We start from the raw sequence: 144,179 nt of genomic DNA, 5'->3' as shown, positions 1-144,179 counted from the left end.
CATAATCATGGGTGCTGGGTGTTTTATTTTGTAATTAAAGCCTAAAATCATCCTTGTCTTATATTCCTCTTCACATCTATACATATACTCATCCTTTTCTACCTCCCTCATGCACAGAACCACAAATTTACAACTGACTGAAATGAATATGTTTCATGATGTATTTATTTTTCTCTCCAAGTTCTGCAAGAAAAACTGTCTAGAAGCCAGTGACCATTAATAACTCCTTTCTTGCCAAGTAGCTACTGGTATTTATTCAAAACATATTCATAGCTTGCCACTCTAACAACTTGGAAAGTAGTTTAAAATCACTACCATCCTTTTCCATCCCACAGCAATTTTGCATTTCAGTGCTTCACTGGACATCTCAGGAATAATCAACAGGACTCAGATTTTCCTCTTAACTTGTAGGGTAGAACTTTGATTGGTAGGGATGTCAAATCTTGGAAGGTTTGACTAAACCCCACTTCCTTCTCCTTCCCCTCATTGTGGGCATCCCTAAGACTCTGTCCTTTTCTTGCTCCTAATTTTCTTCCTCAGAGCTCTCACCTCTCCCGTGGGATCAATGATTCCTTTCATAAAGATGGTTGGTAGAACTATCATCTTACTATGTTTGTGTTCTTATATGTAACATTGTGTATTTTATATATAACATAAAATGTAATATTTTAGCCATTTTAAGCATACATTTCAGTGACATTATTGTGCAACCATCACCACCATCACACATCTCCAGAACTTTTATCTTCCCAAACTGAAACTCCATCCCATTAAACAGTAACTTCCCATTCCTTCCTTCTCCAAGCCCCTGGCAACCACCATTCCACTTTTTGTCTCTATGATTTTTTTTTTTTTTTTTTCAGATAAGGTCTCACTCTGTCACCCAGGCTGGAGGGCAGTGGCGTGATCTCAGTTCACTGCAACTTCTGCCTCCCGGATTCAAGTGATTCTCCTGCCTCAGCCTCCCAGGTAGTTGGGATTACAGGTGGGCACCACCATATCTGGCTAACTTTTGTATTTTTATTTTATTTATTTATTTATTTTTGAGATGGTGTCTCACTCTGTTGCCCAAGCTGGAGTGCAGTGGCATGATCTCGGCTCACTGCAACTTCCACCTCCCGAGTTCAAGTGATTTTCCTGCCTCAGCCTCCAGAGTAGCTGGGATTACAGGCGCCTGCCACCATGCCCTGCTAATTTTTGTATTTTTAGTAGAGATGGAGTTTCATCATGTTGGCCAGGCTGATCTTGAATTCCTGACCTCAAGTGATCCGCATGTCTCGGCCTCCTAAAGTGCTAGGATTACAGGCGTGAGCCACTGTGCCTGGCCAAAGTTTCTTTTCTAACATCTCGTATAAAGACTTCTCTTCTAAGCTCCATCTCCACACTTCCAGCTGTAGTGGATACTTTTCTTAGTTGTGCTATGGCTGATCAATCCTTCTGTATGAAACTCCTACTCCTCAGTAACTCAGGCTTAAGAAATATAAGGTAGCTTTTACTTTTCATCTCTTTTATTGTCATTATTCCAACTTAGACTCTTAATATTTTTACCTCTACCTCCAATTCATACTGTTCTATCTTGCTAAACTAAACTTAAAATATCTTCTGTCACTTTCCTTTCCAATACCCTCTAGCTTATTAAATAATTTCTAAAATTCTTAGCTAAATGTCAGAGGCCCTCTTGATCTATTCCTTACTCTTAGTTTGTTTGGAATACTATAACAAAATATCTTAGACTGGGTAAATTATAAATAAGAGAAACGTATTTTTCCACAGTTCTGAAGGCTGGGAAGTCCCCGATCAAGGCACTAGCAGATTTGAGTCTGGTAAAGGCTTACCCTCTGGTTCATAGATGACATCTCTTGCTGTGTCCTCACACGGTGGAAGGGGCAAACTCTGTGTCCTCACATGGCAGAAGGGCAAAAGTGGGAACAAATGCTGTGCCATCGCATGGCAGAAGAGATGGAAAGGCCAGGAAGCTCTCTAATGGACTTGTAAAAGGCCAGTATTAATTCCATTGTTTGAGAGTTAATCACTTTCCCAAATGCCCCACCTCTTAATACCACCACGATGAGGATTAATTTTTTTTTTTTTCAACCTGGAGTTTCACTCTTGTTGCCCAGGCTGGAGTACAATGGCACGATCTCAGCTCACTGCAACCTCTGCCTCCCGTTTCAAGCGATTCTCCTACCTCAGCCTCCCGAGTGGCTGGGATTACAGGTGCGTGCCACCACGGCTGGCTAAGTTTTGTATTTTCAGTAGAGACAGGGGTCTCACCATGTTGGTCAAGCTGGTCATGAACTCCTGACCTCAAATGATTCACCTGCCTCAGCCTTGGAAAGTGTTGGGATTACAGGCATGAGCCACCGCACCCAGCCGGAGATTACATTTTGACATGAATTTTGGAGGGATGCAAATATTCAAACCACAGCACTAGCCGACATTTTTAGTTTCCATATCAGTTGATTAATCTCAACAGAGTCAACCATCCACTCCACTCCATCTGTATCTATTAAACTCATTAAATGCCTTGTGTTTTCACATGCCATTTTCTATATCTGGACAGCCTTTCTCTCTCTCTTCACTATCTCCTCCTACACATCTTCCTGTGGATTGCAGCACACACTGATGTCTCTCTTTTCTCTCTTTAGTAATTATTGTAAATCTCTCTTTTACTTCTTAGCAAATAACTATCTTGGAATTATTTTTCCACTTTTCTATGTCTTAGTTTCCAGCTAGATTGTACATTCCTGGAGTCAGGGACTATGTCATTTACTTATTCATTCCATAGTGACTGAGTACCTCTGGAATGTTTTTGGCCCTGTGCTGGGGTTACAAATTGGTTTGTGGTGTGCTCACTGCTTTTAAGTTGCTCACATGGGGATATAGACACAAAGGCAAATTATTGCAATTCAATATGATAATGGCTTTAGTGGAGCCACAGACAGAAAAAGAATAGCTAACCTTACCTAGGGGAACTGAAAAGGGCTTATACTTGACATTTCCACATTGACCAATGACCCCCTAAAGAATCACATAAATTCCTTGTAGGTGATAACTCATGATTTTCACAATTGATTTTTCTGTCACTCTAGAGAAACCATTAGTCTTTTCATGAATTTGTCTGCAGTATTCACATGTGTAGATGTTTTTAAACTACCGGTTGTTAGGAAAAATTGTCAGGCCCTAATGAATTAGAATGTTTTTTTGCAATTCAAATTTACAATGGGTACATATAGACCCCTACCTTGAAGATGGTGTTCCAGGAGTCAGGAAATTGCTGCAGTACATGGTCTACTTCCCAAAGCCTGGATGATTGGTGAAGAATGGATGTCTGGAGAATAAAGTGATAGTATTCAAGGCCAGGCACAGTGGCTTATGCCTGTAATCCTAGCACTTTGGGTGATTCTCTTGAGCCCAGGAGTTCAAGACCAGCCTGGGCAACATGGTGAAACTTCATCTCTACAAAAAATACACACACACACACAAAATAGCCAGGCATGGTGGCATGTGCCTGTGATCCTAGCTACTTGGGAGGTTAAGGTGGGAGGATTGCTTGAGGCCAGGAGTTGGAGGCTGCAGTGAGCTATGATTGTTCCACTGCACTCCAGCCTGAGTGACAAAAAGAGATCCTGTCTCAAAAAAAAAATACGTAAAAATAAATACATAAAATAAAAATAGAATAAAAAGAGGATACTATTCAGGTAACACCCAGTACTCAAAAGAAAAGATGGTAAAACTTTTAAAGATTATGTTATTTTTGATGGGGGGACGTGTCTTAGTGCATTCCTGCTGCTGTAATAAAATGCCACAGACTGAGTAATTATAAATATTAGAAATTTATTTCTCCTAGTTTTGGAGACTGGGGAGTCCAAGTTCAAGGCTCAGACACATTTGGTGTCTGGTGGGGACCCACTGTCTGTTTCCAAGATAGCGCCTTGTTGCTATATCCTCCAGAGAGGATGAACGCTATGTTCTTACCTGGTGGAAAGGATTGTAGGATAAAAGAGACTAAGATGCTGTCTTCAACCTTTTTTATAAGAACACTAATCTCATTCCTAAGGATGGAGTGCTTATGACTTAATTGCTTCCCAAAAGGCCCCCACCTCTTACTGTTATCACATTGGGTGTTAGGTTCCAACATGAATTTTGGAGAAAAACACACATTCAAATCATAGGCAAGTGGGAATCTTATATGTAGATATTTTCATTTCTCTTCCCTTCTCATAAGGTCCATACTTCAAAGCCTGCTGGATGTCTCTGATTTCATGTGTTAAAGAAGGAAAACCCTTTCCTGCCTCTGAGGACTTTTGCCTAGAGTTCAGTTAATTAGGAAAGGGGAAAAACTAGTCTTGAGAATCTGCCCCTAATGGGATGACATCCCAGCTCTTTAACGCTGCATCTATGATATTCCTCACCTGTACATCCAGTTAAATGAGACCATTTATTGCTTTATTCAACAGTTACTTGTTGAAGGTCTATTGTCTGCCAGAGGCTCAGAGTAAATCACTGTTAGTCCATTTGTGCTGCTATAACAAAATATCCAAAACTAGGTAATTTATAAACAAGAGAAATTTGTTTCTTACAGTTCTAGAGGCTGAGAAGTCCAAGATTAAGGTGCTGGCAGGGTCAGTGCCTGGTGAGGGCTGCTCTCTGCTTTCGGATGGTGCCTTGTTGCCGTATCTTCAGAGGGGATGAATACCATGTCTGCACATGGTGGAAGGACAAAAAAGGGGCTCTGCAACTCACTTGAGCTTTTTTTATAAGGAGATTTATCCTATTCTTAGAGCCCTCATGACCTAATCACCTCCCCAAAGCCCCACCTCTTTTTTTTTTTTTTTTGAGACAGGGTCTCATTCTGTCAACCAGGCTGGAATGCAGTGGCATGATCATGGCTCACTGCAGTCTCGAACCGAAACGATCCTCTTACCTCAATTTCCTGAGTAGCTGGGACTACAGATGTGCACCATTATACCTGGCTAATTTAAAAAAATTGTTTTTGTAGAGATGGGGGGTCTCACTATGTTGCCCAGGCTGGTCTTGAACTCCTGGGCTCAAGCAAACCTTCCACCTTGGCCTCCCAAAAAATGCTGGAATTACTGGCATGTGCCACCAAGCCTGGCCCAAGCCCCACCTGTTGATGTCATTGCCTTAGGGGTTAAGTTCCAACATGAATTTTGGAGGGACACATTCAAACCATAGCAATCACAGGAATGGTGTTTACCTTTTTGGAGCCGACACAGATAAAATAGAGTCACAAACAAGAATTAATTAGAAACAGTGATAGGTTTTATCAAGGAAGCACAAATGTCAGCAACAGAGAAAAATTAGGTAGGACTCTCTGTGTTTGCCCAGAGAAGTGTATTCCAAGGAGGTGACATTAAAGTTGGCAGAAAGATGAGGAAGAGCCAGGCAGCCTTAGGGTAGAGGGAGTGTCCCAGGAAAGAGAGAACTGTGTGTATGAGAGGGTCCCAGGATGGGGGGACAGGGAGAGAGGAGGGCTGGAGAGCACTAACCCCATCTAACTGGCAGGGATATGACATGGGAGTTAAAGAGTACAGACTCAGGAACCAGATTGACCTGGTTCAAGTCTCCACTCTGCCTCTGCTAACGCTGTGATTTCATGTAAGCTTCGAGTTCAATTTTTCAGTTGTCTCATCTATAAAATGGAGGTTAAACATAATACTTGTCTCATAGGGTTTCAGGAGAAGCCATAAACCCACTTTTTAACATGAACTCTCCCAATTTTTAAATTTTGGTCACTTATTTGGAAAGATTAAAAAAAAAAAAAACTGAGTAAATTGACCGGGCCCAGTGGCTCACGCCTGTAATCTCAGCACTTTGGGAGGCAGAGGCGGGTGTATCCCTTGAGTTCAAGAGTTCAAGATTAGCCTGGGTGGCCAGGCGTCGTGGCTCACGCCTGTAATCCCGGCACTTTGGGAGGCCAAGGCAGGCAGATCATGAGGTCAGGACCTGCCTGGCCAGCATGGTGAAACCCCATCTCTACTAAAGATACAAAAAACTAGCCGGGCGTGGTGGTGTGCACCTGTAATCCCAGCTACTCGGGAGGCTGAGGCAGGAGAATCAGTTGAACCTGGGGTGACAGGGCAAGACTCCATCTCAAAAAAAAAAAAAAATTAGCCTGGGCTACATGGCAAAACCCCATCTCTACAAAAAATACAGAAATTAGCCAGGTGTGGTGGCATGTGTCTGTGGCTGCAGCTACTTGGGAGGATGAGGTGGGAGGATTGCTTGAGCCGGAAAGGTTGAGGCTGCAGTAAGCTATGATGGCGCCACTGCACTCAAGCCTGGGTGACAGAGTGAGACCCTGCCTTGAAAAAAAACAAAAACAAAAAAACCCAAACTGAGTATTTAACTCCATTTGTGAACTCCTTATGACTTGGGGGGGTCACTAGTTTACAGTCTTTTATTTGGTGCCTCATATGGCCCATAGTTTGGATTTTTTCCCTCAAGTTTTATGGGAATTCATTGAGATGACATAATCTGACCTATGTTTTAAAGATGATGGGACTGCAGACCAGAAAATGGATTAGAGAGGGCAACGGGGAAGCAGTAAGACTGTTAAGACTTGGATGCAATTTCTAGAATGACCCTAGAATGCTTTAATGACTCAGCTCAGCTGTTTAGTTACTTCCTTTTCCATTTGCTCCCACCCCCAAACTCCCGTTAGTCCAGAGTCATTCTGAGACTTTCTTAAGGCTTCATCCATTTACATTTGGAAGCCTCTGCCCATATTATCTATGTATTTGTTCATTCATCCATTCATTCAACAGACACTTATTTAGTATTTTTCTCTGTGCCAGGTACTGTTCACTGTTCTAAGCACTTGACATTTACTTCTCACAGTCTTCTAGAGGTAGGTATTATTATTACCCATTTTTTTTTTCTTTTCTGAGACAGAGTCTTGCTCTGTCACCCAGGCTGGAGTGCAGTGGCACAATATCAGCTCATTGCAACCACCACCTCCCAGGTTCAAGTGATTCTCCTGCCTCAGCCTCCCAAGTAGTGGGGACTACAGGCGTGTGCCACCATTCCAGGCTAATTTTTGTACTTTTAGTAGAGACGGGGTTTCACTATGTTGGCCAGGCTGGTCTTGAACTCCTGACCTCATGATTCGCCCGCCTCACCCTCCCAAAGTGCTGGGGTTACAGGCATGAACCTCCGCACCAGGCCTATTATCCCATTTTACAGGTGTCTTGTCCCAGTCAACACTGCTAGAATGAGGAAGAGCTTTTAACTGGGCAGTCAGACTCCAGAGTCTGATTAGAGTTTGCCTTTAATCGTGATCTTTTGCTGCCATGGCATCCTGCATTAAATAAAAGTACACATAAGTCTGTTAGGGAGAAATGGTGGGGATTGCTATGACTTTGCCTTTGAAAATATTTATTCCTGAATCTTACTAAATTTATGGCAGACCTTGAGTTTCTCAACAATCACCAGGCATAATACAAAAATCTTGCAATTCAAAAAATCTAACCTACAACTGATTTTCAAATGTGGTGAAATGTTTATGAACACTAATTAACAGTGGGCTGTGTGAAGTGGCTCATGCCTGTAATCCCAACACTTTGGGAGGCCGAGGCAAGAGAATTGCTTGAGCTCAGGAGTTCAAGACCAGCCTGGACAACATAGCAAGACTTTGTTCTCTACAAAAAAAATTTAAAAATTAGCCAGGTGTGGTAGCACACACCTGTAGTTCTAGCTACTAGGGAGGCTGAGGTGGGAACATTGCTTGAACTCAGGAGGTGGAGGCTGCCGAGCTGTGATTGTACCACTGCATTCCATCCTGGGTGACAGAGTGAGACCCTGTCTCTTAAAAAAATAAAAATAGGTTGGGCTCGGTGGCTCATGCCTGTAATCTCAGCACTCTGGGAGGCTGAGATAGGTGGATAACAAGTCAGGAGTTCAAGACCAGCCTGTCTTGAAATAGGGTGAAACCCTGTCTCTACTAAAAATACACAAATTAGCCGGGCGTGGTGGCAGGCGTCTGTAGTCCCAGCTACTCGGGGGGCTGAGGCAGGAGAATCTCTTGAACCCAGGAGGCAGAGGTTGCGGTGAGCCAAGGTCACACCACTGCACTCCAGCCTGGGCAACAGAGCAAGACTCTGTCTCTAAATAAATAAATATAAATTAATAGTGGGTGGGTGTGGTGGCTCACACCCGTAATCCCAGCACTTTGGGGGGTCAAGGCGGGCAGATCACCTGAGGTCAGGAGTTTGAGACCAGCTTGGCCAACATGTAGAAACCCTGTCTCTACTGAAAATACAAAAATTAGGCAGGCGATGTGGTGGGCACTTGTAATCTCAGCTACTCGGGAGGCTGAGACAGGAGAGTTGCTTGAACCAACCAGGGAGACAGAGGTTGCAGTGAGCTGAGATTGCGCCACTGCACTCCAGCCTGGGTGACAGAGCGAGACTCTGTCTCAAAAAATTAAAAATAAAATAAAATAAATTAATAAGTGAGTGACAGTGACATAATGCAATGTGTTGTAGACATTTAATTAACCATTTATTAATTTTGATTTTGCCAATTAAAATTTGTTTCCATGTCTTAAATTACTTCCATGAACCCTGGAACCCCTAAGTATCTAAAGTCCTGACCTCAGTGGCCTGAGGGATGGGCTGGCCTCACAGTGCTCCCAGTCTCTATCCTCCACCTCTGATCCTTTCCTGTCTGTATCTGGGATCCTGGCCCCTACTGGTTCAGACCCTACTGACTGAAACCCTGCTCTAAATCCCTGCCCAGAATTGAGCTCCTGCTGCTTTGCTTTCCTCTTGCCAGTCCTGCCATAGGGCACTGGAGTTTTGCCCTGCAGATCAGGGGATTGAGTTCCAGATCCCCTGGCTTCACCTGCCCTCTGTGTAGTGTCTGTGGCTGGATTCCCTCTCATTTAGCCTACCTGGATTGCAAGTCACAGGAGCTGACCATTTCCGAACAAAACCCTGAGAGCCAAATCCGTTGTGTTTCTTGGACATTGTGCCAGTCCAGTCAGTACCTCTATTTGGCAGCTCTGTCGTGCCAGCCTCCATTCCACCCTGAACTCAGGGTGGGTGATGGATCCACTTTGTTGGTTTTTCTGCCTTTTCTCCCACTATCTCTGATGGACCTTCTGGGTACTGAGTAGCACTTCCTTTACATCTGCTTATGTGATTATTTGGATTATTTATGTCTTCCTTGTTACTCATAAGTTCTGCAAAGGTGAGGCTCAACACTGATTTTGCACAGCATTGTATCCCAGAATCTAACAGTGCCAGGCACTTAGATGGTGCTCCGCATATTTTTATTGGATAGATTAATGACACTGAGGTGCATTTTCTATTTACCCTTCCTGTTCTGTTCCCTTTTTTTCTCTTCCCTTTTTCATTTTTTCCTAGTTCCTCTACTCTCTTGGCTTCTTCAAATTCTTAATCTTTTTATCTGATAAGAGATGGTTCTCCTTTCCCTGTTCATGTATTTTGAAGCAAAGGGCTGCTATTTCCCATTTCCATCTTCATTTTCAAATGTGTGGTCATACAATGCTGTTCCAAATATATATATCTGGAAGACCAGGTTAAAGGCTCAGATAGATTTGGTGTCTTGTAGGGACCCTGTCTCTGTTTTCCAAGATGTTGCTTGGAAACAGCAGCCTTGTTGCTACATCCTCCAGAGGGAATGAACACTATGTTCTCATGTGGTGGAAGTGATGGTAGATAAAAGAGACTAGGGTGCTCTCTTCAACCTTTTTATTTTTGATGGCGTCTCCCTCAGTTGCTCAGGCTGAAATCTGAAGGTGTGATCTTGGCTCACTGCAACCTCTGCCTCCTGGGTTCAAGAGATTCTCCTGCCACAGCCTCCCAAGTAGCTGGGATTACAGGCGCCTGCCACCACACCAGGCTAATTTTCGTATTTTTAGTAGAGACAGGGTTTCACCATGTTGGCCAAGCTGGTCTCGAACTCCTGACCTCAAGTGATCTGCCTGCCTCCACCTCCCAAAATGCTGGGATTACAGGCGTGAGCCACTGTGCCCAGCCCCCCCTTATTTTTTTTTTTATAAGAACAATAATCCCATTCGTAAGGATGGATATGGCCAGGTGCAGTGGTGCATATCTATAGTCCCAGCTACTCAGAAGGCTGAGGCAGAAGGATCGTTCGAGGCCAGTAGTTGGAGACCCAGCCTAGGCAACAAAGCAAGAACCTGTCTCAAAACCACAACAACACAAAAAAACAAGCGGCAGCTTCAGCAAATGGAATTATAAGGTGGATGTATAGTACTCTCAAACACCATAACACTGAAAAAAAAAATCAGAGGAAAAAGAGAACTAAACTCTGCACAGGAAAAAAGGCAGTGGGTAGTATTTTTCAAATGTCTTGACATTCTAAGAAGTCTCTCAACAGTTAATAAATACGATTTTCTTTGGAAACTGCCTGTGAAATATTTTAATATTTAAGATTTGTTTTGGTTATTAAGCTTATGTAACATGCCAAGGCAGAAATTAAGTTACAAAATTCTTGTCACAGTTGGATATGACAACAACCCATTAGTCTAGACCTTAAAATGAAACTAGTTCATACAGTAATTTTTTTTTTTTTTTTTTTTTTTTGAGACAGGAGCTTGCTCTGCCATCCAGGCTGGAGTGCAGCATGCAACGCCAGCTTACTGCAACCTCTGCCTCCTGGGCTTAAGCCATCCTCTCACCTCAGCCTCCCGAGTAGCTGGGACTACAAGCGCATGCCACCATACCCAGCTAATTTTCTTTTTTTTTGATGTTTTGTTGAGACAGGGTCTCACTATATTGCCCGGGCTGTTCTCTAACTCCTGGGCTCAAATGATCCTCCTGCCTCAGCCTCTCAAAGTGTTGCAATTACACGCGTGAGCCACCACAACCCACCCATAATAAATATTTGTAATTTCTACAATGCTTTGTCATCTGCAGCCCTTCAATGACCAGCAAACACAAATAGCCTTATTTTCCTGTGGTTGAATACATTTCATAACACCTGGTAGCCAAGCTTACTCTGAGCCCCATGAGACAGGAAGGGAAGTATATGCTTAGATCAAGACACTTTGTATCTTGCAAGAAAAGAAATAGGTGCTAAAAGGTAAGTGGCCTGACAACATTTCCTAGAGAAATGTGTGAGGTATGGGGAACTCTGAGTAGAGCCCAGATTTTTCTTCTGGGAATCATCAGCTCTGAGGAATTAAGGGAAAGGTGAAATCATGGTTTGTCCTGTGTTGAAAAGTTTAGTAATCTTTCAACTCACATATCATACTGGACTATTCCCTACTTTTTTTTATTTTTTTATTTCTTATTTATTTATTTATTTATTTTTGAGACAGAGTTTTGCTCTTGTTGCCCAGACTGGAGTGCAATGGCATGATCTTGGCTTACCACAACTTCCGCCTCCCAGGTTCAAGCAATTCACCTGCCTCAGCCTACCGAGTAACTGGGATTACAGGCATGTGCCACCATGCCTGGCTAATGTTTTGTATTTTTAGTAGAGACAGGGTTTCTCCATGTTGGTCAGGCTGGTTTTGAACTCCTGACCTCAGGTGATCCACCCACCTCAGCCTCCCGAAGTGCTGAAATTACAGGCATGAGCCACCACACCTGACCTTTCTTTTCTTTTTTGTTTCTTTATTTTCTTTCCTTTTTTTTTTTTTTTTTGAAAGAGTCTCCTTTTGTCACCGAGGCAGGAGTATAGGCAACCTCTGCCTCCCAGACTCAAGCAATTTTTCTGCTTCAGCCTCCCAAGTAGCTAGGATTATAGGCACCCACCAACATGCCCAGCAAATTTTTGTATTTTTAGTAGAGACGGGGTTTCACCATGTTGGCCAGGCTGGTCTTGAACTCCTGACCTCAGGTGATCCACCCACCTCGGCGTCTGAGGCTGAGGCACACTTACGGGTGTGAGTCACTGTGCCCGGCCCTCAAATTCATATGGAACCAAAAAAAAAAAACAAAAGAAAAAAAAAAGCTTGAATAGCTACAGCAATCCTAAGCAAAAAGAACAAAGCCAGAGACATCACATTATACAACTTCAAATTATACTATAAGGTTAGAAAGAACCAACACAGCATGACACTAGTATAAAAACAGACACACAGACCAATGGAACAGAATGAAAACCCCAGAAATAAAGCTGCACACCTACAACCATCTGATCTTCAATAAAGTTGACAAAAACAACAATGGGGAGAGGATTCTGTATTTAATAAAATAAAAGGTGCTGGAATTACTGGCTAGCCATATGCAGAAGAATGAAACTGGATCCCTCCCTTTCATCATATACAAAAATTAACTCAAGATGGATTAAAAATTTAAGTGTAATACCTCAAACGATAAAAATCCCGGAAGAAAACCCAGGAAATACCATTCTGGACATTGGCCTTAGCAAAGAACTTTTGACTAAGTCCTCAAAAGCAATTGCAATAAAAAAAAATTGACAAGTGGAACCTAACTAAACTAAAAAGGTTTTGCACAGCAAAGAAACTCTCAACAGACTAAACAGATAACCCACAGAACGGGAGAAAATTTTTGCAAACTATGCATTTGACAAAAGGCTAATGTCCAGAATCTGTGAGGAACTTAACAAGCAAAAAACAACCTTATTAAAAAATGAGCAAAGAACATGAACAGACACTTCTCAGAAGAAGACATACAAGTGGCCAACAAACATGAAAAAATGCTCAAAACTACTAATCTTCAGAGAAATGCAAATCAAAACCACAATGAGATACCACCTTATACCAGTAGAGTGGTTACTATTAAAAAGACAAAAAATAACAGATGCTGGCTGGTTGCAGCAGCTCACGCCTGTAATCCTAGCACTTTGGGAGGCTGAGGCAGGCAGATCATCTGAAGTGGGGAGTTCAAGACCAGCCTGACCAACATGGAGAAACCCCGCAAACACTAAAAATACAAAAATAGCCGGGCGTGGTGGTACATGCCTGTAATCCCAGCTACTAGGGAGGCTGAAGCAGGAGAATCGCTTGAACCAGGAAGGCAGAGGTTGTGGTGAGCCGAGATCATGCCATTGCACTCCAGCCTGGGCAACAAGAGCGAAACTTGGTTTCAAAAAACATAAAATAACAGATGCTGGAGAGGCTGTGGAGAAAAGGGAATGCTTATATACTGAAGGTGGGAATGTAAATTGGTTCAGCCTCTATGGAAAGCAGTTTGGAGATTTCTCAAAGAACTAAAAATAGAACTACCATTCCATCCAGCAATCTCATTACTGGGTATATATCCAAAAGAGAATAAATTGTTCTGCCAAAAAGACACAGGCACTTGTATGTTCATTACAGCACTAGTCACAACAGCAAATATATGGAATCAACCTAGATACCCATCAGCAGTGAACTGGATAAAGAAAACGTGATACATATACAGCATGGAATACAATACAGCCATAAAAAAGAATGAAATCATGTCCTTTGTAGCAATATGGATGCAGTTGGAGGCCATGATCCTAAGGAAGTTAACACAGGAGCAGAAAACCAAATACTGCATGTTTTCACTTTAAATGGAAGCTAAACATTGGGTAGATATGGACATAAAGATGGGAATAGTAGACACTGACAACTGCTAGAAGGACAGACGGAGAGAGGCAAGGCCTGGAAAATGACCTATAGGGCACTATGCTTACTACCTGGGTGATGGGACTATCTGTACCCCAAACCTCAGTGTCATGCAATATGTCAAGTAAGAAACCTACACATGTATCTCCTGAACATAAAATAAAAGTTGAAAAAATGCCTTGTGTTGTGTTTCCTCACAAGAAAGAAGCAGCTAACCAGTCTGGATCATCAGAGAGTGCCTCTCCTACCCAGTGGAAGGAGATCCTTTTGCTTGGCTGGGGCAGAATTATTAGCTGGCAGGTACAGAAACTGCAGGGGCATCTGGACATTGCATTCTCTTATCTCATTTTTGCACTTTGCCCGTATTAACCAACTACCTAGACCTTCACTGCATACCACATGGACTGTGAATGGCTGCTTTCACTTGCTTTGCTGTTAAGTCATATTAATATACGTGTATCAAGTTTCTAGAAAATAATGTCTTTGCAGTGTAGGGAATATGATGAAACCAATGGCACTGTCCCTACCCTAGTGAGATTTGAATGGGCATAGAGAAATGTGCTCTTTCTCTTCAAGGCATGCAACTTGGCCTCCCCTTTCCTTCTCTTTGTTTGGATTCTTGTAGTTGCAAAGGCCAGAAAAACTCTATTAATAAAATTTCCCATAGCAAAATGGGGATCTTTACTGGCTTTTAACACAGACCAGTTTGCACACAGCCAGATTTCGGGATTCAATTATGTTACTGAGTCAGGTCCATCTCTTGGCTAGAATTTCCCTCATGTACACTTTACTCTCTGGAAGGTCCTCGTCAGAAAGGTGAAGCCCAGCAGAACAGCTGGCCTAATCTTCACAACTTTCATCCAGCAACAAAAAAACCTCTTTTCTGGTCCCTTCAGCAATAGTTGTGGGATTGGTTCAGAGTGGGTCTGATTGGGTGGGTGCCATTCCTGAATCAGTCACTGTGGCTAAGGGAAGGGATGCTCCGATTGGTCTGGTCTTAGTTAACAGTCAACAAAAGTTGCTGAGAATGTGGTTGACCCCACTTACTCAGCTACAGGGACTGACAATGGGCAGGGGACAAAATTTCCCAAGAGAAAGGAAGGACACCTTTACTTAACTCCAAGAAGAGTGAATGAATACTGGCCAGGCTATGTGAACCAATATCCACATATCCTATAACATGAATCTTCTGAATCTCTTCATTCAGAAGAATAAGGGAGACTAAGCAGGCAGAGGGACGATGAGATCAACCAGGTTGAAGTTGGATACTTGACCAACCCCAGTATCATTTTATCCTAAGGACTAACTGAACCAAGTACTAAGTAGACTGTCCACTTTTCTGTTTATCTTTGTCATATCACAAGTTAGAATTCTTACAAATCCTTAGTAAAGCTGCTCCTTACAATGTACACAGGGTTTTGCTACATTATTGTTTAAATGTTGAAAAGGGTTTCTTTTTTCATCCCTCATTGCATTTTGGTTTTTCATAGTGTGCAATTTTGCTGCATTTATAATCATTATGTACTTTGTTTTGGGAGAATGCATTTTGTCATAAAAGCTCTTCACACAGCAAGAGGAATGATCAGCTTCACGATCAATATCCCAGGACAACCTGTTTTTTTTTCCTCCCTAACAATATTAAAAATAAATTGTAAAACTGTATGTATAGAAATTGAATAAAGAAACTGTAACCATTTTGATTCTTTTAATCAAGAAATAATTAATGTGTGCATGACAATATTAGAATATTATTTTTAAAAGGCTGGATGTATTTCTTTCCCTTTTCCTTTCACAAAGTTGTCATTTAAATCTAGCTTTGTTTGTGATATAATAATGCAGCACTTGTGCACAAAGTGTGACAAAACTAACAGAAAGACTTTTCTTATGAATAGGAAAAATGAATGTTTTTTAACTTAAAGGAAACTGTATTTAAAATTCAATTTTTGAAAAATATAATAAAGTCAAATATAAATATTATGAACAGATGTTTCTTAAGAAGCTTCTGAAATGAATAGTCACCATCTGGAACCATTTACAAGGAGAAGAAGGTAAGCACGCACCTGTTTCTTTCTTTAAAAAGATGTAATCTCTGTCCCAAATTATAAAGAAGTATGGCAGTTACCATAAAAATGTAATACTCAATTTGTCAAACTGTTTAGAAAAATATTGATAAGAATGTAGATGGTTTAGAAAAGTGTGCTTCTAAAAGGCTTAATCTGTCTTCAGATTTGTTTATAATTTTTTAAAGATAAAACTCTTTAAAGTGGATGCATGTTCTAAGTTTCAAAAAACATGCGCAAAACCTCAATAGACACTATCACTGCTGCTGCCACCACTATCATCCAAGGTATCTATTTGCTCATTATTGCATGTTAGATACTCCACAACAAAAGTTGAACCCATATACTCCTTCCAGTTAATGTGATTGATTGCATTAGTGGCTCTAATTAATGCCCTTCCTTTATCCATGGCCTTTGCAACATGGTATTGCAGCAGCTTTCATCAAAAAATGGAGTTTTTGGCCGGGCATGGTGGCTCACGCCTGTAATCCTAGCACTTTGGGAGGCCGAGGCCGGTGGATCTCCTGAGGTCAGGAGTTCGAGACCAGCCTGGGCAACATGGCGAAACCCCATCTCTACTAAAAATACAAAAATTAGCTAGGCATGGTGGCGGGCGCCTATAATCCCAGCTGCTTGGGAGGCTGAGGGGCAGGAGAATCACTTGAACCTGGGGGGTGTAGATTGCAGTGAGCTGAGATAGCGCCACTTCACTCCAGCCTGAGAGAAAGAGTGAAACTCTGAAATGGAGTCTTGTTGCCCATCCTTTGCGTCTGGGCTGAACTTGTAACTTGCTTTGGCCAACAGAATACAGGAGAAGAAACAGCATGCCAGTTCCAAGACTAGATCTCAAGAGGTTTTGTACTTTCTCATTCTCCCTCGTGGAGACTTGCTACTGCCATGTAAATAAACTTGGATTATTCTGCTGGAGGAGGAGAGATGACATGGGGGAGAGCCTTGCAAAGGCCATCTTAGAGCAGTAAGACAGCAAGCCAAGATCAGCAAAGCAGCCTTACTTAGCTGTTTGCCTGCAGCAGGAGGCTTTTAATTTCTCCCTGTCTTAGGATTGAGAGGGTGATACAAAAGTTGCTAAAAGATTTTGGGAACTTCTGGCTACTGTCCTTGAACTGTAGGGAGGTAGGCACAGTTGCAGGGACATAGTGCAAAAGAGAAGATGCTGGGATTTACAGATAGAACTTGATGTGCAGATTGGAGGCTCTAAATAAACAAAATAGGAAAAACTCATGGGGTTTGTATAGAAATACAATTAACTTATTGAGGAGGATAATCTATTTTAAATTATTTTGGCATATTTTTAATATAATTACAAATGAGGCTAATCTCTTTATCAAAACTCTTCCTTCCTATAAATGAATTCTTCTTGTTCAATAGTTAGCTCCACATGCTGTATGTTCTTCTAAAATACTCAACTACTTTATCTGTAAGTTAATTCGTTTCCTAGCTAATTCATCTTAATTAGAATACTTTTACCATAACTGAATTGAGTTGTATTAACTCCATTAGTAAATTTATCTGAAAGTTCTTGAGACAAAATTTCAAAGAGTGAAGCAATGAAGAGTTACTTTTCACCGGGTGCGGTGGCTCACGCCTATAATTCCAGAACTTTGGGAGGCCGAGTTGGGCAGATCACGAGGTCAGGAATTCTACACCAGCCTTGCCAACATGGCGAAACCCCGTCTCTACTAAAAGTACAAAAAAATTAGCCCGGTGTGCTGGCAGGTGCCTGTAATCCTAGCTACTTGGGAGGCTGAGGCAGGAGAATCGCTTGAACCCGGAAGGTGGAGGTTGCAGTGAGCCAAGATCATGCCATTGCACTCCAGCCTGGGTGACAAGAGCAAGACTCTGTCTCAAAAAAAAAAAAAAAAAAAAAAAAGAATAAAAAGAAAAGTTATGTTTCATATTGGTAATGATCATTTATTGGTTACTTCCCTGGCATCTATCTTCCAGTTTTCCCTTTACCTTTACTCCACAATGTGAAAACCTCCACAGTGTAAAACCCTCATTCCTGGTCATGTGATTTGGGTGGAACCAACTTTACTCCAAATGACAGGGGTGGGCTCTGATTGGCTTATGTCCCATGGTCACTTGTGTTGGTTCTGGGGTGATATGCTGCACAGTCAGAGACAACAAGATGCAAGGAGATGTTTGTTGGCCTTCTGTTGTGGAAAAGCTGGGCAATTTCCCTGCATGGTATGAGAACTAGAATTGCGCCGGGCGCGGTGGCTCACGCCTGTAATCGCAGCACTTTGGGAGGCCGAGGCGGGCGGATCACAAGGTCAGGAGATCGAGACCGTCCTGGCTAACACAGTGAAACCCCATCTCTACTAAAAATACAAAAATTAGCCGGGCCTGGCGGCGTGTGCCTGTAGTCTCAGCTGCTGGGGAGGCTGAGGCAGGAGAATGGCGTGAACCCGGGAGGCGGAGCTTGCAGTGAGCCGAGATCGCGCCACTGCACTCCAGCCTGGGCGAAAGAGTGAGACTCCGTCACCAAAAAAAAAAAAAAAAAAAAAAAAAAGATAACTAGAATTATGGAAGTTTCCTTCCTTCCTTCCTTCCTTCCTTCCTTCTTTCCCTCCCTGCTTTCTTTCTTTCTCTCTTTCTTTCTTTCTTTTTTTGACTGAGTCTTGCTGTATCGCCCAGGCTGGAGTGCAGTGGGGACGATTTTGGCTCACTGCAACCTCTGCCTCCTGGATTCAAGCGATCCTCCTGCCTCAGCCTCCCGAGTAGCTGGGATTACAGGCATGCACCACCAGGCCCAGCTAATTTCTGTATTTTTTAGTAGAGATGGGATTTCACCATGTTGGCCAGGCTGGTCTTGAACTCCTGACCTCAGGTGATCGCCCACCTCGGCCTCCCAAAGTGCTGGGATTACACGTGTGAACCACCAGGCCCAGCCAGAAGTCATTTTTCTATAAGCAGAGGAGAGGAGATCCTAGAGTTGCCAGAGAGCCACAAAGTGGAGTCTAACGGTAAAGCCAGACCATAGAAGGCAGAAAAGAGACATATAGAAAAAAAATGGGTCCTTGGAAACATTATTCGAGCTGCTAGATACAGCCTTGCCTGAAGTTAACATTGCCTCTGGAGTTTTCGCTGATGAGACCGATAAATTTCTATTATTATTTAAACCAAATTGAGTTGTTTTCCTCACTTGCAAGTGAAAGATCACTGAAACAATCTGTACCTCTTAGTTTCCAGGTTTGCCTCAAGCACCCTAGTTCAGGCCCTCTTTCCTCTTGCCTGGACTACTGCACTCTCTTAACTACAGGCCCTATTTCAAGACTTTACCTTCAGATCTCTACTTCCCTACTGGGTTAATATCTCTTTTTTTTTTTTTTTTTTTTTTTTGAGACAGAGTCTCGCTCTGTCACCAAGGCTGGAGTGCAGTGACGCAATCTCTGCTCCTTGCAACCTCCGCCTCCTGGGTTCAAGCAATTCCCCTTCCTCAGCCTCCTGAGTAGCTGGGATTACAGGCATGCACCACCACGCCCAGCTAATTCCAGCTAATTTTTGTATTTTTAGTAGAGAGAAGGTTTCACCATATTGGCCAGGCTGGTCTTGAACTCCTGACCTCGTGATCCACCCGCCTCGGCCTCCCAAAGTGCTGGGATTACAGGCGTAAGCCACTGCGCCAGCCCATGGGTTAATATCTCTTAAGCACATCTACAGTCATATCCCCTTGCTCAAAGACCTTCAGTGGGTCTCCAGTGCTGACTGGACTGTACTAAAAACAAACATCTTATTTTGACATTCCAGGCCCACCTCCGTGTTTCCCAGCCATTCTCCTTAAGGCTTCCCATGATCTCCATTCAATGTTGGTAAGTCAGAAAATATCTTTTCACTTTTTCTTATTCTTTTTTTTTTTTTGAGATGGAGTTTAATTCTTGTTGCCTAAGCTGGAGTGCAATGGCACGATCTTGGCTCACTGCAACCTCCGCCTCCCAGGTTCAGGCGATTCTCCTGCCTCAGCCTTCCTGAGTAGCTGGGATTACAGGCATGTGCCACCAGGCATGGCTAATTTTGTACTTTTAGTAGAGACGGGGTTTCTCCATGTTGGTCAGGCTGGTCTTGAACTCCCGACCTCAGATGATCTGCCTGCCTTGGCCTCCCACGCCTGGGATTACAGGCATGAGCCACCGCACCGGCCAACTTTTTCTTATTTGACAGCTCATTAGTGTTTAGCATTGTTGATGGCTCTCTACTAAGACGTTCTTTTCCCTAGTGTCTGTAATACAGCATTCAGACCGTTCTTCTCTACTCAAATATTAAATGTTGGTCTTTTTCAGGTTTGTATTCTAGTATTGCTTTCTTCTGAGTTGACATACATCACATTTTCTGGACATCTCTCATCTATTCCTATGACTTAAAATTCCCCCTTTTTGTCTTTTCTTTCTTTTTCTTTTCTTTTCTTTCTTTTTTTTTTTTTTTTGAGACGAAGTTTCGCTCTTTGCTGTTTTCATCCAGGCTGGAGTGCAGTGGCGCGATCTCAGATCACTGCAATCTCCGCCTCCCCAGTTCAAGCAATTCTCCTGCCTCAGCCTCCCGAGTAGCTAGGATTACAGGTGCACGCCACCATGCCCAGCTAATTTTTTGTATTTTTAGTAGAGACAAGGTTTCACCATGTTGGCCAGGCTGGTCTCAAACTTCTGACCTCAAGTGATCTGCCCACCTTGGCCTCCCAAAATGCTGACATTACAGGCGTGAGCCATCGCACTTGCTTTTTTTTTTTTTTGAGACGGAGTTTTGCTCTTGTTACCCAGGCTGGAGTGCAGTAGCACGATCTCAGATCACTGCAACCTCTGCCCCCCAGGTTCAAGAGATTCTCCTGCCTCAGCCTCCTGAGTAGCTGGGATTACAGGTGCCTGCCACTACACCCAGCTAATTTTTTGTATTTTTAGTAGAGAAGGGGTTTCATCATGTTGGCCAGACTGGTCTCGAACTCCAGACCTCAGGTGATCCACCCGCCTCGGCTTCCCGAAGTGCTGGGATTACAGGCATGAGCCACCGTGCCCAGACTTTTTTTTAAAAAAAAAAAAAAAAAAAAAAAAAAAAAGATGAGTCCTCACTATGTTGCTCAGGCTGGTCTCAAACTCCTAGGCTCAAGTGATCCTCTTGCCCCTTGGCTTCTAGAGTCACTGGGACTGCAAGGTGCACCACCACATCTGGCTAAAATACCTTTTAAATGCCAATGACTTCTAAATCCAAGGCTCCAGCTGAGACTTCTCCTCTAAGTTTCAAGTCCCAACATCCATTTTTTCCATTGGACATCCTCATCTCAGCCTTTCCACGTTACCCTTTCCTACTCCCATAGTTGTCACCACTTATCTAGGTGCTCATGCCAGAAATTTCGAAATTATGCTGGTCTCTTGCACCTTTTAATTCTTCAAATCTAATCAAACACTAAATCCTCTCAATTCTACGTGCTAAACATCTCTTGTCTTTGTTACTTCTCTCTGTTCCCTGGCCGTCACCCTCTAGGAAAAGCCAAAAATCACCTGTCCTGAACTATTCAATAGTCTCCTAACTGGTTTCCCAACTCCCACAACCTTTCAACATTTACTGGGGGGCTTAATTAAAAATACTAAACACAAATTGGGCTGGACGCAGTGGCTCATGCCTGTATTTACTTTTTTTTAATTTAAATTTAATTTCTTTTATTTTTTTAAACAGAAATTCACTCTGTCACCCAGGCTTGAGTGCAGTGGTGTGATCTTGGCTCACTGCAGCCTCTCTGCCTCCCAGGTTCAAGCGATTCTCCTGCCTCAGCTTCCTGAGTAGCTGGGATTACAGGCACACACCACCACCCCGGCTGATTTTTGTATTTTTAGCAGAGATGGGGTTTCGCCATGTTTGACAAGCTGGTCTCAAACTCCTGGCTTCAATCGATCTGCCTGCCTTGGCCTCCCAAAGTGCTGAGATTACAGGCATGAGCCACCATAAAATACTTTTTAAAATTTTAAAAATACAGAAGGAGTCTCACTATGCTGCCCAGACTGGTCTCAATCTCCTGGACTCAAGCAATCCTCCCATCTTGGCCTCCCAAAGTGCTGGGATTATAGTTGTGAGCCATTGTGCTGGCCTCATGTATGTAATCCCAGCACTTTGGGAAACTGAAGTGGGAGGATTGCTTGAGGCCAGGAGTTCAAGACTAGCCTGGTCAACATAGCCAGACCTTGTTTCTACAAAAACAAAAAAACTATCCAGGTGTGGTGGCGCATGCGTATCATCCTAGCTACTCAGGAGGCTGAGGTGGGAAGATCGCTGGAGCCTAGGAATTTGAGGCTGCAGTAAGCTATGATTGCCGCCACTGCACTCCAGGCTGAGCAACAGAGTGAGACCCTGTCTCTTAAAAATAAATAAATAAAACAAACACAAATTCTGTCTTTCCTTTTTAAAATGTCATGCTTACATGTGCGTGAAGATTGAAAATAAATTAAAAAGGAAGCTAAATGTTTTGCATAAAATAAATTTCTCAAAGTATATTCCTAGCTTGTGAAATAAAGAAGCGGATACAGATGCCCCTTTTAAAATAATATTTTAAAACCATTATTTAAATAAGTCTCTTACAAAGGAGTATATTTGAGAAAGCAAAGAAGTAAAAACTCTCAAACCTCTTAGCATGTTTCTATCTTCGTATCTATTTGCTACAGTGGAGAGAATTGCTGACAAAAAAAAAGTTAAGTACTATAGGTCATGCAAATAGGCAGTTGCTAATGACAATGTTACAAGTTAAAAATTTGAATTATAAACGTTGAATTAATTTTCATTGCATGTGGTTTCTTTTGATAAGATCCTTTTAAATGTAGTCTAAATTTTAATTTATTGCACTTAAAAATAAAATCAATGCCATTTATTACAAGAAAATGTGGGCTGATTGTTAATTCAGCCTTTGTGTTTGGGGTAAATGAGTCAGAACCTCCTAGCATCTAAGCTTTTCTTAGGTGGTAAAGGGAAATTCTTGGAAACCTTTATTAACTTTTCCTAGCCACATGAACATGTTCAAAAAGCTACAGTTCGAAAGCTGTGCTAACAAAGAAGAATGCAGGGCCCAAACTCAAACTGATTGCACTGTTCAGTTCACTCAGTAAACAGTCATTTCCTACATTAGCCAGTTATCAGAGCTTTAGGAGATATGCCAAATACACATAATTAGTTTTTGAAAACTTAGTACATAATAACTGCATTTAAGGCCAAAAATATACTAAACATAATTTTAGGTATTTGTGAACTTAATAATTGATACTGTTCATAGCACTATGCTACATGCCCTGCATGCACTATCTCATTTAATCCTCCCAACAATTCAATGTGATATGTACTATTATTCTCTATTCCCTTTACACAATGGAGGCAATTGAGGCTCAGAGTGGTTAAGTAACTTGACCATAGCCACACGGCTAGGGGGAGCTAGAATTACGGGCCATGGAGCTGGGTGTGGTCGTAGGTGCCTATACTCCCAGATGGGAGGATCCCTTGAGCCCAGCAGCATAAGGGCAGCCTGGGCAACAAAAATAAGACCCTGTCTCTGAAAAACAAAACAAAACAAGCCATGTTTTCTGACTCTGAAGTAGATTTAGTCACAATTGTGTACTACTTCTTTTTAGATTACAAATTTGAATATTCCTGTCCTGTAAGGTGTGGAAATGATAATACCAATTTCTGATTATACAATAATAAAAAGCTGAATTTGACGCCATATTTAATTTTTCAAATTTCTCACAGGAAATATATTTTTCTCCCAGAGAGAGTTTTAGCAATCAAAAACAGTTCTTCCAGGAAATGGGTGGACTTCTCTTATCTCAGGACACTTGGTGGCTTATCAGTATCAACTTGATTTCCCAATACTTGTTTTAGAGTAATTTAAATTCTATTAATGCTGATAAGCCCTGCCCATCTCCGTATCAGTTACAGGATAGGACATCTGGGAGGCAGGCTCTGTTTGATGGGGACAGCCCAGTGGGGATTTGCCTGGGGGAAGAGGAAATAAGTGCACCTTAAGCAGAGAATTGAGAAAACTAGAGTCTAGCTCACTGCAACAGTTTGTTTGTTTCTTGAGACAGGGTCTCACTCTGTTACCCAGGCTGGAGTGTGGTGGTGCAGTCATGGTTCACTGCAGCCTTGGCCTCCCTGGCTCAAGCAATCCTCTCACCTCAGCCTCCCAAGTAGCTGGGACTACAGGCACACAACACCATACCCAACTAATTTTTGTATTTTTGGGGTTTCTCCATGTTGTCCAGGCTGGTCTCGAACTCCTGAGCTCAAGAAGTACTCCTGCCTCAGCTTCTCAAAATGCTCAACAGTTATTAAATAAAGGTGGAGCATCCCTGACCTGAAAATCCAAAATCTGCAATGCTTCAGAATTTGAAAACTTTTGAGCACCGACATGATGCCACAGTGGAAATTCCACACCTGACCTCATGAGATAGGTAGCAGAGATTATTTAAAATATTGTATAAAATTACCTTCAGGCTATGTGTAGAAAGTGCATATGAAACATAAATGAACTTTGTGTTTAGATGTGGGTCCCCTCCCCAAGGTATCTTATTATGTATATTCCAAAATCTGAAAAAATTCCAAATTCAAAACACTTCGGGCCGGGCGGGGTGGCTCACCCCTGTAATCCCAGCACTTTGGGAGGCCGAGGCAGGCAGATCACCTGAGATCGGGAGTTCAAGACTGGCCTGGCCAACATGGTGAAACCCCATCTCTACTAAAAACACAAAAATTAGCCAGGTGTGGTAGCACACATCTGTAATCCCAGATACTCGGGAGGCTGAGGTAGGAGAATCGCTTGAACCTGGGAGGTGGAGGTTGCCGTGAACTAAGATTGTGCCACTGCATTCCAGCCTGGGTGACAGAGTAAGACTTCATCTCAAAAACAAAAACAAAAACAAAAACAACAACAAAAAACCCACTCCAGTACCAAGCATTTTGGATAAGGGAATAAGGGACACTCTACCTGTTCCTGTCATGTGTTAGGCACTGTGCTCCCCACTTTTATCTGGTAATATTGGCTTTTACAGTTGAGGAAACTGAGGCCCAGAAAGGTGTGACAGCCACAGTCACAGTAGTGCAGAACCCTAATGTGTCCGACTTTTATCCAACACTCTGCTCCGCAGCACTGTCGGGTGAAGGCATGCACAGAGGCTGGAATCCAGCACTCACTGCCTGTTCAGAGTCCCAAGACAGGGCAACTCTGAGCCAGCACAGTAAGGGCTGTGAGAAACATGGGACACTGCCGCCTGCCTTTCAGAACAATGCAGTTTCGCTTCCTCTGGGATCAAGTCCAACAACGATTGTACTTCCCAATCTCCTCTCCCAGTTTATTAACAGACGCAAGTTTTCTTTATCAAAAAAAATAAAAAACCTTTCCTTGACCTTGCTACACTTGGAAGCAACCCCCTTATCTTTCAGCTCTTCCTTGCTCAACCTCTCTTAAAAGGGGTTTACACCAAGGCCAGGCGCCATGGTTCGCGCCTGTAATCCCAGTATTTTGGGAGGCCAAGATGAGCAGATTACTTGAGGTCAGGAGTTTGAGACCAGCCTGACCAATGTGGTGAAACGCCATCTCTACTAAAAATACAAAAATGAGCTAGGCATGGTGGCACACGCTTGTAATCCCAGCTACTAAGGAGGCTGAGGCAGGAGAATCACTTGAATTTGGGTGGTGGAGGTTGCACTGCCCTCCAGCCTGGGTCACAGAGCAGACTCTGTCTCAGAAAAAAGGTGAGGCCGGGGGTAGGGTGGTTACACTAGCTGCCATGGGTAGGGTGGCCCTGGGTTACCCAGGACATAGGAGTTTCCTGAAATGTGTGACTTTCTGTGCTAAAAAGGGGACAGTCCTAGACGCATTAGGACAGTTGGTGACCATAATACCAAGAGGATCCTCTCCTTACTCTGGGCTTATGTTCAGATTTAACCTTAGGAATCTGCCTTTCTCCTCCATCCACTGAAACCAACACTAACACCTAAACTCAGTGGGTTTTGTGGTGTTTTCTTAGTTCTGGAGCATTTGACTGGTGACCTTTTCCTTCTTGAAATTCCTTGGTTTCTTTCTTCACCCTCAGTAGCCCCACAAAGTTATAATTTTATTTCTTCTAGGTGGCTCATGCCTGAAATCCCAACACTTTGGGAGATTGAGGCAGGTGGATCACTTGAGGTCAGAAGTTCGAGACCAGCCTGGCCAATATGGCAAAACCGTGTCTCTACTAAAAATACAAAAATTGGCCAGCTATGGTGGGGTGCTTCTGTAATGGTATGGTATATGGTATTGCCGGGTATGGTGGGGTACTTTTGTAATGGTATGGTGTACGGTATGGCCGGGTATGGTGGGGTACTTCTGTAATGGTAGGGTGTACAGTATGGCTGGGTATGGTGGGGTGTTTCTGTGCTACTCAGGAGGCTGAGACACGATAATTACTTGAACTTGGGAGGTGGAAGTTGCAGTAAGCTGATATCACACCACTGCACTCCAACCTGGATGACAGAGTGAGACTCTATCTCAAAATAAATAAATAAATAAATACAATAAATAAATATATAAGCTGGGTTCGGTGGCTCAGGCCTGTAATCTCAGCTCTTTGGGAGGCTGAGGTGGGTGGATCGAGGAGCTCGAGGGCAGCCTGGCCAGTATGGTGAAACCCTGTCTCTATTAAAAATACAAAAAAAATTAGCCAGGCATGGTGGCACACGCCTGTAGTCCCAGCTACTAGGGAGGCTGAGACAGGAGAATCACTTGAATCCAGGAGACGGAGGTTGCAGTGAGCCAAGATTGCGCCACTGCACTCCCGCCTGGGCAACAGAACAAGACTCCGTCTCAAAAAAATAAAAATAAAATAAAATAAATATAAATATATAATTTTCTTTCTCCTAACAAATTCTTCTCTGTCTGTTTCATTGACTCCTTTGACTACCAAATTCTGACATCAAACTGCATGGGATCAGGTGGATCTGGGTTCAAGATCTAGTTCTTTACTTGTGAGTTCTGTGAACATGACAAGTTATTTGATTCCCCTGAACCTTAGCTTTCTGGTCCGCAATATTGAGTTAACAACACTTACTTACACTGTACCATAACGATTGGGAGAGAAATATTTCAAATATTTAAGGCAGCTGTTGGAAGAAAGCAAGCCTTATTAAAAGGAAGTTATAGTTATGACTGTGGTTCATCATATCTTAGGGCTTCAACTTTGATTTCCATGCAGCTTGACAGACTGCAGCCTCAAGTACTCTTTCTACTTCTATGACCTAATTTCTAATTGCTGCCTTTCCCAGGTTGTCTTCCAGCTCTATCAGTGAAAAATACTAGAGGATGAGGTGGCTCATGTCTCTCATCCCAGCACTTTGGGAGGCCAAGGTGGAAGGATCCCTTGAGCTCAGGAGTTTGAGATTAGCCTGGGTAACATAATGAGACCTCATCTCTACAAAAAATTAAAAAATTAGCCAGGCATGGTGGCACACACCTGTTATTCCAGCTACTCGGGTGGATAGCAGGATCACATGAGCCCAGGAAGTTGAGGCTGCAGTGAGCTGTGATCATGCCACTGCACTCCATCCAGTATGGGTGACAGAGTGAGTTCCTGTCTCAAAAACAAATTTAAAAAATTAAAATTAAAAATATTTAAGGCCAGGCACAGTGGTTCACACCTGTGATCCCTGCATTTTGGGAGGTCGAGGCGGGTGGATCACCTGAGGTCAGGAGTTCCAGACTAGCCTGGCCAACATGGTGAAACCCCGTCTCTACTAAAAATGCAAAAAATTAGCCGGGTGTGGTGGTATGCACCTGTAATCCAAGCTACTTGAGAGGCTGAGGCAGGAGAATCGCTTGAACCCAGGAGGCGGAGGTTGCAGTGAGCCAAGATGGCACCACTGAACTTCTAGCCTGGGCAACAGAGCAAAACTCTGTCTCAAAAACAAACAAAAAAACAATTTAAGGCCAGGCGCGGTGGCTCACGCCTGTAATCCCAGCACTTTGGGAGGCCGAGGCGGGTGGATCACGAGGTCAGGAGTTCGAGATCAGCCTGGTCAACATGGTGAAACCCCGTCTCTACTAAAAATACAAAAAATTAGCCAGTCGTGGTGGTGCATGCCTGTAATCCCAGCTACTCAGGAGGCTGAGGCAGGAGAATCACTTGAACCCAGGACATGGAGGTTGCAGTGAGCCCAGATCATGCTATTGAACTCCAGCCTGGGAGACAGAGCAAAACTCCGTCTGGAGAAAAAAAAAAAAAAAAAAAAAGCAATTTAAGACCAAAGCTATCATCTTCCCCTCAAACTAAATCTAAGAAACAGTGTCTCCTCCTAGGTAACAGGATTCTCAGGAATCCAGGTTGAAACACTCCTGGCTAGCTTTGACTTATTCTCTGATTCTTCTGTCTCCCCATCCACATCTAATCAGTTCCAAATCTGACTCATTTTCTATGGTATGGTTGTTGATTTTCCTTCCTCTTGTATTGATTCCCAGTGCCACTGCTCTTCCCGCTTCTGCCCACCCCCTAACCCCCGGCTCCCATCTCAGTGTCTCATAAGCTCGTACCCGGGACATCCCAGTAGTCTTTTTACTGACTCCTCAACCCACAAGATCTTTTGTGTCTGCTTTTGCCGGATTAATTTCCTAATGCAAGACTCAAAAAGACCTTCAGAAACAAATAAGGCACAAACTCATTGGTCCGACTTTCAAGGCTAAAGGTTCAAGACTTTCGAAAATGACTTAGCCCACATCATTTGATTGCTTAATAAGTGCTTCTTGAGTATTCAGATTCAAGCAATTCCTTGAGAAATACTATGATTATTTCCTCAATTCAAATCAGGATTGGCTGGGCATGCCTGTAATCCCAATACTTTGGGAGGCCAAGACAGGGAGGACTGCTTGAGGCCAGGAGTTCAAGACCAGCCTTGGCAACATAGTGAGACCCCCCATATCCATAAACAATAAAAATTAGTCAGGTGTGGTGGTGCACCTGTAGACCCTGTTACTCTGGAGGCTGAGGCAGGAGGATAGCTTGAGCCCAAAATTTTGAGGCTACAGTGAGCCATGATTGCACCACTGTACTCCAGCGTTAGTGACAGACTGTCTCCAAAACATTTTAAAAATCAGGATTTTGTCCCCACCCTCCAATAACATTCCTGTTTGCAAGTTCACCTATAAGCTTACATTCCCAAATCCAATGCTACTCTTTTTTTTTTTTTAGACGGAGCCTCACTCTGTCACCCAGGCTGGAGTGCAGTGGTGCGATCTCAGCTCACTGCAACCTCCGCCTCCCAGGTTCAAGTGATTCTCCTGCCTCAGCCTCCTGAGTAGCAGGGATTACAGGTTCGAGCCACCATGCCTGGCTAATTTTTGTATTTTTAGTACAGATGGGGTTTCAACATGTTGGCCAGACTGGTCAGGTGATCTGCTTGCCTTGGCCTCTCAAAGTGCTGAGATTACAGGTGTGAGCCACTGTGGCTGGCCCCAGTGCTACTCTTCTTTGCATTCATGCTATCCCACCTCTTGACTGTAGGGCCTCACCCTCCTTTACACATTTCCTCTCCTCTGCCACAAGGAATGGATCAAGAATGGTTCCAAAGTATTTGATCTGAGCAACCAGAAGAATGCAGGTCTGAATATGGAAAGGAATGAGCTGGAAATATAAAAATGGGATGCTTGATTGAGGCTATAGAAAAAGGCTTAAGAAAATATTAAGAAAGACAAAATCCAGAGAGGGCCATGGGAGTGTATGGTTAAGATAGGGTAGAGACAAAATTATTAAAGGTGAGGAGATTAAGAAAATGAGCCGTGTGTGGTAATACATCCCTGCGGTCCCAGCAACTCCAGGGGCTGAGGCAGGAGGATCCCTTGAGCCCAGGAGTTCAAACCCAGGGGTTTGAGGCCAGCCTGGACAACATAGCCAAGCTTCCACCTCTAAAAAAAAAAAAGAAAGAAAGAAAGAAAAGAAAAGAAAAGAAAAAACGAGGCTGAGGGCTGGGTCCAGTGGCTCACACCTGTAATCCCAGCACTTTGGGAGACTGAGGCAGGCAGATCAGTTGAGGTCAGGAGTTTGAGACCAGCCTGGCCAACATGGTGAAACTCCATCTCTACCAAAAAATACAAAAATTAGTTGGGCATGGTGGCATGCTCCTGTGGTCCCAGCTACTCGGGAGGCTGAGGTAGGAGGATCACTTGAGCCCCAGAGGTGGAGGTTGCAGTGAGCTGAAATTGCCCTGCTGCATACCAGCCTGGGTGACAGAGCAAGACTCCATCTCAAATAAATAAATAGGCTGGGTGCATGGCTCATGCCTGTAATCCCAGCACTTTGGGAGGCTGAGCTGGTAGATCACCTGAGGTCAGGGGTTCGAGACCAGCCTTGCTAACATGGAGAAACCCGTGTCTACTAAAAATACAAAAATTAAGCAGGCATGGTAGTGGGCACCTGTAGTCACAGCTACTCAGAAGGCTGAGGCAGGAGAATCTCTTGGACCCGGGAGGCAGAGGTTGCAGTTAGCCAAAATTGCACCACTGCACTCCAGCCTGGGTAACAGAGTGAGACTCCCTCATCAGAAAAAAAAAAAAAAAGATGAAATTAATATTGACATTGCTAGTATCTCATATTCACATCCCATTCAAGTTTTGCCACTTAGATCAAAAGGATTCAATTCCAAATCAAGCATTATGTTTAGTTTATCATGTTCCTTTAACCTACTCCATTATAGAAAGGTTCCTTGGTCAGTGCCTCTGCCCGGCCGCCAACCATCTGGGAAGTGGCCACTGCCCCGTCTGGGAAGTGAGGAGCGCCTCTGTCTGGCCGCCAACTGACTGGGATGTGAGGAGCGCCTCTACCTGGCCGCCAACCGTCTGGGAAGCGAGGAGCACCTCTGCCTGGCTGCCAACCGTCTGGGAAGTAAGGAGCGCCTCTGCCCGGCCACCTCATCTGGGAAGTGAGGAGCGCCTCTGCCTGGCCGCTGTGCAACCTTCCAAGTGTGAAGTGACAGCCTTGTGTGTGATCTTTTCTGTCTTCCCCAAGTTTGCATTTTCGACATTAAAGTTTACTTTTTAATTAAAAGTTTTAAATTGGAGAATATATACATGAAAAAGAAAGACTCCTTGGTCTTCTATTGACTTTTATCACCCTGATAATTTTGAAGCTTGTAGTTAGCTTATTTTGTAAAATGCCCTTCAATTTGGGTTTTTCTGATATTTCCTTGTGATTAGATTCATGTAGCAGGATGATCACAGAAGTGATGTCGTGTACTTCTCATTGTATGGTACCAATGGTGCACAGTTTCAATTTGTCCCATTACTGATGTCAAAAGACAAAATCATGAGTTTAGTTATAGACCTAATTGGCTTTTATTTGGAATTTATGAGTTAAGATAGCCTCTATTCTACAAAATAGAAGAATAGATTGGCAGGGGGCAAAAGAGAAGTGGGTTTTGTAAGGTGAGAACAAGGAAACAGAACAATAGAAATAAAGCTGATTGACCAATGTCAAGTTACTTCAGGTTACTTTTTTCCCTTTTCTTTCTTTCTTTCTTTTTTTTTTTTTTGAGACAAAGTCTCATTCTGTAGCCCAGCTGGAGTGCAGTGGCATGATCTTGGCTCACTGCAACCTCCTCCTCCTGGGTTCCAGCGATTCTTATGCCTCAGACTCCACAGTAGCTGGGACTACAGGTGTGTGCCACCACACCCGGCTAATTTTTGTATTTTTAGTAGAGGTGGGGTTTCACCATGTTGGCCAGGTTGGTCTCAAGCTCCTGGTCTCAAACGATCCACCCACCTCGGCTTCCTAAAGTGCTGAAATTACAGACGTGAGCCACCACACCCGGTCCAGGTTACCTTTTTGTAAGGGTTAAAGCAGAGGGGACTTCCTTATCATGCTGTATAAAACTGGCCTGTTTAGGGATTTGGCTATTTTTCTTTCCTGGTTTCGTGGAAGGTCAGATAAACAACTTAGTTTTGGATTGGTTTAACTCCATTTTGGTCTGTTAGGCCTAGGGTAGGAGCCCAGTCTGAACCAATGCCCTCCTATTAAGTTTTATTTAATTAACACTGATGATGTTCATTTTGTATAATTTTTTTTAACACACTCTAAGAAACCAGAATAATGTTGTTGTTTTAGAGATAGGATCTTGGTCTGTCACTCAGGTTGGAGTCTAGTGATGTGATCGCAGTTCACTGCAGGCTCAAACTCTTGGGCTCAAGCAATGATGATGTTCAGCTGGATCACATGATTACTGTGGTGTCTGCCTGCTTTTTCACTGTAAAGAGACTCTCTTTTCCTTTATAATGAATAACTATGTAAATGTCCCATCCCTTCAAACTCTTAATTTACTCATGTTTTAATGTACATCTGAATGGGCTCATGATTTCTATTTTAGCAAATAGATTATAATTTGTTACTATAATTATTTAATTTAATGTTCAAATCCTGACCACACCGGCCAGGGGAAGCCCATTCTAGTTCACTTCTGTGTCCTTTGACAGATCCTTATCATTGTTGGAGTACTGTCTTGATTTCTGGTACAAGATGTTCGAGGCTCATCGTGTACATTCTCAGTCTTAACTCTAGAATCTGCCAGCTCTCCAAGAAGTCCTCATTCCTTTTAGTGAAAAACAATATTTAGAAACCAGATCTGAGCACTAGGTGTGTTCGTTGCTCATGGGGTGTCGCTGCTCTCAGCACACGGAGCTAGGGAATAGAAATGTATATGCATATATACACATTTAAAACTATATTATTCATTGATCTCTATATATGAAAAACTTTAAGTTTTCACCAACACATCTAATCCTGGTTCAACAATTCAGAATTTATCCTAGTTTTCCTTATTTCCATAGAGACCTGGCTGTCATTATTCTTATCACATTTATTTATTTGATCAATCCTCTGGAGTACGGCTAATATCCCATCTCATTCTCCCATGTGACAGGCTTTCTCTCCTGTTTGAGTCCTGACTTCCCATGCCAGAGGCTGCCCTGCTTCATGGACAACTTGCTCACCTCTCCTGGGTGCTGACACCCCACATCCCTTCACCTGGCATCCCACTTATGCATCCTGCCCAGGCTCTGCTTCCTCATGCTGGGCCACTGTGGATTCCTCTGTCTCCCAACCTTGGAGGTCTACCATGCTCAATTTACCTAAAAATTAGAGGGAGGGGGAGAAGAGAGAAGGGAGGTAGAAGTGTAGGGAAGTGAGAAGTGGAAGGCAGATGAAGGAGGGAGGGGAGGGAATAGAAGAGAAGTGGGGTGGGTAGAAGGAGAATGGAAGAGAGGAGGAAGAGGGGGAAAAGAAAGAGAATGAAGAGGGAGGGAAGGGTAAAGAGAAGGGTGGAAGAGAGGAAAGGTGAGGAAAAATGTGTAATTTTTAATCTCTTTAAAAAAGGCAATGGCTAGGCTGGGCATGGTGGCTCACGCCTGTAATCCCAGCACTTTGGGAAGCCAAGACAGGCGGATCACTTAAAGTCAAGAGTTCAAGACCAGCCTGGTCAACATGGTGAAACACTGTCTCTACTAAAAATACAAAAATTAGCTGGGCATGGTGATGCATGCCTGTAGTCCCAGCTACTCCAAAGGCTGAGGCAGGAGTATTGCTTGAACTAGGAAGGCGGAGGTTGCAGTGAGCCAAGATTGGGCCACTGCACTCCAGCCTGGGGGTGACAGAGCTAAACTCCGTCTCAAAAAACAAAAAGAAAAAAAGGCAATGTCCAGGTGCGATGGCTCATGCCTATAATCCCAGCACGTTGGGAGGCCAAGGTGGGAGGATCACATGAGTTTGAGACCAGCCTGGACAACATAGTGAGACCCTGTCTCTACAAAAAAAAAATTTTTAATTAGCCAAACATGGTGGCATGAGCTTTAGTCCCAGCTAATTGGGAGGCTGAGGTGTGAGGATCCCTTGAGCTCAGGAGGTTGAGGCTGCAATGAGCCATGTGGGCCTCTGTACTCTAGCCTGGGTGATAAAGTGAGAGTCTGTCTCAATCAATCAACCAATCAATAAAAATTAAAAAAGCAAAGGCAAACATGGTAAAATGTTAAGTTTTGACAAAGGCTGGGTAATGGCTAAATGAGTGTTTGGTGGGGTTTTTTTCTTTCTTTTTTTGTATCGTCTGTGGTTTGCTTTTCATACTATGTGTGATAGGGTTTCCTTCTTCTTGAATTATTTCCATGCCATTATGGACTGACATTCTTATAAATATACTAAAAATGAATAAATAGAAAAGTGAAATAGCAAACCAAAGACATGTAAAATATAGGCTCCCCAATTTTTATTATTAGATTCAAGAGACATAAGATTATTCTGTGAAAGCACTATGAAATTTTCTAAATGCATTCTCTCAATTTCTTCGTTTCTCCACTGACCAGTAGTAAGAGCCATGAGGAGCACTGTCTGTTAGCAACCCACAGTTTGAGTAACATTGTAGTCTAGATTTTTTCTTGCTCGACATATGACTTTTAAAAATAAGATGAAAAACAGGCCAGGTGCGGTGGCTCACAACTCTAGTCCCAGCACTTTGGGAGGCCGAGGTGGGCAGATCATGAGGTCAGGAGTTCAAGACCAGCCTAGCCAAGATGGTGAAACCCCATCTCTACTAAAAATACAAAACTTAGCCAGGTGTAGTGGTGGGTGCCTGTAATCCCACCTACTCGGGAGGCTGAGGCAGGAGAACTGCTTGAACCCAGGAGGCGGAGGTTGCAGTGAGCCAAGATGGTGTCACCGCGCTCCAGCCTAGGCGACAGAGTGAGACTCCGTCTCAAAAAAAAAAAAAAGATAAAAAACAAAGACTAAGAGCCTGGCTTCTGCTTCGAAAAGTCACAGCTGTGTTCATGAATTTGTGGGTGACTAGGTGAGGCCTTCTGTAGGCATTCATTCCACTGCCAAAGCATCCTGCCAAAATAATGGTGTTTAGGGACTGGTAAGCTGCCCTGACCTTGACTTCCTGGAATCCAGGGATGAAAGAAACGAAAGAGACAGAGAGCAGACTGGGAGAACCAAAGGGACAGATGCCCAGGCAGACAGAAGCCCATTAGAAGGCTCCTTACAGAACACAAAAACTTCTAAGCAGAGAGAGGAGATGGGCAGGCCAATGTAAAGAGATTATTTTCAAAAAATTGCATCTGTGGGTCTGGATCTTCCCCAGACAAGGCAGTCTCCTTTCCAGTCATTCCTGGTCCATGAGCCTGAGTAACTTGGAGTGTTGGCAGCTACTCTGAAAACCACGCCTTTGGCTCCACGTTTTGCAGACAGTGACTACCCCCTGAGAGCCTTGTCTCCTGTCATCTGTGTGGAGATTCTGCAGTCCCCATTGTTCTGGGATCCTGTAAACAAAATCACAGTGGAAGAAGGGAGATAAAGAACAGATGTGACCAGCACATCTGAAATACAAAACAAAGCACAACAGAAAACAAGGGCACTGCACAGTTTTCTCCACAGTGGGGATCAGGTTTCTATGGGGTTTGACTTCGCCTTGGCACAGGACGCTCCGAGTGGGTAGTGAGCGTGCTCAGCACAGGAAGAAAGGGGCTCTCTGTGGTGTTCATTTTGAAGGTTTATGTTTTTAGAGCAGCCATTTTGATTTGAAAAATGTGTCAGCTTAATGCCTTCTCCCCAGGGGCCTGAAAGACCATTTCTTTAAGTGTGAATTTCCCAGCAAAATATTTACTAGATTTTTGGGCTTTTTTTTTTTTTTTTAAGTACAGTTAACCTGGAATTTTCCCTAATAGTTAGAAGTGTTTTTTTTCTTTAAATGAACCCTTTAGCGCAGTCATGTAGAAAATACTATTCTTCATATTTCCTCTGCTAGCAGGCTTTATGTTGCATTTTCCTTCCCCCGACGGCATTTTTATCCATGCCTGACAAGCCACTTTGACAGGTGGCCCTGGGAATTCTCTAGAGGCCAGGATGAGGTCTGGATACCATTCCTGGGTGGTCTGAGAGCAGGGTATTTAAAGCTAACTTTTCACATTCTGGGTCTGGAATTGTTTCTGAATCCATTCCTCAGAGGTCTGCTGCTTGTTCTATGAGACTTTTCCTTCCAGTGTATGAACTGGGATTTTGGCTGCATGTGCTCATTAAGAAAACCATGTCACTTGTCTCAAGTGTAAAAAAGAGTGTTTCAAATGTTCCTGGAAAACTTTCAGCTCGTCTACCTGCATGCCTAGGTCCTTCTTATAATTTCCCATATTCCTCCCTGCCCGGGTTGTCCATCAGAGTTATTTCTGAGGCAGAATGACTGCCACGGTTCAGCCAGGCAGACTGGCTGCCTGTAGGTGATGGGTAAAGTCATTGATTTGGATGACTGACTGACACTGTAGAGTTCCTTAGGGAAGGGGCTCAGGGGTGAGGAAGGTGTTCCTAGGCTGGATTTCTATTAGTGTGGCCAAGACAGAAGATTTATAACAACCCTTCAAGGATTTAATACCCTTTTGTGGATATGATCCCAGAGGATCTTATTAATACAGAGGCTCATTCTAAAGCGAAGAAACTCAATAGACATAAAAGCAGGGGGGAAAAAAACCTAGCCTTTATTCCCAAAGATTTACTTAGGATGGAATTTTTTTTCTTTTTTTTTGAGATGATGTCTTGCTTTACTACCCAGGCTGGAGTGCAGTGGCACGATCTCAGCTCACTGTAACCTCCACCTCCCAGGTTCAGGCAGTTCTCTGCCTCAGCCTCCCAAGTAGCTGGGATTACAGGTGCCCACCACCACGCCTGGCTAATTTTTATATTTTCAGTGGAGATGAGGTTTCACCATCTTGGCCAGACTGGTCTCGAACTCCTCACCGCGGGTGATCCACCCGCCTTGGCCTCCCAAAGTGCTGGGATTACAGGCATAAACCACCGTGCCTGGCTAGGATGGAATTTTTTTTAATGAAGCCCCATTCACGTGTAATTTCTTAAATGTTTTTGAGCCTATTTATCTAATTATTTTATTTTATCTTCTATTTTTTAATTGACAAATAAAAATTATATATATTTATGGTATACAACATAATGTTTTGAAATTTGGAGTGGCTAAATCAAGCTAATTAGCCTATGTATTACCTTACGTTATTTATTATAATTTTTAATTGAAAAAATGTTTGGTGTGATCCTTTTGGATTTGTTGTCAGCATCAGCATGGCTATGAACATACACAAGTAAGCACTTAGAGACTGTTCTGAGGTCTTCAGGATTTTTTTTCTGTTTTCTCCTTTCTTTTCTTTCTTTCTTTTTTTTTTTCTTTTGAGATGGAGTCTTGCTCCGTTGCCGAGGCTAGAGTGCAGTGGTGCAATCTCGGCTCACTGCAACCTCCACCTCCCAGGTCCAAGTGATTCTCCTGCTTCAGCCTCCCAGGTAGCTGGGACTACAGATACCTGCTGCCATGCCTGGCTAATTTTTGTATTTTTTAGTAGAGATGGGTTTCACTATGTTGGCCACGCTGGTCTTGAACTCCTGACCTCAAGTGATCCACCTGCCTCAGCCTCCCAAAATGTAGGGATTACAGGCGTGAGCCACTCTGTTTTTTTCTTTCTCATCTATTTTGTGAAAGAAGGTAGTCCTAAAGTTACGGCACTGGGCAACACCGACCTCAGGGGATTAAGGACTATTAACCTGCATTCAAAACAATATCACTCTTCTTTAAAATAAATAAATAAATTGAAACAGGGTCTCACTCTGTTGCCCAGTTTGGAGTGCAGTGGCATGATCATGACTCACTGCAACCTAGACCTCCAGGGCTCAAGCAATTCTGCCACCTCAGCCTCCCGAGTAGTTGGGATTACAGGTGTGTGCCACCATGCCCAGTAAATTTTTGTTTTTTGTTTTTGTATTTTTATATTTTTTTTGGTAGAGACAGGGTTTTGCCATGTTGCCAAACGGGTCTTAAACACCTGGGCCCAAGCAATCCACCACCTCAGCTTCCAAAATTGCTGGGATTAGAGGTGTGTCTGGCCACAGTATGACTCTTGAGGGAATGAAAAGACAGGACTGGGAGAAATTCTTTGTAAAACGTGTATCTGATAAAGAATTTAGGCCAGGCTCAGTGGCTCATGCCTGTAATCCCAGCACTTTGGGAGACCGAGGTAGGTGGGTCACGAGGTCAGGAGTTCAAGAACAGCCTGGCCAAGATGATGAAACCCCATCTCTACTAAAAGTACAAAAATTAGCTAGGTGTGGTGGTGGGTGTCTGTAATCTCAGCTACTTGGGAGGCTGAGGCAGGAGAGTTGCTTAAACCCGGGAGGTGGAGGTTGCAGTGAGCCGAGATCGTGCCACTCCACTCCAGTCTTGGCGACAGAGCAAGACTCCATCTCAAAACATATATATATATATATATATATATATATACACACACACATATATATATACACACATATATATATACACACACATATATATACACATATATATACACACACACATATATACATATATGTATATATATCTGATAAAGAATTTGTAAGCAAAATATACCAAGAACCCTTAAAACTCAGCAATTAAAGATTTTAATTAAAAATGGGCAAAAGAGCTGAACAGACACCTCACAAAAAAAGATATGCAGATGGAACAAACATGAAATGATGCAATACATTATATGCCATTAAGGAATTGCAAATTAAAACAACAATGAGATATCACTGCACACCTATTAGAATGGTAAAAACATATTTTAAAAAACACTGACACCACCAAATGCTGGGTGAGGATGTGGAGCACCAGGAACTCTCATTCATTCCCGGTTGTAAATGCAAAAATGGAGGACAGTCTGGCAGTTTCTTACAAAGCTAAACAGTCCTACTACATGATCTAGCAATTGTGCTCCTGGGTTTTTACCCAAATGAATTAAAAACTTATGTCTACTCAAAAAGTTGCACATTGATATTCATAGCAGCTTTATTCATAATTGCCCAAAACTGGAAACAGTCAAGATGTCCTTTGAGAGGTGAATGAGTAAATGGTAGTACATCCATAAAATGGAATGTTATGCGGTGATAAAAAGGAAATGAGCTATCAACTCATGAAAAGACATGGAGGAAACTCAAATGCATATTTCTAAAAGTAGCTAGTCTATAAAGGCTACATATACATACTTTATGATTCCACATATACGACATTCTGGAAAAGGAAAAGCTTAGAGGCAGTACAACGATCAGTGGTTGCCAGGGGTTGGGGAGGAGGGAGGGAGGAATGGATGTGGGTGAAGCATCACTATTCTGTGTAATATTACAGTGGTGGATATATGATGGTATGCATTTGTCAAAACCCATAGAACTGCACAACACAAAGAGTGAATCCTAATATAAACTATGGCCTTGGCCAAGTGTAGTGGCTCACACCTGTAATCCCAGCATTCTGGGAGGCTGAGGCAGGAGAATCACTTGCGGTCAGGAGTTTGAGACCAGCCTGGCCAACATGGTGAAACTCTGTCTCTACTAAAAATACAAAAATTAATCAGGCATGGTGGCACACAACCTGTAATCCCAGCTACTCGGGAGGCTGACTCAGGAGAATTGCTTCAGCCCGGAGGCGGAGGTTATAGTGAGCTGAGATCGCACCACTGCACTCCAGCCTGGGTGACAGAGCGAGTCTCCATTAAAAAAAAAAAAATCACTATGGCTTTTGTTAATAACAATATATTCATATGGGTTCATCAATTGTAACAAATGTACCACATTAATTCAAGATGTTAATAATAGGGAAAACTAGGGGAGGTGGGAGTATATGGAAACTCTTTGTACTATCTGCTCAATTTTTATGTAAACCTAAAACTGCTCTAAAAAGTAAAGTCTAATAATTTTTTTAAAAGAGACTCAAAATGATCAGTTTTCATGATGAAGGGAAACTCTATCTTCTACTATATCTCATATCTTTGCTTGTTCCTCAAGGGCCCTGGTCTAGCGTGTTAACCATCGTATCCCCAATGGCACATAGATGCTCAATAAAGACTGCTAAATCAGTATGTTCAAAAGTCTTAGCCATTAAAACCTGCTCTTGGCTGGGAGCAGTGGCTCACGCCTGTAATCCTAACACTTTGGGAGGCTGAGGTGGGTGGATTGCTTGAGGTCAGGCGTTGGAGGCCAGCCTGGCCAACATGGTGAAACACTATCTCTACAAAAAAATACAAAAATCAGCCAGCTGTGGTGGCAGCCAGCTGTGTTGGCAGCCACCTGTGGTCCCAGCTACTTGGGAGGCTGAAGTGGGAGGATCACTTGTGTCTGACAGTTCGAGGCTGTAGTAAGCTGTGATAACACCGTGATCAGCCTGGGTGACAAAGTGAGATCCTATCTCAAACAACAACAACAACAACACTTTTGTTCTTATCACTTTATACTCTGTTTGACAGACAGAACTTGACCAAGCACAAACCACTGAATTATTAGTTATTATGTATGGAACATTTAATGTGTATCAGCCATTTTTCTAGAATCTTGACATGTAGTACTTAATAATTCATTTACTCCTCATGAGAACCCGGTGAAATGGTACTTGTTTTACAGATGAGGAAACTTGGCCATAAAGAGTTTAAATAGGCCGGGTGTGGTGGCTCACACTTGTAATCCCAGCACTGTGGGAGTCTGAGGCAGGTTGATCACCTGAGTCAGCGGTTCAAGACCAACCTGGCCAACATGGTGAAACCCCATTTCTACTAAAACACACACACACACACACACACACACCAAAAATTATCCAGGCGTGGTGGTGCACGCCTGTAATCCCAGCTACTTGGGAAGCTGAGGCATGAGACTCGCTTGAGCCTGGGAGGCAGAAGTTGCAATGAGCCGAGGTCACGCCACTGCCACTCTAGCCTGGTCGACAGAGCAAGACTCTGTCTCCAAAAAAAAAAAAAGAGTTTAAATAACGTGTTCAAGGTTACAGAATCTGTGAGTTATAGAGCCAGGATTCAAACCTAGAGAGTCTAGCTCCAGAGGCCACACTCTTTGACAACTCACTACAATAAAGCTGTGAGAATAAAGACGTGTACCTCCTCACTTAAGGAGATTTCAGTATACCAGGATAGTGAGGCATGAAGACTACAGACTATTGTAGAGAGGGCTGATCTCTGTCCTCTGGAGGGCTCAACCAGCACAGCTCTAATGGATACACCTCAGCGGGGTGGCTTGTTTATCTACATCCTGAGCCTAGTTTTCCCTTCAGACACTATCACAGTCGACATTACTTACTGATCCTTTCTTCTGTGTTCATCATTTCCCCCAATTAGACTCAGACTCCTTGAGGTCGGGGATGACTTCTTATAATTGGCTCTCTACCTGCATGGTGAATGGTTGTCTTAGTCAGTTCAGGTTGCTATAACAAAATACCTTAGACTGGGTAATTTATAAATAACAGAAATTTATTTTTCACAGTTCTAGAGGCTAAGAAGTCCAAGATCAAGGCACTGGCAGGATCCCTGTCTGGTGAGGGCTGCTGTCTGCTTCCAAGATGGCACCTTGTTGCTGCGTCCTCACATGGTGGAAGGAGGGCAAAAGACCCAGGGAGCTTTCTGAAGCCTTTTCTATAAGGGTATTAATCATATTCATGAGGGCTCCATCCTCATGGCCTCCTCACCTCCTGAAGTCTCTAGCTCTTAATACTATCACATTGGCAATTAAGTTTTGACATATAAATTTTGGGGGACATATTCAGACCCTAGTAGTGGTTAATAAATACTTTTGGATTGATTCACTGTTGGGAGAACACTCAATAAGAGAACAAATTCAAGTCCAATTTTGAATAAAAATAGAGTTCAAAAGTTATTGGGTTTGTGTTTGTTTTTTAGGATGTTTGGTAGCAGATTTCCACTTTATTTACATTTGGTTAACTGTGAAGTCATAGTGTTTGATGTTAGCCATATCTTTGATGGCCCATTAGGGGGCAAATGCTTGTGTAAACCATTCATACAAAAGCAGAGAGGGGTCCTCACTGGATCCCAGAGTTAAGGGGTCAGGAATCACCAGACTTGGTGGAAGGGGTCAATCTTCGGGGAGTTGGAGAGCTATGTTTTAGCCTAATATCGTCACTGGTGCTGTGTCTGGGGTAGGTCATTTAACTTTTCTAAGCCTCAGTTTTCCCATCCATGACATGAAAGGTCACTTTTTTGGGGGGGTGGACAGAGTCTCGCTCTGTTGCCCAGGCTGGAGCACAATGGTGTGATCTCAGCTTACTGCAACCTCTGCCTCCCTGATTCAAGCGATTCTCCCGCCTCAGCCTCCAAGTAGCTGGGATTACAGGCACACGCCATCATGCCTGGCTAATTTTTGTATTTTTGTAGAGACAGAGTTTCACCATGTTGGGCAGGCCAGTCTTGAACTCCTGACCTCAGGTGATCCACCCGCCTCGGCCTCCCAAAGTGTTGGGATTACAGGTGTGAGCCACCACACCCGGCCAATGTGAAGATAATTTTACCTGCCCTGCCTACTTTTTGTGTCAACTGAGATTTTGGTAAGTAAAAGATCAGGATGTTATGTAAATTGAGAGAGAACATGGTAGAAAAGGATAGTGATTAAATATTTTGTACTTCATTTGACATTAATTCTGCATTAGAGGCTTATTGTTTGAAACAGGGCATTGTATAAACACCTTTTTTTTTTTGCTGTTGCAGGATATGTAAAGAGCTTCTGAAAGACGGTTTTGGTCATCTGGGTTAGCTGTTGAAGAACACCAAGTGAATGTCCTCTTTTCTCTCTAAATAAATTTCCCTCTGCTGGGCATGGTGGCTCATGCCTGTAATCCCAGCACTTTGGGAGGCAGAGATGGGAGGATTGCTTGAGGCCAGGAGTTTGAGACCAGCCTGGGCAACATAAGGAGACCCCCATCTCTACAAAAAATGAAAAGAAAAATTAGTTGGTCTTCATAGCACACATCTGTTGTCTCAGCTACTTGGGAGGCTGAGGTGGGAGGATCACTTGAGTCCGGGAGGTCAAGGCTGCAGTGAGCTGCGATCGCACCACTGCACTCCAGCCTGGGTGAGGAGGAAGACCTTGTCACACACACACACAAAAAACATAAAAATAAATAAAATAAAATAACATATATAAAACATCCAGCCCAGTGTCTCACATGTAGTAAGAGTTTGCTGGTTGTTATCGTTTCACATGACAGCCATGTTAGGGTTATTTGCATATATGCCAGTCAGTCCTATTTGATTATAAGTCCCCTGGGGGCAGGCTCTGAGTGTACTTATCTTTGTCTTTCTTCTTCTGGAACCGAGAACTCCCTGAAGGCAGGGACTGTTTCTTATTCTTTTCTTTTTTTGTTTTTTTTTGAGTCGGAGTCTCGCTCTGTTACCCTGACTGGAGTGCAGTGGTGCCATCTCAGCTCACTGCAACCTCTGCTTCCCGGGTTCAAGTGATTCTCCTGCCTCAGCCTCCTTAATAGCTAGGATAACAGGCGTTTGCCACCATGCCCGGCTAATTTTTGTATTTTTAGTAGAAACAGAGTTTTACCATGTTGGCCAGGCTGGTCAGTTCAGGTTGCTATAACAAAATACTTTAGACTGGGTAATTTATAAATAACAAAAATTTATTTTTCACAGTTCTAGAGGCTAAGAAGTCCAAGATCAAGGCACTGGCAGGATCCCTGTCTGGTGAGGGAAGCTCACCATCTTGGAAGCTGCTGTCTGCTTCCAAGATGGCACCTTGTTGCTGCGTCCTCACATGGTGGAAGGAGGGCAAAAGACCCAGGGAGCTTTCTGAAGCCTTTTCTATAAAGGTATTAATCGTATTCATGAGGGCTCCATCCTCAAGGCCTCCTCACCTCCTAAAGTCTCTAGCTCTTAATACTATCACATTGGCAATTAAGTTTTGACATATGAATTTTGGGGGACATATTCAGACCCTAGTAGTGGTTAATAAATACTTTTGGGTTGATTCACTGTTAGGAACACCTGACCTGAACACCTGACCTCAAGTGATCTGCCCGCTTCAGCCTCCCAAAGTGCTGGGATTACAGGCATAAGCCACTGCACCCAGCCCATTTCTTATTCTTGTAGATATTTGTTCTTAGCAAACAGCAGGCACATGGTAAGCAACATAGAAACTAGGTTGAATGAGTGAATGAATGAATGAAGGAGTAAATGAATAGATGGAAACCCACAAAAATGAAGAGAATGGAAACCCAGGAATAGAGTGTGATTCCATATGCCTGTTATTTTTGCTTCACATTAATTCTCAGATATTCTCTGCTGGGATCTTGGCTGACATGCATTTGCTGGAGTTGACTGGATTATATAATTGCTGTTTTCTGTCTCTGCTGTGATTATGACTGAAACAGTGGATACATTTACGGTGCTACATAAATAATAATTATTTTAATTATGGTTTGACCTGTACAACATATTCTAGCAACGTAGCTGACTGTGCATTTGTGTATGTGCTCCCTTGAGAGTCCTGGAGAAGACTCCTATTATGAGGGTACAAAGGAATCTCCCCTCTATGCACATGGTAATTTTACAATTATAACATGGAGAATTACAATACCACTGTAATTATAGCAAGTTTTCAGAACAAAATGGCTTTGAAATAATATATAATCTAACTGTATTGTACATATGTAGTATAAAATTTAACAATATTTTATTTTTGGTGCCAGGAAAAATGGATGTATGGCCATTTCTCCGGCTTCCTATAAGAGTACAAAAGTGACTTGTAAATTTTAAGTGAGACTTAAGAACATGATTTGTGTAACATGCTTAACTAAGTGCCCAGCATGTAGTAAGTGCTCAGTAAGTATTAGGTAACTGAACTTAACTAACAACAATGATAAAAAAAAAAATCGGTATCATTTGGTCATAGTGTATCTAAGTAAGCATTTGATATAAATGATGGTGTCTCTGCATTTTAAAAATGATCCTAGGGAACTCAGATTTGGTCCACATGCCACCTGTAGGCCCTCACCAATTCAGTGAACTTTTTTTTTTATCCCACTTGTAGTGCATAGGGGACCATGCTAGACACTGGAGGGGTTGAAGAATGGTTTAGGCCCATGGAGCCCATGGGTAGGACACAAAGATAAATATGATAATAACTGCTGCTATGAAACTGACAATGTAGTGAAACAGACAAGACACTCATGGAATAATAGAATTCTCACTGAGCACTTACTACATGTCAGGCAGTGCTCTATGATTTTACTCATGAAAAATCATTTAATCTTCACAGAGACGAGGAAACGGAGGCATAGAGAGTTAAATAGGGTGTTACAGATAAGCAGCAGTTGAGATTCCAACTCAGGCTGTCTGATCAGAGTCTACACTCTTGGCTGCTATATTATGTTTTCCCCTTTACACCTCACACCTTTAGTGTGCAAATAGCAGTTATATAAATATAATTTGCAGAGAGGGGTAAGAGAACTACTGTGGGTACATTACAGCCAAGATATTGGGACTACTTCTGCAAGGAGTGAGATTGAGTAAGAAAGAACAGCTGCCTAGAGGTTTTGACTGACACTCCCCATTTCCACCAAGTCTGGGGTAGACTACTCCTATGGGATCCCACAACAACTATAATTACCCCTATTGGAGCCCTAAGTACATTTTACTGCAATTGCCTGTTTATCTGTCTCTTGGCCATTAAATATATAAGCTCTTTGACCTGCTTGGACATATTTGTATCCTGAGCATCCAGGAGACCCTCAAGAGTTCACTGAGGGCTGGGCAGAGTGGCTTGCACCTGTAATCCCAGCACTTTGGGCGGCCCGGGCGAGAGGACCTCAAGCCCAGAAGGTTGAGGCTGCAGTGAGATATGATCATGCCACTGCACTCCAGCCTGGATGACAGAATGAGACCCTGTCTGTTAAAAGAAAAAACTTTACTGATATGAACTGTCACCATTTTTTTCCCTGAAATTAGATGTTTTACACAATAAAATGAATACATTTAATTTAAAAGACCAGACGCCTTGCAGAAATGCTCATTTATATAGTGCTAAGATTTGTTGAGCATGTAGCTCAGGATTTGAAACAGTTTTGTGGCTAAAAATCAGTAGGATTACTGGAGCCAAAGTAAACCTTCTAAATGCATATGTCATGGAGGATGAATGTTTCCCAATTATCTGGAAAGTTAATATGGCATTTTAAATGAAATAACAATAAATCCTGCTCCTGCTCTCATTGGAATGCTCTGTGCTTTTCTATTCTATTCACACATAAAGCATGTTCAGCCTTTCCAGTCCAGTAGGAAATATATAGCCATGGTTGTCAGACAGGTGCTATTTAATTGAGTAGACAATAGAGGGAAACCAGGTTCACACAAGAGAGGATGACCATATTTCAGAAATGAACAAAATTAACAATTTATGATAATTAATGTATTCTCAAATTCCTTCCAAGGAATGCTATTTTTCATGTTATCAAATTCTGTCTCCATTGTTATTGAAATGTTAGAATATTAGAAGCATATTCTTTCTCACACCAAAGTTACTGGCTTCAGGATCTGAGCCAGCTGATTTCTATGGGCACTCTCTCCTGGAAAACATTAGGGTGCTTTTTGGAGACATGGAGGGCTGTGTGTTTATTTTTAAAAATTCATTTCCTAGGCCAGGTGTGGTGGCTCACACCTGGAATCCCAGCACTTTGGGAGGCTGAGGCGAGTTGATCATCTGAGGTCAGGAGTTCGAGACCAGCCTGGCCAATATCATGAAACCCTGTGTCTACTAAAAAATACAAAAAAATAGCTTTGTGTGGTGGTGCACACCTGTAATCCCAGTTACCTGGGAGGCTGAGGTAGGAGAATCCCTTGAACTCGGGAAGTGGAGGTTACAGTGAGCCGAGATCGCACCACTACACTCCAGCCCTAGCAATAGCATTAAGACTCTGGCTAAAACAAACAAACAAACAAACAAAAAATATATTTCCTAGAAGACCCAAACCCTCCCCCAGGATTTAAGCCATACTCTGCTTCTTCAAGAGCCCTCTTTGGGTTCCCCCTGATGCTTTTTTCTCGGGGCTCCTGGCTCACAGACAAGCTCTAAGCTGCCTGCCTGTCTATGCATTGCTTGGTCTGCCACTCAGGCCCTTACCATGTCCACTTTTGGCCATGTTTTTCGTGCATCTTCAGTGAGTGTCAAAACTCCATCCCCAAAGGTGATATTTGACATTACTTTGGCTGGGCACGGTGGCTCACACCTGTAATCCCAGCACTTTAGGAAGCTGAGGAGGAAGGATCCCCTGAGGCAAGGAGTTTGAGACCAGCCTGGACAACACAGTGAGACTCCCGTTTCTACAAAAAAAAAAATATAATAATAATAATTAGCTGGGCATGATGGTTCGTGCCCATAGTCTCAACTACTAGGGAAGCTAAGGCAAGAGGATCGCTTGAGCCCAGGAGGTCAAGGTTGCAGCAAGCCATGATCACACCACTGCACTCCAGCTTGGGCGACAGAGCAAGACCCTATCTCAAAAAAAAAAAGAAAGAAAGAAAGAAAAAAATATATATATATTACACATTGTCTGAAATAGACTGGATTCATTCATTCATTCCTTCAAAAAACATTTGATGAATGCCCAGTATATGCCAAGCACTGTCTGGCAGGCACAGGCACTAGAGTGGCTTATGAAGTAGTGAGGCTCCTTGTTTTCATGAACTTTATACTCTAAAGAGAGGAACAAACAAAAAAACCAAGCAGATGAGTATGTACCTATAAACTGTGATCAGTGCCATGTGGTAGCCCTATGATGAGAATAAGAACAGGAAGGAGGGGTCAGGGACTTCCTTCCTAAGGACAGACATTAAATCTGAGATAGGAGGGGTAGGGAGGAAGGCTAGCAAAAGGGTGGGAGAGAAGGTGAATGGAGAAAAGTTTTCCAGGCAGAGGAAAGCAGTGTGCAGATCCAGAGCTGGGAAAGAGCTTGATGGATTTTAAGAAGGAAAAGACCATTGTAGAAAGGAAAAAGAGTGGTATGAGATGACATTGGAGAAGGTAGGCAGAGCCACATTTAGGTGTCTGGGTTTTGTTTTAAATTCAATGGGAAGCCATCGAAGGCCACTAAGTAGGAAGTGACACTAATCAGATTTACGAAAGAGCACACTGCCAATGAGAATGGCTAAGATTAAAAAGACATCAAATGTTGGCAAAAATACAGAGCAAATGCAACATTCATGTCTTTCCAGTAAGAGTATAAATTGGTATAAGTACTTGGGAAATTGGCAATATCTACTTAAGTATGCATATCCCATGCCCATCAATTTCATTCCTAGGTATATTTCAACAGAAATGCATACATACACTCACCAGAAGAAAGGCATGAGAATACTCATAGCAATATTATTCATAATAGTCAAAAACTACTTGAAAATTACTCAAGTATCCATCAACAGTAGAATGGGTAAATAAATTGTGGTAAATTCATACAATGAAATACTTCCCAGGAATAAGACTAAACAATCTACAACTACAAGCAACAACATGGATGAATTGCATCAACAAAATGTTGAATAAAAGATGCCAGGTACAGAAGAGGATGCATGGGATGATTCTACTTACATAAAGTTTTAAAGCAGGAAAAACCAATCTTATGGTGTTGGAAGTTAAGATAGTGGTTCCCCAACCCAAATGCTCATCAGTGACAGACCGAATAAAGAAAATGTGGCACATATACACCATGGAATACTATGCAGCCATAAAAAATGGTGAGTTCATGTCCTTTGCAGGGACATGGATGAAGTTGGAAACCATCATTCTCAGCAAACTAACACAGTAATAGAAAGCCAAACACCACATGTTCTCACTCATAAGTGGGAGTTGAACAATGGGAACACATGGACACAAGGAGGGGAACATTACATACCAAGGTCTGTTGGGGTCTGGGGGGCTAGGGGAGGGATAGCATTAGGAGAAATACCCAATGTAGATGACGGGATGATGGCTGCAGCAAACCACCATGGCACGGGTATACCTATGTAACAAACCTGTGCATTCTGCACATGTATCCCAGAACTTAAAGTATAATAATCATAATAGTAAAAAGATAGTGGTTCCCTTGGAAGGAGGGAGTGTGGAAGGGGCGTGAGCGGATGTCTGGGATGCTGGTCATGTCTTATGTATTGATCTGGCATTGGTCACATGAGTATGCTCTTTTATGTAAAACCACTGAGTTATACAATATGGTTTGTGTTTCTTTGTATATAAGTTATATTTCAATAACATACATATAACTTGCATAAAAAATAAGACTTTATTATTATTATTATTTTTGAGATGGAGTTTCACTCTTATTGCCCAGGCTGGAGTGCAATGGCGCAATCTCGGCTCACTGCAACCTCCACCTACTGAGTTCAAGCAATACTTCTGCCTCAGCCTCCCGAGTAGCTGAAATTTCAGGTGTGCACCACCACGCCCAGATAATGTTTGTATTTGTAGTAGAGACAGGGTTTCAACACGTTGGTCAGGCTGGCCTTGAACTCCTGACCTCAGGTGATCCATCTACCTCAGCCTCCCAAACTGCTGGGATTATAGGCATGAGCCACCACACCTGGCCAAAAATAAGACTTTATGTTTTAATAAGGGTACCCCCTGATTGCTGTGTGGAGAATGAATTGCCAAAGGCAGGAGTTGATGTAGGTAAGCAATTGGAAGGTGATTCCTTGAGAGAGGAACCTCTTGAGATTAGGTGGACGCCGTGGAGCAACAGAGGAGTGGACAGATTTGAGAGACTCTTAGAAAGCAAAAATCAATAAAACTCACTATTGGCGAGGCACGGTGGCTCACGCCTATAGTCCCAGCACTTTGGGAGACCAAGGCAGGTGGATTGCTTGAGGTCAGGAGTTTGAGACCAGCCTGACCAACGTGGTGAAACCCAGTCTCTACTAAAAATATAAAAATTAGCCAGGCATGGTGGTGCACGCCTGTAATCCCAGCTACTCGGGAGACTGAGGCAGGAGAATTGCTTGAAGCCAGGAGGTGGCAGTTGCAATGAGCCAAGATCCTGCCATTGCACTCAAGCCTGGCCCACAGAGTGAGAATCCGTCTCACACAAAAAATTAAAAATTAAGGCCAGGCGTGGTGGCTCACATCTCTAATCCCAGCACTTTGGGAGGCCGAGGTGGGCGGATCATGAGGTCAGGAGATCGAGACCATCCTGGCTAACACGGTGAAACCCCGTCTCTACTAAAAAATACAAAAAATTAGCCAGGTGTGGTGGTGGACGCCTGTAGTCTCAGCTACTCGGGAGGCTGAGGCAGGAGAATGGCGTGAACCTGGGAGGCGGAGCTTGCAGTGAGCCAAGATCACACCACTGCACTCCAGCCTGGGCGACAGAGCGAGACTCTGTCTCAAAAAAAAAAAAAAAAAAATTAAAAATTCAAAAAAAATTAAAGTGGCCGGGCACGGTGGCTCACGCCTGTAATCCCAGCACTTTGGGAGGCCGAGATGGGCAGATCACGAGGTCAGGAGATCGAGACCAACCTGGCTAACACGGTGAAACCCCGTCTCTACTAAAAATAGAAAAAATTAGCCGGGCGTGGTGGCGGGCGCCTGTAGTCCCAGCTATTTGGGAGGCTGAGGCAGGAGAATGGTGTGAACTCGGGAGGCAGAGCTTGCAGTGAGCAGAGATCATGGCACTGAGCTCCAGCCTGGGCGACAGACCAAGACTCCATCTCAAAAAAAAAAAAAAAAAAAAATTAAAGCTTGCTATTGGCCTGAATGGGAGGTAAGAGAAAAGGAAGAAGAAAGTAAACTACTAGATCTGGGGTCTGGGTTACTGAATGGTGGTGTTATCATTTGAGATGGGAAAGTCTAGGGGAGAATCAAGCTTGGGTAAAAATCTACAGTTCAGGACTCAAGGCTTCCCATCATGTCTATTGGTGCAAGGCTGATTTTAGAGGAAATGGAGAAAATCAAAATGGCTCAGAACACCTATAGCTTTGCCAGCTTTGACAAGGACTCTCTGGACAAAAAGAGGGAACATTCACATTCTAAAGAATTTTCTTCCCAGGATTTCACAGTCTCTCCTCCAACTCTTCTCCACTCCTTTAGCTCTGGATCTGACAAGCAAACTCCTGCCACCAGAAAAGTGGTGAGGATATCCTTGCATTCCTCTCTCTGCCAGAAAGTGGAAAATTCCCATGTCTTCTTTTTAGGTCAGAGAGTGTTGCAATTAAAGAAAAGACTTTTCCTAGGATAAGAAGGAAAGGAAACAAAAGTACCAACCAGAGAAAACAAAGTGGAAGGAAAACGAAAAGTGTTTTCTGAGCTGCCGGGGTTCTGACCCAAACAACACAATGTTGAAAGAGCTGCGATGCTGGAGCTGCAGGGTGCAGGCGGGGGTGTCCAGGGCAAGGCAGGAGAGGGCGTCGGGGATCCTATATTATATGGTAGGCATGGTAGGTTCTGCAGAGGATTCCGGCACTCAAGCTTATAGTCATTGAACAACTTTGAATAACACAGTGTGGTCTGCATTTCAGAAGGATCCTTATGGTAGGATTGTGGGGGGTGAGGAGAAGAGGTGAAGATTGGAGTTGGGAGATGCAGTTAGGAGGCTGTGACCATAGTCTGGACAAGAGAAGGCAAGGACTTGAACTAAGGCCCTGGAGGCAAGAAGGAATGAAAGAAAGACTTGGTGCCAAGAATGATTTGGGAGGTCAATCTGGAGATTTCCCAGTTTAGGGAACTGGGCAGATTCTGATGGGGAGGGGGATGGGCTAGTCAAGGACAACATCCAAGCTGAAGGGACCCTTGGAACTGTGACATCAACAACAGATAATACAGGACAAGAAGGAGGTTTACAGGAGCTTGAATAGGATTTGTTGACTCCTATAATCTGGTAAGAGCCTAAATCCTGTTTCTGCAAAAGTCGTCATTGTTCTGGTCAATCGATGCCCCACCCAGGCACTGAGTCACTGGTTCCATGCATTTGTTCATATGCTAATTTGTTCATAAAGTTCTGGGAAATTACTTTCTATTTCTTATCTCCTTGCTGTTTCTTCCTGGTCACCAAATACTCAGCCTCGCACGTAGAAGGAACTGTATCCAAATTACCTTTTGAATTTAGTGGCTTTTATACAGTGTGAACCATAATGCTAGGAAAAGGACACAGGAGGCCAGGCGTGGTGGCTCACGCCTGTAATCCCAGCACTTTGGGAAGTGGAGGCCAGCAGATTGCTTGAGCTCAGGAGCTAGAGACCAGCTTGGGCAACATGGCCAGACCCCATGTCTACAAAAAATACAAAAATTAGCCAGGTATAGTGGCACATGCCTTTGGTCCCAACTACCCAAGAGGCTGAGGTTAGAGGATCGCTTGAGCCCGGGGGTTGAGGCTGCAGTAAACTGTGACTGCGCCACTGCACTCCAGCCTGGGTGACAGAGCGATACCTTGTCTCAAAAAGAAAAAAAAAGACAAAGGAACACTAAAGTCCACCCCATTTAGATGAGAGGAGAAAAAGAATGTTTTCCTTTGAGTTCTTTGGTTAGCAACTCTGTCCCCATTATGTGCACATAAGTTATTTCAAATGGCAAAGAGCACAATGATGTTTGAGATATCATTGCTGGGAGCCAGGAGGGTCCCTGTTCTTTCCTTATCTGAGTATGACAGTAGCTTGAGTAAATCAGTGACCTCTCCTACTCAGATTCTTTTTTTTTTTTTTTTTTTTTGGAGACAGAGTCTTGCTCCATCACCAGGCTGGAGTACAGTGGTGCCATCTGGGCTCACTGCAACCTCTGCCTCCCAGGTTCAAGAGATTCTCATGCCTCAGCCTCTTGAGTAGCTGGGATTACAGGTGGACACCGCCATGCCAGGCTAATTTTTTTTTAAATTTTAGTAGAGACGGGGTTTCACCATGTTGGCCAGGCTGATCTTGAACTCCTGGCTTCAAGTGATCTGCCCACCTCAGCCTCCCAAAGTGCTGGGACCACAGGTATGAGCCAGTATGCCTGACCTACTCAGTTTCTGTGTGCAAATGGTGATAGAATGCTGCCCTTTCTTTCCGTGGCTGTGAGGAGCATCAAATAAGCTCATATATTCAGATATGCTTTGGAAGGAGTAAAATGGCATTGGAAATACCGGGCCATATAAAATGGAATAGCAAAACTAAACTGAAAGGAAATGACCTGTATACTTCTATTGGTCCATCTGGATTTTGGAAGTATCAGGGTAATTGAAATATTTATTTTTCATTCAACCTTCAGGTAAAATGTAGACCCAGCTGGTGTTTATCCTCTAGGTGGTGTGTGTGATTGCACGTGTGACACAAGGATGAGCTATTTGTCACACAGCTTTAGAATGAAACTTGAAAAGGTCACAGAGAGGGCTGTGAATTTTAAGCCGTGCTCCAAGAGGGAGTACTAAGCAGCACCTATCAGAAAAGCTCTTCCTTTGTCCTCCAGGTGGGGTGAAGAGGGAACTCTTGAATCTCCAATGCCACTTTCTCAGGTTCTATTGGTGGCTTTAGTGAAAGCAAACAGGACTCAGACAGGCAGATAAGATAACCACTATCTGAAGTGTGAGCCTGCAGTTTTAAATTGCCTTTTATTTGGAAATACCTTCAATCTCATTTGGATGCTAAGGGAAAAACTTAAATCTATCACACACAGCCCTAGACAACTTCTTTATTAAATGTGCCGAATAAAGATTTGATGCGAACTTCTATGGCAATAAACTAGGTTCATGGGTGGGTATTAGGTTAAACCAAATGAATCGCTGACATTCAAGGGATTTTTGGCTGCAACAGTTACACAGGCCAGAACTGCCTAATCTAATCCAGGTTCTGTCACTGGCAAATTCGAATCACCTACAGGAATCTTTGACAGAATTTATATTAGTAATTCCTTACTTTTTGTGTGTGTGATAGTCTGGTGTGTCTCTAATTATCTCAAAATGTATTGAAGTATATCTTAAATCAAGTTTACTTTCATGTATCTTTACAAATAAAAATATGTCATTGCACTCTTATTTAGTACAATACGTGTTAGAGAATGAACACAAAGCTTGGAAATCATCACAATCATGCCTGAATTTGACCAGAATAGAGACAGGCATTAAATCTGAATTATCAATATTGTGTGTGTGTGTGTGTGTGTGTGTGTGTGTGTGGTGCTACTGGTGTCTGTAGCAACATAACTCAACCACAAATACATGAATCTTGTAGTTGGATAAATCATTTTGGTTCAGCCAACCTTTATTTTCTCAAGTGAACAAAATGCAGCTTCCCTCAATAATATCAGGTTTTTCACAGGGCTGCCATATGATATTATTTGATAATAAATATTTTCTATAATGCATGCTTGTTTTAGAATGTTATTTTTATGGAAGAGCCTCAGAAAGTTAAATCTTTTAATTCCCCAACGAAGGCTAGTCTGTCAAAATACTGTTTTTGTGATAATAAATGCAAAACCTACTATGCCATTTCTTACCAGCAGCCAAGATTTTTTTTTTTTTTTTTAATGTTTGAGAATTTCAGCAGTTGATGCAAAGTGGACATTATCAGCCACGGATCTATGTTACAGGAGCCAATTTTAGACATTTTAATTTGAGTGGAATTTAAGTTCAGCTCCTCCCTTATCTCTTTGAAGTTGCTGGGGCCCTGTTGCATTTTAAATCTACTCAAAAGTGCCCATAGGAGCAAGACTCACCAGTCGCAGCCACTGATGGAGTTCATGGCCACCCCTCTCCCTGCTCCTGTCCGTATGCCTTTGTTCATGCAGTTCCCTCTAGAAGAAACACACCTCTGGTCGTTCTTCTCTCTCTCTCTTTTTTTTTGAGACGGAGTCTCACTCTGTCGCCCAGTCTGGAGTGCAGTGAAACGATCTCGGCTCACTGCAACTTCCATCTCCCAGGTTCAAGCGATTCTTGTGCCTCAGCCTCCCAAGTAGCTGGGACTACAGGCATGCGACACCACACCCGGCTAATTTTTATATATTTAGTAGAGACGGGGTTTCTGCATGTTGGCCAGGCTGGTCTCGAACTCCTTGCCTCAAGTGATTCGCCTGCCTCGGCCTCCCAAAGTGCTGGCAATACACATGTGAGCCACCGCGCCCGGCCTGTTCTTCTTACTTTTTTTTTTTTTTTTTAAATGAGACACAGTCTCCCTCTGTCGCCAGGCTGGAATGCTGTGGCTCGATCTCTGCTCACTGCAACCTCTGACTCCCTGGTTCAAGCGATTCTCCTGCCTCAGCTTCCCAAGTAGCTGGTATTACAGGCATGCGCTAGCATGTCCAGCTAATTTTTGTATTTTTAATAGAGACGGGGTTTCACCATGTTAGCCAGGATGGTCTCGAACTCCTGACCTCGTGATCCGCCCACCTCGGCCTCGCAAAGTGCTGGGATAACAGGCGTGAGCCACCGCGCCTGGCCCGGTTCTTCTTACTCTTAAAGACAGCTCAGACAGCAGCCCAAGAAGCCCCCCGCCCCACCCCCCAAATCTCTTAGTTTGGGTAAAGCGCCCCGATTCCGTGTGGTCATGGCTTTATATTTGTCCCTCTTCCTGTTCAAATAACTTGTGCGCCTATATAGGGCCTGGCCCGCGGTGGAATGGACGCGGCTGCAGCTGGAATCGCATCACTCCCTCCTCCCCTCCCCCAGCACTGACATACGATCCCCAGTGTCCTGAGGATGACTCCAAACAGCGTCGGACCTTCAAGTGGAACCTCAGGCTTGTTAAGGAGTGGCCTGGAACTGCACCAGATTTTAGGGGTGCCTGGGGAGGCTTAGAGATGGGAGACGCCCTGACTTGGTTCCTTTCCAGAACATTTGGGAACACTTGGCTTGGTTTCAGTCACCAAATGCGGACTCGCCCAGGGTGGACTTAGTTCTGAGGTGGCCTCTTGCTCCCTCTAGTGGTTTAGAAATCACTGCAGGCGGGTCAAAGACGGGTCTGGTTTTTCTCCGAGGAGGAATCCGCATTAACCATTTAGACATCTATTGCGCAGTGAAGTCAATTCATGACTACGTTTTTGAGCAATCCAATAATTAACCAAATGCACACACAATAAGGACTTTGGACCGTCTTGTGGATCCTTGGAGGACCTTGGGTTCATTTTATAATGCAAACCTAACAGGCTGTAAGTACCCAAGGGATAATTGAAAATATGCTTTAATCAAAGGCAATCACCCTGTCATTGTCAGCCTGTGAAACATTAGCTCGTGGAGCGGGATGAGAGCACGCAGTTCTCTTATCGCTCCAAGATAACTCCACCAGGATGACAGAAAAGCATCAGATTTGGAGATGTCACCAGTCTGGAGTCTCAGTTACATTCAAATTTCATGATAGCCTATCCTTGGGGAACTGAATTGTCTCTTTTGAACAAAGACAATTTCTTAGTTGAGTGAGTTCAGTCGTTTTTTGATTCAATATCAGATCATTACAGTTCCTTTGGGACATAAAAACTATCGTTTCCAGAGACAGAGGAGTGTACTTTGCTATGTTTGTACCTGCCCTACACACAAACTTCTTATGCAACATACATTTTCTGAATGACTTAAAAATAATAGCTGAATATGGCATCTTTCTTCAGAATTGCACGAAGCTTTAAATATCACCTACTGTGGGGTGCAGCGGTGCATGCCTGTAATCCCAGCACTGGTAAGGCTATAATGGGAGAATTAGGCTTGATTTTCGGAGTTTGAAACCAGCCTGGGCAACATAGGGAGACACTGTTTCAATTATAAATAAATAAATATCACCTCCTCAGAGAAGATTTCCTGAGGCACCAGACCAGCTTGGGCTTCCCACAGTGACGATGGCCTCCCACAGCACTGGGTGACCACAGAGCACTAGTCACGCCTGCCATTTAATGAGGGCCTGGTTTGTTTTCCGTCTGTCTCCTCTGTCCAAAGCTGAGCTCCATGGTTGGTTGTTTGTCCATGACAGCATGCCAGAGTCTAGCACAGTGCCTGGTATAAGAGGTGCTGAATAAATATTTGTCAACTGATACAATCTAGGGGGGTAAATGCTGAGGAGACAGACAGCAGAGGAGAGCTGGTGCTGTTTTTTGTTTTTTGTTTTTTGTTTTTTTTTGAGACAGGGTCTCACTCTGTCACCCAGGCTGAAGTGCAGTGGTGCCATCTCGGCTCATTGCAACCTCTGCTTCCCAGGCTCAAGCGATTCTCCTGCCTCAGGCTCCCAAATAGCTGGGATTGCAGGGGGTCACCACCACACCTGGCTAATTTTTGTATTTTTAGTAGAGACGGAGTTTCACCATGTTGGTCAGGCTGGTCTCGAACTCCTGACCTCAGGTAATCCACCCGCCTCAGCCTCCCAAAGTGCTAGGATTACAGGCATGAGCTACCGTGCCTGGCCTGATTCTTATCTTAGGGCTGTGAGGGAACCCTTCATTCAGATTATGAGCAGAAAAAAATACCTGATTAAAGACTCAGGAATAGTGAGGTGAAGGGCTGAGATTAGCACCCAGGTGGCCAGTGCACATCTGTAACCACAGTGCAGCGAAGAGGAGAGAAGCCCAGAATTCTCCCACTCAGATCCCAAGTCAAGCAGGAATCACCATCTCCTGGCTCGTGGAGCTGCATTTCTTTGTCAACGGCCTGATGGAAACTGGCCTAAGCTCTGGGGGATGGTTTACCAGCAGGACTGTCCTATTATCTTAATATGTGTGGGATGTTTACCTTAACAAAGGCATTTTTTTTTTTTTAAACAGGCTGGAGTGCAGTGACATGATCTCAGCTCACTGCAACCTCAGCCTCTCAGACTCAAGAGATCCTCCTACCTCAGCCTCCCGAGTAGCAGAGATGGCAGGTACATGCCACCACACTTAGCTAATTTCTCTACTTGTAGGTGAAATGGGGTTTCACCATGTTGGCCAGGGTGGTCTCGAACTCCTGACCTCAAGTGATCCACCCTCCTTGGCCTCCTAAAGTACTGGAATTACAGGTGTGAGCCACCATGCCTGGCCTCTAAAGGCATATTTTTAAAGCACTGAAAATTAAACAGTAACAAAATACCTGGAAGCTCTGGAGGCAACAAAGACAGAAGGCCAAAAGTGTGCAGACTGTAAGAATAGAATACAGAGTAAGGGTAAGACTATAAAGAGGAATGAGAATATGAGGCCAGGAGAAAAGATACGGAAAAGAGAACGAATGTGTTCCTTCTTGTGTGTCCTTCAGCTTTCCTTCTGTATCACTGACTATCCAAAGAAAAATTTAGTTAAACAGGCAGCAAGTATGAATTGAATGCTGGGAAAGACACACATACATTTAAAATCCCACAGGAAAATTATAAATGTGAATAGGTCAGCAGAGAGGCACCCAGCCTTGGTAGGCCTCCTGGGATGTTATGTAGCTGGGTGTGTGTTTTCAGCCCTGCTATACCCCAGATTTCATTTTTGAGTGAGGGTGATTGTATTTGGAGTTAGAATGAGTAAACCATTTTTGACTTTATTAGTTAGGATTGTTAAGGTTGGCTGTAAGTAATAGAAAAAAAAATCAAAATAAGTGGCTTAACAAGAGAGAGAGAAGGTAGAATTTTAGGCCAGGCACTGGCCTAAATTTGTGGCTCACACCTGTAATCCAAGCACTTTGGGAGGCCAACGCAGGAGCCCAGGAGGTCGAGGCTGCAGTGAACCATGATTTCACCAACGCACTCCAGCCTGGGCAACAAAGTGGAACCCGGTCTCAAAAAAAAAAAAAAAAAAAAAAAAGAGGCCGGGTGCAGTGGCTCACGCCTGTAATCCCAGCACTTTGGAAGGCCGAGGCGGGTGGATCACCTGAGGTTGGGTGTTCGAGACCAGCCTGACCAACGTGGAGAAATCCCGTCTCTACTAAAAATACAAAAAAAATTAGCTGGGCGTGGTGGTGCATGCCTGTAATCCCAGCTACTCGGGAGGCTGAGGCAGGAGAATTGCTGAACCTGGGAGGCGGAGGTTGCAGTGAGCCGAGATTGCGCCATTGCACTCCAGCTTGGGTGACAAGAGCAAAACTCCATCTCAAAAAAAAAAAAAAAAAAAAAAAAGAGACAATTTTCTCTCTGCTGGCATGGCCGACTCACAAGGGCATCTCAGAAAGACAAGAAGCCCAAGAGGTCAACCTGGAAGTTTAAATTGGACCTTACTCATCCAGCAGAAGATGGAATTTTTGATTCTGGAAATTTTGAACAATTTCTACGGGAGAAGGCTGGATATCTCAGGAATGTTGTTCACATTGAATGCTTCAAGAATAAAATCACAGTTCTTTCTGAGAAACAGTTTTCTAAAAGGTATTTGAAATACCTTACCAAGAAATACCTTAAGAAGAGCAGTCTTCATGATTGGCTTCGAGTGGTTGCATCTGACAGGAGACTTATGAACTTTGTTACTTCCAGATTAGTCAAGAAGATGAAGCAGAGTCGGAGGACTAGGCAAAGGCTTCCCCATAGGGCTTTGCTGATTAATAAAATAAATGAAGTATACGTGAGAAATACCAAGAAATTGGCTTTTAGTTTATCAGTGAATTAAAAAAAATGCACCCTTAAAAAAAAGAGAGACAATTTTATTTCTGTTACATTTTCAAGAAGGCAGGAGGTAGCTTATCAAGGTTTGTTTGGGGCTTAAGGGTGAGGGATCTTCTACTTGGTAGTACCACAGTGCTCAGTTTCCCTTTTCAAGGTGGCCTCATAGTCTAAATTGGCTGCTGAGGCCCCACTCACACACCTGCTTTCTACTCAGCAAGAAGACCAGACTGAGAAGGATGCATCCTTTTTTTAAAGACGCTTTTTAGCAGTTGCACCCACAACTCGTGCTTACGTCTTGTTGGCCAGAACTTTTCTTCATGACACATCGACCTGCAAAAAAGTTGGTGAAAGGAAGACTTTTGTTCCAGGGGGGGAAAAAAACAAACTAAAATTAAAAATCAAGGACTCTATTACTGAGAAGGAAAGGAGAATGATTACTGGAGGCCAATATGCAATATGCAATCTTCTTCACTGGAATTGAACATATATTTTTTTGTTCCTGAAAATGAGTCCTGCCTCAGTCTCTCCAGGGCATGGTGAGGGGTGGGAGTGGTAGCTGGTAGAAAGCTAGTGTCCTTAAGACAAGGATTGGCTTTAATCCTGCTTTGGGTCTTTGGGTGATTTGAAATCCAAATGTGGATACAAATGTCTACTTTTTTTGTTTGTTTGATTTTGAGACAGGGTCTCACTCTGTCACCCAGGCTGGAGTGCAGTGGCATGATCTCAGCTTACTGCAGCCTTGACCTCCTGGGCTTGGGTGATTCTTCCACCTCAGCCTCCCCGAGTAGTTGAGACTACAGGTGCCTGCCACCACGCCCAGCTAATGTTTTGTATTTTTAGTAGAGATGGGGTTTCACTATGTCACCCAGGCTGGTCTTGAACACCTGAACTCAAGGAATCCACCCGCCTCAGCCTCCCAGAGTGCTGGGATTACTGGCATGAGACACTGCACCTGGCCACAAAAGTCTATTTAAGAGTACAAATGAGGGAAAAATAATCTAGTTTTGCCAATTATATTATCACTAAAGCTCTTACGTTGTTGTAAAAAGTCACCAGACATATTGTATAATGTCACATCCATCTTTCTTTCTTTCTTTCTTTCTCTCTCTCCTTCCTTCCTTTTTTTCTTTCTTTCCTCCCTCCCTCCTTCCCTCCTTCCTTCCTTCCTTCTCTCTCTCTCTCCTTCCTTCCTTTTTTTCTTTCTTTTTTCTTTCTTTCCTCCCTCCCTCCTTCCCTCCTTCCTTCCTTCCTTCTCTCTCTCTCTCTCTCTTTCTCTTTAGAGACAGGGTCTTACTCTGTCACCCAGGCTGGAGTGCAGTGGTGTGATCATAGCTCACTAAAGCCTTGAACTCCTGGGCTTAAGCCTCCTCCCGCTTCAGCTTCCCAAATAATGTTGAATGTAGATGATAAGTTTACACAGGTCTTTAAATTCAACCAACTCTCATCCTATGGATTCAGAGACAACAGCTGACTATCCAGGAGATAAAGATTCCTGGCTGTTCCTTCTCACAATCTTCTTTGCTTATTGCAAAATGCTGGAGTTACCCCAAATTCTGTCCTGTTTTTTTTTCTTTCTCTCATTTTAATCCTTCTTGAGCTTTTTCAAATGTGTCATGTTTAAAAGTGGACTCCTCCTTTCTTTTCTTTCTTTTTTGTTCTTTTCTTTCTTTCTTTCTTTTTTTGAGATGAAGTTTCGCTCTTGTTGCCCAGGCTGGAGTGCAATGGTGCGATCTTGGCTCACCGCAACCTCCCTGTCCTGGGTTCAAGATATTCTCCTGCCTCAGCCTCCCAAGTAGCTGGGATTACAGGCTACCAGCTAATTTTGTATTTTTAGTAGAGATGGGGTTTCTCCATGTTGGTCAGGCTGGTCTCCAACTCCCGACCTCAAGTGATCCGCCTGCCTCAGCCTCCCAAAGTGCTGGGATTACAGGCATGAGCCACCATGCCCGGCCCATCCTTTCCTTTCTAACCCAGTTCCTGGTTGTCCCCCTGCTGAGTAGACAGCACCAGCCATGGCCTCAGCCAGGCACCCCACTCTCCCTCACAGTTCACATTTTCAGTGAGTGCTAGGCTTTCTACTTCCTTCTCTCTAATTCACTTTTCATTTTCTCCAAACTCCTGCCATCCCCCAGGAACAGGGAAGCATCCTCTCTTGCTAGATTATAGCAGAAGCCTCCCTATCTCCTCAGATCATCCAGGCTGATCTTGCTAAATGTTCAACTCTGTTCCTGTCTTGCCCCTCTTTAAACCGTATACTTCCATAGAATTAAGCCCAGGTTCTTTTGTCAATTGTTTTCCTTTTTATTAATTAATTAATTTTTTTTTTGAGATTGAATCTTGCTCTGTTGCCCAGGCTGGAGTGCAGTGGCGCGATCTCGGCTATCCACAACCTCTGCCTCCTGGGTTCAAGTGATTCTCCTGCCTCAGCCTCCTGAGTAGCTGGGACCACGGGCACACACCACCATGCCTGGCTAATTTTTGTATTTTTAGTAAAGACGGGGTTTCAGTGTTGGCCAGGCTGGTCTTGAACTCCTGACCTCGTGATCTCCCCACCTCAGCCTCCCAAAGTGCTGGGATTACAGGTGTGAGCCACTGCACCCAGCCTTATTATTTTTTAGAGATGGTGTCTTGCTGTCTCCCAGGCTGGAGCGCAGTGGTGCGATCATAGCTTACCTCAGCCTCGAACTCTTGGGCTCATGCATTCCTCCTGCTTCAGCCTCCTGAGTAGCTGGGAATACAGGCATGCACCACCACATCTGGTCAATTTTTAAATTTTTTGTAGAGATGGAGTCTCACTATGTTGTCCATGCTGGTTTTGAACTTCTGGCCTGGAACCTTCCATCGATCCTCCCATCTCTGCAAGCCTAGACATTTAACATGGTCTAGAAGGCCTCCATGAGCTCCATCTCACCTCTTTTTTGCTCCTTCCGCTCCGGACCTTTACAAGTTGCGGCCATTCCAAACTCCTTTCACTTCTGATTATCTCATGTTCTCTCTCACCTCCCCGCCCATGCAATGAGGTTCCTCCCCAACTAGATTCTTATTCCTCTTAGATTCTCAGAGAAGCCTTCCCTGAAAGAAGCCGTCTCCCATCTCCCGGATTGGGTTAGGCTCCTCCTGTGTGCTGACTTCATTGTCTCTCTCCAACATTGCTTAGAACGCTAAGTTGCAACTTTATGTCTAATTTATTGCTCCACTAGTCCATAAAATCTAGGAGGAAAGGGCTGTATCCTTAGCCCTTGACACATGGCCTTGTACATCTTAAGTTTTCATATGAACCGCTTTATTTACCTGGGATATTATCTTACTTAATCCCCAAGACAACCCTATACGTTGTGCATGATTATTCCAATGGTCATTACTGTTATTTTAAATAGAGATGGGGGCTCACTATGTTGCCCAGCCTGGTCTTAAACTCCTGGGCTCAGGTGATCCTCCCACCTTGGCCTCCTAAAGTGTTAGGATTACAGGCATCAGCCACCATGCCTAGTCGATTATGACCCTTTTAATGGATGAGCAAAGAGTCGAGGTTCCACTGGTTTTCCACTGCAGTGTCTCTGCTGAAGGATTAAAAAAAAAAAAAAATCACAGGGCTGTGCTGGACTCCTGGGACTTCCAGAGGACAAGGCCCTCTCTTCAGTGAGGCTGACCTACACAGAGCCAGCCCTCCTTCCCCTCCCAGCCACAGCTGTGTGTTGGAAAGCTAGAGGCCTGGGCCCCTAATAAAGAGCAGACCTCCCAATCTCCTCGTTCCTTCCCCCTCCCCTCATATGGTTTTTCAAATTAAAAGCAACTAAAACAAAAGACCTAAGGAGCAGGAGAGGGCAGAGGCACAACAACATCCCTAAACTGAGGAAGGGGGCTCTCTAGCGAGGGAAGGGGTATCCAAAAGCCAGATCCAGAGGGTTCCAGTCCTACCAGTCTGTCCCAGGCTCTAAGGAGTGTATGGCCCACCGGGCTGGGCTGGACCAGGAAACAAGCTCTTGTCCTCAGGTCTGTAAACAGGCTGCGTTGTTAGGAACCCTCTGCTTCTACTTCCTGAAGAGCAAGCCCCCCAAACCCAGAAGAGAGGCTGCACCTTGAGATCCAGCCAGCAAGGTGGGTGCGGAGTCCTGGGGAGGGAACTTTCACCTCAAGCTGCACAGACCCATCTCGATCTTTTTGGAGAATTCCTCCTTTTCCAGGACTAGTGCCGTTCTGAATTCTGAGCGTGCAAAGAGACTCCTTAGAGCTAGCTTCCGAGCCTCAGCTGGGGCAGACCAGAGGCCAGGGCGTCTCTCTCTCTGCGGGGACCCCCCACATCTGTGCGTCACCTCCACCACCTCCGGGCAAAGGACCCTTCCTCGCTGGACCCAGGGAGGCGGCTATTCCAGATGCAGCCAAGGGTTAAAGGGGGTGGGAGAAGGAGCAGTTAGCACCGTTTTCTTTTGCAAACCACCAAACGGGCCCTTCATTTTCAAATTGTGAAGCCAGAAACATCCCCCGTTCCCTTGCCCCGCCCATCACCATTTGAAAAAAATAATTCACAAGTTTAAACGTGATTTTCACAACTAACGGCTTTGATAACTGTTAAATTCGTACGGCTTCTAGAGCAAACGGACCTGAATTCTTCAAGGAAAGTAGAATTGGCGGTGGAGCTGGGGGGCAGAGGAGGAGAAGACACAAAAAGCCAACTCAGTGGGAAGCGCCCTCAAAGCCAAAGGTGTGGCGCTCGGAGCTGCGGCCGCCCTCGCCCGGGAGTCGGGGCCAGGAGAACGGGCCCTGGAGGCAGGGCAGGGCACAGCGAGATTTTGCTTTTGTTTTTAGTGACCATTTTGATCTGGTTGTAAAAAGTTTACGAGGCCCTCTTTTTGAAAGTCAGCTCATCGACTGCACCTTTTTATACCCTTGCCCTCAATTTCATGTCGCCTGCTGGCCTAGACGCGCAAGGCGGAGGACAGAACTGTCACAGTCCCTACCCTTTTCTCCCAACTTCCCGGCCCGGCTCAGTTCGGGAGTTGGGCCTCCTTCCTCTCGGCTCGCAGCCTCCCCGACTCCCACTTTGGGGAGAAAACCCACATTCTTAACCCCTTGATAATCCCTCAAGGAAAAAACAAAACAAAAAACCCCAAGAGGTTGAAAATTAGAATCCGGGCGCAGGTTGAGATCTGCGCAGAGCTGCCCAGGCCAGTGCATGTCGCTCCTCTCCTCCGGGTACATATGGTGGCCTGGTCCCCTCCCCCCACCCCCACACGGTGCCCAGTGAGAAGCACAAGAAGGGGAGAAAAGACCCGCAGCCCGCCTCAGGAGGGCAAGGTTTCTCGCCCCCTGCGGCTCCGGGACCACCCAGCACCCGGGGCGTCGTGGGACCGATCTCGAAGGATCTTAGAACGACACTGGGAGAGCGCGGCAAGAACTAGCCCCACCTTCCCCCGACGCCCCGGGCTGACTGCCGGGCGCAGACCCGACTTCTCCCGAACCAGCCTCGGACCAGCCTTAGAAGGCGGAAAACAGGATTCAAACCCGCCTATGAGCAGTGGTAGGGGCGGGGGCTGTGGGGGCAGGACTCGGTTTAAGGAACCAACCGCCTCGGTTCGAGGGCCTCCTGTCCGGAGGTTGCTCCTGACCACTGGGTTTATTTTGCTTTTGCAGAGGAGGCAGATGTTGACCTCTCTTCTTTGCACAGTCTCTCCGCAAAATCTTCCCCCAACCATTTGCTTTCTTGCGCCACCCCCCACTGGGGCACTATCCCTGGAGTCAGCTCCTCAGGCCTTTAAACCTTCCAGAATGTCACACATGGAAACCTTTAGCAAATGTTTGTTAATGATCATAACAAAGGCATCATTCAAATTAGGCAGGTAATTACTACCAGAAGGACAACTGGGTGCTCGCTTGCTCATCCATTGCTTTCTGCTTTAAACTCCCGAGGAGTCGCTGCCTGGAGACACTCCCGCCCGGACTGCTTTTCGGGCCCCATTAAACGGCTCTGAAATGAACTGTGAAGTTACCATTTGTGGGCGGAGAGCGCTGGGGCCCTGCGGACGGAAGACCCTGGCTTGACCGGACTAACAGTGTCGCCGAAGCAAAGCAGCCCGTCTGGGTAGACTGTCTGTCTCGCCTCCTACCTTCTGGGGCAACTAGCCTAAAAACCCGGTTCTCAACTTAACAGCATGTGGCCCAGCACCCGCTTTTGCCTTTTATTCCGCACTCTGATTTTTGGGGGGATCGTTTGTTCCCGCTCATTTTCTACAAACATTACGGTATCCTGTTAGCATTCCGAACAAGCGGCTGTTCATATATTTGCCTTCAATGATTTCCTGAAGGAACATGTGGAAGTAATAGCGAGCGGTGCAGTCACCCAAGCTGAAGATGCACGAGAGCGGGTCGCGTAGAAGAGCTGGGGCAATGGGACCCCCAGCGCAGCCCCAGGCGCCCTGTTTTCGAGGCTGACACCCCAAGATCCTGTCCTGGTTAGGGACAGCACCGCGCCCGTTGGAGTACTTCTCTGTGACTCTCCCCTGTCCACTGCACTGTGTCCACCCTCCTGGTGAAGGAGGAGACGGCTGTTGGACATGCCAGTCCCAACCTGGCCACTTTGGCCATTTTCAGAGTGCCTGTGTTGGGGTGGGGTTGAGGGAGAAGGATGAAAGATGACCCCCAACCCCAACAGGAGAATTCAAAAATCAGAGAGCGATGAAGGTGAACGCGCTCCCCTCCCCCGCTGTCGCTGGGAAGCCCCACTCTGCCCAGGTCTGGTTCCTGGAGCATCAGCGCCCCCTTTCCCTCGCCGGCAGGATCGTTTCCTCCCGACACTGGCCTCTCGCCTTGGGCGCAGGGTTTGGGGCTCAGCTGTCAATTCCAAGGCATTCGTAGGGTTCGACCCACGCGGCGGGAGGGAACGGAGGGAGAATCAAAAGGCATCCTCCCCCACGACGCGGAGGCGGTGGTACGATTCCTCAAACGCCCAAGCTTGAGCTTTTTTTGTATGCGAGATAGAAGCCAGGGCAACCTCGCCCAGATAACCCCGAAAACAAAGGCACGACCAGATAAGTGACTTCAAGGGAGTAAAGGTCGTTCTGTCGAAGAACGTTCCAAACCTACACAGACCCTCTTTTCTTTGTACCGTATTTCAGACCACCCAGTCTTGCACACACACACACGCACACACACACACACACACCACACAAAACAAAAACCCATCATTGTCATATTGGACTCAACAGTTTGCCTAATCCTATTAAATAACTAGCAACTATATAGCCCTTCCCCTAAAAGACCCCTAGTTCAAAACGGCGCAACCGCTTGGAGATTTCTCCCGAGGGCCCTATTTTTCGTTGGGCCGAGTTTGTAGAAGAGACATTTCTTGATTCTAGATTTATATTCTCTCTGGGTATTAAATGCAATTTTGTATGTTCCTTTTCTTCTTTTCAAAGAGAATACAAAACTATAGCAGTCTAAGAAAATAACCCCAAAATGGGGAGGCAAACTCATTCTGGAAATGATGGGCTGTTTGTAGTTTCACAAAACCTCTTTCCCGGCAGAGCACCAACACCTCCCCCTTCCACCACCCCCCATCCCATCTGGTCTGCTTCTCCCCGCCCCCCAGTTGTTGTCGAAGTCTGGGGGTTGGGACTGGACCCCCTGATTGCGTAAGAGCAAAAAGCGAAGGCGCAATCTGGACACTGGGAGATTCGGAGCGCAGGGAGTTTGAGAGAAACTTTTATTTTGAAGAGACCAAGGTTGAGGGGGGGGCTTATTTCCTGACAGCTATTTACTTAGAGCAAATGATTAGTTTTAGAAGGATGGACTATAACATTGAATCAATTACAAAACGCGGTTTTTGAGCCCATTACTGTTGGAGCTACAGGGAGAGAAACAGAGGAGGAGACTGCAAGAGATCATTGGAGGCCGTGGGCACGCTCTTTACTCCATGTGTGGGACATTCATTGCGGAATAACATCGGAGGAGAAGGTAAGGGAAAAGAAAAAATGATTTTTTGTTTATAAGGGAAATCCCTGATCAGACTCTGGGACTGGAGAAAGCGAAGTAACTTCAAACTTTGGGCGACAAGAAAAAAAAAAGGAGCTGGATTCCAGTTGTGTGTCCAGAGAGTAATTTTTTTTTTTTTTTTCGGAATAAACTTCACTTGGGGACGGGTGGGAGATAACCATAGAGTTAGAAAGTCTAGGTATTTTTTTTAAACACACATTTTCCAGACCTATTTTTAAAAACAATGTTTTTCTAACAACCCTATGGCCTCCCAAAGAAATTGTTTAGGCTTACATTTTTGAGGTTTCTTTTGGGAGTGGGGGTGGTGTTCGTGAATACTGGGCCGAACACCAAGGAACTGGGGGTGGAGGCAGAGGTGTTTGCCCTCTTCTTGGCAGTGGGTCCTGGAAGGCGACAGGTTTTAAATGAGTGTTTTCATTCCTCGCCTGCGGTTTGGCGGGACAGCGCTGCAGCCCATGGTGTGGAGCGCGGCTGGGGGACCAGGGGAGGTGGGGAGAGGGGAGCGTGGAGGGGGGCGCGGGAAGGGGTTGCGGGGCGCAGGAGGCGGGCAGGGCTCGGCTGGAGACCGGACCTCGGTGTTGGCCTACAGCACAGGGAGCCGGCCGAATGCGCGTGATTACTGGACGGCGCTGCTCTGGGTGAGAGTCGGGGCCAGATTTGGCGCGGCGGTGAGGCGGCTGCGGGACAAGCAGAGGCGCGCGGGCGTGGGCAAGGGTTTGGGGCGCTCTGGAGCGGTTTGTTGGGTCAGTGAGGTGCCAGGGAGAGCGGGTGCCTGCCGGGCAGTGTGCTCGGGTTGCACGCCCTAGCGCGGGGGCGACAGCGGCGGCGCGGGCGGGCGGTCTGGAATAATGACAAACACATTTGGCCCTGAGTGAAGAAGTCGTCGTCGCCTCGCATTCCAGCAACTGGGATTTGAGGAATTTCGAACCGCACACCAAGGGGCCCTCATTGTGCGCCGTGGCCCCCGCCCCCGCCCGTCTTCCCGCGCCCCCTCCTCGGTAGAATCATTTCTGCATTGCCCGGGGGCTCTACTTTCGCTCAGTTCTGGCCGCAGGCAGGAAGAGAGGAAAGGTCTCCAGGAAGGTGCCGAACTTCTTGTGAGGAAGTTAGGGACGACTTGGAACTGGGGAAACTTGTTTGCAGGTAAGACAGAAAGGTGGGAGGTAAACCATATTCTCCCTCCGGGCACCCGAGCCCCGGACACCCCCTACCCGGCGCCCTTCTCCGCGCGGGGGTGCGTGGCACTTGCCGTCTGAGCTCGCCCAGCGCTGCTCGGTCCTCTCTAGTTGCCCTTTTTTCCATTCCTCTCCCTGCCCGCTTCAGAGCCTTCTGTGCGTACTTCTCCTTCCTCTGCTGTCTACCCCCATGGAAACCAGATTTACACACGAAATTAACTCCGCCCGGCTGCGCCCAGGGAGCGGGCGGCGTCCATTTGGCATTGAATATGTGGGATCAGCTGTTCTATTCCGGGAGGGTGTCGGCCAGGTCGGAGCGACGAGTGTGGCCCAACCCGAGTACGGTTGCCAGAGGGAGCCAGGAGCCGGGGCCGGGCCAGGTGTGCGAGAGCTGCCGATGGGCTGGCCTCGCGTCTTGGTCGGGAAGGACTTGCTGGCCCGGCAGGCTGTGCGTTGTGCATCCCTCCCGCAGCCAGAGCGCCGGTCCGGCACTTCGCTCCCCGAATTGTGCTAAGACCTCAGGATGTGCGCAAGGAGTGCCTGGAAGAACTTGCCACTCACTCCATCTCCCTGGTTGGGAGGCAAGCATGGATGGGGCCCCTATCAGGTCCCTACCGCCCCGCGTCCGAAAAGCCCCGGGCTGGGCGGTGTGGGAAATGGCTTTTTGGCTCCGAGGCCAAATTGCTCAATGTTTTGGACCGACTCGCCTCGCCGCGGTCGCTCCTGACAAGAACTAGACAGATTTTTGGAGCAGGGAGCATCCAGGGCAAACGCACGACAGTCCTCCGCAGTGCATCTCACCGGACAAACATCCCCGGAGCCACAGGAGGGGAGGAAGGGGCTCTCCGGGCGTGCGCACCTCCCCAGCCGCCGCGCTGTCCCGTCCCCGACCCCTAATCTGGTCAACCTGGACCCCGGCACTGCTGAATTGCATCCCCCTCCCTCTTCTCCCTTTCTCCTCGGCCTCCTCCTTTCCAAAACCCTCACGATGAGGAGGCCCTGCCTCGACTCCCCGACAGGCGCAAGGCCGACCAGCCTCGCTTTGATGCCCTGGTCAGGCCCTGCTTCGGAGCTTGCAGTTTTGGGTTGACCCAAGTGCAGCTGGACCTCGTTCACAAGAGTGAGGGGACGCCAAGAATGAACCCGTCGTTAGCCCCCGGTGCCCTGGCTCTTGTTTAAATCCTTAGATCGAGAAGGACTTGAAGGAGATCCCAGGCTCCCAGCTCTCCGCCCCTGGGCCAGTTTCCTCTCGGGACACGGACTGAGGAGGGATGCAGGGGGAGGGGCATTGGGCCGGGCTTTCCAGCTGCAAACACGTCTGGCGCCGAGGCGGGCCCATTTTGTGCCTCCTGGGGACGGACCGTGGGCGGCGCGCAGCGGCGGGACGCGTTTTGGGGACGTGGTGGCCAGCGCCTTCCTGCAGACCCCACAGGGAAGGACTCCCTTTGACCTCCGGGGAGCTGCGACCAGGTTATACGTTGCTGGTGGAAAAGTGACAATTCTAGGAAAAGAGCTAAAAGCTGGATCGGTGACCGAAAGGTGTGGGTCTCAGGGTTCCCCGGGTCTAACTCGCCGGGTCCAACCGCAGCATCAGCCTTGGGGCGGCAGATAATCTTTCGGTCGCCTGGGGCGCAAGATGCAGGATCGGGGGCAAATGGCTTCTCCCAACTTCCCCCTAATTCGGGTTCTGCCAGATGGTTGTCGTTTGCTGAAGTGGCTCGGCGGCATTTCCTTTTGTTTTAAACTGATCAATGAGCGAACCTGGGATGGGCTGAAAAAGTAGATTGTAGGAGGGAATAATGGGAAACCCGACTTGGGGCGCCTCCTTCCCTGCCTCCTACTGCAGTTTCTCGGCCCCCGCGAAAGGGGAGCGACTAGCGCGGGTGGCCGCGGACTCTTGAGGGGGCAGAGGCGGCTATGGCGCGTGTCGGGCAAGGTGGCACCAGAAGGCACTTTTGTGTGTGTGTGTGACAAGAGTCTCGCTCTGTCGCCCAGGCTGAAGTGCAGTGGTGCGATCTCGGCTCACTGCAACCTCTGCCTCCCAGGTTCAAGCGATTCTCCTGCCTCAGCCTCCCGAGTAACTGGGATTACAGGTGCCCGCCACCACGCCAGGCTAATTTTTGTATTTTTAGTAGAGACGGGGTTTCACCATGTTGGCCATGCTGGTCTCGAACTCCTGACCTCAGGTGATCCGCCCACCTCGGCCTCCCAAAGTGCTGGGATTTACAGGCGTAAGCCACCGCGCCCAGCCAGGAACGGTTCTTAAATGCCGAGAGGGCGCATGCTAGCTCTCCCCAGCATTCCCGGTGAGCCGCTACCCACGGCCGTGCGGCTCTCGTGCCCATAGGAGGCGCTGGCGAGCGCCTGTAACCCTAAACCCCTCGGCCCCTTTCCCCCCACCCGCCCGGACTCTCTTCCCGCTCTCCCCCCTCTCTCCACACCCCGCCCGGCCCCCTCTCGGGTCTCAATTCAAAACAATGCAAACGCAGAGCGTCGTGCCTGGGGCGCAGCGGCCTCTGCAGCTCTGAGGTTCAGAGCGCGGCGCGCAGGGGCGCAGGGGCGCAGGTCCCCGGAGCGGCTGGGCATCGCCACCAACCCCGGGACAACCGAGCCGCCGAGGACTTGGTGGAGGTGGGAGGGAGAGCGGACCGCGCAGTGTTCCTCTGGGTCCCGGGGTCAGAAACCGGACAGTGACGGGGGCTGGACCGTCCGAGCGCAGAGCCTCCCGGGCGAAGTCTGCGCGCAGCACTCCCGGCTGCGCTGTCGGGGACCAGGAGCCTGGGCTGCGGGCGAGCTAGCTGGCGAGCCGGGTAAGATTCGCGGGGCTATCGCGCCCTCTAGTGGGCTCCGGGGACGCATCCCGCTTTCCCCAGCCCCGGGCGGTCGGCGCCGCTATCTCAGTGGAGCGCAGCGCTGGAACCCCGGGGGCCCGGAGCGGAGGCTAATCTGGGTCACCTTTCCCCTCCTCCGGGCAGCCAGTGGACGCCTCGCAGGCTCTGTGTGGGCCCGGGAGGCGCCGGGTGGACGAGAGGGGGCCGAGGTCTCTGGGTTTGGATTGAGAATGGGACGTCCTTGTAATTCAATGTGGGAGAAGCGGGGGAGTGTGGAGGAGGACGGGTCCCGTGCGTTCTTGGGGGGCAGGCGCCGTCTTCTGCGTTCCAGCCCCTCGCCAGCTCCCTTGCCCCGCGGGCGGCCTGTTGCTGTTTGTTTTACGACCCTGCGTTATTGTGCAACGGGAACAGTCGTTTCCAATCAGCTGCGCGGCCGTCGCGGCCCTCGCCAGGCTGGTTTATGGGGGCGGCGGTGGCGCGCGGACAGATAGGACAGCGCGGCCCGGGAACGGCGTCGAGGTCCAGGCGGTCCCCCTGCCCCGAGGGGGCGGAAATGCTGAGGTGGCGAGAGCGTGGGTTCCACAGAACCCTAGTAGCGAGTCCGGCTGAGCCTCTGCGGCCTAGCCCAGCAGCGTCGTCTTCCCGGCTCCGAAGACGTCTTCCCGAAGCCCCGCTGCCCCGGCGCACCAGCTCCCGGTGATGGGGATGATGATGGGGATGATGGGGATGATGATGGGGATGATGGGGAGATGTCCCCGAATTCTCGTGGGGTCCCGAGGAGATTTAGCCATTTTCAACATCAGTTTTCCTATTTCTGCTTAAACCCCGCGGGCTTTCAACTGAGGTCACCACGAAAGCTAAAAGTACAACCTAAGGAAGGAAGAGACTGGAAATTAACATTTGGGGTAGTGGAGCTCAGAATTCCTCGCAGCGGCGTCTGTGTCGCAACCCGTGGACGCACGTCCTTGGACCAACACTGCCATCTGCTGGCCACTCGCAAGAACTACTGCGACCCGCTGTGAGAATGGGCTTCGCGGAGACCATTAGGAAGGTGCTTTTTTTTTTTTTTTTTTTTTTATTTATTTATTTTTTGCTCAGTAGGACCGTAATAGGTGACTGATTTTCTTTTGCTGTGAGGCTACAAGAATCGCTGGAAGACAACATTTTTATTTCGTGGAAATTTGTGTTGTGTTTCGCCTTGGTTGTTAATGCTTTGCATTTACATAGTGAACATCTTATTATCAGAGCTGGCCTGTGAGGAGGGTAGTGGGGGGCATTGATGTTCCCGTTTCTGAGTGAGGAGACCTATGTCGGGGCCTTGGTGACCTCAAGCCGAATGCTCAAACTGCTACTGCTACTCTTAAGGTTGTGCCATTAGGAGTCACACCCGTTTGGTGATATTCAAAAGGATATGTCATTTTATTCTCCCGTGGTTAAATATATGGTGAGAGGAGAGCAGGCATGTTTATGAGCCCAGATTGTCCCATAAAACGCTCCTGTGTAAAAACACTCCAGCCCCCTCCCATTACTGGAATGTCTGATGGAGCTCCGGGAGATCAAAACAACAAAGCAGGCTCTGGTAGGGTGCAGAGGTCCTGGTAAACACACCCTCTGCTGGAAAACAGGGAGAAGTTTCCACCAGTGTAGACCTGCACTTGGGTTGCCTGGGCTGAAGTTAGGAGACTGCGTAGAAAAAGGAAGATGTGTAATTTTCACAGTTAGAATTAACTTAGGAGAGCTGAAATTAACTGAGCCTCGGAAATCTGAATCTTGAAGTCACCAGTGGCTTTTGGGGCTGTGAGAGAGTCTCCTGTGGTCTTTAATCATGTGAGGGTGGGGTGAAATTCAATATTCAGTGGTTCTGCAACGGGATGCACTGTGCAATTGGTGATTGAGAAGCCAACTCTCTGGCTTTAGGAGAAGAATGTCTTGCTGTTAGTCCTTCTGGAAATAGAGCCTTGCATTGCCTGCTGTCTGTTTACACTACCTTTGCACATTGCCTTTGGTTATAGAGTCATGTCCAATGGCTCTTTACTTCTGTTTGCAGGGCAGGAGATGGCACCCTGTTAAAGAGAAAGGATAGTAGCTGCAAAATCATTTGTTTCTCTGTTTCTGTGACTGTATATATTGGCTCATCTTTGAATGGTCTTTATAGCCACACCAGGCTGGAGGTAACAGGGTCACGGGAGTGGACTGCTGGTGTGGGCTGAATCAGAGTTCAGATCCATGTCTCCAGGAGGTAGGAGGTGCAGGGCAAGTCATGTGGCTTCTGGGGCATCCCTCACTTTCTTAGTTAAGGAGAAGTTGAAGGAGCCGATCTAAAATATCTTGGGAGTCTGCAGAAAAAGTCGTGAAAATCAAAGCACTTTCAATTAAACTATATAATTTAGTCCTTACAAGAATGCCACAGGGCAAGCAACCAGTCAGGCCTTGCTAGTCGTGCTTCCTAGAAGAAAAGACTGAGGTTCAGAGAGTTGGACAGAGTGTCAGATTTGGGATCAGTGGCTAGTCCAATGTGATTTCCATCCTTTCTTCTGAGAGAAAGCATAAGAAGGCCAAGAGGATGGCGGAAAAGCACAAGTCACCTGCCTGAGAGTCAACAGGGCAGGGGGTCTCTTTCTCAGTTTGTTTCTCTAAGTTACGGCAAATGTTTTTTGAGCTGTGATTATTGAGAATGGGGGCTGAAGTTCAACATGTAGTTGGCATGAGGGAAGTAATTATAATTGAAGAAAAGATTTGGGTGAAATCTATTGTTCTTCCCTGCAAAGGGGATTGTTCTCACGGATTCTTATGGTGCCATGTTTCTCAGAATTTGTAGCTTCAGTTACTTATATTTGCACACCTGACTTTAGATGAGCTCCAGAATAGCAGTTACTAATTAAGGATGAGCATTTAGAGTAGATAAAAGTGGCAGGAACAGCAAGACTCACTCCCAGAGAGCCTCACTACAGGTCTAATAGGTGAGGAAATTCCCCATGTTTCCCATTTTTCTTCATTACCTCCCTGTGGGGCAAGCACTGCCATTATGCATGAGTAAACTGTCTGAGTTATAGATAAGTAATGACATGAAACTTCACAAACACGCTGAGCACAGTGGCTCACGCCTGTAATCCCAGCACTTTGGGAAGCTGACGCGGGTGAATCACGAGGTCAGGAGTTCGAGATCAGCCTGGCCAACATGGTGAAACCCTGTCTGTACTAAAAATACAAGAAATTAGCTGGCCATGATGGTGGGCACCTGTAATACCAGCTACTTGGGAGGCTGAGACAGGAGAATCGCTTGAACTTGGGAGGCAGAGGTTGCAATGAGCTGAGATCATGCCACTGCACTTCAGCCCAGGCGGCAGTGCAAGACTCCATCTAAAAAAAGAAAAAGAAAGAAAGAAAAAAAGAAACTTCACAAACAGGCCTGATTTCTACCCAGGGTACCACTGTTATCAGAGATGGGAGTTTGGAATCTTAAGCAACAAACACATGTTTATTCTCTTCCCTCCTGATGGCTTGCTCAGAGGGCCTGTTTCCATTGCCCACTTTTTTTTTTTTAGACGAATCTTGCTCTGTCACCCAGGCTGGAGTGCAGTGGCGAGATCCTGGCTCACTGCAACCTCTGCCTACTGGGTTGAAGCCATTCTCCTGCCTCAGCCTCCCGAGTAGCTGGGATTATAGGTATCTGCCGCCATGCCTGGCTAATTTTTTGTATTTTTAGTAGAGATGGGGTTTCATCATGTCAGCCAGGATGGTCTTGAACTCCTGACCTCAAGTGATCTGCCCACCTCAGCCTTCCAAAGTGTTGGGATTACAGACGTGAGCCACCACGCCCGGCCTCATTGGCTACTTTATATGTCAGTAAATAATCTTTCCTGGCAGAGGGTCCACTGTATCTGGAGGCACTGAAGGAAATCTGGGAGTGTCTGGCCAGGGCAAAGCACTGCTTAGAGCTTGCACAGGAAAAGCAGTGAGCCCTTCTTTTAAGCTGGAGAATGCTTTAAAGATGCATCTTTGGCAAGTCTTGCCAAAGAAATATGGGATCTAAATGTGATAAAACCAAAGACATCAAGCTGGCTCTGGAGGCCTTCTTTGAAGTTTGCTGGGTGGATTGTCAGTGGGAGGCTGATATTTATATGTACAAACACACAAGCATTACTGCTAATTGTGGTAAATCAGGCTGGCCAGCCTGGCTCTGGGGCCCACTGTGCCTGCCACTGCAGCAGTGTGGAAGCTTTGCATCCCAGGCACATGTCAGGATCCTCGGAGGCCATCAGCCAGCCAGCATTGTGTGAATTGCATTTGGGTTCACAGCACTGTAATTGTGTTTCTCCTGCTGTGGTGAGCAAAGGAGGAAAATGGAAGGAGGAGGTGTAATTTGCCCTAGGAAATAGTCAGGCAGATGGCACACAGGGGTGGGATATGGCTAAAACACTGACCTTCCCTTGAGAGAGACCATATGGTGAAGTGGAGAGGGCATGGTGTTTGTATCACACGACCTTGTGTTCAAATCCTGGCTCTGTCACTGGCTGTGTGACTTTGGGTCATTTGCAAAACCTCTCTGAGCCTCAACTGCCACTTCTTAAAATCAGCTCTAAGTAATCACAGGGTTATTCTTCACAAACACAGCATGCACATGCAAACTTTGGCTTAGTAAATAATGGTTTCTCCTTCTCTTACTTTGTTTTCTACATACCCCACTCCCCTTCCTGTGAGGAGCCTTCCACCTTTTTCTCTGTGTTCTCTTCCTCTCCCATTTTCCTGGTAGCATTCAATAAAACAGAAATCTGATTTCTGCAAAGTAGGCCACCTTACGGTGGAAATACATGATTAGGCCCCACCAAAAACTTTGTTTAGGCTATTATCTTCTGGATCCTGGATCCCCTCCAACCAAACCAAACCCAACTAGGGCTAAACACAGCAATATATGAATACATTGAATTTCTCTCTCACTCTTTCTTTTTTTAAACCAGTTTACTCAGGAATCACATGCACACATATTTTAGCTTCCAAAGTCAATGATGGAACAAATCGTGTCCCATTAGGCTCGCTCCATTGTATGAGTTAGCGTCAGAGGAGTTCATACCAGAGTGACTTCATCTTGAATAGGGCCTAGGTAAGAAGAGGATGAGACCTGCTGGGCTGCATTCCCAGGAGGTTACGCATTTGTAGTCACAGGAGAGAAAGGAGTTGGTATAAGAGTTGATAGATACAGGTCATAAAGACCCCAGAGATAAAACAGGTTGCAGGCCAGGTTTGGTGGCTCATTCCTGTAATCATAGTACTTTGGGAGGCCAAGGCAGGAAGATTGCTTGAGCCCAGGATTTCAAGATGAGCCTGGACAACATAGTGAGACCTTGTCTCTACAAACAATAATTTTAAAAACATGAGCTGGGCATGATGGTGCAGGCCTATAGTCCCAGCTACTGGTCTGAGGGGCAGTTGGGTGGCAGGCTGAGATGGGAGGATGGAGGCTGCAGTGAGCTGAGATCAGGCCACTGCACTCCAGCCTGGATGACGGAATAAGACCCTGTCTCAAAAATAGATAAATAAACAAATAAATGAGCCAGCAAAACCAGGATGCAGTGAAGAAGCTGGCCAAAACCCACCAAAACGAAGATGGTGATGAAAGTGACCTCTGGTCATCCCTACTGCTTATTACACACTAATTATAATGCATTAGCATGTTAAAAGACACTCCCACCAGTGCCATGGCAGTTTACAAATGCCATAGCAATGACCAGAGATACTCTATATGGTCTAAAAAGGGGAGGAACCCTCAGTCCTGGGAATTACCTGTCCCTTTCAGGGAAAACTCATGAATCTTCTACCGCTTGTTGAGCATATAATCAAGAAATAACTATAGGTATACTCAAGCAGCCATGCAGTTGCTGTGCCCATGGAGTAGCCACTCTTTTATTCTTTTACTTTCTTAATATATTTGCTGTCATTTTACTCTTTTGGCTTGCTCTTGAATTCCTTCCTGCATGAAGCCAAGAACCTTTGTGACCTCCCAGGCCGAACCCCAATTTTGAGGTTCACCCTATGACATCTTTTCTGTGTCCAATCACCCTATGACATCACCCTATGACCAATGAAGGGACAATGGTAACCTCCCGTTGACTTTAAATTAAAACTGATTGGCACTGTTTGGGCTTCACCAGTGGGTGAGTCTCTCCTTGCCCAGATTCAACTTGCTAACATTTTTTTCCCTTCAATTTTGGCTCCTTTGTCCTTTCTAATGTTCTTTATTTTGGACAGATGGGAAAGTGGCTGTGAGGCCTCTGGCTCAGCAGCCTGATAGCAGCCTCCTGTTGTCTGGGTGCCCCAGATGGGAGCACGCCTGGCTGGCCACATCTTTTGCAACCCACCTTGTCATCCCTTCTCTGGGACCTTTTCTCTTTAGTTTCTTTTTTTAAAAATTTTTAAAGTATTTATTTATTTATTTATTTATTTATTTATTTTTAGAGATAGCATCTCGCTGTGTTGCCCAGGCTGGAGTGCAGTGGCATAATCATGGCTCACTGAAGCCTGGACCTCACTGGCTCAAGTGATCCTTCCACCTCAGCCTCCTGAGTAGCTGGGACTATAGGCATGCACCACCACGCCCGGCTAAATTTTGTATTTTTTTTGTAGAGACGGGGTTTTGCCATGCTGCCTAGACTGGTCTTGAACTCCTGGGCTCAAACGATCTGCCTGCCTCAGCTTCCCAAAGTACTGGGATTATAGGCGTGAGCCACTGCCCCTGGCCTCTCTTTAGTTTTTAATGACTGGCTGTTTGACTTCTCTGCTCTTCAGGCTGAAATTCTTATTTCATGTTTGTAGTCTTTGCCTTGGCTATTTGGCAACTGTTTAAGGCAAGACACTTGGTTTTGAGAGTTCTCCCGTTGTGTTGACCCTGGGACACCAGGGTCATTGTTCCGTAGCTCCAATTATGTTAGGTCTCATGCTTTTGGGTTTCACTATTGGCCACCCTCCAGATGCTCTGGGGTTTTTGGCATTTGGTGTGGGGACCCTTGTTAGCTGATACTCTGGGTTTTTCGGCATTTGGATGCTCCAGGGTGTTTGGCACTGACATTCCCCTCTAGCATTGTGGGTTAGAGTCCCACCCAGGGGGAATCTTGGTCTTGCCTTTTCTTGTTTTCTACTCTAAAGTTATCATTTTCTGTAAAAACATTTTCTTTTCTTATTGTCACTTTGTTTAATGCTTTGCTCCAGGAGGTGGGAATTTGCAGGGGAAAATAATTGGGCTCTCCCTATACTTAGAAAAACTTCTGTGTCTAGTAGAGATCCTTGTTAGACAAAGGGACAGTGGTGAGTCCCAGAGAACTCGTCACTAGGGTGCCTTTTAGGCAATTGGAGCAAATTCAAATTAGCAAACTAAGTTTGGCCATTTGGATAAGTCCCAATTTTGTCAGGGAAATAATTTGGGTCCAGCTATCTTTTATAAAATAGTGCATTTGCGTTCCTACATTATGGCTAGAGCTCAAAGATAAAAGCTATTGGATCTTTGTTTATGTGTGTGTATAAATGTCTAGATGTATGTGTATGTACATTTATTATGTTATATATTTTGTCTACAGTGTACCAAATTGGCTTATAAATAAAAGAGTGCTCATAAAAAGAGTAAATAAGTCCAAGCATTTCTCAAGTTCATGTAACTTAAGTTTACTAAAATTTAGAGTTACTAAAAATTCATATATAACTCTGTATAAATGTGCCAAAGAAGATATGCTCTTAGTGAAAATAAATTCTTTTTGGCCAATTCAGATGTCATTTATATGTGGGGTTTAAAATATGAATTTCGAAAGGAAATAAAAACAAGTAGAAAGAAATAAAAAACAATAAGCAGTGGAGAGAGATGTGAGGAAAGTTATGAATATGAAGATGTATTTTTGGTAAGGAATGTTATAAAGAAATTTTATGAGAAAGGATCTTATATGATAAATTCTTGTCCTAAGGTAGAATGACTGATTGTTTAGAAAAGAAGGAAATATAGGACAAGTCAGAAAGTCCAAGCATGTTGTAGATGACCTATGTAAGTCACGATAAAGTTTATACAAGAGAATTTATTAAAATTTAGCCGTAATTAGCCATAACTGAAAGGAAATTTATTTATTTATTTATTTATTTATTATTTATTTATTTTGAGAAGGAGTTTTGCTCTTGTTGCCCAGGCTGGAGTGCAATGGCATGATCTTGGTTCACTGCAACCTCCGCCTCCTGGGTTCAGGCATTTCTCCTGTCTCAGCCTCCTGAGTAGCTAGGATTACAGGCATGCACCACCACACCTGGCTAATTTTGTATTTTTAGTAGAGATGGGGTTTCATCATGTTGGTCAGGCTGGTCTCAAACTCCTGACCTCAGTTGATCCACCCACCTCGGCCTCCCAAGGTGCTGGGATTACAGGCATGAGCCATCTCATGCGCCCAGCCAGGAAATTTATTTATAATACTCTATCTAAATTTTGGTGCCCTATGTTAAAACAAGTTTTTCTTCAAGTATTGGTTTGCTTTCAGTAAGATTGCAAGAAATATTGACTTTTAATTCTAGAATCTGTTTCCTTTGAAGGCCTCTCAGATTTATATCTTTTCCTTTTCCCTTGAAAAGGTATAGCCTTTGCAAGTTCAAAACTGACTTCCCTAGACTCCTTTTAGGAAAAGCAATACAGTGCTTGTTTCAGGCTGTGGCTCAATAGCTAAGCCTTTGTTCTTTCATGGTGGTGGCCCGGGTTCAGTTCCTGGCTTAGAGAATGAGAGGTTTCCAGTTTGCTACTTCTGGGACTTTTGTCATTTATTCTTTTTGTCTCCATCGACAGCTTCTGATTTTCTCACTTGAATTTTTTTTTCTGTGAGCTACCTTAAGGGTAATGCTGTATCTTGTAAAAATTGCTTGCCATCTCTTTGGAGATACCTCTTGTGTCCATGGTTAAGTTATAACCTTGGTTAAGGCCTGTTGGTTTCACTAGGGAAAATACCTTTAAAAAAAGGCTTAAAAGCCAGAGATGTTGGCTATTTGTCCTGGCTAGAGTCTGGTATTAAGGGATTTAAAAGGATTTTTTAAAGGACCTCTATAGTTATAAGTCAGCTTAATTAAAAATGGATATTCCATATTCATATTTATATATATATATACACACACATATGTATGTATGTATGTGTGTGTATATATATATATATATATATATATATATATATATATATATTTAAAAGACCTGTATGATTTTTTTCTTCTTGGAACTTATTTTTTTGAGAGAAAGTGTTTTGTGTGTTTGTTGTTTGTTTTTCTTCTCAGTGGACTGAATTATTTCTCCATTCTGTCTTTTTACCCCCTTTAATGCCCATATTAGAGGACCTAAGATAATTTCTGACAGTCTGGGACTCCTTGGGAGGAAACAGAAGGTGCCACAGACCTCGTTTTGGGAGAAACCTCTGTTTTCTTCATGGAACCCCAAGAACTGTAAGCAGACAGGTCTCCCTCAGAATCCAAGGCTCTGCTCTGTTTACGTCACATTACCTGACCTTTGTGACTTTTGGGGGCATCAGAAATTACTTTGCATTATGAGGGAACCTTTAGCATTGGTGTGTATTACCTAGGTAGGATGTGTGCTTTTAGGGATTGCAGTTGCTTCCATGAGTGGTTATTACTACAGACCAATACTTCTTTCTTCTCACATTTAAATGAAAAAAAAAGCATGCTCTTGGGCATCCACCTATGAATGGAGGATGGGCTGATTTGCTTTAGGTTGGCCACCAGCCTTTGGGGAACATCCTTGCAGTAAAATGCTTGGTGAAAGCATTGCACTGTCTGATTGCATAGTGCACTTCTATGCACTTCTGTCTGATGTCCTAGGCTCAACACCTGCTACATAATTAAGATCACTTACTTATCAGGTTTTTAATCAAAATGAAATGTTGCTAAGAGTTAACATTGTAGCATATGTAATTGAGATTACTGGAGAAACAGTTTTACCTACAAGATATGTAAGGAAAGCAAAATGTATTTTTGGTAAAAGATTATAGGAAGGTGTGCCAGTATAGTTTTTTATTTTGCTTACTTTAGTGGGTTAAAGGATTGTTTTAAGTTTGATAGGAGAAAGCTGAAGCATGAACAAGTTGTGGAAGGTATATGAAAGATTAACATTTTAAAAGAAATTCTGTGTGTAAACATTGGCTAAAGTTAAAGGGGGAGGCTGGAGCCAAGATGGCCGAATAGGAACAGCTCCGGTCTACAGCTCCCAGCATCAGCGATGCAGAAGATGGGTAATTTCTGCATTTCCATCTGAGGTACCAGGTTCCTATCACTAGGGAGTGCCAGACAGTGGGCGCAGGACAGTGGGTGCAGTGCACTGTGCGCGAGCCGAAGCAGGGCGAGCCATTGCCTCACTCAGGAAGCGCAAGGAGTCAGGGAGTTCCCTTCCCTAGTCAAAGAAAGGGGTGACAGACGGCACCTGGAAAATCAGGTCACTCCCACCCCAATACTGCACTTTTCCGACGGGCTTAAAAAACGGCGCACCAGGAGATTATATCCTGCACATGGCTCAGAGGGTCCTACGCCCACGGAGTCTCGCTGATTGCTAGCACAGCAGTCTGAGATCAAACTGCAAGGCAGCAGCGAGGCTGGGGGAGGGGTGCCCACCATTGCCCAGGCTTGCTTATGTAAACAAAGCGGCCGGGAAGCTCGAACTGGGTGGAGCCCACCACAGCTCAAGGAGGCCTGCCTGCCTCTGTAGGCTCCACCTCTGGGGGTAGGGCATAGACAAACAAAAAGACAGCAGTAACCTCTGCAGACTTAAATGTCCCTGTCTGACAGCTTTGAAGAGAGCAGTGGTGCTCCCAGCACGCAGCTGGAGATCTGAGAACGGGCAGACTGCCTCCTCAAGTGGGTCCCTGACCCCTGACCCCTGAGCAGCCTAACTAGAAGGCACCCCCTAGTAGGGGCAGACTGACACCTCACACAGCTGGGTACTCCTCTGAGACAAAACTTCCACAGGAACGATCAGACAGCAGCATTTGCGGTTCACGAAAATCCGCTGTTCTGCCGCCACCGCTGCTGGTACCCAGGCAAACAGGGTCTGGAGTGGACCTCTAGCAAACTCCAACAGACCTGCAGCTGAGGGTCCTGTCTGTTAGAAGGAAAACTAACAAACAGAAAGGACATCCACACCAAAAACCCATCTGTACATCACCATCATCAAAGACCGAAAGTAGATAAAACCACAAAGATGGGGAAAAAACAGAGCGGAAAAACTGGAAACTCTAAAAAGCAGAGTGCCTCTCCTCCTCCAAAGGAACGCAGCTCCTCACCAGCAACGGAACAAAGCTAGACGGAGAATGACTTTGACGAATTGAGAGAAGAAGGCTTCAGACGATCAAACTACTCCGAGCTACAGGAGGAAATTCAAACCAAAGGCAAAGAAGTTGAAAACTTTGAAAAAAATTTAGACGAATCTATAAGTAGAATAACCAATACAGAGAAGTGCTTAAAGGAGCTGATGGAGCTGAAAGCCAAGGCTCAAGAACTACGTGAAGAATGCAGAAGCCTCAGGAGCTGATGCGATCAACTGGAAGAAAGGGTATCAGTGATGGAAGATGAAATGAATGAAATGAAACAAGAAGGGAAGTTTAAAGAAAAAAGAATAAAAAGAAATGAACAAAGCCTCCAAGAAATATGGGACTATGTGAAAAGACCAAATCTACATCTGATTGGTATACCTGAAAGTGACGGGGAGAATGGAACCAAGTTGGAAAACACTCTGCAGGATATTATCCAGGAGAACCTCCCCAGTGTAGCAAGGCAGGCCAACATTCAGATTCAGGAAATACAGAGAACGCCTCAAAGATACTCCTCGAGAAGAGCAACTCCAAGACACATAATTGTCAGTTTCACCAAAGTTGAAGGAAAAAATGTTCAGGGCAGCCAGAGAGAAAGGTCAGGTTACCCACAAAGGGAAGCCCATCAGACTAACAGCGGATCTCTTGGCAGAAACTCTACAAGCCAGAAGAGAGTGGGGGCCAATATTCAACATTCTTAAAGAAAAGAATTTTCAATCCAGAATTTCATATCCAGCCAAACTAAGCTTCATAAGTGAAGGAGAAATAAAATACTTTATAGACAAGCAAATGCTGAGAGATTCTGTCACCACCAGGTCTGCCCTAAAAGAGCTCCTGAAGGAAGCACTAAACATGGAAAGGAACAAACGGTACCAGCCACTGCAAAATCATGCCAAATTGTAAAGACCATTGAGGCTAGGAAGAAACTGCATCAACTAACGAGCAAAATAACCAGCTAACATCATAATGACAGGATCAAATTCATACATAATAATATTAACTTTAAATGTAAATGGACTAAATGCTCCAATCAAAAGACACAGACTGGCAAATTGGATAAAGAGTCAAGACCCATCAGTGTGCTGTATTCAGGAAACCCATCTCATGTGCAGAGACACACATAGGCTCAAAATAAAAGGATGGAGGAAGATCTACCAAGCAAATGGAGAACAAAAAAAGGCAGGGGTTGCAATCCTAGTCTCTGATAAAACAGACTTTAAACCAACAAAGATCAAAAGAGACAAAGAAGGAAATTACATAATGGTAAAGGGATCAATTCAACAAGAAGAGCTAACTATCCTAAATATATATGCACCCAACAATACAGGAGCACCCAGATTCATAAAGCAAGTCCTGAGTGACCTACAAAGAGACTTAGACTCCCACACAATAATAATGGGAGACTTTAACACCCCACTGTCAACATTAGACAGATCAACGAGACAGAAAGTTAACAAGGATACCCAGGAATTGAACTCAGCTCTGCACCAAGCGGACCTAATAGACATCTACAGAACTCTCCACCCTAAATCAACAGCATATACATTTTTTCAGCACCACACCACACCTATTCCAAAATTGACCACATAGTTGGAAGTAAAGCACTCCTCAGCAAATGTAAAATAACAGAAATTATAACAAACTGTCTCTCAGATCACAGTGCAATCAAACTAGAACTCAGGATTAAGAAACTCACTGAAAACCGCTCAACTACATGGAAACTGAACAACCTGCTCCTGAATGACTACTGGGTACATAACGAAATGAAGGCAGAAATAAAGATGTTCTTTGAAACCAATGAGAACAAAGACACAACATAACAGAATCTCTGGGACACATTCAAAGCAGTGTGTAGAGGGAAATTTATAGCACTAAATGCCCACAAGAGAAAGCAGGAAAGATCCAAAATTGACACCCTAACATCACAATTAAAAGAACTAGAAAAGCAAGAGCAAACACATTCAAAAGCTAGCAGAAGGCAAGAAATAACTAAAATCAGAGCAGAACTGAAGGAAATAGAGACACAAAAAACCCTTCAAAAAATTAATGAATCCAGGAGCTGGTTTTTTGAAAGGATCAACAAAATTGATAGACTGCTAGCAAGACTAATAAAGAAGAAAAGAGAGAAGAATCAAATAGACGCAAAAAAAAAAAAATGATAAAGGGGATATCACCACCAATCCCACAGAAATGCAAACTACCATCAGAGAATACCACAAACACCTCTACGCAAATAAACTAGAAAATCTAGAAGAAGTGGATAAATTCCTCGACACATACACCCTCCCAAGACTAAACCAGGAAGAAGTTGATTCTCTGAATAGACCAATAACAGGCTCTGAAATTGTGGCAATAATCAGTAGCTTACCAACCAAAAAGAGTCCAGGACCAGATGGATTCACAGCCGAATTCTACCAGAGATACAAGGAGGAACTGGTACCATTCCTTCTGAAACTATTCCAATCAATAGAAAAAGAGGGAATCCTCCCTAACTCATCTTATGAGGCCAGCATCATCCTGATACCAAAGCCGGGCAGAGACACAACCAAAAACGAGAATTTTAGACCAATATCCTTGATGAACATTGATGCAAAAATCCTCAATAAAATACTGGCAAACCGAATCCAGCAGCACATCAAAAAGCTTATCCACCATGATCAAGTTGGCTTCATGCCTGAGATGCAAGGCTGGTTCAATATACCCAAATCAATAAATGTAATCCAGCATGTAAACAGAACCAAAGACAAAAACCACATGATTATCTCAATAGATGCAGAAAAGGCCTTTGAAAAAATTCAACAACCCTTCATGCTAAAAACTCTCAATAAATTAGGTATGTAAATGGGACATATCTCAAAATAATAAGAGCTATCTATGACAAACCCACAGCCAATATCATACTGAATGGGCAAAAACTGGAAGCATTCACTTTGAAAACTGGCACAAGACAGGGATGCCCTCTCTCACCACTCCTATTCAACATAGTGTTGGAAGTTCTGGCCAGGGCAATTAGGCAGGAGAAGGAAATAAAGGGTATTCAATTAGGAAAAGAGGAAGTCAAATTGTCCCTGTTTGCAGATGACATGATTGTATATCTAGAAAACCCCATCGTCTCAGCCCAAAATCTCCTTAAGTGATAAGCAACTTCAGCAAAGTCTCAGGATACAAAATCAATGTACAAAAATCACAAGCATGCTTATACACCAATAACAGACAGAGAGCCAAATCGTGAGTGAACTCCCGTTCACAATTGCTTCAAAGAGAATAAAATACTTAGGAATCCAACTTACAAGGGATGTGAAGGACCTCTTCAAGAACTACAAACCACTGCTCAATGAAATAAAAGAGGATACAAACAAATGGAAGAACATTCCATGCTCATGTGTAGGAAGAATCAATATCATGAAAATGGCCATACTGCCTAAAGTAATTTATAGATTCAATGCCATCCCCGTCAAGCTACCAATGACTTTCTTCACAGAATTGGAAAAAACTACTTTAAAGTTCATATGGAACCAAAAAAGCGCCCGCATCGCCAAGTCAATCCTAAGCCAAAAGAACAAAGCTGGAGGCATCACGCTACCTGACTTCAAACTATACTACAAAGCTACAGTAACCAAAACAGCATGGTACTGGTACCAAAACAGAGATATAGATCAATGGAACACAACAGAACCCTCAGAAATAACACTGCATATCTACAACTATCTGATCTTTGACAAACCTGAGAAAAACAAGCAATGGGGAAAGGATTCCCTATTTAATAAATGGTGCTGGGAAAACTGGCTAGCCATATGTAGAAAGCTGAAACTGGATCCCTTCCTTACACCTTATACAAAAATTAATTCAAGATGGATTAAAGACTTAAACGTTAGACCTAAAACCATAAAAACCCTAGAAGAAAACCTAGGCATTACCATTCAGGACATAGGCATGGGCAAGGACTTCATGTCTAAAACACCAAAAGCAATGGCAACAAAAGCCAAAATTGACCAATGGGATCTCATTAAACTAAAGAGCTTCTGCACAGCAAAAGAAACTACCATCAGAGTGAACAGGCAACCTACAGAATGGGAGAAAATTTTTGCAACCTACTCATCTGACAAAGGGCTAATATCCAGACTCTACAATGAACTCAAACAAATTTACAAGAAAAAAACAAACAACCCCATGAAAAAGTGGGCAAAGGACATGAACAGACACTTCTCAAAAGAAGACATTTAAGCAGCCAAAAAACACATGAAAAAATGCTCACCATCACTGGCCATCAGAGAAATGCAAATCAAAACCACAATGAGATAGCATCTCACACCAGTTAGAATGGCAATCATTAAAAAGTCAGGAAACAACAGGTGCTGGAGAGGATGTGGAGAAATGGGATCACTTTTACACTGTTGGTGTAAAAGTGTTGGTGGGACTGTAAACTAGTTCAACCCTTGTGGAAGTCAGTGTGGTGATTCCTCAGGGATCTAGAACTAGAAATACCATTTGACCCAGCAATCCCATTACTGGGTATATACCCAAAGGACTATAAATCATGCTGCTATAAAGACACATGCACACGTATGTTTATTGCGGCACTATTCACAATAGCAAAGACTTGGAACCAACCCAAATGTCCAACAATGATGGACTGGATTAAGAAAATGTGGCACATATACACCATGGAATACTATGCAGCCATAAAAAATCATGAGTTCATGTCCTTTGTAGGGATATGGATGAAATTGGAAATCATCATTCTCAGTAAACTATCGCAAGAACAAAAAACCAAATGCTGCATATTCTCACTCATAGATGGGAATTGAACAATGAGAACACACGGACACAGGAAGGGTAACATCACACTCTGGGGACTGTTGTGGGGTGGGGGTAGTGGGGAGGGATAACTTTAGGAGATATACCTAATGCTAAATGACGAGTTAATGGGTGCAGCACACCAGCATGGCATATGTATACATATGTAACTAACCTGCACATTGTGCACATGTACCCTAAAACTTAAAGTATAATAATAATAAAATAAAAAAATTAGAAAAAAATAAAGTTAAAGGGATATTATTATTATTATTTTTGTAAGTTAAACATTAGGATTAAAAAGCACTACAGAGTTTTCTAGAGCACTGATCTACTCTGTAACAGAAAATTGTAAAGGGTTATAAAAGGTTTATGAGAATCTTACCTTATGGTCAAACTGATTAAGATTGGGAAGATTTGTCTATAAAGTTTTATTAAGAATTGGGTTTGACATTAATACTACACTAATGCAAAGGTGAAATTTGGCTTTATCTCTTGAATAAGATTTTCATGTGTTATTACAAGGTAAAGAAAGATTTTTATTTGCTTTTTAAATAAACTATAGGAAAAATAAGGGAGAGAAAAGTGACAGATCGTTTGGAAACCCAAGTCTCCCCTATATCAATGAGTAAAAGTTTTTACCTTTTTGAAATCTTTGAGTTATCATTTTGGCTAAATAAATGCTTTATGGTGACCTGGGATTCTATTTTGTAATATCAACTGTTTAAACCTTTTGTATTTGACAAACGTTCCAAACTGAAATTCTAAAGTAAGTCTTTTTCTGACCTGATTAGTCCTTCTAGATATTAGGTCCCCTAAAGTCCAAAAGTGACATATTTGGCTTATTTGATGTATTAAAATCATACAGGAAGCACTTTCAAATATAAAATACTATTTGGCTTTCTTTGGACTATACTTATATAAATGTGTTATTGGTATGTGTTCCAAAATTATGCAAAACTCCTATAATTCTGGTATGACTTAGTGTACATTATCACTCATAATTATAGTTCTTATGTTACGTTATTGTGTGCTACAGAGTTAACCAAATTTCTTTGTCAATTGCATCTTTAATCGGCTGTCCTAAGACTTTTGTCACCCACAGACAATTGTTGTCTTGTTTTAATCCTTTTCAAAAGGTGGTTTATAATCAGCTATAGGACTCTGATGGGTACTCTAAAATGCAAGCCTCTGATAACTTTGAAAATTGTGCCATTGGCTGGGCATGATGGCTCACAACTGTAATCCCAGCACTTTGGGAGGCTGAGGCAGGCAGATCACGTGGGGTCAGGAGTTCAAGACTAGCCTGGCCAGCATGGTGAAATGCCATCTCTACTAAAAATACAAAAATCAGTCAGGCATGGTGGCATGCACCTGTAATCCCAGTTACTTGGGAGGCTGAGGCAGGAGAATCACTTGAACCTGGGAGGCAGAGGTTGCAGTGAGCTGAGATCGCACCATTGCATTCCAGCCTGGGCAACAAGAGGGAAACTCTGTCTCAAAAAAAAAAAAAAAAAAAATAGAAAAAGAATATTGTGCCATTGAAACAGAAAAGAAAACACAAATAAACTTCCAGGATTCTCATAGAAACTTAATATATTCATAAGGAATGTGGCCCAATATCAGGCAAAACAAGAGTTAACAGCATGGACTAAACTAATAAAAGACCAAAACAATCTTTTAATGACTTTTTGCTTCAAACATTGCATATCCTTTCTGTTTTGCTTTTCAGAGTCAAGAAAACTTTTCCTTTGGAAAGTATTTACTGCTTTTAACAATTGAAAAAAGTATACTACTGTGGACAAAATTTGGAGCATATGTCTTTCTTTTTACCTGATTTCTCCAGAATTTGAAAACTATTTGGGAGTATTCTTAACTAATGGCAATATAGTTATTTGCATAAGTGCAGTAAGAATCCTTTCTTTTGTAACAGGACACAATTAAAGAAACTGCTTATTTTATGAAGGCTTTGACTAGAATGGTGTGCTTTCATATACAAACACACTGCTTTAAGGGATCAAAGTTGACTTATAGAGCCAATAAAAGCCACTATGGAAAACTGGCCTCATTCCTTGTCTATGCAGTCTCTGTATGGGGTTCCTGACCTGTGGTAAGTGAAGAATGTCACTTTCTGACCAGCCCAGGAGCCCCAGGTTATCTTGGGACATCAAGAAGAAAGGAATGCACCCTACTTATACAGGTATTTGCAGGCACAGATAAATCTGTGGCTGGCTCAAGGCTTTAAGAAGCCTAATGTGAGATTCTTTATAAATTAAATTTCCATCGAAACCAATTTTAAAAAGAGCCTATGTGGCAAATAATTATTTTTGCTGCACTTTATACAAATAATCAGGCCAAATATAATAAGATTAAAACTTTATGGCAAACAAATTTGTCCCACTGTGATTTGTCTTTGGTAAAAATGGAAGCTAGAGAGAGAATTTGTTTCAAAAACTATGATACACCAGTTATTAGATTCTAGTCTCGTCTGTTGTTTTTGAGTTTCTTCTGCAATTTAGGCAGACCCTGCTTATTCCTGAGAATCAACCAGTGATCTATGACTGTTGCTCAGAAGAAATAAGAGGGATGGCTAACATAAAGATCTGGATTAGTATTCTAATTCTGGGCATGTATTAGAATTGGCTAGTGGCCCCATATCAGCTTGGTTTTAACAATTACCCAGTTCATGGAAAGCCTTCTTATTCAGTTTACTTGGGATAATTGTGCTGATTTTGTTTTACTGTTGTGGAATATATTGCTGTTGTCCTCTTTGTGTAGCAATGCAGGAAAAGCTTACTTAACATTTTCTTAAATTGAACACTTATTAATCTTCCAGATTTCACCTTTTGTCAGAACTCAGAGTTATGATTTGCCCTCACTGTACTGACAACAGGCTCTGGTAGGGTGCAGAGGTCCTGGTAAACACACCCTCTGCTGGAAAACAGGGAGAAGTTTCCGTCAGTGTAAACCTGCCTGGGCTGAAGTTAGGAGACTGAGTAGAACATTTGCTGCAGAAAAAAAAGATGTGTAATTTTCACAGTTAGAATTAACTTAGGAGAGCTGAAATTAACTGAGCCTCGGAAATCTGAATCTTGAAGTCACCAGTGGCTTTTGGGGCTGTGAGAGAGTCTCTTGTGGTCTTTAATCATGTGAGGGTGGGGTGAAATTCAATATTCAGTGGTTCTGCAACGGGATGCACTGTGCAATTGGCGATTGAGAAGCCAACTCTCTGGCTTTAGGAGAAGAATGTCTTGCTGTTAGTCCTTCTGGAAATAGAGCCTTGCATTGCCTGCTGTCTGTTTACACTACCTTTGCACATTGCCTTTGGTTATAGAGTCATGTCCAATGGCTTTTTACTTCTGTTTGCAGGGCAGGAGATGGCACCCTGTTAAAGAGAAAGGATAGTAGCTGCAAAATCATTTGTTTCTCTGTTTCTGTGACTGTATATATTAGCTCATCTTTGAATGGTCTTTATAGCCACACCAGGCTGGAGGTAACAGGGTCATGGGAGTGGACTGCTGGTGTGGGCTGAATCAGAGTTCAGATCCATGTCTCCAAGAGGTAGGAAGTGCAGGGCAAGTCATGTGGCTTCTGGGGCATCCCTCACTTTCTTAGTTAAGGAGAAGTTGAAGTAGTCATTCTGAAATATTATGGGAGTCTGCAGAAAAAGTAATGAAAACCAAAGCACTTTCCATTAAACTCCATAATTTAGTCCTTACAAGAATGCCACAGGGCAAGCAACCAGTCAGACCTTACTAGTCGTGCTTCCTAGAAGAGACTGAGGTTCAGAGAGTGGGACAGAGTGTCAGATTTGGGATCAGTGGCTAGTCCAATGTGATTTCCATCCTTTCTTCTGAGAGAAAGCATAAGAAGGCTAAGAGGATGGGGGAAAAGCACAAGTCACCTGCCTGAGAGTCAACAGAGCAGGGGTCTCTTTCTCAGTTTGTTTCTCTAAGTTATGGCAAATGCTTTTTGAGCTGTGATTATTGAGAATGGGGGCTGAAGTTCAACACATAGTTGGCATGAGAGAAGTAATTATGATTGAAGAAATCTAGATGAAATCCATTGTTCTTTTCTGTAAAGGGGTTGTTATCCCTGATTCTTTTTTTCTTTTTTTCTTTTTTCTTTTTTAGATGGAGCCTTGCTCTGTTGCCCAGGCTGGAGTGCAGTGGTGTGATCTTGGCTCACTGCAACCTCTGCCTCCTGGGTTCAAGTGATTCTCATGCCTCAGCCTTTCCAGTAGCTGGAACTACAGGAGTGTGCCACCATGCCCGGCTAATGTTTGTATTTTTAGTAGAGGTGGAGTTTCACCATGTTGGCCAGGCTGGTCTTGAACTCCTGACCTCAAGTGATTCACCCACCTTGGCCTCCCAAAGTGCTGGAATTACAGGAGTGAGCCATTGTGCCTGGCCTGTTCTCACTGATTCTTATAGTGCCATGTTTCTCAGAATTTGTAGCTTCAATTACTTATATTTGTGCACCTGACTTTTAGGTGAGCTCCAGAATAGCATTACTAATTAAGAATGAGCATTTAGAGTAGAACAAGTGGGAGGAACAGCAAGACTCACTTCCAGAAAGCCTCACTACAGGTCTAATAGGTGAGGAAAGTCCCCATCTTTCCCATTTTTCTTCATTACCTCCCTGTGGGGCAAGCACTGCCATTATGCATGAGTAAACTGTCTGAGTTATAGATAAGTAATGACATGAAACTTCACAAACAGGCCTAGATTTCTACCCAGGGAACCGCTGTTATCAGAGAAGGGAGTTTGGAATCTTAAGCAACAAACACATGTTGATTCTCAGTATTTGCCTCCTGATGGCTTGCTCAGAGGGCCTGTTTTCATTGCCCACTTTATATGTCAGTAAATAATCTTCCCTGGCAGTGGGTCCACCATGTCTGGATGCACACAGGGAAATCTGGTGGGGTCTGGCCAGGGAAAAACACTCCTCAGGTTTTGCAGGAAAAGCAGTGAACCCTTCTTTTAAGCTCGAGAATGCTTTAAAGATGCATCATTGGCAAGCCTTGCCAAAGAAATACGGGATCTAAACGTGATAAAAGCCACGACGACATCAAGCTGGCTCTGGAGGTCTCCTTTGAAGTTTGCTGAGTGGATTGTCAGTGGGAGACTGATATTTACATGTAGAAGCACACAAGTGTTACTGCTAATTGTGGTAAATCAGGCTGGCCAGCCTGGCTCTGGATCCCACTGTGCCTAACACCAGCCCTGCATCCCAGGCACATGCCGGGCTCCTCAGAAGAGATCAGCCAGCCAGCATTGTGTGAATTGCATTTGGGTTCACAGCACTGTAATTGTCCTTCTCCTGCTATGAGGAGCAGAGAGGGAAAAGGGGAGGGAGGGTTGTGTAATTTGCCCTAGGAAATTGTGGGGGAGGGACAGGCACGGGGGGTGGGGGGCGGGCGGCACGACGTGGCTAAAACACTGACCTTCCCTTGAGAGAGACCATATGGTGAAGTGGAGAGGGCACAGCTTTTGCATCACACAGGCCTTGTATTAGAATTTTGGCTCTGACACCAGCTGTGTGACCTTGGGTCATTTGCAAAACCTCTCTGAGCCTCAACTGCCCCTTCTTAAAATCAGCTCTAAGTAACCACAGGATTATTCTTCAGAAACACAGCATGCACATGCAAACTTTGGCTTAGTAAATAATGATTTCTTTTTGTTCCATCTACTCCACCCCCCTTTCCCATTAGAAGCTTGCTACCTTTCACTCTGTGTTTTCTTCCTCTCCCATTTTCCTGGTGGCATTCAATAAAGCAGAATTCTGATTTCTGCAATGTAGGCCACCTTAGAGCAAAATACATGATCAGGCACCACCAAATTAGGCTATTATCTACTGGATCCTGTTTAACCAACCCAAACCCAACTCAGGCTAAATACAGGAATACATGAAAACGCTGAATTTCTCTTTTTTTTTTTTTTTTTTTTTGAGATGGAGTCTTGCTCTGTCACCCAGGCTGGAGTGCAGTGGTGTGATCTTGGCTCACTGCAAGCTCCACCTCTTGGGTTCATGCCATTCTCCTGCCTCAGCCTCCTGAGTAGCGGGGACTACAGGTGCCTGCCACCACGCCTGGCTAATTTTTTGTATTTTTAGTAGAGACAGGGTTTCACCGTGTTAGCCAGGATGGTCTCCATCTCCTGACCTCATGATCTGCCCGCCTCAGCCTCCCAAAGTGCTGGGATTACAGGCATGAGCCACTGCGCCCTTTCCTCCTTTTTTTTTTTAAACAACAACAACAACAACAAACAGTTTATTCAGTAATTATGTATACGTATTTTAGCTTCCAAAGTCAGTGATGGAACAAATTGAGTCCTATTAGGCCCACTCCATTGCATGAGTTAGCATCAGAGGAGGTCAAACTAGAGTGACTTCATCTTGAATATGGGCTAGGTAAGAAGAGGATGAGGCCTGCTGGGCTGCATTCCCAGGAGGTTAGGCATTTGTAGTCACAGGATGAGATAGGAGTTGGGTAGGAATGGTTTCACGAGATACAGGTCATAAAGACCACAGGATGCAGGCTGGGTGTGGTGCCTTATGCCTGTAATCCCAGTACTTTGGGAGGCCAAAGCAGGAGGATTGCTTAATCCTAGGAGTTCAAGACCAGCTTGGGCAACATAGTGAGACCTCATCTCTACAGATAATTTTTATTTTATTTTATTTTATTTTTTGTGATGGAGTCTTGCTCTGCCGCCCAGGCTGGAGTGCAGTGGCATGACCTTGGCTCACTGCAACCTCCACCTCGTGGGTTCAAGCGATTCTCCTGTCTCAGCCTCCTGAGTAGCTGGAATTACAGGCGCACACCACCATGCCTGGCTAATTTTTTTGTGTTTTTAGTAGAGATGGGGTTTCACCATGTTGGCCAGGCTGGTCTCGAACTCCTGACCTCAGGTGATCCGCCTGTCTTGGCCTCCCAAAGTGCTGCGATTACAGGCATGAGCCACCGTGCCCAGCCTCTACAAATAATTTTTTTTTTTTTTGAAATGGAGTCTCAGTCTGTCGCCCACCCTGGAGTGCAATGGTGCGATCTCAGCTCACTGCAGCCTCTGCCTCCCTGGTTCAAGCGATTCGCCTTACAAATAATTTTTAAAAAATGAGCTGGGTGTGGTGGTTTCACAAGATACGGGTGATAAAGACCCCAGGATGCGGGCCGGGTGTGGTGGTTTATGCCTGTAACCCAGCACTTTGGGAGGCCAAGGCAGGAGGATTGCGTAAGCCTAGGAGTTCAAGACTAGCCTGGACAACATAGTGAGACCTCATCTCCACAAATAATTTTTTAAAAATGAGCTGAGTGTGGTGGTGCAGGCCTGTAGTCCCAGCTCTTGGGCTAGGCGTGGGGGTCAGCTCAGGTGGGAGGATTGCTTGAGCCCAGGAGTTCAAGGATACAGTGAACTATGATTGTGCCAGTACACTCCAGCCTGGGCAACAGTGCAAGACCCTGTTTCATAAATAAATTAAAAAACCCCAAAAACCCAGGATGCAATGAAGAAGGAAGCCCAAACCCACCAAAACCAAGACGGTGATGAAAGTGACCTCTGGTCATCCTCACTACCCATTATATGCTAATTATAATGCATTAGCATGCTAAAAGATACCACCAGCACCATGACAGTTTGCAAATGTTGTATTAATGACAGGAAGTTACCCTATATGGTGGAAAAAGGAAGGAACCTTCAGTTCTGGGAATTTCCTCCCTGTTTCTGGGAAAATCATGAATAATGCACCCTTTGTTTAGCATATAATCAAGAAATAACCATAAGTATACTCAGTTAAGCAGTGTGGCTGTTCTGCCTATGGAGTAGCCACCCTTTTTTATTCCTTTATTTTCTTAATAAATTTGCTTGAATTCCTTCCTGGGTAAAGCCAAGAACCCATGTGGCCTCCTATGGTGATCTCCAATTTTGGGATTCACCTTGTGACATTAGGAGCAACTTAGGGATCTGGTGCATCCCAGGCCAAGACTAACGTGGTGATTTTTGGGGGGTTATGTTAAAACTGAGGGCTCTGCCCAGGCCCCTCAGCATGGCTTCTTGAGTCAATACCTGGGTACTTACTGGCCCTGGCACCTACAAGTTCATTCACAGTTCCTTCTCACTGACTTCACCAGTGACCACTATCAGTGACTTCAAGGGAGAAATGAGGGGGGAGATAAAATAAAGTGAATGGGGAAGAAATAAAGAAGAGAGGTCTTTTCACAGTTTGCCAGAATAGTCCCTTCAGTGGTTTTACCCCAGGGCAACAGGGGCCCCCTTTTAGTTTCTTTCTCTTTTAATTTTCTTTTCCCTTCCCACTTTTTGCCCACTTTTTGCCTTATTTGTGTCTTACTCAATTTTCATCTCTTTCTCTACTTCTTCATTCCCAGATTTGGCTGTAGAAAATTAGAAAGTTCTTGAACTTGGTTTGCACGGGTGCTTTTACTTTAACATGAAAATGAATGATCAGCCTCCTTCTAATTTTATCCTAGAGTCTACTGCATCCCTCCTACCCCCTGCACAGGAATTTAGTCACACTTATCTCTCCCACTTTCTCTCCCTTCTTCACTTTCTCTATTGCTCCTCCTTTCATGCCTGTACCTGGTTTTCCATGCCCTGTTTAGCCTGGCTTGGGATCCAGCAGGTTCTCCAAGGGTTCCTGCAAGAACCCCGGCTGGGTGCCCAGGTCTGAGCCTGGTATGTGCCTCAGTATCACAAAGGCCTCCTGTAAATGACATCCATTGTTGGAAGTTTCAGAAATTCTAGGTCAAAATGGCACTGAAATATTAATGTATTTACTCCAACCCAAGCAACTTTTCTAAAAGTTGTAGAGAGTGTGACCTCTTTATTAATTGAAACATGAAAATCAGCTCTAGTTTGGAAGCTGAGAAAAAAAAAATATATATATATATATATATATATATGTATGTATTTATTTCTTTGTTGTTTGAATTCTTAATATAAATGGTTTAAAGGACCATTGAAAACTGCATGCAATCACAGAAGGTTTTGGCTTCAGGCAGCTCCCGCCATGATCTTGGGACCCCATTGATTCTTTCATCTTTCAGGCGTCTTACTGTTTGAACCTTGAATTTTAACCTGGGACATGTTTGACTAAAATGATGCTGTTAATATTTTCTGTTGTGCAAAACACAAAGAGAACTAGGCTCCAGGGTTGTTTCTATTTGCTAATGCTGTTTCTGTTGACTTTTGACTTTTCTAGTTTCCCAGAGCTATGGGGACTTCCCATCCGGCGTTCCTGGTCTTAGGCTGTCTTCTCACAGGTACGGAGCCCAGTCCTCTCTGAGTTCCTTGTTTGGGTGTCTCGTTTTTTTAAGCTTTGTGCTGCATGGGTTTATTACCAGTACTCTGCATACACAGTCCAAAAGAGTGAAAAGAAATAGAAAACTATAGGACGTTATCCAGAATGACCACAAACCTTCAGTTCCCTTTGCTGTATCGCACTTACTCCATTTCAAAAGGAATGCTCTCCAGTGGCAGTTTTAGTACATATATAATGTTGGCATTGAAATGTTGTTAGTAATAATGTCTAAATTTACTTACTACTCTCTTCCTTTTCCTAGGACAAGGCTTCTATTAGAGCTGGATTAGATAAATTCAGGAATGGTCAGCTGTGGGAGGTGGCACATCTGTTGTCCCAGCCCCTTGAGCAGCTGAGGTGGGATGATCCCTTAAGGCCAGGAGTTCAAGGTTGCAGTGCACTGTGATTATGCCTGTGACTAGCCACCACACTCCAGCAACATAGCAAGACCTCATTTAAAAAAAATGTTCAAAGGAAATAAATAATAGAAAATTCTTGCCCAAGAAATCATACTTGTCTTAAATCATAACTCTCTTGAGGAAAGATGCTTACATTGCTTCCAAATCTCAGAGTTACCTTTATCTTCTCTAGGAATCAAATTGATAGATGAATGTTTGGCTCTTGGAAAATCTTAAAAACTTTCCCACCAAAAGGATCATTGGGGTAATTTGTTGAAGTGTGTATTGGACTGTCTTAGTTTTCCTCCAGATATTTATGCACTGCAGATGTTCGCCATGAAACCAGTGCTCTTCTATTCTGAGGAGTTAGCTCAGCCCGTTAGTGTCTTTGTCTTACCCATTTGGATATGGTAGAATTGAGCAAGACCAGAGATTCAACAGTTAAAGCTCCACTAAGTATACCCCATCTACAGAGTAATAGGTGATCCAGATGTACTTACAAATCCTATCTTAACAAGCTTTAGGAATTATAGTGGTCATATACTGAAGTTGGGTGGAAGTCTCACACCAGGTTCCAAGGGAGATTACAAATCATTAATTAATAATTAAGTCATAATATCTCTTCTATCAGTCTCGGGTTTCTTGTTTTCTAAGTTCTGTGCTCCATGGGTTTATTATCTGTACTCTGCTTACACAGTCCAAAAGAGTGAAAAGAAATAGAAAACTACAGGACGTTATCCAGAATGACCACAAACCTTCAGTTCCTTTGCTGCATTGCACTTACTCTATTGCAAAAGGAGTAAGTGCAATTTCAGTCTAAATAAGCGAGACTGAAATTTGAGCTTCAAAGATGAACTTAGAGTTTTCACTCTTGGGTTTTACTTACCAATTGTGAATTAAAATCCATATCATCTGGCACCACTGCACTCCAGCCTGGGTGACAGAGCAAGACTCCATCTCATAAAAATAAATAAATAAATAAACAAACAAATAAATCCACATCATCCTGCTTTGGCCCTGGAAGTCATGAGGGAGAGACGGCATGCCCGAGGGCTATAAGAAATGAAGATGTGGAATTCTTGAGCACAGATGTGCTTTGTGTTTTGTTCAGTCTGTGTCCTTGCCTCCATTCTCATTCCATGTGGGTTTTTTTTTTTTTTTTTTTTTTGAGACAGGGTCTCTCGCTCTATTGCCCAGGTTGGAGTGCAGAGGCTCACTGCAACCTCAATCCCCTGGGCTCCAGTGATCCTCCCACCTCAGCCTCTGGAGTAGCTAGGACTACAGGTGTACACCAGCACACCTGGCTAATTTTTTTATTTTTTTATTTTTTGTGGAGACCAGGTCTCACTACGTTGCCCAGGCTGGTCTCGAACTCCTGAGCTCAAGCGATCTTCCCACTTCCACCTCACAAAGTGCTGGGATTATAGTCATGAGCCTCTGTGCCCCAGCCTCATCTCATTTTAACTAAAGGAAACCTTTGCAGTGATTGTGAACCATAAAGAACCCATATGTGCTTGAGCCCGTGCCATCTTGGGATATTTTATGGTTACACATAAGAGTCTGAAATATGGAATTGGAATCAGACATCCTCTGTCTATTTGAGTGTTTGGAGGGGTGAATCTAGTGGGGCTTGGTGGAGCTATTTGGAACATTTGCTGCTCTCAGCAGATGCAGTGGCTGTTATAATGGGGGAGCTTTCATGGGCATCCAGGCTAACGGATTTTTGTGTAGAAATGGTCATTGTTCATCTAAGCTGCTACTGTTGCTTCTCTCAGTTATCGGGATGAGACTGTCCTTTCTGACTGCATCCTATTCAGAGCGTGCTTCCTTTTGCAGGGCTGAGCCTAATCCTCTGCCAGCTTTCATTACCCTCTATCCTTCCAAATGAAAATGAAAAGGTTGTGCAGCTGAATTCATCCTTTTCTCTGAGATGCTTTGGGGAGAGTGAAGTGAGCTGGCAGTACCCCATGTCTGAAGAAGAGAGCTCCGATGTGGAAATCAGAAATGAAGAAAACAACAGCGGCCTTTTTGTGACGGTCTTGGAAGTGAGCAGTGCCTCGGCGGCCCACACAGGGTTGTACACTTGCTATTACAACCACACTCAGACAGAAGAGAATGAGCTTGAAGGCAGGCACATTTACATCTATGTGCCAGGTGAGTTGGCTGGGTCCCCAGGACCAAGCTTCTTCTCTTCCTGTCTTTCCTGTTAAATGTACTAAGGTTTTAAACATATATATAAATAATTAATATTTATTGTGGGAAGTTTGAAAAATGTAAGTGAACACACACAAAAATCATTTGTAATATTATCAAGAAATATTCATTGTTAGCATTTCAGAGCTGTATTAAGTTTGGAAAGTCATCTTTGTTATGACATGTCCTGTATTGATACTGTATAAACAATCTGAAATATACTCATCTCTATTCAGTTCATTCAAGTTGCACACATACTCACAGTGTGTCCAGCACTGGGCTAAGTGTTGAATACACAAAAATTAATAGGTAAGCCCTGTCTTGGAGTTGCTGATAGTTCATTATAATATCTTCCAAATAAACACTCGATTTTTCAGATTCACTATCAACATACATTTATTCTTGGAGAGTTGGAAGGAATTTCCTTTTTCCTTTTAAAAAAGTTATATATATATATATATATATATATATTTTTTTTTTTTTTTTTGGTAACAGGGTCTCACTCTGTTGCCCAGGCTGGAATGCAGTGGCATGATCATCATAGCTTACTGCAATCTCAACTCCCTTGGTTCAAGCGATTCTCCCACTTCAGCCTCCCCAGTAGCTGGGATTACAGGCACGCACCACCACGCCCAGCTAATTTTTATATTAGTTGAGACAGGGGTTTCACCATATTGACCAGGCTGGTCTTGAACTCCTGACCTTAAGTGATCTGCCTGCTTCGGCCTCCCAAAATGCTGGGATTACAGGCGTGAGCCACTGTGCCTGAATTTTTATTTTTATTTTTGTAGAGATAGGGTTTCACTGTGTTGCCCAGGCTGGTCTCAAACTCCTGGGCTCAAGTGATCCACACCCACCTCAGCTTCCCAAAGTTCTGGGATTACAGGCACGAGCCACTGGGCCTGGCCTACTCCTGCATTTTAATTAAAAGGACAAAAGGGTCGAGCACAAGTGATGGCAATTTCAGTATGCAGTTGGGTAAATTAAAAAGGACTATGGCTAGAATCCTTGGTTTTAGAACAAAACCTAAACTGTTTATGATTCTTGCCATCCTTGCTGTTTTGGCATAGGTGTGTCTTCCTACCTTTCTGCCTTTTCTTTTTCAGTTTTTAATGGGCTCCTCTTCCTACCCTCTATAACTACGAGTGTCCCCAGGGATCTAGACCCTCTTTACTTTTTCATGATACTCTTATTCATATGAACCTTCCTTCTTAACAATTAAAAAAAAACAAAAACTTTGTTTTGAAAAGGGAAGGTATTTAGAATGTCACTCCAACTTCATTCACACTTAGATTCCTTCAGGAAAATCCTCTAGGTGTGGAGGGATTTTCCCCTGCTGTGAAGAGAATGGTAGGAACGTGAATGTGTTAAAGGCACACGAGTCCCTGAAGTTTTAATCCGTGTAAGATTGTCCAAAAATTCTTCTTGTTCCAGCACAGACGCCATCCAAGTAGCCCCTGCATCGCTGTCTGACTGAGATCTTTTTATTCGCAATCATGGAGACTTAGGGGCCCTTTCTGCAGCTGAAGTTTGAGACTCTTAGAACTTCTTACCACCGTAGCTTAAGTAGCTGTTTTTCTTTTGGAAAGGAAATTCTCAGGCTCCTTCTCCTTCTTTAAATTTTATGTATTTCTCAAAGGATTACTTTTTAATAAACAGATTTCTATGCTATTTTTGAATCATACTGACTATAGGTGATAAGAGTTTTTAAAAGCATTTCATAATAAAACTAGAAATATTTTTTCCTGTTTTAAACAGAGTTGGACTGTATTATTTTATTGTTAATTTTTGTTTTTAGTTGTTTAAATTTTGATTCAGATTCCTGGTTAGTATTTATTTATTTATTTGTAGAGACAGGGTCTCTCTATGTTGCCCAGGCAGGTCTCAAACTCCTGAACACAAGCAACCCTCCCACCTTGGCTTCCCAAAGTGCTGGGATTACAGGCATGAGCCACAACTCCTGTCCAGTATTGATATTTATCATCAGTATTATCCATCAGGAGACAGGCAATTTGGTATTATTCATACTTAAAAATCACTTTGTAGCTGTCATGATAACTAATGCCAGTGGGGCAATTCTTCTGGATATATGTGTAAAGGTGAACTTCATACCTAATATCAATAATGCCAGTGGGATAGTTTTTCTGGATTTATGTGTAAAGGTGAAATTAATGTCTAATAGAGTCTTCATTCTTTTTTAAACCACAGACCCAGATGTAGCCTTTGTACCTCTAGGAATGACGGATTATTTAGTCATCGTGGAGGATGATGATTCTGCCATTATACCTTGTCGCACAACTGATCCCGAGACTCCTGTAACCTTACACAACAGTGAGGGGGTGGTATCTGCCTCCTACAACAGCAGACAGGGCTTTAATGGGACCTTCACTGTAGGGCCCTATATCTGTGAGGCCACCGTCAACGGAAAGAAGTTCCAGACCATCCCATTTAACGTTTATGCTTTAAAAGGTACTTGTATCATCTCCTTCCTTCTTTAAATAAGAATAACAGGCAAAATCATCAGGTGCATGTAGGATTTTTTTTTTTTTTTTTTAAATCATCATCACTGGTGATCCTAAATTCTGATTTGGGGATTTAGGACCCCAGCTAATACAATGTCTGTGGCTATAATAATAAGCTTAAAATTACTAAAGGCCAAAGCTTGATTACCCATGCAAGATTTCATGTTTCATCAGTTGACTTCAAAATACTGTAAGGAATTCTTTTCTTACATAAGCCTCTTACTTTCATTCACATTCCTGGCTATGGCGGCCCTAAAAACAAACATACACCCAGGGGGTTAGATGCCTAGATTAATTTTAGTAACTTAAGAAAAGTGATTTGAAGAAAGTAGTTTAGACTTCAACCCTTTGATGTCCACAGTTAGTACGCTTGGGGAAGTATAATACATGCTGAGGTCAACAGATATTTCCTGAACACTATATTACATGGAGGAATGGGTAGCAGCAAGAGTACACTGTTTTAAAATCAGAGCACAGCTAATTTTGTGCCAGGCACTGTGCTAGGTTCTGGGAAAGTACTGAGAATAACTGAGGAGCAGAGTGGAAGAGAAGAAGAGAAGAAACAATTGGATAGAAACAAAGTGTCTAGAGCAGTGTGAATCAGCAAATGTTGGTTGATTAAATGAATAAATTTATTAGTCAAGGAGATTGTGGACGAGTATAACCATAACTAACCCACTGCTGAGGAATGCAGTGTTCTGTTTGATTGGAATTTATTTTTATTGTTATTATTTTGTAATTCTGTATTATAACTATATGCCTAATTGTTGTACACCATCTCACAATCAAGCCTTGTGAGATTTTCCAAATTTTATCTTGATCAAACTGGTTTGCAAATTATTTTTCAGGGTTTTCTTTAAAAAAAAAAAAAACACCCAAACTTTATAAGATCCTGGCTATCCTGTGGATTTTTAGGCCCTTGTATTTGTTCTTTTTTATAGCAACATCAGAGCTGGATCTAGAAATGGAAGCTCTTAAAACCGTGTATAAGTCAGGGGAAACGATTGTGGTCACCTGTGCTGTTTTTAACAATGAGGTGGTTGACCTTCAATGGACTTACCCTGGAGAAGTGGTAGGTACCCTCAAAACGTGCAATGGCTTGGAGCAGAGCAGCAGGGCTCAGAAGACCTGCATTTGAGCTCGGTCTGTCACTGATGGGCACATCACTGAGTTTCTCTAGACCTTAGCTTCCCACCTCTGTGATGAACACATTTGATTAAATGGCCTTTAGGACTCCTTGATCAATGGGAGAGTTTGAAATGATAGTTCCTGGACCAGGCCCTTCAGAATACATAAAGAGTGTGCAGTAAGCCTTCTTTTTCAGAAGTCAGACAGAAATAGGAAGGTTCTCTGGCTACAAGATATCAACCAAAAAATTAGAAGAGCAAAAAAACCACTGGATTTTACTATTGCGGAGACAGTGATTGATTCTCATCGTCTTGGCCTCTGTGCCCTGAGGTTTGATTCATCTGATAGTGTTGATTGCCCGCACCCCTTCCTCTTCTGCCTTGTTGGCACCCAGGACAATGTGTCTTCCTGTTCCACCTCCTATGTGCCTGACCTTTGCATGGCCCACCTTCAGTGAACAGTTATGATGTAATCATTCAGCAAAGGTTTAATGAAGTTTGCTCAATCCCAAGCACTGTACCAGAAGCTGGTTCAGTATTGCAGGAAGAAGGGAGGAAGGGAGATGGAAGTGGGGAAGGGGAGCCACCATGCTGCCTCTTGGTCACTGAAGATTTACACAGAGTCTCAGTCATTCTAATGCATTGTCACTAAGTGTGTAAGACAGCCATGTGTAAGAGGCTATGAATGCCCAAATGCAGGAATGACTAATATTCTTATGGAGAACAAAAACGAGATATATATATTTCTTCCCTCCACTCCTGACTTGTAAATTTCTGCTCCCTGTTCTTTTAGGCATTTGACAGCTTTCTGTCCTTCTATCCATTGATCTCCCTCCTTTTATCCGTTTCTCTCTCCCATGCATTTGCCGCTGCTTTTCATTTGTCCTGGGGCGTCTGATAGGAAGTTGGGCATTTTCACTATTGCCTCACAAACTTCACACAGTGAAGGGACATTTACAGTCCAACAAATGTACATCTTCCCTGAAATATGAAGTGATTTGGTTCTTCTGTTCATACTTGATTGACTTTAATCCTTAACACATAAACACTGCTTTTTATTTATAGGAGACAGCAATTTTTTTTCCCAAACCAAAGTACATGCTATTTGGCTTACAAATATATAATCAAAGTATTGTTTCATACAGTATGTTTTTTCCGATTATAAAAGTAATGCAGGTTTATTGCAGAAACTTTGTAAAATATGGAGAGACAAAGGAAAGGCTACTTCCCAGAGCATCACTGTTTATATTTTAGGGAGATAAAGCTTTTATTTTTCATTTGTATTTCTTTCTTTTTTTTTTCTTTTTTCTTTTTTCTTTTTGTTGTGGAGATGAGGATCTCACTACATTGCCCAGGCTGGTCTCGAACTCCTGGGCTTAAGTGATCCTCCCACCTTGGCCTTTCAAAGTGTTGGGATTACACATGTGAGCCTCTGAGCTTGACTGAGATAAAGCTCTTAAGTATTTCTTATCCATAGATAAACATTGAATAATAGGTGTTATTCTTTAAATGGTAATTTATTACATTCTTTATCCTTCAGCAGTATAGCACAAACACCTTATATGTGTCATTAACTGTCCTTTTAAAAAATGGGCTGGGTGTGGTGGCTCATGCCTGTAATCCCAGTACTTTGGGAGGCTGAGGCAGGAGAGTCACTTGAGGCCAGGAGTTTGAGATCAGCCTGGGCAATGTATCAAGACTCCGTCTCTACAAAAATTTTTAAAAATTAGCCAGGTGTGGTGGCATGAGCCTGTAGCCTCAGCTACTCAGGAGACTGAGGTGGGAGGATCACTTGAACCCAGGAGGTTGGGGCTGCAGTGAGCCATGATTGTGCCACTGCACTCCAGCCTGGGCAGCAGAGTGAGATTCTGTCTCTAAAAAAATTAAAAACAAAATAAAAAATCTCATGATTTTCTAAGCAGCTAGCTTTTATTCTTTAGGTTTTATCTTTTAGAGCAGTTTTAGGTTTACAGCAAAATTGAGAGGTACAAAGATTTCCCATGTGTTCCCTACACCCACACATTGCATAGCCTCCCACCTTGTCAACATCCCTACCATCCATTTGTTATAACTGCTGAACCTCCATTGACACATCCATATCATCCAGAGTCCATAGTTTATCTTAGAGTTCACTCCTAGGAGCGAGCTTTTTAAAAGTCGGTTTTCTTCCCCTTTTGCTGTAGAAAGGCAAAGGCATCACAATGCTGGAAGAAATCAAAGTCCCATCCATCAAATTGGTGTACACTTTGACGGTCCCCGAGGCCACGGTGAAAGACAGTGGAGATTACGAATGTGCTGCCCGCCAGGCTACCAGGGAGGTCAAAGAAATGAAGAAAGTCACTATTTCTGTCCATGGTACATTCCGCTTTCTAAAATGTCAGTTGTCCATGCTGCTTGGGATCCATATGTGGTAATCATTATTTAATGGAAACTCTTCCCTGTACAGAGAAAGGGTTCATTGAAATCAAACCCACCTTCAGCCAGTTGGAAGCTGTCAACCTGCATGAAGTCAAACATTTTGTTGTAGAGGTGCGGGCCTACCCACCTCCCAGGATATCCTGGCTGAAAAACAATCTGACTCTGATTGAAAATCTCACTGAGATCACCACTGATGTGGAAAAGATTCAGGAAATAAGGTAAAGAAACTCTCTGCCCAAGTATGCCTTTTTTTAGTGTGCATCAGAGGCGGACTGAGGTTTGTGTGTGTCTTACAACCCAGACCCAAAGTCAGTCTAGAAAATGTAACAATCTGAGTTAAGAGATGCTTGAAATCACATCCCTTTGATGATAACATTGCAAAGTGGTATTAGTATGCTGGTAAGTATTTAATGAGAAGATGAGAAGAAAGAACTAAAAGCTCTGGCCCCTGGGGAAAGACAGGTCACTGGATTCAGCTAGGGTGGAAGAAAGGAAGTAAAATTGGACTCACCAGGATTGAATAGATTGAATATATTCCCTGATGTTCATCATCCATATCGCAAGTAGACAGGTATGGTGATTACACCCATGAGGCAGTTATCACATCACCTTACGTGAAAGTTAACGTCATAGGCTTAATCTGGAACCCGTTTGCCCTAATTGAGGACTCCACAGGAAAGAAGAGTAGAGCCTGGCTAACTTTAATCAGGAGAGAGATATGCAGTGAGTTGCTTGGATCCCTACCTTTTAATCAGAATGGTAGATTGCTCTCATCTCTTAACTGGTGGTGGAGTTTTGAATGAGTCACCCCTCAGCCACAGTTTCCTCATCTACAATGTAGGATAAACAATACCTTATGTCCTTCAAGGCAAGGAATTGGATCAGATGATATCATGAGGCCTCTTAAGGTTTTAAGCTGTGATTAGAACCCAAGAGTCAGAAGGTACGTCTCACAGCACCCAGCTAACCAGCCCTATACTTTTGTCAGAAATCATCTCAGAAAGACAAAGTCAGTCCTGTATTTCAAGCCTTCAGGAGGAAGAACAGAGCCTTTCTCATCAGTTCCATTCACCTCAGGATTTGCTTTCTTCTTTGTGAACTAAATTCCATGTGTAATTGAGAAGCAATGTCTGAGAAAATGGAATTTTACAACCTCTATAGAATAGTAAAGGAAAAATGAAGTGGGATACTGAATCTGGAAGGCTTTCTGTTGACACAAAATGAAGGTGTACAACAAGGAGGGCAGCTTTCCATGAGGAACTTCCATGAGGCTGTGCAGCCAGAGAGGAATAGGGTAACAACCCTGGTACAGCTAACACCTCCAACACGTGTGTGAGCACTGTCTGCAAGCCATAATCCATAGCAGTGGCAGGACAGGCTCGCCAACTGAGTGGTTCTGGAAAGCTGCCTTTTCCTTTTAGTGATTCAAGGATGCTTCAACGTGGATTTTTTAGTTCCTGTTATGAGCCAGTGAATACAAAGATGAACATGGTAGATGGGGGATCTGGCTTCCTGGAGCTTAAAACTCCAGGATGGGGGATCTGGCTTTCCTGGAGGAAGAAAACCAGTGGTTTTCTTGGCCGAAGAAGTGTAGAGAACAAACAGCAGAGGATAATTTGGTAATCAGCATCCCAGTGTGCCCCAGGGGACTCTCTTAAGGAAATCCAGTCGTGGAGCACACCCAGTATGGTCCAGCCTGCTCTCTTCGTAGGTCTGAGTGCCCCAGTATTTGCAAAGTGTTGTGGAGCCTATGAAATGCTTTCACACATACAATCTCCTTTAATTAACTCTCACAATGACTCTGCGCTATGTGTACAATTATCACGTTTTACACACAAGGAAACTGAGGCATGGAGCATTGTAATAATAATGCCTGAGATCTTCTCACTCCATGACCAGTGCTTTCCTTCTCCATTCCAGTTGCTTTTTCAACTGTGATGATTTATAAAGGACAATCAAATGGGCACATACTATATTTACGCACATACATACACACACACACACACACACACACACACACAACCAGATGTCATTTATAATCCATGTAAAATATTTTTGGGGAAGTTTCTCTTTAATAAAGTTTGAAGAGGCATATATATATATATTTTTTTGAAGAGGCATATTTTTTCTAACTTTTTTTTTTTTTTTTTTGAGATGGAGTCTTGCTCTGTCACCCAGGCTGGAGTGCAGCGGTACGATCACGGCTCACTGCAACCTCCGCCTCCTGGGTTCAAGCGATTCTTCAGCTTCAGCCTCCTGAGTAGCTGGGATTACAGGCGTGTGCCACCATGCCTGGCTAATTTTTTTTTTTTTTTGTATTTTTAGTAGAGATGGGGGTTTCACCATGTTTGTCAGGCTGGTCTCGAACTCCTGACCTCAAGTGATTCACCTACCTTGGCCTCCCAAAGTGCTGGGATTACAGGTGTGAGTCATCACACCCAGCCTATAACTTTTTTTAATAGGTGATAGAATCCCGTGCTTGAAAAATAATCAAACAAAAAGAGAATGCATTGTAAGAAGCCTCACTGTACTCCTGTCCCCAACTGCCCAGTTCTCCCCTCCTCCCCACAGGGAAACATCTTTATTAGTTTCATTAGGTTCTTATGAAACCTTCCAGAGTTTCTTTAAGCAAAATACAAGCAAGTAGGACTGTCATATCCTGCGGACCACTACATACCAATACATAGAAAGTGTCCTCATTCTATCCTCCAGTGATATTCCATTTTTTGGCTGAACCACCTAAATGATGGATATTTAGGGGAAGCAAGTATTTTTTAAAAAAGGTAAAAATCAAAGGTTTTTATTTTTTATTTTTTTAAAGAAAAGTTGGTAGGCTGTGTTTATTCATTCAGAAGTCAGGCCGTGGCTGAACTGATAGCTCTTGGAGATGGCCATTGCTCATCTCTGAATGTCTAGTTTTCTCTTGTAAGAATTGTGTGTATGATCCAGACCTTCAGTGTGTGCACTATATATTGAGGATTCCAGAAGAGATGATATGGACAAGAAAAAAAGATGACTTTACTTTTTACAAGAAAAATAAAACTTAAATTGAAGAGTACAATTGTTTAAACAATTGGAACTTACTTAGCTACTGCTTGTTGAAACAAAATCCTTTTTTTAAAAGGTATCGAAGCAAATTAAAGCTGATCCGTGCTAAGGAAGAAGACAGTGGCCATTATACTATTGTAGCTCAAAATGAAGATGCTGTGAAGAGCTATACTTTTGAACTGTTAACTCAGGGTATGTAAAGGGAGTATAAAGATAATGCTAGCTCTGTAGATGAGTGTCTTCCAAGGAAAGCCTGGCACTTTTCTCCCCAGTCATGGAAGAAAAGCAGCACTTAGGGGAGAAGCAGTGTCTGCATATGTCACATATCGGGAATACCTCTGCTGGACTCATGAATTCAGGTATTTCTGGGAGGTTCTGGGTTACTCTAGAGTAGGGAAGGAATCCCTAGGCTCCACCAGCTTTCTTTATTTTTGTAGAGATGGAGTCTTGTCATGTTGCCCAGGCTGGTCTCCTGGGTTCAAGCTATCTTCCCACCTTGGCCTCTCAAAGTACTGAGATTACAGGTGTGAGCCACTGCACCTGGCCTCCACCAGCTTGCTTAGCACCTGCTTCTCAATCTGAGAAGAGAGAAGCAGATGACCTTAGATTGTTCTGGAGAGTTTTGCTACAAGTTTTCCTTATAGACATTGTACAGTGGTCCTTACCAGAAGGGAGTGCCCAAGTCTGTTTACATTCAGGCTCAGCACCTATCCAGAGTCCCAGCCATGAGCCAGGTGCTGTCTGAGGTGCGCTCATGTGATCCTCACAGTAAAACCTGTGATACAAGCAACACCGTATATCTAATTTATTTGACCACAGATTTAGAAAAGAATCTTTAAAACCTAATAACATACCACAGATGCATTTTGGTAAATGCTGCTTTAGATTATACTTTAGCTGAATCCATTAGTTGAATCCTAAGCTATAAAATAATTTTAAGAACCTCCTTGCCTTTCAAGCCAAATAACCAAGGGACCTTCTCTCTCTCTTTCCCTCCCTCCCTCCCTTCCTTCCTTCCTTCCTTCCTTCCTTCCTTCTTCTCTCCCTCCCTTGTTATCTCTTTTCCTTTCCTTTCTCTCCTTCCTTCCCTCTTCCCTCACTTTTTCCTTTCTCTCCTTCCTTCCTTCCTTGCTTCCTTCTTCCCTCCCTCCTTTGTTCTCTCTTTTCCTTTCCTTTCTCTTTTTCTTTCCTTCCTTCCTTCCTCACTCACTCTCTCTTTTCTTTGCCTTTCTCTCCTTCCTTCCTTCATTTTCCTCCCTCCCTCCCTCCCTTGTTCTCCCTTTTCCTTCCTTCCTTCTTTCCTTTCTTCCTTCCTTCCCTCTTCCCTCACTCTCTTTTCCTTTCTCTCCTTCCTTCCTTCCTTCATTCTCCCCTCCCCTCCCCCATCCCCTCCCCTCCCCCCTCCCCCCCTCCCCTCCCCTCCCCTTCCCTTCCCTTCCCATTTTTCTTCTCACCATGTTGCCCAGGCTTGCCTCAAACTCCTGGGCTCAAGTGTTTCTCTTCCACCTCAGCCTCCCAAGTAGCTGGGGCTACATGTGTGAGGCATCACAACCATGGACTTTTCACTTTCTTCACTCCAGGTTAAAAACATCACAGGGATAAATCTCAAAACACCAAAACTGTGAAAATGCTGCTAATCATGTGGGTCTGTCTAAACCGGAGTGTTACTTGTACAACTGGTTTCAGCCCCTCCGGAGTGTTTTGAATGCCATGTAGATGAGTTGTGAACTCATATTCCACTTTGTAGTCTCACATGTTCTGGGACACGAACTATTCCATTCTGACTTCTTTCTGCCTCTTGCAGTTCCTTCATCCATTCTGGACTTGGTCGATGATCACCACGGCTCAACTGGGGGACAGACGGTGAGGTGCACAGCTGAAGGCACGCCGCTTCCTGATATTGAGTGGATGATATGCAAGGATATTAAGAAGTATGGAAAACAGATGTGTCTTCTTCTTTCGTGGTCAGAATCTTTCTCCCTTGACACAAATGATGTCAAATACATTTTACTTATTGACTATAAGATAGGGTTTTGGGTGTGATAGCTTCAGGGTGTGTATCTTTTGTCATGAATAGCTGTGAGAAGAAGGTCCAGGGCTCTCATTAGACCTTCAAAATGTCTCCAATCTAAAAACAAGAGTGAATTTTAAGAACCACTGTTCTAAGAAGATTTTTACTACCCTGGCTCACATATCTTATTTGGTGAACTTTGTTTGGTAGTCGGACTGCATGTAAACATAAATGTGACTGCCTAGTCCCTTATCTGCCCACCTGCTGTTTGGTGGGTTAATTCTCCATTCCCTCCTCCCTCCCCCCAGTCCTCAGCCTTCTTAAATGGGCACATGAGCAATGTGTTTACACTTCATCCATGGTAACTGGTTGTGTTCAGAAGCCTCAGTTGTTTCTTCCTCTAGACAGAGACTCCTCATCTTAACTTCTCCTAGGGCTAAGAACAGACTTGGATGTTGACTGGAGTTTCTAGTAGATTCCAGTGTGGAGCAGGAATCTAGGTCTTATAACTCAATCTGAGGATCATCGCAACCCTAGTGACACCTTAGGGGCTCTTCCCAGTGTGAGTGTTGAGAAGGGAGGGCTCCAGGCCTTTTTGAAGGGGTGAGAGATCAAGATCATTAAATATGGTTGAAGTTGAACTGTTCAGTTTGCTCATAGGTTCAAGACTGGGGAATGGTAGTCATATTTTATTAAACTTGTTTATCTCTGCCTGCTATGTAAACACTTAGCCTTCAGTTGCTCATGTGTGAGTTATTCCCTCTTCAGCACATGCAGACAAGTTTTAATGTTCATCTGCATGTAAAATAAATCAGTGTGTATTGCCCCGAAATGCAGACAAGGTCCCAACTCCTTGCCATCTTAGAGTGTTCCCATGGCTCCACTCATTGCCATGACTCTCAGGAATTGGCCCTATACTTAGGCCCTTTTTCTTTCTAGATGTAATAATGAAACTTCCTGGACGATTTTGGCCAACAATGTCTCAAACATCATCACGGAGATCCACCCCCGAGACAGGAGTACCGTGGAGGGCCGTGTGACTTTCGCCAAAGTGGAGGAGACCATCGCGGTGCGATGCCTGGCTAAGAATCTCCTTGGAGCTGAGAACCGAGAGCTGAAGCTGGTGGCTCCCAGTGAGTTCCTCAACAGTCAGGACAACTCATCAGCTGAGCCGCATCTCCCCCAGGCGGAACTTTGAATCCCAGATAGAGGTCATATAGAAATGAAGGTCCCAAGGCAGAAATTCAGTTATGAATGCTCTTAAAGGCATGTGGGACTTTGTTTTATTTTGTTTTGTTTTTTGAGACAGAGTTTTGCTCTGTGGCCCAGGCTGGAGTGCAATGGCACAATATTGGCTCACTGCAACCTCTACCTGGGACTTTGTTTTAGATTCAGATCCAAAACTGCATTTTTGCAGAGGCCCCTCAACATTTTGCTTGTCTAATAATATAGCTACAGTCTCTACTTTGAATGTCTGTGTATGTGGATGGAGAGTGGGGAAGGATCTTCTGTCTCATTGCTCCTTAAAAGATAGATGAAGCCAAAAGCAATATAAGCAAAATGCAACTTACAAAATAAGCTTTATTTTTTATTTATTTATTTATTTTTGAATTTTTATTTATTTATTTATTTTTATTGATCATTCTTGGGTGTTTCTCGCAGAGGGGCATTTGGCAGGGTCATAGGACAATAGTGGAGGGAAGGTCAGCAGATAAACTGGTGAACAAAGGTCTCTGGTTTTCCTAGGCAGAGGACCCTGCGGCCTTCCGCAGTGTTTGTGTCCCTGGGTACTTGAGATTAGGGAGTGGTGATGACTCTTAACCAGCATGCTGCCTTCGAGCATCTGTTTAACAAAGCACATCTTGCACCGCCCTTAATCCATTTAACCCTGAGTGGACACAGCACATGTTTCAGAGAGCACAGGGTTGGGGGTAAGGTCACAGATCAACAGGATAAGAATTTTTCTTAGTACAGAACAAAATGAAAAGTCTCCCATGTCTACCTCTTTCTACACAGACACGGCAACCATCCGATTTCGCAATATTTTCCCCACCTTTCCCCCCTTTCTATTCTACAAAACCGCCATTGTCATCATGGCCTGTTCTCAATGAGCTGTTGGGTACACCTCCCAGACGGGGTGGTGCCCGGGCAGAGGGGCTCCTCACTTCCCAGTAGAGGCGGCCGGGCAGAGGCGCCCCTCACCTCCTGGGCGGGGTGGCTGGCCGGGCGGGGGGCTGACCCCCCCCACATCCCTCCCGGACGGGGCGGCTGGCCGGGCGGGGGGCTGACCCCCCCCACCTCCCTCCCGGACGGGGCGGCTGGCCGGGCAGAAGGGCTCCTCACTTCCCAGTAGGGGCGGCCGGGCAGAGGCGCCCCTCACCTCCCGGACGGGGTGGCTGGCCAGGTGGCGGGCTGACCCCCCCCACCTCCCTCCCGGACGGGGCGGCTGGCCGGGTGGGGGGCTGACCCCCACCTCCCTCCCGGACGGGGTGGCTGCCGGGCGGAGACGCTCCTCACTTACCAGACAGGGTGGCTGCCGGGCGGAGGGGCTCCTCACTTCTCAGATGGGGCGGTTGCCAGGCGGAGGGTCTCCTCACTTCTCAGACGGGGTCGCGGCCGGGTAGAGGCGCTCCTCACATCCCAGACGGGGCGGCGGGGCAGAGGTGCTCCCCACATCTCAGACGATGGGCGGCCGGGCAGAGACGCTCCTCACTTCCTAGATGGGATGGCGGCCGGGAAGAGGCGCTTCTCACTTCCTAGATGGGATGGCGGCCAGGCAGAGACACTCCTCACTTTCCAGACTGGGCAGCCAGGCAGAGACGCTCCTCACTTCCCAGACGGGGTGGCGGCCGGGCAGAGGCTGCAATCTCCGCACTTTGGGAGGCCAAGGCAGGCGGCTGGGAGGTGGAGGTTGTAGCCAGCCGAGATCACGCCACTGCACTCCAGCCTGGGCACCATTGAGCACTGAGTGAACCAGACTCCGTCTGCAATCCCAGCACCTCGGGAGGCCGAGGCTGGCGGATCACTCGCAGTTAGGAGCTGGAGACCAGCCCAGCCAACACAGCAAAACCCCATCTCCACCAAAAAAATACGAAAACCAGTCAGGCATGGCGGCGCGCGCCTGCAATCGCAGGGACTCGGCAGGCTGAGGCAGGAGAATCAGGCAGGGAGGTTGCAGTGAGCCGAGATGGCAGCAGTACAGTCCAGCTTCGGCTCGGCATCAGAGGGAGACCGTGGAAAGAGAGGGAGAGGGAGACCATGGGGAGAGGGAGAGGGAGAGGGAGAGGGGGAGGGGGAGGGGGAGGGAGAGGGAGAGGGAGAGGGAATAAGCTTTATAATAAAGCATATGAAGTAGAGGTGTCTGCCCATATAGTAGCTGTCAATTGCATTTATCCTATTCAAATTCTGTCCACAAGGTTACTGTTGGAGCAACTTTGGAGAAAATACTGAGTTCTCCTGATTGAATTTTGTCCTCTTCTTGTATAAGGAAAGAGTTGATGTAGTTTCCTGGGTGTAGATGGTTTGAGAGATGGTACTGCCTATCCCTAAAATGAACCAGGCAGCCCTCACACTTCCCCACCAGCAGTGAGAGATTCCTGGCTCAGACACACCCACACTACCTTGCTGCCCCTATGCATGTCTGCCAGGAAACTTTTCATTGTGCCTCTCTCTCTTGTCACGTAGCCCTGCGTTCTGAACTCACCGTGGCTGCTGCAGTCCTGGTGCTGTTGGTGATTGTGATCATCTCACTTATTGTCCTGGTTGTCATTTGGAAACAGGTAGATATTTTCTTATAAAACTAAAGATCTTTGAAGCCAATGATAACAAGCATAGCAACCTAGTTCAGTGCTTGGCACAGAGAAGGAGCTCAGCAATTACATGTGGAGTGAACGTTGTTGGACTCTACTGTGTCCAGTCACTGTGCTGCTTCAGTGAAGCTCTGGTGCACTGGGACTTTGGTAATTCACCAGTTACCCGTCCTGGTCATTTATAGAAACCGAGGTATGAAATTCGCTGGAGGGTCATTGAATCAATCAGCCCGGATGGACATGAATATATTTATGTGGACCCGATGCAGCTGCCTTATGACTCAAGATGGGAGTTTCCAAGAGATGGACTAGTGCTTGGTAAGTTCCATGGGGTGACCTCCCAAGACTCCCTTTTCCCTTGCACACAACTTTACAATTTATAGGCCTTGGCAGAATAGAGATCTGAGCTTGTGCTTAGTAAGAACTAGGCAATGGAAATTTGCTTTCAGAAATACATTTCTGTCTTGACAATAAGTTAATTGGATCATTGCAATGATTTTTTTAAATCTCTTTCCATAACAAATTATAGTTAAGGAAAATTTTACAAAGGGAGAAGAGAATATGAAGAGGGCTGGCAAAGATACCCACCAAAATTGCTTTTCTTTAGAAATGACACAAATTGAAAATGAATTTCTGTGACTAAAAATGAGCAGATGAGAAACGAATGAGGACAACCACAAAATGTATTTTGATTCAGTACATTCTGAAGATGCATTAGATACTCCTTTTTACATATTTGGAATATGGAATATAAAAATATAGGTACATTTTAAGGCAAAATATGTAAAAATAAGCAAGCCAACTTATCACAAGCATTTCAAGTATTTCAGTCCTGGGCTGAGACCAAGTATATGAAGCTTTAGTCCAAGGGAGTATTTCTTTTTTAAATCACATTCCTAATGAATGAAAGCAAGACAAAGGCAAATGAAAGTAGAGGTAGAGGTTGTGTTATGATGAATGATCTAACAGTATATATGTTAAAGAATGCCAAATGCAGGTTTTAATTATCCACCAGTCTCATTGCAAAATACAGAAGAGTTTAAGTCTTCTTAGAGAGTTAGGTAAACTGAAATCAAGCAAGGCACCAGAGTGAAATCACCTTCGCAAAAATTGTAACTGAGGAAATTATGACAGTGAATGAGATATGACCTAACCAACTCCATTTTGCTTTAGCCTCCAAGTTGTCCTTGTTCCTTCCTGGGCATAGGCCGAACTAACTTTGAGAGGAACTTAGTTTATAGTTTGACTTTGAAAAAAAAGACAATAATAGCCCTTTGCCAAAACAAACCCTCTTTTTGCCTGGGAACTAGACTGCCTTTGCGGGACTAACGAATTAGCTACAAGATTAGAAAGTATGGTTTAGGGGTCACTGTTGTAAAACCTGAGGTCAGTGCTTGAGATATTTTGGAGACCCTGTATTTCGATTCGCCAGCTGACACCACCCAGGTCAATAAACTGGCTCATCTGATCTTGTGGCCCCTACCTAGGAACTGACTCAGTGCAAGAGGACAGCATCAGCTCCCTATGATTTCATCTTTGACCCAACCAATCAGCACTCCCCTTTTCACCCCCTACCCACCAAATCATCCTTAAAAACCCCATTCCCCCAGTTTCAGAGACACTGATTTGAGTAATAGCAGAATAGTAGAAATTCCCCCAGTTTCAGAGACACTGATTTGAGTAATAGTGGTAATAGTAGAATAGGTCTCCCGTACAGCTGGCTCTGTGTGAATTAAACCCTTTTTCTATTGCAATTCCCCTGTCTTGATAAATCGGCTCTGTCTAGGCAGCGGGCAAGGAGAATCCATGGGGCGGTTATAAGAGCTGCCCCCCAATTTCAAATATTTATATCTAAGCTTTCTTTATTTTCCTGCCTATTTCCCAAAAAGGGATGAGGAGCTTAGGGAGGTAAAAAGTAGTAAAATATGGGGAAGAGGGCATAATTCCCATTATACCAAGAGGCATTGCTGGTGAAGCAATACCTTTCCAGGTACGATTTTCAGTAACACAGACGTGCAGTAAGAGGCAGTGTTGGCTGTTAGTGTCTTTTATGAGCCAAGTCTTTTCCTGGCTTGGCTATCCGTGGTGAGACTGACACCCCGGGAAATGTTTCTCTCAGGGTGAGCTCTTTCAGGGTGGGACAACAGCTTCAGTGTCTTTACGTATGTCCCCTCCCAACATGAAGCTAATTGCTGTGCTCTCGGGCATGTTTAGCTCTTGGTAGAGTGGCTTTCCTAACAAATAGGGAGCAGTGAGCCCAGCCTGAAGTTTTTATTTAGTCACTCCTTGGAATCAGTGATATTTTGAATACTGAAGTATTTCCAGTGGCTAGTAATTTACTAAGACAAAAGATGCCCCTGTTTGCATATGGAAAACAGAAGGGGAGAGAACCAGGGGGTGTGGGTGAGAGCCCCCGAAGCCAGAGGATCCCAGGGGCTGGCCCAGCACGGAGCTGGTAGACAGCGCACTCACACCAGGGAGGGCTGCACCCTCCTTTCTCCCGTCTGTGTTTTCTTTCCCTTGCAACTGTTATTCGACAAAAGCAATTATGCTAATTTCCTTCCCTGTGGGCTCAATTCCGTTTTTGACACGATGACTTGGAGGAGTCATTATGATTACTCCAAACAGGAAAGACACCCGCCCAGCTGTCCACCCGCAGAGAGCTGGCTACGGTGCAGAAAGCTGAGGAGGCGTCTGGAGTTTTTGGGTGTTAATGATTCTGCCTGCCCACAGGTCGGGTCTTGGGGTCTGGAGCGTTTGGGAAGGTGGTTGAAGGAACAGCCTATGGATTAAGCCGGTCCCAACCTGTCATGAAAGTTGCAGTGAAGATGCTAAAACGTAAGTGCTCCTTCCTGGGGATTTTTTGAGCATGGGGATTTTTTGAGCATGGGGATATTAAGGGAATTTCTCAAAATCATGCAGCTAGTAAATAAGACATTTAGGACTAGGTCCTGATTATTTTGACTCCAGGTTTTATGTGTATTTAGATTAGGTTTATTTAGATTGCTCTTGCTGCCTGTATGTTGGAAAATTAAGAGCTTGTTATTTCCAGTGACTTCTTTTTACTAGAAAGACCAGGAATTAGTTATTAGCACTGAGGCCAAGTAACTATCTGCTTCTTTTAGACTTCTGGTAAATAGAATGATATCCAATCACAGGATTAGTCATATTCTTGGTTTTTTTCTGAGAACAGGAAGTTGGTAGCTCAGCTGGACTGATATGTGATTTATTCTTTCAACAGCCACGGCCAGATCCAGTGAAAAACAAGCTCTCATGTCTGAACTGAAGATAATGACTCACCTGGGGCCACATTTGAACATTGTAAACTTGCTGGGAGCCTGCACCAAGTCAGGTGGGCTCACTGACCTGGAGTGAGGATTTTCACTGGACACATGTGGTTGTGAAAACTGTTCAATCAGGCTTAAATCCTCCACTCTCCATCCCCACACATGGCAGGGAATAGAAGTCCCTTGAATGGAGCTGACTGGTCCCTTGAATGGATGGAAGCTCATTGTTTTTTGAGCAAAATCTGTTGCCAGTCCAGTCATAGCCGTTCATGGCTCTTTATAAAAAAAAACAAAAACAAAAACAAAAAACCTTTTTTGGTATCTTATTTTTTTCTGCACCATATGGTCTGCAGGACAATTCATGGCTTTTCTGTTCTTCATTTTCATACCCATCTCCTAACGGCTTTTGTCCCCATAGGCCCCATTTACATCATCACAGAGTATTGCTTCTATGGAGATTTGGTCAACTATTTGCATAAGAATAGGGATAGCTTCCTGAGCCACCACCCAGAGAAGCCAAAGAAAGAGCTGGATATCTTTGGATTGAACCCTGCTGATGAAAGCACACGGAGGTGGGTGCAAAGAGAGATGTTGCTGTCTATCATTATCTTACAGGCATCACAAATGGAAAGACCCATGTCCTGATAGATATCATGTCTGCAGATTCAGTGCCCAAGGTAGCAAGACTTAGAGTCAAACCACCCTGTCCAGTCTTTCCATGGTCATGCAGAGAGATGCATGATGTCTAAAGGTGTTTTGGACTGGGGTGTCACATGGGAAGGCCTTGCTGATAGGTTTGAATGAGAGTGAGTTAGAATGACTCTGGGAGCTCTTCTGCTATTTACATGTGATCCACTTAGACCTATAAAATGCAGCTCTGGCCAGGGATGCTTGAGTTCTGGAACCTTGCGAGAACTGTCTGTGGATCTCCAAGTTCGAGGTCCTTGCTGAACCTGGACCTATAAATGACGTCAATGATAGTGATCCCTACTGCAGAAATCTACAAGTGGCTATAAAGAACTCTGTAGGTAAGAAATTCTGTAAGATCAGAAAGTACAATGAATTCACTTCTTAATAAATTACTTGGTGGACACCAAATGGGTGCTAAATTGATTGGGTAGAAGGAATTGTATGCCCAAGCCACATGGCCACACGGCTCAAGTTCCAACCAAGGCTTGTGAGTTGAAAAACTGAGAAAGAATAATGACAGACTTAATGTAGTGAATTCTTCAAACTTTAAGTGTAATGGACTTACAGGTCCATGGGAGCACAGCCCCACTGTCTTAGATGTGGCTCTTCAGGATGTGCGGGCTCCTGCTAAAGATGTGCAGGGAACTGGCTCTGAAAACAAGTGAACAGTAGTCATCATGGCAGCTGACATTTGTGGAGTCCTTTGTATGTGCCAGGTGCCATGACAAATATTCCGCTAGTCTTTCCCATCTTTGTCAGTGGGATTCATTCTACGTCTTCTGAAAAGTGCTTCCTTGACCCCCAGATCAAGTCATTTTCCTTACAAGCTATTGAAATCTTTCTTCCTTCACAGCACAGCTGAGTTTGATTTGATCTGTGTATTTATTTTGTTTGTTTTTTACATTTCTTTTTTTCCCTATTTAAAAAATTTTTTTATTTCCATAGGTTTTTGGGGAACAAGTGGTATTTGGTTACATGAGTAAATTCTTTAGTGGTGATTTGTGAGATTTTGGTGCACCCATCACTGGAGCAGTATACACTGAACCCAGTTTGTAGTCTTTTATCCCTCACCTGCCTCTCAATTTTTCCCCCTGAGTCCCCAAGTCCATTGTGTCATTCTTATGCCTTTGCATCCTCATAGCTTAGCTCTCACTTATGAGTGAGAACGTACGATGTTTGGTTTCCATTTCTGAGTTACTTCACTTAGAATAATAGTCTCTAATCCCATCCAGGTTGCTGTGAAAGCCATTAATTCATTCCTTTTTATAGCTGAGTTTTATATATATATATATATATATATATATGCATACCTACACATACATATGTATAGATACACTGCAGTTTCTTTATCCACTCCTTGATTGATGGGCATTTGGGGTTGGTTCCACATTTTTTCAATATGTGAATTGTGCTGCTATAAACGTGTGTGCAAGTATCTTTTTCGTATGACTTCCTTTCCTCTGGTAGATACCCAGTAGTGGAATTGCTGTGATGCATGTATTTGTGTGACTATTTGATTAATGCTCATTTCCTTGACTAGATCACCTCATGTGAAAGGTGTGGATTGGTTTTGCTTTTACCCAGTTAGCTCCCATGCCTACCTCAGTACCTGGCACATTGTAGGTCCCCCAAAGTCATCATCTACTGAAAGTGGAATGACCACTTCAGAAGGGCACCCTGGGTAAGATTTCTCTTTCTGTTTTTACAGCTATGTTATTTTATCTTTTGAAAACAATGGTGACTACATGGACATGAAGCAGGCTGATACTACACAATATGTCCCCATGCTAGAAAGGAAAGAGGTTTCTAAATATTCCGACATCCAGAGATCACTCTATGATCGTCCAGCCTCATATAAGAAGAAATCTATGTTAGGTAAAAGTGTCTGTACTCACTCTGGGTGTTGGGACTTTCCAGTGGTTTAATATGATACTTAAAGTATTTAGAGGGAAGTGTATAGGGATGGTAAGTGAACCTGGCAGCCCACGTGGTCTCTAAATGCAGGTCTGCACAACCAGTTCTGTGACATGTTTCCAGGTTTGTGGCCTATAAATTGAGAAGAATAAAAGCTGACAATGTAACAAATTTTTTAAACTTTAAATTTAATAGTTTTAAAGAATTTTCTTGGTGTGTTCCTGCAGTAAACATTTTTTTAAAAAAATAATTATTTATTCTGATATAATGAACTTCCTTTTTTATTGCTGTCTTTTTCTTTTTTAATGAAAATATGGTGATTGATTTTTTTTAATGCCCTTACTTGGCAGAATTACAAGTTGGCTGTCTTACGTTGGTTCCTCACATTGCTTTTTTTCCCTTAAGTTTTAGAAGTCTCTGATGTCTATGAGTTCAGTAACCCTTGCTTTTACTTTTCCTAACATTCAATTTGTGATAGGAACTCTAGAGTAGATAATTTGCAGTTATATTTTCTGGACCAGTGTTTCTGTTGAATGTATTTTGAAGGTGGGTCTATCTGTTTTTCAAGTATATTAATATGTGGCAGGGTTAAATTGATTTATAAACTCCAGGGAGTCCAGCTGATGCCCAGACCAGATGGACCACTCACATCTGTTCAGGGTGGTTCCTCCAGAGCCCTGGACTGGTCACAGACATGAAGCTGGAAGTCTGACATTGGCTTGTCCTGTGAGCTTGCCTTTTTGGGTCTGAGCCTTCCCATTAGTCAATGCAAAAAAGTGTTGAGCTGCCCTGGACATTGTTTTGGAAATTATTGATGTGCTCTGAATGTTTTCAGGTTCTCAAGTGAAAGGTACAATCGATTTAAAAAAGAATGTGTTTGTTTTGCAAAGCTCAGTACACAATATTTTCCATTTCTGCGGTTCCAAGTTCCATTCACTTCTCATTGCCAAATGGGTGAACTTCCAAGTGCTTTTAAAAGATTAGCCAGTGAGAGTTATCGGAACCAGTACTTCCTCTCCCCTCCCATATTGTTAAAAATAGTTTACATTGCTTCCCAGGCTGGGCTGGTGGAGTTGGCACGAGATGTCAGAGGAACCTGAGTCATGCTCAGGCCCAAGCCCTGTTGGCAGGCAGACCACTGCTTTCTGGCCTTCCGTGACTATCTGAAAAAATTGTGAATGGCTAGAGCTACTCTTCACTTGCTGAACATTTTCAAAAAGAATTGAGAACTTCTGGATTAAATTGCCTTCTTCCTCGAAAACCCTGGGACCCTTCCAGATGGGACTAACTGGGGAAAGTGGACAAGTTAGAAACAAAGAAACTCAAAGCAAAGTCATTGGCACTGATCTCTAAGATGCTATCACATGTGATTGGTGGTTGATTTTATTAACAAATTATAAGCAAAGTACTACAAAGGTGGCTTTAAAAAGAAAATAAAGCAATTCACAGAAACTACTTTTTCATGTAGCTTGTATGTGTGCTCCATGTATTTCATCATGGAAGATTTTAGTGTGTGTTTATGTGTATGTGTGTTTTAAAGGTAGCTGAGATGATTTGCTAATTATGGTTGAAAAAAAGAAATTTAGGAGGTAAACAAAATAATTATGTGTAAGATTGGTCCTTGTGGCTGTGTGTGTTTTGTGTGTGCGTGTATGTCTCTGTGTGTTTTAGGCTGTTCTTTTATTGCTATAAATAAATACTTGAGACTGGGTAATTTATAAGGGAAAGAGGTTTAATTAGTTCATGATTCTGCAGGCTTTACAGGAATCATGATACTGGTAGATCTGCTCAGTTTCTGGGGAGGCCTCATGAAGCCATGAAGTCATGGCAGAAGGCAAAGCAGTGCAGGCACATCACATGGCCAGAGCAAGAGCAAGCGAGAGAGAGAAAGAGAGAGGTGCCACACACTTCTAAACAGTCAGATCTTACAAGAAGTCACTTACTATTGCGAGGACAGCACCAGAAGGATGATGCTAAATTGTTCATAAGAAATCTGTCCCCATGATCCATTCATCTGCCACCAGTCCCCACCTCCAATACTGGAGATTACAATTCAACATGAGATTTGGGTGGGGACACATATTCAAACTATATCATATTGACCCTGGACCCTCCCAAATCTCATGTCCTTCTCATATTTCAAAATACAATCATCCCTCCACAATAGTCCCCTCAAGCCTTAACTCATTCCAGCATCAACTCAAAGTCCAAAGTCTTATCTGACACAAGGCAAGTCCCTTCCACCTATGAGCCTGTAAAATAAAGAACAAGTTATTTACTTCCAAGATACAATGGGGTTATAGGCAATGGGTCAACATTCCCATTCCCAAAGGGAGAAATCGGCCAAAAGAAAGGGGCTACAAGCCCCACAGAAGTTCAGAACCCAGCAGGGCTGAAAACTCCAAATAAACTCCATTGACTCCGTATCCCATATCCAGAGCACACTGATGCAAGGGGTGGAGCTCTTGGGAGGGGTGGAACACCCTGTGGCTTTGCAGGGTTTAGCCCCTGCAGCTGCTCTCAGGGGCTGGTGTCGAGTGCCTGTGGTTTTTCCAGGTGCAGAGTGCAGGCTGTTGGTGGATATATTATTCATGGAGGATGGTGGCCCTCCCCTCGTAGCTCCACGAGGCAGTGCCCCAGTGGAGACTCTGTGTGGGGACTTCAACCCCACATTTCGCCTCTGCAATGCCCTAGTAGAGGTTCTCTGTGAGGGCTCCACTCCTGCAGCATGCTTCTGTCTGGACACCCTGGTTTTTTAATATATCCTCCGAAATCTAGGCAGAGGCTCCCAAGCCTCAACTCTTACACTCTGTGCACCCACAGGCTAACACCACATGGAAGCGGCCAAGGTTTATGGCTGTCACAAGCTGACGCAACAGCCCAAGCTTCACCTGAACTCCTTTGAGCCACGGCTGGAGCTGGAGTCATAGGGATGCAGGGAGCAGTGTCTCGAGGCTGCACAGGGCAGTGGACCCTGGGGCTGGCCCATGAAACCATTCTTCCCTCCTAGGCCTCTGGGCCTGTGATGGGAGGGGCTGCCATGAAGGTGTCTGAAATGCCTTAAAGGCCTTTTTCCCATTGTTTTGGCAATCAGCCTTTGCCTCCTTTTTAGTTATGCAAATTTCTCTAGCAAATGGTTGCCCAGCAGCCCTCTTAAATTCTCTCCCAAAAAAGCTTTTACTTTCTCTGTCACATGGCCAAGCTACAAATTTTCCAACCTTTTATGCTCTGCTTCCCTTTTACTTTTTTTTTTTTTTAAAGAGATGGGGTCTCGCTATGTTGTCCAGGCTAGTTTGAACTCTTGGACTCAAGCAATCCTCTCACCTCATCCTCCCAAAGTGTTGGGATTATAGCTGTGAGCCACTGCGCCCAGCCTCTGCTTCTCTTTTAAATATAAGTTTCAACTTCAAGTCATTTCTTTGCTTCTGCATCTGACTGTAGGCTATTGGAAGCAGCCAGGCCATATCGTGAACACTTTGCTACTTAGAAATTTCTTCCACCAGATATCCTAGGTCATCACTCTCAAGTTCAAACTTCCACATATTCCTAGGGCATCGACATAATGTGGCCAAGTTCTTTGCTGAAGCTTAACAAGGGTGACCTTTACTCCAGTTCCCAATAAGTTCTTCATTTTCATCCGAGACCTTGGCAGCCTGGATTTCATTGTCCGTATCATTATCAGCATTTTGGTCACAAGCATTTAACCAGTCTCTAAGAAGTTCCAAACTTTCCTTCATCTTCCTGTCTTCTTCTGAGCCCTCCAAACTCTTCTTATCTCTGCCTGTTACCCAGTTATCTTTACAGCAATTCCCCATTCCTTGATACCAATTTTCTCTATTAGGCTGTTTTTGCATTGCTATAAAGAAATACCTGAGACTGAGTAATTTATAAAGAAAAGAGGTTTCATTGGCACATGGATTCTGCAGGCTATACAGGCGTTTGCTTCTGGAGAGGCCTCAGGAAGCTTCCAATCATGGTGGAAGGTAAAGGGGGAGCAGGCATATCACATGGCCAGAGCAGGAGCAAGTGAGAGAGAGAGAGAGAGAGGTGCCATACAGTTTTAAACAGGCAGATCTTGCAAGAAGTCACTCACTTTTGCAAGGATAGCACCAAGGGGATGGTGCTAAACCATTCGTGAGAAATTCACCCCCATGATCCAGTCATCTCCCACCAGGCCCCACCTCCAGTACTGGGGATTACACTTCAACATGAGATTTGGGTGGGGACACATATCCAAACTATATCATTGCGTGTGTGTGTGTGTGTGTGTGTGTGTGTAATTTTTAAACCAGATATATGTTTCTGCATATCTCTTTCCTTTCTTTCATTCATTCTTTCTTTCTTTTTTTTGAGACAGAGTCTCACTCTGTCACCCAGGCTGCAGTGCAGTGGTGTGATCTCAGCTCACTGCAACTCATTGCAACCTCCTCCTCCCTGGTTCAAGCAATTCCTCTGCCTCAGCCTCCCGAGTAGCTGGGATTACAAGCACATGCCACCATGCCTGGCTAATTTTTTTGTATTATTAGTAGAGATAGGGTTTCACCATGTTGGCCAGACTGGTCTCAAACTTCTGACCTCAGGCAATCCACCCACCTCGGCCTCCCAAAGTGCTGGGATTATAGGCATAAGCCACCATGCCTGGCCTATACATCTATTTTCTAAGATAGAATCTTTGCATAGTGATATTCATCTGTGAGATCTAAACATTCTACAAAAAAATTAAGAAAATATTTTTGGATGTGTTCTTTGGGCATGCCTCTGCAACCTGATGATTTCCTGCTGCCTGCCAGCACCAATACATTTAATTTCTTTTCTGCAGACTCAGAAGTCAAAAACCTCCTTTCAGATGATAACTCAGAAGGCCTTACTTTATTGGATTTGTTGAGCTTCACCTATCAAGTTGCCCGAGGAATGGAGTTTTTGGCTTCAAAAAATGTAAGTTCAAGGAACACAGACCTTTTTAGACCCAGATTTCAGTGAGTGGAGTGTGGAAGGAGATGCTAGGAGATAGATCTTGGAAAGGCCATTAATAACAGGGGCCTCTTACTTACCTGTCTCTCTCCTTCATCCCTTACGCAGGGCAGGGAGTCTGAAATCATCAGGCGTCTACTCTTCTCTAGAGCTTTCTCTCTGTTGGGAGTGGGTGGAGTGAGAACCTGGGAGAAGGCCAGCCCTTTATATCCAGGCAGACAGCTCCAAGTGCCACCATGGATCAGCCAGTCTTGCAGGGGTGATGCTATTCAGCTACAGATGGCTTGATCCTGAGTCATTTCTTCCTTTTCCATGCAGTGTGTCCACCGTGATCTGGCTGCTCGCAACGTCCTCCTGGCACAAGGAAAAATCGTGAAGATCTGTGACTTTGGCCTGGCCAGAGACATCATGCATGATTCGAACTATGTGTCGAAAGGCAGTGTACGTCCTCACTTCCCTCACTAGGCAGGCTCACCCTCCTTCACTTTAATCTCTGAAGTCAGGTGTTGCTTCTAGAGATTCGGTGCCTGTTTTTTAAAACATCAATAGACTTCAAGGGGTCAGTACACTGCCTTGGCAGCAGATTGCCCAGGTGTGAGTGCCAGCTCCACCACTTACTTAATTTGGATTTGGGGCTAGATACTTGACTGTTCTGCCCCTCTGTCTCCCTGACTGTAGTGGGAGGTGGTAATAGTACCTATTTGCTGAGTTGTTATGGGGATTAAATCAATGAATTCATGTAAAGTGCTCAGGACAGTGCCTGGCATATAGAAACAGCACTCAATAATGTTAGCTATTTTATTTATTTATTTATTTATTTATTTATTTTCTTTTTTTTTGAGACAGAGTCTCACTCTGTCACCCAGGCTGGAGTGCAGTGGCGCAATCTTGGCTCACTGCAAACTTCTGCCTCCCAGGTTGAAGCAATTCTCCTGCCTCAGCCTCCCGAGTAGCTGGGATTACAGGCATGCACCACCATGTTCAGCTAATTTTTGTATTTTTAGTAGAGACAGGGTTTCACCATGTTGCCCAGACTGGTCTCGAACTCCTGGCCTCAAGTGATCGACCTGCCTCAGCCTCCCAAAGTGCTGGGATGACAGGTGTGAGCCACTGCATCTGGCAAGTGTTAGCTATTAATATGTCAATTGTGTGTATGCATGGACAAGCATGCATTCCCAAGGATGGTGTCTTTATATTTTAAGCTTTTATCAGATTTTCAAAAGCCATCTGTGACCCCTAAAATATTGAAACCATTTGGGTTTATGTATCTTAGAGGCACAGTTTCCTTAAAGATACTCATTTTGTTGTCTACTTGAACCATTCTTCCCATCCCTTCCACTTCTCAGCAGATGACATAGCTCCCTGTGGGGATATATCTGCTCCCTGTAGGTACAATTCCAAATCACCTCACTGCACTGGACGTGAGACAGCTTATGGCAGCTGCTGCTTCCACCTAGAGAAAGACATGGGCCTGCATCCATGCTGTGTGTGATTCATGTACTCATGTGGCCGTGATAGCTGTAATCGGCTCATAGATCATTGAATCTGTTCTTAATTTTGTTCCCAGGAATATCTAAAAATAGGAAACCAGTCCATTCAGGGCTTACACCTTTTGGGTGAAAATTCAGGATTAATGTTTTTGGATATTATTCCTTTGGAGGACATAAAAGGCAATATTGACCATTCATCATTCATCTAGTATTTGTTGAGCACCTACTATGTGCCAGGGACTGAGAGTTCAGTAATGAACAAAACACATGTAAAAGACACTCAAATGGGACAAGATAATTAGCACAAGTTATTAAGAGCCCAAGGGGAACCCTTTTCTATTTCCACTGCTGTGGATCATCAGTGAGTAGACATGGGTTTAACTGTCTCCCTCCTTCCTTGCAGACCTTTCTGCCCGTGAAGTGGATGGCTCCTGAGAGCATCTTTGACAACCTCTACACCACACTGAGTGATGTCTGGTCTTACGGCATTCTGCTCTGGGAGATCTTTTCCCTTGGTATGGGCCTGACATCACTGCTTATTTGGGCTGTTCTGAAACACCACTGGAAGGAAAATGTGTTCTTTCAAGCCCCAGGATGTAGACACTGTTAAGATAACCTGGTGTGAGGCCAGTATGCTGTAGCCGCCTCAAACCACATGTTGTGCCTTATTGTGTCTGAGATAGGCCCATGCAGGTGGAGATGGGGGTTTTTGTTGGGGGTTGCGTCTCACTCCTGGCCTCTGCCCCTCCTCTCCTTTGGGCTATGCCAGAGTGACTTCCTCCCACTGGAAGTGGTCCCAATGACATTCGCATCCCAGCTGCTTTTTCATTTTGGGCTTTGGGTCACATGGGTTCACCCATGGAGAGTGGGCCCTCCCTCACCTGGTGGCAATTGATGCTCAGGTGAAAAGGGGTATGTGGCGGGAAGGGCAGGGCTCTCATTCCTGGTTGTCACTGGCCAGTCTTGACAACCCAGGTGCTGAACAACCCAGGTGCCCTGGGCTGTCCGGTGAGGTCCCTAAGAGAAGGATGAGCCATAACCCTGACATCTGGATGGTTCATCTGGGGAGGTGAGACTTACACACTTAGGGATAAACAGTGTGGTGCTGATTTAAAATTGTAATTTGAGTCTTGAGTAAAGAGAAAGGAGTCCTGGAATAGTGTGGGAAGGCTTCAGAGAGGGAACTTAACTTGACCTGGCCTTGGCTTTGAAAGTGTGAAATGTTTCATGAATTTATCTGTGATCAGGATGTAATAGTAAAGTGTATCTTCCTGCCCTGTCTCCTTTTTCATCCTAGTTCTCCCTCCATGGATGATCACAATGGATCATCCCCAGTGGCTTAATGGAGTCCTGTACTCCCTTAAAAGCAGAGAGGCCACAACTTTGATTTTTGCTTTAGCTATTTGAACATACCTGGTAAAAAAGACTCTCTGGGTTTTAATGATTCAGAATTTCTCCTTGCTTTTCTAGTTCATTTTGTCTGTGTTGATCCAATAGTCATACACATTGAAAAACACTTGAACGCTTATTTCTAAAGATGTGGAATTTTTGTGATGGTACTTGGACTTGACCAACCTGGAGTCCTAATTAAACTTAAGGTTTGAGCTGGTCTCTGAAGTCAAGGAGATGATGACACTGAATTTTCTTGAAAAAACCAGTGCTTCAAGGCTATAGGATCTGAAAGGTTTTCTAACAGTGTTCTATCATGCCAAGTGTTTCAACAATGCACTGAGCGTTTGTTAGTCCTGGTGTTTTATTGTTTGGCTTTTAGGTGGCACCCCTTACCCCGGCATGATGGTGGATTCTACTTTCTACAATAAGATCAAGAGTGGGTACCGGATGGCCAAGCCTGACCACGCTACCAGTGAAGTGTGAGCTCCTTCCCCATCCCGGGGACCTGTGTTCACAGTCTGTGGGTCTAGGGGGAGGGAGGGGCCCTGAGACTTCCCCCTGTGCCCACTCTTGAGTTCTGTCCCCACAGCTACGAGATCATGGTGAAATGCTGGAACAGTGAGCCGGAGAAGAGACCCTCCTTTTACCACCTGAGTGAGATTGTGGAGAATCTGCTGCCTGGACAATATAAAAAGGTGTGTTTGGATCTATGGGTGGAAAGGTCTGGTTAAAGCTGGAAGTTATACCAGTGAGCTGTGCTGTTCCACAGTTCTAGAGGAGCATTTTCAAAAGAGGCAAAAGATTGTGTGATCCAGTGGCTGGGCTTCATGGCGGTGCTCCACGAGACCCTAGTAGCAATGATGAATGAAAACCCTCCCCTTCCCGTGGGGCTTTCCTTTCATCTTATATGTGCAGTACCTGTAAGCACTATTCTCCAGATGTTTGAGTATCAGAAGTTAGTGTGCAGTTAGAAGACTCAGGGCATCCATGGCCATTACATCACTAATTTGAGTGCACTTAAATCCATGCGAAATTGGCTTTTACCAGCGGACTGGAAGGAACAACCTCAGCTGTTATCTGTGGCACCAGCTGGTTTTTTGTGGAATAGGAAGCATTGTTCAAAGGAACAAATGTAATTTCTTGGAACCAAGCAGGATATGTAAATGAATGAAACAGCTTTCTGCTGAGGTGTTGAGAGGAAAACTCAGACATAACCTCAGTTTCTTAGATTAAGATTAGTCCCTGTGTAGACTTTTTATACTTACCATTTTTCTTCCTTCTTCTCAAGGAGGAATAGCGTTAGGAGATTGTGTGCCGAACTGGAAGTTAAATACTTCTGTCTGTTAATTATCTCACTGCCCACTACAACTTTCACAGGTGAGGCAGTGAGGAGGCAGAAGGAAATTAACCCTCAGTTGGTCAAAGATGCTCTGACTGGTGGAAATGTGTTGGTGGGAAGAGATTGAAGTTATTGTTGAAAATAGGGTCTTTTCACATCCAATGTTAGACCTCTCCAATGTTTAAGGATCATGAAGGCTTTGGGTATTATCCACCCAATAGAAGGCCTCACTGCCTATCTATGGGACCCATCCAAGCCCTGGAAAGGCAACGTGATGGGGACCAGAAGGGTTCTCAGTTGTAGCTACTGACTTGGAGAAGGGGCTACTGGTATCTTAGCACCTAATGGCAGAAGCTCTTTACCATTGGTGGCCCCTTCTTCATGTTCTATGTCTCTGGGGATAGTTGACATGACTCTCCTTCAACTAAGTCCCACATCTTCCAGGTAGTTTGGAAATATGTACAGTTAAATAATAGTAAGTTCTGAGTGTCTCTATTCATTTTTGAGGTTTGGTTGTTAACACTTGATTAAATATGTTCAATGAATGTTTATAGAGTTATGAAAAAATTCACCTGGACTTCCTGAAGAGTGACCATCCTGCTGTGGCACGCATGCGTGTGGACTCAGACAATGCATACATTGGTGTCACCTACAAAAACGAGGAAGACAAGCTGAAGGACTGGGAGGGTGGTCTGGATGAGCAGAGACTGAGCGCTGACAGTGGCTACATCATTCCTCTGCCTGACATTGACCCTGTCCCTGAGGAGGAGGACCTGGGCAAGAGGAACAGACACAGGTAGCTGTGGGGGCAGCCTCAGTGTCTCACCTTTCCCCTCCCCTATAGGCCCTGAAGGAGAGGACCCATTTTCCCGATAATGGTGCACTCCCGGTTGGTAAATATGTACTCAGGGACAAGTTGCAGAATCCTCAGGAGGTCCACGTGGTTTTGAAAATGCTTCCCAGATGATTCTAATATGTTCCCCCTGGGGCTGGGAGAGGGATGTGCATGTTGTGGGGAGAGGGACATGCTTCCCTGGTGGAGAATCTTTGAGCTAAATTCTCAGGTAATTTGATCAAATTGATACAGAACTGTGATTACTGAGATCATATAAGCCTCTCCTGCCATTGTCTTAAATAGTCATTGAACTGGGGAAAAAGTGAAGAGAGGCGGGACTGGGTCCTTTGACGCTATGCCCTACCTGTGAATTGGAATCACCTGCAGAGATTTAAAAACTGCTGATCTACAAGCCTCACCCAAAACAACAAATTAGAATCCCTGGGGGTGGTGGCCAACTGCTCCCTGGCTGATTTGTTTCTTCTTTCTTTTAAATTTTGTATTATGGAAGATTTCTAACGTGTGCACAATTCACATAGTATAGTGAGCTGTTCAGTATCCGTCACCCAGCTTCAATGACTATGCACTCTGCCAGCCTGGAAGCACACATGGCCATGTCTGTCTCTCCTCAGCCTCCTCTGGATTGTTTGGAAGCAAATCCTAGACACCTTATCATTTCACCCATAAATATTCCAGTGTGTGTCTCTTAAAGATAAGGGCTCTATTTTAAAGAAGAACAACAGTTATTAAAAATAACTACAATGCTGTTATCTCACCCAAAACAGGGACAATAAATCATTAAGGCATCAGGCAGCCAGTTAAAGTTCAAATTATCTCACAAATATTATCATACTCCATTAAAAAGTGGGCAGAGGACATAAGCAGACACTTTTCAAAAGAAGACATACCTGCAGCCAACAAGCATATGAAAAAATGCTCAACATCGCTGATCACTAGAGAAATGCAAATCAGAACCGTGATGAGATACCATCTCACACCACACAGAATGGTTATTATTAAAAAGTCAAAAAATAACAGATGCTGGTGAGGTTGTGGAGAAAAGGGGAAGCGTATACACTGCTTGTTGAAGTGCAAATTAGTTCAGCTATTGTGGAAAGCAGTGTGGTGATTTCTCAAAGAACTTTTAACAGAATTACCATTCGATCCAGCAATCCCATTACTGGGTATATAACCAAAGGAATATAAATCATTCTACCATAAAGACATGCATACGTATGTTCACTGCAGCACTATTCACGATAGCAAAGACATGGAATCATCCTAAATGCCCATTGACAGTAGACTGGATAAAGAACATCTGGCACATATACACCATGGAATACTATGCGTTGATAAAAAAGAACAAGATCTGAGATACCATCTCCCACCAGTCAGAATGGCTATTATTTAAAAGTCAAAAAGCAACAGATTGTGGCGAGGTTGTGGAGAAAAAGAAACACTTTTACAATGTTGGTTGGAGTGTAAATTAGTTCAACCATTGTGGAAGACAGTGTGGCGATTCCCCAAAGACCTAGAGGCAGAAATACTGTTTGACCCATCAATCCCATTACTGAGTATATACCCAGAGTGATATAAATCATTCTATTATAAAGGCACATGAATGTGTATGTTCACTGCTGCACTGTTCACAATAGCAAAATCATGGAATCAACCTAAATGCCCATCAATGATAGACTGGATAAAGAAAATGTGATACATATACACCATGGAATACGATGCAGCCATAAAAAGGAATGAGATCATGTCCTTTGCAGGGACATGGATGGAGCTGGAAGCCGTTACCGTCAGCAAACTAACACAGGAACAGAAAACCAAACACCACATGTTCTCTCTTATAAGTGGGAGCTGAACGATGAGGACACATGGACACATGGAGGGAAACAACACACACTGGAGCCTTTCAGGGGTTGGGGATTGGGTGGAGCATCAGGAAGAATAGTTAATGGATACTGGGCATAATACCTGGGTGATGGGATGATCTGCGCAGCAAACCACCATGACGCATGTTTACCCATGTAACAAACCTGCACATCCTGCATATGTACCCCTGAACTTAAAAAGTGGAAAATACAAAAATGAAATTAAAAAAAGAACAAGATCATGTCCTTTGCAGCAACGTGGATGGAGCCGGAGGTCATTATCCTTAGCAAACTAATACGAGAACAGAAGACCAGATACCGCATGTTCTCACTTATAAGTGGGAGCTAAAACAACGAGAACACATGGACACAAAGAGGGGAACAACACACACCAGGGCATAGTTGAGGGTGCAGGGTGGGAGAAGGAAGAGGATCAGAAAAAATACCTATCGGATACTGTGCTTATTACTTGGGTGATGAAATAATCTGTACATCAAACCGCCATGACGTGATTTATCCATGTAACCTGCACACGTGCCCTTGAACATAAAATAAAAGTTAAAAAAAAATTATCATACACTTGTTTTGTTCTGTTTGAGATCCAGATAAGAGTCACACATTGCACTTGGTTGCTATGTCTCTGTAAGTTCACTATGCCTCTTTTTTTTGCCCTCTTGCATATTATTTGTGAAGAAACCATAGTGTTTGCCTGTGGAGTTCCCACAATCAGAATTTTGCTGATTACATCCTTGAAGTGTCCTTCTCAGGTGCTTCTGTCTTCTCTATGTGTTGTAAACTGGTAGTTAGTCTAGGAACTTAACCTGACTCAGGTTAGATCTTTGGCAAACATGCTTCATAGATGGTTCTGTGTGCTTCTGTCAGGAGGTATGCACTGCCCAGTTGTCTGCCTTTTGTAACATTATCAGTCATTGGGTGATCATTACCTAGAATTTCTTTTTTTTTTTTTGAGATGGAGTCTCGCTCTGTCACCCAGGCTGGAGTGCAGTGGTGTGATCTCAGCTTACTGTAACCTCTGCCTCCTGGGTTCAAGCCATTCTCATACCTCCGCCTCCTGAGTAGCTGGGATTACAGGCACATGCCACCATGCCCAGCTAATTTTTGTATTTTTAGTAGAAATGGGGTTTCAGCATGTGGGACAGGCTGGTTTTGAACTCCTGACCTCAAGTGATCTGCCAGTCTCGGCCTCCCAAGGTGCTGGGATTATAGGCATGAACCATCTCACCTGGCCTAGATTCTTTAACTCAGCACCAAGGTGGAGCTAATGCCCAGGCAGGACTGAGAATCACTGGTTCATGTGGTCAGATGGAGGAGACCATGCCCCAGTTCTCCGCTGTCTTTGCATGGCCCTTGGACAGAGGTAGGAGAAGGTGATGATAGTGGCCCCTAGTTCAAGGTCCAAGTTGCTTGTGTGTGTGTGTTTTTTTTTTTTTCCTCTTCTTTCCCATCAGAACATTATTTTGGAGGCTTATGACTGTGACCTTTGTTAACCAATTTAGGTATAATATGTAGACAGCCCTTGTTTATTTGTATGGACTGGGTAATTTTGAAAGTATGGCTTTTCTATTTTGTTTTAGAATGTGTTATGTGATTTGAAGATGGGACACAGTGGCCCATCAGTCTTCGGTTTTTTATTATGCTTTGCTCAGGCCAGTTTTTATAACGTGTTTATATCTCTTGAGCATATGGTGTTCCTCCAAGTTTTGGGGGTCTGCAATGGAACTTCACGGGGGTCGGGGAAGGCTGGGCAGTGAATCTAGGGCTCTCTGTCTCAGATCCTTTCTCAATTTGGTTACTTTGTATTTGTGGGCTCTGAATAATATTTGAGTTGTAAGAGGGTTCTGCTTTTATATAAAGTTAGAAAGTCACATTGGAATAAATAACATGAGAAAGGTGCCCAGAAGTTTTCTAGGGCTACAACAGGCTGAGCTGCAGAATTTGATGCACCAGGAATTGAACTTTCTCAGTTGAAGTTCACGTTCAAGTTAAGTAACTTGTGTGGCATCACACAGCTAGTAAGTGGGGGGACCATTCCAGACCTAAGGCTTTCTGACTCCAGAACTCCCCTTTCAGCCACTTCTCTAGTATGTAAGGAGCCGTCACCTGGGCCTTCAAGTTGGGGGCCGGTGGGGGGGCATTTGATGTCAAGAGAGAGGGGAAGAGGGCATTCCAGGCAAGTGGCAGGAGATCCTGAGAACACAGTTTGGATGCTCAGGAGGCTTCCGGGAGAGCACCTGATGGGCCTGGCTGCAGCTTGCACCCTGATGGGCCTGACTTCACCCCCTGCTCTGCTTTCCCAGGCCTTTGGATCCGGCATTGCTTATGTTCTCTTCCACTAGGATTGAGTAGGGAAAGTAGAAATTCTTGCAGCTTGTCAGTAACTTTGATGAAAGACCCAGCAGAAAAGCAGGAAAGCTGAAGTGTAAAAGTGATGGGTGGACCTTGGTTTTCCACGTGGCCTACCACAGCATGTCAGGCCTGGGGGCAGAATCTTGCCATACTGTGCAGCCCAAATTTGAATGCCAAAGGCTTTTGTTTGTCTCTGGGGGGCCACAGTCTAGGTCTAGTTCTGTGCAGGAGTTGTAATATTTGCTCTTCTCTCCCTCCTCCAGCTCGCAGACCTCTGAAGAGAGTGCCATTGAGACGGGTTCCAGCAGTTCCACCTTCATCAAGAGAGAGGACGAGACCATTGAAGACATCGACATGATGGACGACATCGGCATAGACTCTTCAGACCTGGTGGAAGACAGCTTCCTGTAACTGGCGGATTCGAGGGGTTCCTTCCACTTCTGGGGCCACCTCTGGATCCCGTTCAGAAAACCACTTTATTGCAATGCGGAGGTTGAGAGGAGGACTTGGTTGATGTTTAAAGAGAAGTTCCCAGCCAAGGGCCTCAGGGAGCGTTCTAAATATGAATGAATGGGATATTTTGAAATGAACTTTGTCAGTGTTGCCTCTTGCAATGCCTCAGTAGCATCTCAGTGGTGTGTGAAGTTTGGAGATAGATGGATAAGGGAATAATAGGCCACAGAAGGTGAACTTTGTGCTTCAAGGACATTGGTGAGAGTCCAACAGACACAATTTATACTGCGACAGAACTTCAGCATTGTAATTATGTAAATAACTCTAACCAAGGCTGTGTTTAGATTGTATTAACTATCTTCTTTGGACTTCTAAAGAGACCACTCAATCCATCCATGTACTTCCCTCTTGAAACCTGATGTCAGCTGCTGTTGAACTTTTTAAAGAAGTGCATGAAAAACCATTTTTGAACCTTAAAAGGTACTGGTACTATAGCATTTTGCTATCTTTTTTAGTGTTAAAGAGGTAAAGAATAATAATTAACCAACCTTGTTTAATAGATTTGGGTCATTTAGAAGCCTGACAACTCATTTTCATATTGTAATCTATGTTTATAATACTACTACTGTTACCAGTAATGCTAAATGTGTAATAATGTAACATGATTTCCCTCCAGAGAAAGCACAATTTAAAACAATCCTTACTAAGTAGGTGATGAGTTTGACAGTTTTTGACATTTATATTAAATAACATGTTTCTCTATAAAGTATGGTAATAGCTTTAGTGAATTAAATTTAGTTGAGCATAGAGAACAAAGTAAAAGTAGTGTTGTCCAGGAAGTCAGAATTTTTAACTGTACTGAATAGGTTCCCCAATCCATCGTATTAAAAAACAATTAACTGCCCTCTGAAATAATGGAATTAGAAACAAACAAAACTCTTAAGTCCTAAAAGTTCTCAATGTAGAGGCATAAACCTGTGCTGAACATAACTTCTCATGTATATTACCCAATGGAAAATATAATGATCAGCAAAAAGACTGGATTTGCAGAAGTTTTTTTTTTTTCTTCTTCATGCCTGATGAAAGCTTTGGCGACCCCAATATATGTATTTTTTGAATCTGTGAACCTGAAAAGGGTCAGAAGGATGCCCAGACATCAGCCTCCTTCTTTCACCCCTTACCCCAAAGAGAAAGAGTTTGAAACTCGAGACCATAAAGATATTCTTTAGTGGAGGCTGGATGTGCATTAGCCTGGATCCTCAGTTCTCAAATGTGTGTGGTAGCCAGGATGACTAGATCCTGGGTTTCCATCCTTGAGATTCTGAAGTATGAAGTCTGAGGGAAACCAGAGTCTGTATTTTTCTAAACTCCCTGGCTGTTCTGATCGGCCAGTTTTCAGAAACACTGACTTAGGTTTCAGGAAGTTGCCATGGGAAACAAATAATTTGAACTTTGGAACAGGGTTGGAATTCAACCACGCAGGAAGCCTACTATTTAAATCCTTGGCTTCAGGTTAGTGACATTTAATGCCATCTAGCTAGCAATTGCGACCTTAATTTAACTTTCCAGTCTTAGCTGAGGCTGAGAAAGCTAAAGTTTGGTTTTGACAGGTTTTCCAAAAGTAAAGATGCTACTTCCCACTGTATGGGGGAGATTGAACTTTCCCCGTCTCCCGTCTTCTGCCTCCCACTCCATACCCCGCCAAGGAAAGGCATGTACAAAAATTATGCAATTCAGTGTTCCAAGTCTCTGTGTAACCAGCTCAGTGTTTTGGTGGAAAAAACATTTTAAGTTTTACTGATAATTTGAGGTTAGATGGGAGGATGAATTGTCACATCTATCCACACTGTCAAACAGGTTGGTGTGGGTTCATTGGCATTCTTTGCAATACTGCTTAATTGCTGATACCATATGAATGAAACATGGGCTGTGATTACTGCAATCACTGTGCTATCGGCAGGTGATGCTTTGGAAGATGCAGAAGCAATAATAAAGTACTTGACTACCTACTGGTGTAATCTCAATGCAAGCCCCAACTTTCTTATCCAACTTTTTCGTAGTAAGTGCGAAGACTGAGCCAGATTGGCCAATTAAAAACGAAAACCTGACTAGGTTCTGTAGAGCCAATTAGACTTGAAATACGTTTGTGTTTCTAGAATCACAACTCAAGCATTCTGTTTATCGCTCACTCTCCCTTGTACAGCCTTATTTTGTTGGTGCTTTGCATTTTGATATTGCTGTGAGCCTTGCATGACATCATGAGGCCGGATGAAACTTCTCAGTCCAGCAGTTTCCAGTCCTAACAAATGCTCCCACCTGAATTTGTATATGACTGCATTTGTGTGTGTGTGTGTTTTCAGCAAATTCCAGATTTGTTTCCTTTTGGCCTCCTGCAAAGTCTCCAGAAGAAAATTTGCCAATCTTTCCTACTTTCTATTTTTATGATGACAATCAAAGCCGGCCTGAGAAACACTATTTGTGACTTTTTAAACGATTAGTGATGTCCTTAAAATGTGGTCTGCCAATCTGTACAAAATGGTCCTATTTTTGTGAAGAGGGACATAAGATAAAATGATGTTATACATCAATATGTATATATGTATTTCTATATAGACTTGGAGAATACTGCCAAAACATTTATGACAAGCTGTATCACTGCCTTCGTTTATATTTTTTTAACTGTGATAATCCCCACAGGCACATTAACTGTTGCACTTTTGAATGTCCAAAATTTATATTTTAGAAATAATAAAGAGAAAGATACTTACATGTTCCCAAAACAATGGTGTGGTGAATGTGTGAGAAAAACTAACTCGATAGGGTCTACCAATACAAAATGTATTACGAATGCCCCTGTTCATGTTTTTGTTTTAAAACGTGTAAATGAAGATCTTTATATTTCAATAAATGATATATAATTTAAAGTTATACTAAGGTTTCAGCATTTTTGTTTTTAGTTTAATCATAAGAATTAAAGCAATCCTGTTCTATTTACTTTCTTAGCAACATTTGTAGGACTCTATATTAGGCCTTTTTTTTTTTTTTTCCTGAGACGGAGTTTTGCTCTTGTCATCCAGGCTGGAGTGCAGTGGCGTGATCTCAGTTCACTGCAACTTCTGCCTCCCGAGTTCAAGCAATTCTCCTGCCTCAGCCTCCCAAGTAGCTGGGATTATAGGCGCCTGCCACCATGCCTGGCTAATTTTTGTATTTTTAGTAGAGATGGGGTTTCATCATGTTGGCCGGGCTGGTCTCGAACTCCTGACCTTAGATGATCTGCCTGCCTCGGCCTCCCAAAGTGCTGGGATTACAGGTGTGAACCACCACGCCTGGCCTATATTAGGCTTTTGATGAACCAATAGAATATCTAAGGTTTAAGACATTATATGAGCTAGATTGTTCCACGACACAGTATTTGACTTAAAGATGATTGGCACTTGGCTCATCTTTGGTCTCATCATTTTTTTGATTGTTCATCTTTATCCTGTGGTGTTTTCTTCCCCTGCATAAGGAATACAGGACTGCAGTTACTCTGTACAACATTCAACTGTCGTAAAAGTGTAGGAAGTAAAACGTTAAATTATTTTTTTCACCGTGTCTTCTTCCCTGTCCCTGTCCTGTTTCCAAGAGACAGAGCTGCACCACTTGGTGTGTCTTTTAAACTTCCAGTTCCCTTTGTATGCATCTGTGTATATATATTCCCATACACACATCTCTACGTTTGCTTCATATCTACCTAAATGGGATCTCACTTTATGTAATCCTTTGTAATGTTCTTTTTTCCTTTCCTTTTTAAAACTATTTATTAAAGCAGTTTTAGATTTGCAGTAAAATTGAGTAGAAGGTACAGAGATTTCCCCTGTGTGCCCTGCCCCCACACCAACATAGCATCTCCATCACTAACATTCTCCACCTTTGCTACAGCTGATGAACCTACATTGCCAAATCATTACCCATAACACAGTCCACAGTTCTGTTTTTTTTTAATGCTGTTTTAGCGATCTCTGTGAAAAGTATACAGAGGCAGACTGCCCTCATTTTTATTAGCTCCATTGGATCCCATTATGTAAATGTACCATAATTTATTCAATCATGGTCTTGTAAAATGGATTTATAGTTTCCAGTTCTTTGCTATTAAAATGATTTCATGAACATCTTTGCAACATACGTATTTGCATACAAAAATGTGTTTTGTAGAATGGATTTCTACAAATGAAATTGCTAGGCCAAAGGGTGTGCAGAAATAAATTGATGTTGAGCTGAAGTCTTCAGATAGGATTGATACATAAGTTCTTGATCATCTGCACGTGAATCACTGGCTTTGCACATTACATGCAGTTTTCTAGTCTCTGCTCCACATTGCCCAGGAATCATGGTCTTCAAAATAGGATTGGAAGAAATACAATGTGGTAAGTGTGAGAGAATGTGGGTTTTGTGTTCTGAAGCATACTGAAGCAAGTGACTTTAGGAATTTAAAAAAATGGTACAACTCACCTTATTTTGAGCTCATGGATAATGAAAATTGATTATGTTGTTAATAATCAGAATATAGCACCCTATTCCAATATAACTCCTTATCCAAATTCAAGTAGCCTGCAGCTGGAAGCATACTTCTTTGGAGTTAAACCTCCAAGGAGGGATTCAGAAGATCACGGCATATGAGAGGCAAGACTAGATTGCAGCTCAGGACAGAGCAGCATGCAGCAGCTTGCATTGTGAATTTTAGCTCTAGATTGATTGCAAGGACAAACCAGCAATCCTGAGAGGACCCACAGACCCTCTGATGGAAGTGGACTTCTCCTGCAGGACTGGGGAGACACCCCAAATATTGTGAGTGCCCCAACTGCGGAAGTGGTACAGGGAGACCCTCTTCTACCGAATGCACAGTCCCACTGGAGAAGCTGAAGCTTTGCTTGCGGGAGAAGTTTCCAACTTTACCTCAAGCTGAGTCAAGTTAGAGAGCTGAGCAAAATACAGGGGTAGAGGAAGCAGCAGAAAGGCCCTGGGAGCTTGCTGAGTCCCCAAGCAGCCCATTCCTGCCTGGCACCACAGGGATCCATAGGGAGGGTGGCCAGAGGAGCAGGGGGTAAAACTCCACAGGGAGAAGGAAATCTCTAGCTGAACTTTGTAACAATTTGAAAGGGGCAAGAAGCTTCCTGGCCGGAACTCGGGGGAGGGTGCAAATCGGGCGTACAGACTTCACAGGCAGAGGAAGAACTAAAGCCCTTTTCTCTCCCAGCTGGGAGGAGGATAGCCTTGGGCAAGTTTTCAAGCCCATCTTGCCCTCTGCCTGGAAACAGACTCAGGGCTGTTGAGGTGGGCAGGGTGGGAGTGAGACAAGCCCTTCGGTTTGTGGGGGAGCTGGGTGAGGCTTGTGACTGCTGGCTTTCCCCCACCTGCCTGACAACCTGCATGACTCAGCAGAGAAAGCCATAATCCTCCTAGGTGCACAACTCCAGTGACCTGGGAATCTCACCCCCATTTCCCCCCAGCAGCCTCAGCAAGACCTGCCCAAGGAGAGTCTGAGCTCAGACATGCCTAGCCTCACCCCCACCTGATGGTCCTTTCCTATCCACGCTGGTAGCATAAGACAAAGTACATAATCTTGGGAATTCTAGGGCTCCACCCTCCACTGGTTCCTCTCCACACTACTATAGCTGATACTTCCTGGGAAGTACCACCTTCTGGCAGGAGGCCAACCAGCACAAAGATAAAACATTAAACCACCAAAACTAAGGACCCTCATGGAGTCCATTGCACCGTCCACCACCTCCACCAGAACAAGCACTGGTATCCATGGCTGAGAGACCCATAGATGGTTCACATCACAGGACTCTGTGCAGACAACCCCCAGTAACAGCCCGGAGCTGGGTAGACTAATTGGGTGGCTAGACCCAGAAGAGAGAAAACAACCACTGCAGTTTAGCTCATAGGAAGCCACATCCATAGGAAAAGGGGGAGAGTACTACATCAAAGGAACACCCCGTGGGACAAAAGAATCTGAACAACAGCCTTCAGCCCTATACCTTCCCTCTGACAGAGCCTACCCAAATGAGAAGAAACCAGAAAACCAACCCTGGTAATAGGACAAAACAAGGCTCTTCAACACCTCCCAAAATCACACTAGTTCACCAGCAATGGATCCAAACCAAGAAGAAATCCTGATTTACTTGAAAAAGAATTCAAGAAGTTAGTTATTAAGCTTATCAGGGAGGGACCAGAAGAAAGTGAAGCTCAATGCAAGGAAATCTAAAAAATGATATAAGAAGTGAAGAGAGAAATACTCATGGAAATAGATAGCTTAAGGAAAAAACAATAAAAAATTCAGGAAACTTTGGACACACTTTTAGAAATGTGAAATGCTCTGGAAAGTCTCAGCAATAGAATTGAACAAGCAGAAGAAAGAACTTTAGAGCTCAAAGACAAGGTCCTCAGATTAACCCAATCCAACAAAGACAAAGAAAAAAGAATAAGATGCAGCCATAAAAAGGATGAGTTCATGTCCTTTGCAGAGACATGGATGAAGCTGGAAACCATCATTCTAAGCAAACTATTACAAGGACAGAAAACCAAACACCGCATGTTCTCACTCATAGGTGGGAGCTGAACAACAAGAACACATGGACACAGGGTGGGGAACATCACACATCGGGGCCTGTCAGGGGGTGGGGGGCCGGGGGAGAGATAGCATTAGGAGAAACACCTAATGTAAATGACGAGTTGATGGGTGCAGCAAACCAACATGGTACATGTGTACCTGTGTAACAAACCCGCACGTTGTGCACATGTACCCTAGAACTTAAAGCATAATAATAAAAAACAAGAAAAAAGAATAAGAAAATATGAACAAAGCCTCCAAGAAATCTGGAATTGTGTTAAACAACCAAATCGAAGAATAATTGTTGTTCCTGAGGAAGAAGACAATTCTAAAAGCTTAGAAAACATACTTGGGGGATTAATGGAGGAAAACATCCCTGGCCTTGTGAGATACTAGACAGCCATATACAAGAAGCATAAAGAACACCTGGGAAATTCACTGCAAAAAGATCTTCACCTAGGCACACTGTCATCAGATTATCCAAAGTTAAGACCAAGGAAAGAATCTTAATAGCTGTGAGACAGAAGCACAAAGGAAAACCTATCAGATTAACAGCAGATTTCTCAGCAGAAACCCTACAAGCTAGAAGGGATTGGGGCCCTATCTTCAGCCTCCTCAAACAAAACATTTTATAGGCCAAGAATTTTGTATCCAGCAAAACTAAGCATCATATATGAAGGAAAGATACAGTTGTTTTCAGACAAATAAATGCTGAGTGAATTCACCATTATCAAACTACCACTATAAGAACTGCTAAAAGGAGCCCTAAATTTTGAAACAAATCCTGGAAACACATTGAAACAGAATGTCTTTAAAGAATAAATCACATAGGGCCTGTAAAACAAAAATACAATTTAAAAAGCAAAAACAACAAAAAAAACCAAACCACAGAGGCAACAAAGAGCATGATGAAAGCAACAGTACATCACATTTCAATACTAACATTGAACGTAAGTGGCCTAAATGCTCTACTTAAAAGATACAGAACCACAGAGTGGATAAGAATTCACCAACTAACTATCTACTGCCTTCAAGAGACTCACCTAACACATAAGGACTTACACAGAATTGAAGTAAAAGAATGGAAAGGGGCATTTTGTGCAAATGGACACCACAATTGAGCACAATCGGGCTAACTATTCTTATATCAGAAACAAACAAACAAACAAACAAACACTTTAAAGCAACAGCAGTTAAAAGAGACAAAGAGGGACATTATATAATGGTAAAAGGCCTTGTCCAACAGGAAAATATCACAATCTTAAACATACACGCACCTAACCTGGAGATCCCAAACTTATAAAACAATTACTAATAGACCAAAGAAATGAGATAGACAACAACGCAATAATAGCGGGGGACTTCAATACTCCACTGACAGCACTAGACAGGTCATCAAGACAGAAAGTCAACAAAGAAGCAATGGATTTAAACTATACTTTGGAACAAATGGACCTAACAGATATATACAAAACATTTCATCCAACAACCTCAGAATACACATTTTATTCAACAGCGTATGGAACTTTCTCCAAGATAGACCATATGATAGGCCATAAAATAAGCCTCAATAAATTTAAGAAAATTGAAATTATATCAAGTACTCTCTCAGACCACAGTGGAATAAAACTGGAAATCAACTCTAAAAGGAATCTTCAAAACCATTCAAATACATAGAAATTAAATAACCCGCTCCTGAATGAGCATTGGGTCAAAAACAAAATCAAGATGGAAATTTAAAATTTCTTTGAACTGAATGCCAATAATGACACAACCAATCAAAACCTCTGGGATACAACAAAGGCAGTGCTAAGAGTAAAGTTCGTAGCCATAAATGCCTACATCAAAAAGTTTGAAAAAGCACAGACAACCTAAAGTCACATCTCAAGGAACTAGAGAAACAAGAACAAACCAAACCTAAACCCAGTACAAGAAGAAAATAACCAAGATCAGAGCAGAACTAAATAAAATTATAACCAAAAAAAAGATAAATGAAACAAAAAGCTGATCCTTTGAGAACATAAATAAAATAGACCATTAGCAAGATTAACCAAGAAAAGAAGAGAGAAAAGCCAAATAACCTCACTTAAAAAACAAAACAGGAGATATTACAACTGACACCACTTAAATACAAAAGATCATTTAAGGCTACTATGAACACCTTTATGCACATAAACTAGAAAACCTAGAAGAGATGGATAAATTCCTGGAAAAATACAAACCTCATGGCCTAAATCAGGAAGAATTAGATACGGGGAACAGACCAATAACAAGTAGCGAGATTGAAATAGTAATTAAAAAATTATAAACCAAAAAAGTCCAGGACCAGATGGATTCACAGCAGAATTCTCCCAGACATTCAAAGAAGAATTGGTATCAATCCTTTTGACACTATTCCACAAGATAGAGAAGAAGGAACCCTCCTTAATTCATTTTATGAAGCCAACATCACCCTAATACCAAAACCAGGGAGGACACAACCAAAACAACAACAAAAAAACAAAAACAAACAAACAAACAAACAGAAAAAACACTACAGACCGATATCCTTGATGAACATAGATGCTAAAATCCTTAACAAAATACTAGCTAACTGAATCCAATAACACAAGATAATCCACCATGATTAAGTGGGTTTCATACCAGGGATGCAGGGATGGTTTAACATATGCAAGTCAATAAATGTGATACACCACATAAACAGAATTAAAAACAAAAATCACATGACCCTATCAATAGATGCAGAAAAAGCATTTGACAAGATCCAGTATTGCTTTATGATTAAAACTCTCAGCAAAATTGGCATACAAGGGACATACCTTAATGTAATAAAAGCCACCTATGACAAACCCACATCCAACATAATACTGAATGAGGAAAAGTTGAAAGCATTCCCTCTGAGTACTGGAAAAAGACAAGGGTGCCCACTCTCACCACTCCTTTTCAACATAGTACTAGAAGTCCTATCCAGAGCAATAAGACAAGAGAAAAAAAAAAGGGCATCCAAACAGGTAAAGAGGAAGTCAAACTGTCACTGTTTGCTGAG

At 43.9% G+C, this 144,179-nt stretch overlaps 1 protein-coding gene and 1 pseudogene across 5 annotated transcripts; both read left to right on the top strand.

Moving 5' to 3' along the window:
* Window positions 1-44,547: 44,547 nt before the first annotated feature.
* Window positions 44,548-58,961, top strand: LOC134730318 (ribosomal protein eL22-like; annotated as a pseudogene).
* A 7,720-nt stretch (window positions 58,962-66,681) lies between these two features.
* Window positions 66,682-137,466, top strand: PDGFRA (platelet derived growth factor receptor alpha). 5 transcript variants are annotated; one of them, XM_003806461.6, is made up of 23 exons: window positions 66,682-66,922; window positions 96,296-96,356; window positions 98,629-98,946; window positions 101,194-101,454; window positions 102,449-102,579; window positions 104,818-104,989; window positions 105,081-105,270; window positions 108,177-108,292; window positions 109,905-110,031; window positions 111,051-111,244; window positions 113,796-113,890; window positions 114,106-114,238; window positions 116,654-116,758; window positions 117,162-117,272; window positions 117,626-117,779; window positions 119,606-119,772; window positions 124,631-124,746; window positions 125,101-125,223; window positions 126,676-126,787; window positions 128,044-128,143; window positions 128,254-128,359; window positions 129,558-129,799; window positions 134,349-137,466. In XM_003806461.6, the coding sequence occupies exons 2-23, from the start codon at window positions 96,308-96,310 to the stop codon at window positions 134,494-134,496; spliced, it is 3,270 nt and encodes a 1,089-aa protein (XP_003806509.3). In that variant the 5' UTR covers window positions 66,682-66,922; window positions 96,296-96,307; the 3' UTR covers window positions 134,497-137,466. The 5 variants fall into 5 exon arrangements, with proteins under 5 accessions (XP_003806509.3, XP_063459889.1, XP_034814697.2 ...); XM_063603819.1 differs by lacking the exon at window positions 66,682-66,922 and adding an exon at window positions 67,464-67,599; XM_034958806.3 differs by lacking the exon at window positions 66,682-66,922 and adding an exon at window positions 69,555-69,675.
* The last annotated feature ends 6,713 nt before the right edge of the window (window positions 137,467-144,179 follow it).

The sequence above is a fragment of the Pan paniscus genome, chromosome 3, assembly GCF_029289425.2.
Source record: "Pan paniscus chromosome 3, NHGRI_mPanPan1-v2.0_pri, whole genome shotgun sequence".
Classification (NCBI taxonomy): domain Eukaryota; kingdom Metazoa; phylum Chordata; class Mammalia; order Primates; family Hominidae; genus Pan; species Pan paniscus.
This window is presented reverse-complemented; position numbering and strand designations above follow the sequence as displayed.

Excerpts from the sequence above, each read along its gene's own strand:
- PDGFRA (XM_008954166.6), top strand. The coding sequence starts at position 71,992 with ATGGGCTTCGCGGAGACCATTAGGAAG. Across the intron at positions 117,273-117,625 it reads GGGAGCCTGCACCAAGTCAG|GCCCCATTTACATCATCACA; the intron begins GTGGGCTCACTG and ends TTGTCCCCATAG. Across the intron at positions 129,800-134,348 it reads GGCAAGAGGAACAGACACAG|CTCGCAGACCTCTGAAGAGA; the intron begins GTAGCTGTGGGG and ends TCCCTCCTCCAG.